Consider the following 100,931-nt stretch of genomic DNA (forward strand, 5'->3'; position numbering starts at 1 on the left):
TCGAACATGCTTAAAAACCATGGACACCCCTGAAATGAGATCAAAAATTTCCTCAAAGTAACTATGGAATCTCTACGGGGGAACCACTTTCCCTGATAACCAACTAATAACATTTGAAGAATCCCCTTCCACAATTACCATGTCATAAGCTTCAGCACTCAGGTACTTTATTCCCTGATATGCCGCCCGAACTTCAGCTTAAGATGAATCGCTCCTTCCAATGGGACCTGCAAAAGCCTACGAAACCACCCCTTGAGAATCCCGACATAGTCCTCCAACCCCAGCCGGGCCCGGATTACCCAAGCAGGACCCATCAAAATTTAATTTACTGAAACCTTCAGGAGGAGCTTCCCATTTTTTACTTCTCTTCTCTCGCCTCAATCATTCGGCGCACACAATGATCCACCCCTCCCACAGATCGAATGCTGATACAAATTTGAACAGAGGGATGCTATTCACCCAATAAATAACCATGACGATAATTTTGTTAAAAAGCCAATACAATGACTTAGCTACTCCTTCGAAAACTCTTTGATTTCTTTCCTTCCAAATGACCCACCATAAAGCAATTAAACATAATCTCCACAGCACCTTTCCTTTCTTTTTCCAGGGCGCGAAATCCCAACTCAATAGTAGATCTGCTAGAGACTTTGGAAAGACCCATAAAATACCAAACTTTTTCATAATGAAACCCCACACCTTTCTTGTTACCTTGCAATGGATGAAAAGGTGATCAATCGATTCTCCATCTTCCAAACAAAGCGAACAATGGTCCACCAAGCACATACCCCTTTTTCTTAGAAACTCTATGGTCTGGATCCTCCCATTACACACGGCCCAGTTGAAGAAAGATACCGATGGGGGGCCATGAAACTTCCAAACCTTAGCAGAGATATGTGATCCAACAGCAGGGAGTAACTGGCAGTAAAAGGATTTCACGGAAAAAAACCCAGATGAATCCCATTTCCATATCCTTTTATCCAGACCATTTTTTTTATATAACACCCCTCAAGGAGATTAAGCATTTGAATGATGAACGGTATTTCTCTCTCAAATAAATTTCTTCTGAAAGAAGGATTCCAAACCACCGTATTGTTAATTCTCTCGAAGCAATCACACACCATCACATCTTTGTCCAAAGCCACCAAGAACAAAGCGGGAAAAAGCACCGCCAGCGGATCAAAAGAGCACCATGGATCCAACAAAAACTTTATACGATCTCCTTTATATACTTTAAACTGAATCCTCGCCTCAAAGCTTCGCTTGAACCTCAAAATATTACGCCAAATGGTCCCTCCTTTCTTACCATATTTATCATCTGAACACCAGTCACCATGTAGGAAACCATACTTACTCCCAATGACCTTTACCCATAAAGAAGAATGTTCCACACCAAAACGCCACAACCATTTCCCCAAGAGAGCACAATTGAACTCTTTCAATCTCCGGACCCTAACCCTCCATTCTTTATAGGGACACAAACCTTATCCCATTTTACTAACGGGATGCCTCCTTTATTGCTTGACCCACCCCACAAAAATCTTCGTTGAATCTGTTCAATTCTCAAGACGACACTCACCGGACAGTTAAATAGAGACAGATAGTATACAAGTATATTAGCCAGAACCACTTTGACTAAAACCAGTCTACCACCGTTCGAAACAAGGTTTCTTTTCCAGGTTTCCAGCCGACGCTCTATTCTTTCTACAATAGGGGTCCAGAGCTCTTTTCTCGGATTTCCAACCCCCAAAGGGAGCCCTAAATATGATGAAGGTAGAGACTCCAACATGCAGCCCATCACATTGGCAAAAGCGAAAGCTTGTGAGGGAGGAACATTGATGGCAAACAAACTGGATTTATGAAAGTTTGATCTTTGACCCGTAATCAGCTCATAGCATCTTAGCGCAGCCTTCAAATTTAAAAATCTTCATCCTATCAGGTGCACATAACAGAATGGTATCGTCAGCAAATTGCAAAAGTGACACTTCCACTCTATCACTACCAATGATAAAGCCCTCAAACAGCCCCTTACGACTTCCTTTCACCATTAAACGATTGAGAGTTTCCGCCACAATCACGAAGAGAAAGGGGGAGAGAGGATCTCCTTGTCTTAACCCTCTGAAGACTTGAAGAAACCTTTTGGCGACCCATTTACCAGCACGGAAAACCATGCCGAGGAGATGCAGCTCCTCACCCAACCTCTCCACCTGTTTCCAAATCCCATCCTCCCCAACAAGTAATCCAGACAATCCCAATCCACTCTATCATAGGCTTTTTCCATGTCTAGCTTACACAACACACCCCCATATCCACTTCTGGCATATGAGTCAATAACTTCATTCGCAATTAAGGAACAATCCAGAATTTGCCTCTTACTAACAAAAGCACTCTGACTATCCGAAACTACAAAAGGAAGCACTACTTTGATACGGTCAGCTAGCACCTTGGCCAAAACCTTGTACAAGCATCCAACCAGGCTGATCGGACGAAAATCAGATACCTTAGAAGCTCCTTTAACATTGGGAATTAAGGATAAAAATGTAGCCCCTGTACCCCTATCGAGTGCCATTCCATCATAAAACTCCTTAAAGAAATGAAGGATATCACTTTTCACTGCTGGCCAACACGCTTGAAAAAAGCCTAAACAAAGCCATCCGGGCCGGGTGCTTTATCTTTAGAGATCGAGAACAAACCTTTCTCAATTTCTTCTTTCTCAAATGGTTGTTCCAATTTCGCGCTTGCCTCCAAATTCAGACTATTGAACTCCACTCCAGCCATTGCACCTTGGACTTTTGTCTCCAATATATCTCTTCCCGCAACAACAACCCTTTATGTTCCTGCTTTGCTTTCCCCAACTCTTCCCATTCTACCTCGGAACTTAACCCACACTCCTCCAGAGCAAACAATTCTTTTAACCGATTTTCCAGCCACCACTTCCTTATTGATCGGAGGGTTGGGATCATCTGATGGTGTGGCCTGTACAGTATTTTTTGGAAATTGTTGGACTATACGGGTTTACATCATATAAAATTCCGAGATTTTATATGGTGAGTGTGAGTATTTTTAAAAAAAGTATAGTGATGCCCTACTTCAAAGGATGATCCAAACCGTTCATTTGTTGTGCTACGATATAACTAGGCCGTACACTGTAGATCATGTCCATAGGATGATCCTAACCCTCCTATCATAGGTTCATTTGATATCAATGGAACTTTAATCTAACATATGAAAAGGTAGACACATTAATGAATATATGAAATTACAAATTTATAACTTAATTGTATTGAACATAATTCAAGTCTTCTCTACCTCGGACACCTTCTCGGTAAGTTGGTCATTTTTCTTATGAGCTTTTGCCACCTATCTCTTGCACTCCATGTGGTCAGGTGATGGCCCCAAATAGGGCTGCAACTTGGGTCGGGTTTTACCCGACCCGCATCGACCTGACCTGAAAATAGCTTGGGTTGGGTTCATGTTTCTCGGGTTTCGGGTCGAGCCGTGCCTACGATCCAAAAGCCCGCATGAATCTCGGGTTGAGCCGGGTTTGAAGGGGCCCGACCTGAGTTACTTAAGTTATAGTATGTATTTTTTTTTCTAAGACTTTGTTACTTTAAAAGTGAAAACTTGAAAGTAAAACTCACGCACACACGCAATCACAAGGACTCTTTCCATCCTCTATTCGTTCCCTCTCTAGCTCTAGGGTTCCAAGTTTCAACTAAATAGTTAATGCACTAAATATTTTGTTGTTTATCTCATATGGGTATAGTAATGCATCAATTTATTCTCTTTGGACTAGTTATTAGTTAATGCACTAAAGAGTTTGTCATGCTTGAGTTTTTCTACTTCTATCAGCTGAGTTGCCTTGCCAAACAAGAGTTTTCCTTAAAAAATTGCGTTAACGTAAAAAAACCCGACCCGACCTGAGATTTATCATGGGTAGGGCCGGGTTTGGGAATCGTGGGTTTTCTGGAAAAAAACCCGACCCGAGATATTTCTCGAATAGGGTTGGTTGTTCAAAACCCAACCCAGCCCCAAATATCATACAAGGTTGCACCTAACCCATATATGGGCTTAGGCCAAGTATTGGGCCAATATGGACTTCTCTCAAGTATTGGGCCAGTCTCTTGATTTATTCTAATTGTTGGCCGGACCCAAAAAAAATTTACATCCAGATCTGGGCTCAGGCCCATGTTGGGGTTCAATATTTAGAACCAATCTTTGAGTTTTGAGTTGGTTTTTTGATTGTATCGCTTGAGTCTTGCTGATTAATCCTAAATTTGTGTGGTTGGCTCTTGTACCAACTGTACATCTAAGATAAGGGCATTAATCAACGTCTAACTCATTCGGACCCGACCCGAAAATAACATGGGTCAGGTTTAGAAATCATGGGTCTTGCGTAGGGTCGGGTTTTAAATTGGAAAACCCGACTCAATCTTGGGTAGGGCCGGGTTTAAAGAAAAAAAAACCCGAAACCCGACCCGACTCCAATTGTTGCACTGTGATTTTCTTAAATATCTCGTGAATAACATAGAACATTATTTTCCAATATATTGATACAATTATTTTGATTGAGGTGATCATGTCTGTTATGTGAAAAAATAGTGTCCTTCTTAGAGTTATAAACTTGATGACATAAATTTAGAAATTTTTGGAGTGAAGATATGTTTTTTTCCTACAATCTTCAAAATTAGTCACTATCCTCGCTAAAAAAAGAAAACCCGACCGAACCCGAGAAAACTATCTTGGGTAGGGTCGGGTTTAGGAATCTCGGGTTTTCCTGTAAAAAAATAAACCCAACCCGAGATAATTCTCGGGTAGGGTAGGGTTTTGGAAAACCCAACCCGCCCGACCCGAGTTGCACCCCTAATGATCACATATCCAATAGATCTAATCAAATCATTCTACAGATATATTGAATCTAATTCATCTTACCATGCAATTAGTCTAGAATACAAAGAATATTAGAAACTCTAAACAGTTTAATTAACTACTACTACCGATGTAGTTAAACTTAGGGTATACTAAGGGTTGAACTCAGGTTGACCTGACGGGATCAACCCGAAAAAATGTTGTGTAAGGTCGGGTCGGGTCGGGTTGAGTTTTCCCAACTTGGGTTGAGTTCGGGTCGGTTCAGGTTGAGGGTTGGGGCAACCCAACCCGAGTGAAACCTGACATTTTTTATGAATTTTTTTTAAGCTTAAAAACTCGGGTTGGGTTGGAAAAAAGGGTTCCTCCTCCAACCCGGCCCAACCCAAGTTGCACCCATAGGTACACTGAAACATCTTGTTTAACTAAGATGAGAAGCACTGGTTACCCATGTACGTTTTACTGATCACTTGGTCAATGCGCAGATCTAGTATCTTCACACTTAATCTCACACTTCACTCTAAACTGTTGATCTAGGATCAATAGTTGCCCACATAAAATATTACAAATTCTTCAAGAAAAAACGGAAAGAGCAGATGATATCAACAATGTGCTGATGATATCAACTCAAAGTAATTTTTTTCAAGTGAGAGATGGGGTGAAAGATGAATTAGAATCCGTAGATTCCCATGAAAACTTGGCATTGCCCTACACGTAAAGAATAGATTATCATAATTGACTTTGCAAGAGAATAAATAGCTTTTAGACAAAGACATTTAACCAAATTACATTCTTTTCATCATCTATGCTTTATCTCTATATTAGGGTTATCCACAATTACTGTCCTCTTTTTGTCAAGTCATAGAAACAACTCATAAAATTGCAAGGCAGTTTTCCATTTTGTAAGTTGTCTACATGTAATCAAATCCATATCCAAAGATTACAAATCGTCATACATTCACTAACCACAACAAATTCAATTCAGAAACATAACCTGATAAAACCCGAAAACAAAAAAATATATATATGGGATTAACAGGGGACTGGAATTGATCAACTTAAGATTAATAGATGCTAAATGCTACATTATACATCTAATTAAATGACAAACTTCTCAATTTAGAATAACTCTAGCAGGAAGGCAAACTCCAGGCGCCTGCGCTTCCTTGAAGCGTTCGTCACAAGTCACTAGTTTCAGTACAAGATGACCCGAAAGGCTGCGGTACCTTTGCCGAGCCTCTGCGAAGCTCTCTCCAAGAACCTGCTCTACCCAATCCTCAAGCGCTCTCATCCCATCTGACAACCAGACGGCCGCAAGTATCTGCTCCATAACTTTAGAATCAATCTCTAGTGTACCCTCTGATCCAATTATTTTCTGAAAGATCTCACTGATTTTCTTCAAAACATTATCTGCAAGGGTGTCAAAATCAAATGGTTTGAATATCACTGTGTGATCCACTGAATCAGAGAACTCTTCAAGCCAACCTTCTGTTTCTACGGACACATCGTCTCCAAGGAGTGTAGTTGTCGAAATCAAATGATTTGGTTCTTCGATCTCTTCTATAGGCAGATTCAAATCCAGGTATGTATTTGATGTCCTATGCGCCCGTTTAGCCACCTCGAAGGAGTGTGGTTTTTCATCACATTCGCCGAGCTTGCGTTTGTTGATGAAAACCTGACTTGAAGTGCTCTGTTTGTTTTTGGATTCATTCTGTGGAATAACCAACACATTTGAACTATTATTGTTTGTGGTATCAGAGATGTGCCCAATCAAAATTTGCATTTGCCAATCTTGGGCTGCGAGAATCCTTTCCTCAGAGAAACTAACACAGTCTTTCCCAGTGAATAAGGTTTCTTTACCCTTCACTTCTCTTGCCGTTGTCACAAAGATTGCATTGTTGAGGCCAATTTCTCGTCCATGCGAGTCTGTTAATTTACCTTTCTTAACAGTCTGGGATAAGCTACTCTGAAGTAATGAATCAGCCTTATCCACATTTTCAAGGAAGACAACCGATCGAGGTTTCCTGATTAATTCTGCAGCAATATACTCAACTACTGACTTCCCTGTAAATATTAAATCATACCCATTCATCTCTTGCCCGAGGTCAAAGATTGTATTTGGTCGGGAAACTCTATCTTGGGAAGTTACATCCACACAAATTATGTTTTCTCTGCTTCCAAACATCATATCTGCAAGGGCCAAGGCTATTTTTCTCTTTGCAACCCTATCTGGACCATGAAAACTCAGCCATATATCTCCTTTGAGGCTTGCACCACGACACCTTTCGTTCCCTAGTTTGCAACGCACTATAGCCTGGTTAATAGCACATATGGCTTCATCTTGATAGCCAACCTTTTCTATGAGACCTCTCCACAGCATCTTGAAATCTCTAGGATCAATCTGGCCATTCATATCAGAAGCCACATTGGACTTCATTGCATTTGAACCCGGGTAGTTTCTCATAGGTAGATGCGTATTTGGTACCATTTGATCTGAAAAAGAAGAACAGGAGGAAGATACGACAGGAACAATTGGTAAACTTTCGCTGACGGCATCAAACTCGGTTGGTAAGCACCCACTCAAGTCCTTCAAACGTTCTTTACAGGTTTGAACGCTTTGTTGCTTTTGTTCCTTGCAAAGAGAAGCATCAACAATTCCCAAAACTAAATCAGTCTTTACAGATTCGGAAACCCCGGATGCAGGAATGGTCCGGTGTGGTGAGGAAATCTTTTGCAAGTCCATCGACATGGAAATGCAATTTCCATGTGCATTATGGTCTTGAGACACATTAGTAGCCATGTTCTGACTATCGGCTCTCTCCTTTCTATCTGTAACATAAGGGAGACCAGCAATGCCTGGAAGAACTTGGGCTCCTATCCCGTAAATATCTGCTTCATGCATCTGGCTGCTGCGGTGATGATGTTGGCAAATATCATTCCATTTTTTTTGTAGCTCCATCACTTTAGCATTCATTACCTTTCCATCTTCTTTGGCCTGCACTGAAGAGAGAGAACACGACTGTTATGTAGTAAATATTGTAACATTAACTCATCCAATTATTCCTGATGGAGCTTCATGATGGAGTGGATATACAATTGTGAAATGACCTAATAGAACCACATATATGACAACTAGCCAACAGAGATAAAATTGTGGTAGTGAAAACTTTTTTAATCAACATCAACAAAATGTTGGTGTTAAAGTATAAAATAATAAATAACGCCTTCCCCAACAGCTTAAGCTTTTGGAGTAATTGGTGGTTTCACATGGTATCAAAGCAAAGGTCCTGGGTTCAAACTCCTTGATATTAAAAATCCACATGTAATGGCTAACCCAAAAGAGGGGCCACGTGCCACGTGTAAGCAAACCTTAAAAGAGGGGGGGGAGTGTTAAAGTATAAAAGATTAAATAACACCACCATCTCCAACGGATTTAGCTTTTGGAGTAATTGGTTGTTTCACATGGTATCAGAGCAATATCCACATCTAATGGCAAACCCAAAAGAGGAGCCACATGTGCAGCGTGTAGGCCAACCCTAAAAAGAGGGGCCACACATGATAAAAGATTAAATAACGCCTTCCCCAACAGCTTAAGCTTTTGGAGTAATTGGTGGTTTCACAGTTGGATTAATTTTGTCATTAAGAAGGTGGAACAGAACAAAGACATGACTTTGGAAGAAATACACACCTTTGCCACATCCAATCCCGTGTTCATGCTAATCATTCCAGCACTTTGCAGCCAGGAAGGCAAGCTAGCTTTGCGCAAATCTGAAGCTGCAACTGTGGGTCCCTTCAAGATAGTAGACAATTCTTCTTCATACTTCTCATTACATAAGTGACAGCGGAACACAGATTGGTGTACGCTGTTTACAGGGATCTTTAAATCGGATACTGTTGAAAAAAACCCACCAAATGGAACAAACGACTCCATCAAGCTGTAAGTATATCATGAGCACTGAACTGTGAGATCCAATTGACACAAATGGTCAGCAGTCAAAGTAAAGACATGAATATAGATGTCAGGAAAATGGTAAATCCAATCAGGCATCGTATAATGAAGCATGGTTGAAGATCAAAATCCTCAGTAAGCACCATACCTTCATTTAAGGCATGATCAAAATGCTTTTGCTACTCCATAGTAGTCCAAGCTATTATGTGATTGTTGCTTACACACGTCAACAGAGTATACTACTTGTGTCAACAGTCCAATTTTAAATTCTAAGGGCTGTACCCATCCCAAAAAAAAGTAGCTTTGATTCTCTACATCCCTTTCAGGACTGTGCAAACAGAACATGATAGGAAATTTGCATGACAATGGAACAGTAAATTTGGTAATCTTTTGCCAACTTCTCTCTAAATAATTACATAAAAAGTATAACTCCTTTCTAATTAATTCAAATTATTTTCATCATATGGGTGAAGCCAGTCTTTATCAAGGGGGTATACCTATTTTCTGAGGCACAAGGCCAACCAAAGAGAGTCATATCATATAGATCTATACCACTAAGACAGATGTATCCTATTACATACAGTATGTTCCATAGAACCACAATATAGCGGGGTGCTACTATGCATAATCCACCCGCATTACCTGAATATCACAACCATGCCACTGTGCATACATCTAAGATGTAGGTACTCAACAAAGCTCCAAATGCTGATACTAATAATGACTGGTTTACCAATGGCTCTCTATGAATTAATAATTATGATTGCGCCTATATATGGATAATTACGATTACCATAACTGATGTTGATTTATTTATGGGAAAATGATAAAACCTTCTTACTTTTTAAAGTAATTAACACAAACTATTTAAAAATTCATCCTGTAAAAAACAGACTTACTTTTCAAAGTCTTCACACCATGTTTCACATGCAATTCATACACATATAATTATGCAATACATTGATATAGTATACCCCACTAATAGACTTAGGGAACATTTGGATGGCCGGAATTGGGAAGCAGAAACAGTACCACATTCCGTTTCTGCCAATTCCGACTTTTGGTTCAAATTTTTCCGTGGGATGAGAGATACTGGGCGAAAATAAAGGGGTAATTTTTGGCGGAACGTAACCCACCTAAGAGGTGGTATTCTGATTCCAACGCGCCTCTCTCTCCCCTGATAGTCTTCCTCTCTCTCTCTCTCTCTCTCTCTCCAATCCGGCGAGAGCCCCTCTCCTGGCCTTTTCTTTTAACCTAACCTCCCCCCCACCTTGACAAGAGCTTTTGAAAATAAACTTTACTCTGGGACGAGCTTTTGAAAATAAACTTTTCTCCATGACAAGAGCTTTTGAAAATAAACTTTTCTCCAGGACAAGAGCTTTTGAAAATAAACTTTTCTACATGACAAGAGCTCATTTCTAATGGTATCTAAACTTTTCTCCATGGCCTCTCTTCCTTATACGATATCGTAGAGCAGAACCTCTGCGGATTGATTCAAATTGTACGCAATCTTCCCGGCTACATTGGACACCATTTCTAACATTGGCATTGCTTTGATTAGCCTCTACATGAGATCCGGATTATGGCCTAAGGCTACGGTACCACTTTTTTTTTTTCCTTTCTTCCGTTGTGTTTCTTTTGGTATGATACTGAAATAAAAAGAAGATAAAAAGTCTTTATTTTTCAGGGAGAACGACGAGGGTTTGGTAAGATCTTCAGTCTGCTGCATTTGGGTTTTGATGAGATCTTCAATCCCCTGCGTTTGGGTTTTGTTTTTGGTAAGATCTTCAGTCTGAAGCATTTGGGTTTTTATAAGATCTTCAATCCGCTGATTTTTGTGCAATCAAAGTGCAAGGTGGGCTGGTTCATCCGATTTTTCAAGTTTGAATTTGGGATTATGGATTTTATTATGATGAGGAGGGTCTTATCTCCCTTATGGGAGCATTTGGATTGCGGGTTTCGGAAACAAGAAACGGAACGTGATTGATTTTTATCTAATTCTTGTGTTTGGGTCCACAATTGGTAACGGAATGGGGACTACAGGTGGAAAAAATCCCGGAATATTTGGGGGCGTACGTTACCCACCCAAAGAGGCGGTATTCTGATTCCTTCGAGACGTCTCTCTCTCAAGAAAAAAACAAGCACGTCTCTCTCTCTCTCTCTCTCTCTCTCTCTCTCTCTCTCTCTCTCTCTCTCTCTCTCTCTCTCTCTCTCTCTCTCTCCAAGCAACAAAACCCATCAACTATCACTCCCCTCTTACTTGCAATCCATTAGCTCCCAAACCACCCTGCATCTTTTCTCTTGTCGCCTTCCCTCTCCTCCCTTGTGCTCCACCGTTCAAGCCCTTTTTTCCCAATGAGTCCTACAAACCCTACATGCCTCAAGCAATCAAAAGAAACCCTAAACATGTACTTCATGTTCTTAGAAGTTAGAACCCTAGAGTAAAGAAGCATGTAAAACTCTAACACACCTCAAGCAATCAAATGAAACCCTAAACATGTAAATCCCATTCTTAAAACCCTGGAGTAAAGAAACCCTGAACATGTAGAAAACCACCCAGAAATCCTAAATACAGATTATGTGGAAATCCCCTATTCAAACAAGGCATGAAAGGCGGTTCCTCCCCCTTCTAAACTAACAGAGATCCAGATTCTTCTCTTGATAGAGTTATAAAAAAAAGTGAATAATAAGGTGCTTTCAAATAATTTCTTTTAGTTTCTTCTCTTTTGGTTTGATTTATCATGATCATGGTTTAAAATTTCGGTTTCACTACCAGTTTCGGAAATCTGGTACTCAAACGGAATGATTATTTTATTCAATACAAAATTTCCGACGAATTGCCGAAATTTCGGTGAAATATTACAAGTTTACAACCCACTTTCTCTTTTATAAATTGATTGATTGTGACACCTCAAGACTTCCGTGTACAACACTCAACCAACTCTCTCTTTTTTAAATTATAATTTGACTGTCACACATCAAGAGTCAAGAGTCAAGAGTCAAGAGTCAAGACTTTAGTGTACAACACTCAACCAACTCTCTCTTTTATATTTTAATTAATTATGACACCTCAAGAGTCAAGACTTACGTGTACAAAACTCCTCTTTCTCAAGCTTCGTCGGTAACGACACTGGATAAGCATAGAAAACAACGGAATGCAAAATCTGCTACTCTCAGTCATCCTCAAGATTGGATTCACAGGAAATAATGGAGGAAGCAACCGGTGAGGATAATATGCCGTGGGGTTCAACCAATAGTCTATTAAAAAAACAGGTTTTTTGGGTTCCCCACATAGGAAACCGAAATTTCGGACCGAAATAATAAACCGTTTCGGTTTTAAGTGATTTCGGTGTCGGTCTGCACCGAAATCCGAAATTTCGGTCGAAATTTAAAACCATGATCATGATCACTCCCAAGATGAACGTGGCTGAGGGGGCTTGCCCAACTCTTGGTGTGAGCAAGGTGGGAGTTCCTGAAGAGACCGAGACGCCTGATTCCAAAAAATTTTGATGCTTACCCAAACATTATAATTGGAATCGAGTTTCCGTTTAACAAGGGAATCGGTATTGGAAAGGAATGTAATGTCTATTCTGATTCTTGATTCCGGCAATCCAAACGCACCCTATGTGTGTAGGTGAAGTAATGAATTCCCATGCTCAACCAAACACTAGAATTGGAATCAAGATTCCCTTTACAGGGGAATAAGAATTAAAATGGAACGTGATGAGTATTCCGATTCCTGATTCCAGCCATCCAAACGCACCCTTGCTCTGTTTGGTTGCCAGTTAAATTTTTGTCCCAGGAAGAGTTAGCTATATTTTGGTCCCATCCCATGTTTGGTTGCCTTTTAGCACTAGGTTTATTTTAATCCCACTCTTGTAATGATTACTTGTGGGGTGAATTTTTTAATCCCACTTTTGTAATGATTGCCTTTTCATCCCAATCCAAGATAACCCCAGGAACAAAAATAAACTCAGGAACCAAAAATAAGCTTGAGAAGAATTTTTTTCTACCTAACAGTTCATGCAACCAAACAAAGGTTTTTTTTTTCCCACCATAATCCGGTGGTCAACCAAACATGGGATTTTTATTTTACCAGGATACTTCTAGAACTTCTTTTTTTCCCACCTATCTCCCAGGGTATTTTTTTCTCCCACATAACTCCCAGGAACAAAAAAAACCCGGCAACCAAACAGAGCATTGGGGTTTTGGTTTCGGTATTCATTTCGGTTTTAGTAATGCATTTGGTGGCGATGAAAACAAAAACATTTCAGTTGTTTCGTGTTGATTTTTGTGGAAATGTAAAACCATGATCCTAGGCAATATCTCCATTTCAACCCTGAATTGGTTTCTATAGCAAACATGATGGACCATATGGAGTATTACCTCTATTAATTAGTATTAGCATGCCATTCATGATCACGACTTCAATAACAATGTTCTTCAGTTTTCGATCGATACGACCATGACTTTAATACGACAATAAGCACCTTAGTTATAAAATTCGACCATTTTGGCCGAAAAGTTTCGTTCCGTATGGAAAGCCAGAATGGAATACCTCTATATTCCGTTTTGCCCTCTGTTTCGTCCAGTTTCTGTCAGTTTCGACCAAAACTTGGTGTTTCATTCTGTTTCCTCCGAAACTGGGGGAGATTAACTTTTACTATTTTTTTCCTCTTCACTTCTTCTTCTTTCCTCTTCTTTGAACTAGATATTTACATGCAAAGTCATTTAAGTAAATAAGATTTACATGGAAATAAGGGAATACCCCCATTTGGATTTATTAAAAATAGTTTCAAGATCAAATTCTAAAAGGATAAAAATTCAACTTTCCAGTTCTAGTACAAAATTCGACCCCTTCGGTCATTTCGGGCCAGGTCAAAATCTTAATGTTCAAATGATGGGATATTTTTAAAATTTTAAAAATTCATAAATTGTCTCATATTCAAGCATTATTAAATCACAAAAGTGCTTTATAAAAAAGCTCATAATCTGGTCTCTAAAATTTTTTCATCCAGTCAAGGCACTGGTCAACAGAGGCATTTTAACTGATTTTCCTTTTAAGTAAATGTTGGATTGGGTTGTAGAGGATGGTCATGTTGTTCCAATTTTTTATGTTTTTAGAGTTTTTTTTTTAAATAACTATTAAAAAAATTTCTCCAGTCATAGCGTCTTTTCCAAAACGAAACACCGAAACATTCCGTTCCACTAACAAAAATGAAACGGCGAACAAAATGGAATTCATAACTAAGATAAGCACATATATAACTCAGCTATCAACTCACTCGATGTAAGTAGCAATATAAATTCAGAATTTCCATGCCATAAAATCCGCTAAGCCTGGTCATCAGTAAACAAGATTAAAGAACAGGCAAGCAATTCAAAAGTTCAAAATATAAATAAAATCAGAACAGTGTATGAATTGAGACTCTTGATTCAAGAGTAGCCCATTTCCACTCACTGATGAATTTATCTCATCCAAAAAGAATACTTTTTTTGAAAGAAAAAAGAGCACACACCTGTTGCGTCTGGAGTAAAATCCTCCCATTTCAGAACTCACAGAAGTGAAGGTCAAAACCTGAAGATCCCAATCCTTCTCCACAGAAGGATAACACGCCAAAAACTTCATATATGTCTCATGATCCATCACTGTTCCAATCAACCACAACCTCCCTCTATGAACATCCAACAACCTAGTCAATTCACCCACCATAAACCTCCCCTTATCCACAAAAAACCCCTTCAAATCCCCAACACTAACAATAACACCCCATTGTTCTGCCAATCTACCCAATTCAGAAAACCCAGAATCGCCCCGGCGGGGCCCACCAATCTCCATCACCTCCTGTTCTATACAAATAAACTTAACCCTAGAAATTTCTTGAGGAAGAACAGAACCCACAAACCCTTCTTTTCTCTGTAAACAATCCGCAAAATTCCGAACCGCGTCTCTCGCTGAAACCCCAATAAGCAAAGGATTCCTCCCCATCTTTCCACACAAAACCTCCCCAATTCTCCTACAATCCCCAATTCTCTTCCAATACTCATCAGATTCTTCAACAAAGGGGAAATTGAAGTTACATAGAAATAGAGGGGGGCGTAATTTAACGAAGGGGGGCCTCATTATATTGAGCTTAACATCATAATTTCTAAATCCTGCCTCCCCAAATACTCGACTCACAACCGGGTCATCTAAAATCGAAATAATAAGCTGTTTAAGTTCAACTCTAACACTTAATAACGAAGATTGTTGTGGGTTTTGATGTTGTTGAATAAAATGGTAAGAATCAGGGTTTCTTCTTTGTATAGCTTGAGAACGTTTGATTGCAGCCATGAGAGAGTTTGAAATTGGGGGTTCTTCTAAGGTTTGGGATGAAGGGAGCCGATCAAGAGCCGAGCAGATGCAGAGCTCGAGGGCTCGGAGCTGAAGCCGATGAGAGTAAGCCGAGCTACGAGCTCTGGTGCAAGCTTCTCGTAGAGCCGATGAAGGGAGGGTTAGAAGAGCTGATACGGCGTGGAAAGATGTTGTTTGAGCGTGTCCTCGTCGGCGCGCCACGCCTACGGCTTCCTCTATGGCTCGGGCCGCCTCGTTCGTGAGACACTGGCGCGCGCTACTTACCGGAGTCGGCATTACCGGCGAACATAAATTAAAAAATATATAAATATTAAATTTTTTCTGTTTTTTTTTTTTTTTACCCCCTTCTAAGAAGGGTTTAATATAAAGTTGGAGTATAATAATAATAATAAAGGTTGTAAATACGGGTTTAATAATAATATAAATTTATAGAGGAGGGATGGGAAGACAGAAGAGAGAAGGAATGAAGGATGTTCTATGGTGCATGAGTAATGGGTGGTGTGTGGGCCCCATCATATATTCCTCATATTTTTGAAATAGATGCTGTGTCCACTTATTTTGTTAGTGGGGCCCATAATGACACTCATGTCCCCATCTACTTTTGTAGCACACGGTCCTTTTGGAAAAATAAAAATAAAGGCTGCTAGGAACACACGCTCGAGGTCCCCCAATACCAATAGTCCTTCAAATCTTTTTTCATAGGACGATTTCCTAGAGTGGGGCCCATTTCATAGGACGATTCAAACCGTTCATTTCTTGGGACATAACATAAATAGGCTTTACCCAGTCTATCATCTTCAAAGAATGATCCTACTCCTATGGATCACAGGGTTTTGATCATCTTATGGAGATGATTTATGAGCTGCTTCCTATTGTTGTGGCCCAACAAATGAGTGGTTTGGATCAACCTATAGTAGGCCCCATTGTACTTTTTGAGTATAAAATCTCCTTTAAACAAATATTGGTGTTAGAATGTGTTAGACCTAAAATCGGTAACAGGTACAGCAGTGACGTGAGAGCTGAGCTGGATGACTAGGGGAGCTGAGTCCTGAGGGACCGGAGTGAACGAGGAGTGAGGTGGTCGAGAACGAGTCCTGCTATGAGGGCTGAGTCCTGCACAAGGCAAGCGAGGTCAGAAGACCAGACCGGGTTTTACTCCGGACAGGCCCTTCGACACTCAAGTCAGTATGAGCAGGAGTGAAGGGGAGATGTTTAAGAGTTTTTAGGGAGAGAAGGGATTTTTCATTACCCATTGGTCTGAGCTTTGATCCCCTATTTATAGGGAAAATCTGGTGAGGTGTCCTGGACAGGTGTCCATGACAGGTGGCGGCCTGTGAGAGGCTGCAGCTCACCTACTCTGGGACAGGTGGCGCGGCCTGTGAGAGGCTGCAGCTAACCTACTCTGGGACAGGTGGCGGCCTGTGAGAGGCTGGTGTTTTCACACCCCATTAGAATGCGACTGTATCAACTTGTATCTTCGGAAAATGCTTGTTTAAGGGAAGTGATATTTACGCCCCTTTTGATCACCGGGGATACCCAACGCTGGTGTACGTGGCAATCAAACCCACCACAGGTTTCTTCTGACGTTAAGTACATCAGCCTTCTTTTAGTCATTGATACAATAGCGCTGGGTGTCCCTTGTGATCAAAAGGGGCGTAAATATCACTTCACTTGTTTTAATCGTGACTAATGATCTTATAGACTACCCTGAAGCAACCCAAGAGGCCTTCTCCCATGCTAAAGTGATATCCCATGATGAAGGGAAAAAGGGGCTAAATAAAACCCTCTTTTTTTTTGCTTTGAATGAATTTTGATGGATCTGAAGGGTAGGATCATCCCATTAAGATCTAATCAATGGCAGCGAGTCGGATTTGCAGTCTGAAATTAAATTAACGGATTCGATCGCGGCATTGTGGCAACTTGGATCCCAAAAAGTGATTGTTAGAAAAGAACCTTATGCCAGCTATTTTCTTAGCATTTTCCTGAGACAATCGCAAGAAAGATCGTGTGTCGCCTGTGATGAGAAAGAAATTATGTAGGAAAGCAACAAGGAGACCACCACCGCACACGTTATCCTTCATCTTCTCTTTGGAATATATGATGCTAAAAGAGCTTAGATTTTCATGGCCTTTCCACGTCTAAGTCTTTACTATTTTGAGGTAAAAAGAGGAGTTTTTGTCTCTTCTTCTTCTTCTTCTTCTTCTTCTTATTTTCTTTACATTTGAGGACATGGCTTTTATATCTCTGAGACCTCCAAAGAAACCACTTCTCCAACTCTCCAACCCCTTTCTTTTCCTTTTTTCTTTCTTTTTCTATGTTTGTTATGCAGGTCGTGGTTTATTAAGAAGGTATGCTTGTCTTCTAAAGTAGAAGAAAAAGTAGCTACAAAATGTTAAGCTACTCAATAGTCTCCCCTTGTGCATTGGATGGTGCTAAGTCCCTTTCTATCTCTTTCTATATCCTTTGTTAGACTTCAATGGACAAGGAGGCTGACCCCAAAAGGCAAGGCCACACGCCTCTATAGAGGCTGACCCCAAAAGGCACATAATTGTGACATACACATGGGCACCCTTTAAGAACTCTCTTTAGTCAATTATTGATTCACCCGACTCTACTTCCTTTAATTTACCCTAGTAGAGTTCTCGTCTAGGTCTGGGTCCACCCTGCCAAAGCAATAAAAAACTCCTTTGACTCGCCCGAGTCAATTCCCTTTTACCCAGACAAAGTTCTTTGTCTGGTTCCTAGTTTTAAACTACTTAAGTGGCCAAAGAGGCTGACCCAAAAAGGCAAGCCATAAGCGTCCAAGAGCCATAGAGGCTGACCTCAAAAGGCACATACTTGTGACACATGCACATGAGCATTGTTTGAAAACTCTTAGTCACTTGTTGATTCACTTGAGCCGACTTCCTTTTACCTTGGTCGAGTTCTCATCCAGGTTTGAGTTCACCCCACCAAAGCCATCTAAACTCCTTCTCACCCGAGTCGATTCCCTTTTACATTGGCCATGTTCTTGTCTAGGTCCAAATTTTGAGACTTGACATGAAAGCACGTGCATGTCCCGCGGGCCTAGACATGTGTGGAGTATCTTGATAACCTCACCTCAGAATCTAACCTCCTTTCAAGACTCGTTTTTTATTCTTTTATTAGAACGTGTCTTTGGATTCTCATCTTTTCCTCTGTGGTCCCATGCTCTTATTTGAGCGAGACCAGACTGGACACTCTGGGACCATTGTATACTAGAACAACAAGGAAGTGGGGAGATATTTTGGCAAGTGGGATGCACCCCACCCCACATGGGATGGTGATGGTGATGGCGATGGCGATGTTGATGGTGATGGAATCATTCATTGATGAATTCTCCTATTAGTGGCCTAAACTGTTCATTTTCATTCATCCTCTATCCTTGAATCGAATAAAGTAAAACCAGTCGACTCGGGTGAGTCAGTAATTGTTGTAGTCAAATTTTCAATTGCCACAAATAGGGTTGCAATTTCGGTCGGGTCTGATTGAACTTTTGTTACAAAAATGAAATGGAATCAACCCACACCCAACCTGATTTTATGGTAGAGGCTCAACTTGAATTCCCAATCATCATCGATCCTAGTTGTAGCCATGGTTTCAAATTTCAGTTTCGGAATGCGTTTCTGCCCAAACCGAAACCGAAATTTCTAAATTTCAGTCCAATTCTGACGAAATCTATTAAACTAATATTTTATCTTATATGAAATTTCGGGAAAATATTAAAAAATAAAGAAAATCGAGATTTTTGAGTTAAAATCCCCTTAAGTCCGAAATTTCAGGAAAAACGAGCCGAAATTTTGTAACATTTCGGATATACCCAATTTCATGAAAGTTTTCTAAAGGATTCATTAGCCGACCCCAACTAGTTTGGGACAAAGGCTTAGTTGAGTTGAGGTTGCAGCCCTAGATTTTTCAATTGAATAAGTATAGAAAAATATCAGAAAAATTCAAGGCAAAACCTAGTCAACTCTGGCGAGTTGGTGATTTAAACTCTCTCTCTCTCTCTAGCTACATGAGAGGGAATTGAAAAGATGGAGAGCTAAAAGAGGTGAAGTTGATGGAGGGCACTATAACAATGTGTTGGGCATTCCACTAGCAAAGATTCAATATGGTGGTGGTGAACATATTCAACGTTACATTCCTTGTTGCATTTGAAACCAAGAGAAAAGAAAACAGGCCTTTTGCCCCCACTACTGCTTGGAAGTTGGAACCTTTTGGCCATAAAGCTGTCTCGCATTATTGTACCAGCACTGCATTCCCTTGCACCTTAAGGATGACATAGAGATCTCCTCAGAACTAAATCATCACTCATCAGGGCGGAGACAGTCAAATGGGTAGCTCTTTTTCACTCTTCCTGTTGGAAAATTCCCCAAGTCTAGTCAATTACACCAAAGGCATCAAAGCATAATAGAGTCTGGAGCCTTTGATTCCAATGGAAGCATCTTCATTTTCACTCTAATGTGTGGTCTCTTTCAGTGTCACGAGAAGGAATGTCCCAACGATTTTCATTAGGATTCAATCATGATCGTCAATCTATCACACTAGTGTGTGAATCGGACCTTCGATCTAGGGATCATAAGAGCCGAACCATGTTGGTCTGGTCCCATGCCGAACAAACATCCCATTCATAAGATTGACGTCTTCAAGAATCAACGTTAAGATTCTCTTGGCATACAGCTTAGCGATGCCCTATAGATAGGTAAAGGGGCTACGACTATCAAATCAATGTAGAGTCAATGTAAATCTGCTCGGACCAATCAGACCAATGGTGTGGCACTTGTATCCAATAGGGTAATTTTTAGGTAAAAATAGTGTTGAAAGTATTCGTGAACGGCCTACCGAGAACTAAGCCACACTGATAAAATAGTAAATAAACCATAAGTCACACTGAATGTATGAGTTTATGTAGTTATGCAAGATTGTCTTTATTCACAGGAGAGAAACCATCTTCTACTATGAGGAACGTGCACAAGACATTGTAGAGTGATAATTGGTAATACCTTAACCCAATACTTACGAGCTCAATTCTCACACCCTGTCATTCAAAAGCACCCAACGTTCAAGTGAAGCCCCTATCACTTCCTACACCTACAAGCTCTCTCTCTCTCTCTCTCTCTCTCTCTCTCTCTCTCTCTTCCCCAGTACTGTAGCTAGGAAACATTCGACAAACTCAACGAGTTTAGAATTGTCCAAAACTACTCCCTCTTTCCTTAACCTATTAGGAAATTACAAAGAGAGTCATCACTTGCATGGAAACAAGAACCAACCCTAATAATCAGGATTACCGTCTCTGTATGTGTGGTGGGTGGGTGTGTCGGGGGGGGGGGGGGGGGGGGGGGGAAGATTTGGTGGGGCTGTAATAATTAATGCTCCATAAGTTTATAATATCTTTTATCTTATTGGTCAGGCCACAAACCAGCATTGGATTACCAGCGTTGGAATCCAATGCTGATAATTTATACTCTTTTTTTTTATGGTAAAAAAATATAACTCTTATTTTTAGTACTTAATAAACAATATTCAATGATATTAGACATAAAAGAGCTAGTACATTCTTTGGAAGCGTTGTTCAAAGTAAATACATATGAACAATAATGCTATTTAAAGTACATTGTGTAGGTAATTACATACAATCTATAAGTATATATATAGAGGCGGAGCCAGGAATTTACACTTTGGGGTGGGCATGGCCATTAAACTATCCAAGCATGCATGTTCGCCATGAACTATAAAAGAGATTTTGCTAGTCCTATAGCCCCCCTCATGCTATATGTGCCTCCCCTCCTGAGTAAATAGGAAATGCTCTTCGTTAACAGCTATGGACTCTAAGGTGATAGTGGCAACGACACCAACTGCAAATGCAAGTAGGTTGCAGCAGCCAACTCTTTGTTTTGCCAGGTTTTTTCCCTGGCCGGGGGGGGGGGGGGGGGGTGGCCCCCCCTCACTCCCTCATGCTATATGTGCCTCCGCTCGCCCCTGAGTATATAGGAAATGCTCTTCGTTGTGGTGGTTACAACAGCTATGTGCTCTGAGGTGATAGTGGCAACGACACCAACTGCAAATGCAAGTAGGTTAGCAGCAGCCAACTCTCTGTTCTGCCAGGTTTTTTTCCTTGCCAGACTGACATGCGTAGAACCCGGAGCTCCAGAAATGTGGATAAGACGAGGACAGAGTTGAACGAAGAAAGTGTCACGTGGCTATGGGTAGGAGGGAAGGAGAACTCCTATTTAGTATTTAATACTCTTTATTACTCTATTAGCTTATGAAAAATGTGGTTACCAACAATATTAATTACTACAACCCCAAATGTATATGATTTAATTCCGCACTCCCATGTAAGGGTAATGGCATTTCTCACTCTATTAGATACTTCTATTATTGCATGTTGCTATTTTTTTTTGGGCGCTGATATTCCCCACCCCCCCTAACGGCCGGCTAACGTTAAACGTTAGGATTTAACGTATATGTCACTTTCCCACCATTTGACCAGTCGGTCTCTCTCTCTCTCTCTCTCTCTCTCTCTCTCACACACACACACACACACACACAACAGGAACAGTTGGTGGGCCCAACAGAAACCATTGGTGGAATGGTGGGCCCATCTTTGAACAACGTAGGCCCCGCCCATACCACACCATAGGATAATCCAAACCGTCCATTTGATGGGCCATAAACATAAATAGGTTGCGTCCCAAAATATCATTTCCATAGGCTGATCCTAGCCCTCCGATCTAAATAGAAACTACATCTTATGCAACTTCTATAGATTGTAGGGTTGTGATCATCCTATGGAAATGATTTTTGGGGCACAACCTATTTACATTATGGCCCATCAAATGAATGGTTTGGATCATTCTATGGTGTTGGTCGTAAAGTAACATTAAGGCCCGTCCACAACATAGGACGATCCAAGCCGTCCATGGTTTGGATAATCCTATGGAGTTGGTCGTACCATAACATTAAGGCCCAATCGTAGGACCCACCGATATTTTTTCAAATTGAAGCGTACCGTCCACAACATAGGATGATCCAAGCCGTCCATGGTTTGGATCATCCTATGGTGTGGTTCATACAGTAACATTAAGGCCCAATTTAGGCCCCACCCATATTTTTGAAAATGAAGTGTACGGGCCAGACCATAGGATGATCCGAGTCGTCCATTTGATGGGCCGTAACGTAAATGGGTTGTGCCCCCAGAAGGGTTGGCCCATCAAATGAATGGTTTGGATCATCATGTTAATATTAAGGCCCGTCCATAACATAGGATGATCCAAGCCGTCCATGGTTTGGATCATCCTATGGTGTGGTTCATACAGTAACATTAAGGCCCAATTTAGGCCCCACCCATATTTTTGAAAATGAAGTGTACGGGCCAGACCATAGGATGATCCGAGTCGTCCATTTGATGGGCCGTAACGTAAATGGGTTGTGCCCCCAGAAGGGTTGGCCCATCAAATGAATGGTTTGGATCATCATGTTAATATTAAGGCCCGTCCATAACATAGGATGATCCAAGCCGTCCATGGTTTGGATAATCCTACGGAGTTGGTCGTACACTAACATTAAGGCCCAATCGTAGGCCCCACCGATATTTTTCAAATTGAAGCGTACCGTCCACAACATAGGATGATCCAAGTCGTCCATGGTTTGGATCATCTTATGTTGTGGTTCGTACCAATTTAGGCCTCACCCATACTTTTGAAAATGAAGTGTACCGTCCAGACCATAGGATGATCCGAGCCGTCCATTTGATGGGCCACAATATAAATAGGTTGTGCCCCAAAAATCATTTCCGTAGGATGATCACAACCCTACAATCTATATAGGTTGCATAAGATGTAGTTTCTATTTAGATCGGAGGGCTAAGATCAGCCTATGGAAATGATATTTTGGGACGCAACCTATTTACGTTTATGGCCCATCAAATGGACGGTTTGGATTATCCTATGGTGTGGTATGGGCAGGGCCTACGTTGTTCAAAGATGGGACCACCATTCCACCAACGGTTTCTGCTTCTGTTGTGTGTGTGTGTTGAGAGAGAGAGAGAGAGAGAGAGAGAGAGAGAGAGAGAGAGAGAGAGAGACCGGTGAAATGGTAGGAAAACGTTAGCCATCCGTCAAGGCGGGGGGGGGGGGGGGGGGGGGGGGGGGGGGGGTATCAACGCCCTTTTTTCAACAGTCTTCTACAGTAAATCAGAGAAATATAAATCAAAGGGAGGGGTGTCATCACCAAAGCCCCCTTTTTCAATAAAGGAATGAAAAATATACGATCGTGAGAAATTAAGACGTCATTTTTCTTAAAGTGTTGGCATTGTATTCTCAATTTTAGCACCATTATGTTTTAAAAAAATAAAAAAAACGCACGGGCAATCAATTTTCAAAATATGTACCACACATTAATTGTAATCTGATTGATCCTTTAAGGATCCAAATAGGGACACAGGATCCTAACATAACATATATGTAAGGGTGTCAATTTTGGCTCGAGCTCGGCTCGTTAAGCTTAAAGAGCCGAGCCCAATTTAGGCCAGGCTCGGCTCGGCTCGGCTCGTTAAGAATTTAATATATTTAAATATATATATTATATATTAATTTATACATTCAAAGGGTTGTCCAGGGAGTGAAAGGGGGGGGGGGGGCAAAATATGTCACTTCATATTTGGAACCCCATTTGTTACTAGGACCATCCCCCATAGTGTAAAAAAAGTAGTCAAATTACACTAGTAGGGCTGTCCAGGGAAGATGAGGGGTGTGAACATAATATAACCCGAGCTCGGTAAGGCTCGCGAGCCTGGCCGAGCCGAGCCTGGCCAAGCTCGGCTCGGCTCGGCTCGTTTACACCCCTACATATATGGATTCAATTAGGGTCAGAAGAATTACAAAAATTGAACTTAGGTGTTTTGGATGTTTTAATAGAGATTATAAAGTTATTTTAGTAATTTTATACAGAGGAATGATAGATACAAGGGAGCCCTTGCATAAAGAGCAAAAAAAAAGGCTCTTGATTGGATTCACGTCATCAAATGTAACTGATTTTACTTTTTCAAGCAATTTTAAATTGTAACTGAAAATGACGTGGATCCAATGAAGAGCCTAGGATAACTTATAAGGGAATTTACTTATATAACATAGTCTAGGATAACTTATAAGGGAATTTAGCATTTTATATGACAAATATCGTACTATTTAGTAAAATGCATGCATTCTCTAACCCTTGTAATGGTAGAAAGATGTTTTTTATTTTGTTGTTGGAACCTACGTGATCTGAATCCGAATCAAATCATATTCAAATAGAGAGTGAGTTGGAACTAAGGACAACTTTTCATATTAGGATCTAATCAAATTATGATCCGAGAAGGAACTGATTCGGATCCGGCCGTTGACATTGATAAGGCTTTCATCCTCACGCGACTGTAAACAACTTTTAAAGTATGTGCATTCATGCATTTCTAATACCAAGCAAGGCCCCGTAGAAGGAAGAAAAGTTGTAAAACACACTAGTACACACGCACATCATTTTGTTCTTGGTTAAAAATTATTTTCAATTTTGCGCACTAAGTATTCGTTTTGGATTACGAGAATCGATTTTGAGTCCTAAACTAATTATTGGACTCAACCCTGTTCGTTTTGGATTTTGAGAATTGATTTTGAATTTAATTTTGAGTCCAATAGTTAGTTTTGGACTCAATCAATTCACAAATTCCAAAAGAAAAATGGCTTAAGGGCCCGTTTGGATACCTCAGATTTTGTATTTGGATTTGGAATTGAGTTTTCAGTACAAAATGAATAGATCTGCTAGCTCAACGCCCTTTTTTCAACAGTCTTCTACAGTAAATCAGAGAAATATAAATCAAAGGGAGGGGTGTCATCACCAAAGCCCCCTTTTTCAATAAAGGAATGAAAAATATACGATCGTGAGAAATTAAGACGTCATTTTTCTTAAAGTGTTGGCATTGTATTCTCAATTTTAGCACCATTATGTTTTAAAAAAATAAAAAAAACGCACGGGCAATCAATTTTCAAAATATGTACCACACATTAATTGTAATCTGATTGATCCTTTAAGGATCCAAATAGGGACACAGGATCCTAACATAACATATATGTAAGGGTGTCAATTTTGGCTCGAGCTCGGCTCGTTAAGCTTAAAGAGCCGAGCCCAATTTAGGCCAGGCTCGGCTCGGCTCGGCTCGTTAAGAATTTAATATATTTAAATATATATATTATATATTAATTTATACATTCAAAGGGTTGTCCAGGGAGTGAAAGGGGGGGGGGGGGGCAAAATATGTCACTTCATATTTGGAACCCCATTTGTTACTAGGACCATCCCCCATAGTGTAAAAAAAGTAGTCAAATTACACTAGTAGGGCTGTCCAGGGAAGATGAGGGGTGTGAACATAATATAACCCGAGCTCGGTAAGGCTCGCGAGCCTGGCCGAGCCGAGCCTGGCCAAGCTCGGCTCGGCTCGGCTCGTTTACACCCCTACATATATGGATTCAATTAGGGTCAGAAGAATTACAAAAATTGAACTTAGGTGTTTTGGATGTTTTAATAGAGATTATAAAGTTATTTTAGTAATTTTATACAGAGGAATGATAGATACAAGGGAGCCCTTGCATAAAGAGCAAAAAAAAAGGCTCTTGATTGGATTCACGTCATCAAATGTAACTGATTTTACTTTTTCAAGCAATTTTAAATTGTAACTGAAAATGACGTGGATCCAATGAAGAGCCTAGGATAACTTATAAGGGAATTTACTTATATAACATAGTCTAGGATAACTTATAAGGGAATTTAGCATTTTATATGACAAATATCGTACTATTTAGTAAAATGCATGCATTCTCTAACCCTTGTAATGGTAGAAAGATGTTTTTTATTTTGTTGTTGGAACCTACGTGATCTGAATCCGAATCAAATCATATTCAAATAGAGAGTGAGTTGGAACTAAGGACAACTTTTCATATTAGGATCTAATCAAATTATGATCCGAGAAGGAACTGATTCGGATCCGGCCGTTGACATTGATAAGGCTTTCATCCTCACGCGACTGTAAACAACTTTTAAAGTATGTGCATTCATGCATTTCTAATACCAAGCAAGGCCCCGTAGAAGGAAGAAAAGTTGTAAAACACACTAGTACACACGCACATCATTTTGTTCTTGGTTAAAAATTATTTTCAATTTTGCGCACTAAGTATTCGTTTTGGATTACGAGAATCGATTTTGAGTCCTAAACTAATTATTGGACTCAACCCTGTTCGTTTTGGATTTTGAGAATTGATTTTGAATTTAATTTTGAGTCCAATAGTTAGTTTTGGACTCAATCAATTCACAAATTCCAAAAGAAAAATGGCTTAAGGGCCCGTTTGGATACCTCAGATTTTGTATTTGGATTTGGAATTGAGTTTTCAGTACAAAATGAATAGATCTGCTAGCTCATGTTGAGGGAGACAGAGATGGAAGGGGTAATTCCGGCTGCAGGGGAGAGGTTGAGGTGCCAAGAGGGTGAAGGAAAATGCCAGATAATTGGATTTCCAATTTCTTATTTCCACAGCTTATTTGGAAATCTGATTTTTTTCACTGTCAGTCGCTGAATTAGAAATTCAAGGATTTGATCGGGATCCAAATGTCAACGCAAAAAGGGCTGCAAATGTGAGAATTCCAAATCAAAATCTTCTCAACATCCAAACGGGCCCTAATTGAATTTTAGGTCCAATAATCAGTTTTGCACTTAAAATCAACTCTTAATCCAAATGGGCCTTAGGTGTTTATATTTTTTCATCTTTTTAAGACAAACTTATTCAATAATGTTGACTTTTTCATATCTATCCAATGAGTGAGGCAACTGGTTATATGCTAATCAGAAGGTTAGAATCGAATGTTCCTCTATTATCTTGTCTCTTAACCATCTTTCCTTCTGAAGATAAGGTGAATGGAGACGTATACAAACACAAACAAGATACCTCATTTTCTAGGATGGAAGTTTGCTACCTTCCGTAAACGGATCAATGTGATTTTTCCCTACGTTTGTCTTCTTTTTTTTTTGATAGGTATACGTTTGTCTTTCTTAAGCAAAAAGAAACAGAAAAGCTTCTTTTTTTCCCCATAGTTGAATAAAATGGAAATCATTACTTGTTTGCTTAGTTTTCTTACTCTCTGGGCTGGTGTTGAGTATAGTTAAGAAACTTGACAAAATCGACTCAAAACTTGATTCAGTCCACTCGACTCAAAAGAAAAAAACAAGGCAGGTATAGTAGTAAATTGACACTTGGACGTCCTATTCTGGATGGGAATAACGTAGACTATATGTAAAAGGATAAGAAAAATTATATGGGAATCACACAAGGGAGCAGATGCTAGATCACTCACTTCTTATTGAAAAGAAAAAGCAAGCCCTCACCCTGCAATTGGTTTAGTTTCTTTTAAGCCCAAACACCACCCAAACATCGAGTGGTCTGCGTTGACAACATACCTAATGTTTAAAGATGGAGCAAAAGAAAAAAAAATATAAATGAAAATGGAGAATAAAATCACATACTATCAGCAATCGAAAATGAGCCGAGCCGAGCCGAGCTCAATTTAGGCCAGGCTCGGCTCGGCTCGTTAAGAATTTAATATATTTAAATATATATATTATATATTAATTTATACATTAAAAGGGTTGTCCAGGGAGTGAAAGGGGGGGGGGGGGGGGGCAAAATATGTCACTTCATTTTTGGAACCCCATTTGTTACTAGGACCACCCCCCATAGTGTAAAAAGAGTAGTCAAATTACACTAGTAGGGCTGTCCACGGAAGATGAGGGGTGTGAACATAATATAACCCGAGCTCAGTAAGGCTCACGAGCCTGGCCGAGCCTGACCGAGCCGAGCCTGGTTCGAGCCCGAGCCGAGCTTTTGAGCTTAACGAGCCGAGCCGAGCCTGGCCAAGCTCGGCTCGGCTCGGCTCGGCTCGTTTACACCCCTATTCTCTACCAAGAAAGAAGAAAATTTCTTTATTACATAAAACAAACATTAACTGTGCAATAACCCTTGGTAAATCTCTACTTTCTAAATTATTTGAAGCCAATTCCTAAATTAGACTCAACTTCTATTCCTAATTGAACTAAATTTCTAAATTTACATGGACTCAAATTATAAGAAAAGGCAACAAGCCATATTCGTCTAAAACTACCTAATAGCTAGAAGGAAACAAATAAATTAAATAAAGAAACTCTATTTATACCCACTTCTCGTACATATTGGATTCTTGGGACACTTCCTAAATTCTATCATTTGCAGCCAAAAGCTGTGGCCACATCAATCGAGGAGCACCGGAAATCGTGCTCTCCTTAGAGTCGCCTCTATCTGCACCGGGTTCACAGGCTTTTGCCTCCCAAGATACAACTATCCTTCGAGTTTTTTCCATGCAGAGAACCGATCCCACAATAGCAACCTCTACTCTCACATAGGTGTGTCCTTCAAAGCGTTTCGTGGCCTACACTTTATAGAATCCTTCCGTAGACTTTTTAAGACTTTTTATGAGCACTATTGCCATAGGAATGGGATTATAGAATACCCCTCAAAATAGTTAGTGCTCTTCCTAGCCACCCTAAATCTTTGTTTTTAACAATTTAACCTTCTTGAAGGGATCTCCAATCAGAAAGGTTGGCTGGCTACTATATGGTGAATAACTTAGTCTCATTCCCCTTGTTGATTCAATAACTAGCCTTCACACTAGTTATTTTTCTAAGTAGATCTACATTATTATTTTCGGACCTTACACGGTCTAAAGCTATCGGTCCTTTAAAGAGTAATACTTTAATTGAATTGTGCCTGATTCTTATATGTTCTTTTTTCTCATTAAAATTAGCACTTTCTCTATATTAATTATTTGTGTTACGTTTTACTAGAAAATAGATAAACCAAAAGAAAAAAATGAAAATAGAATAAAAAGACAGTTTTGAAAACTCTGGAGGGGGGGGGGGGGACGACGAAAGCTATAGAAATTCTAAGAGAATGTGATTCACAATGGAATCTCGGGTTCTAACACAAATGGTATGTTTCATGTCTATTTATAGATCTTTATGGCGTCTTTTGCTTGAAAAGTAGGGTTGCAAATGAACCGAGCCGGCTCGCATACATGTTTGGGTTCGGCTCGTTAAAAGCTCGGCTCGGGCTCGTTCGTTTACTAAACGAGCCGAACCCGAGCCCAAAAATTAGGCTCGCCAAATAAATGAGCCGACTTGAGCTTTGTATAGTTCGGCTCGGAAAAGCTCGCGAGCTTCTTAGGCTCGGTTCCTAAACGAGCCAAGCCGAGCTGAGCTTTAAAGCTTGGATTATGTTTGTTTTTTATATATAAAATAAAAAAATGTGGGTTGTTTATCACAAATGAAAGTTTGGCCAAGTGGTTAAGGCGTTGGATTTAGAGGGGTCTTGGGTTCAAATCCCACAAATGTATGTTTTTAACATTCTTGAGACAAGCCGAGCTTAAGCTCGGTTCTTTCCACTTAACGAGCCGAGCCGAGCCTTTTCAAAAACTAAACGAGCCGAGCCGAACACGAGCCTTCATAAAAACTAAACGAGCCGAGCCCGAACACCCCAAGGCTCGGCTCGGCTCCGCTCATTTGCAGCCTTATTGAAAAGCACCCTTTCTAGGCACCTGATCAACATGGCTTGCTTATCTACCCATTAGATCGCACTAGATTACGATTCTACGGTTAAGATTGACTCTGGATGTTGGCTTTAATAAACCCTTCTCATGTAATGACTATTTGACCATTAGATCTCAACATACAGCCAATGATTGATGATTTATTTGATCAGTTGCATGGAGCTCAAGTATTTTTGAAAATTGACCCTCGATGGAGCTGTTACCAGTTAAAGATTATGGCAGAGGACGTGCCTAAGACCGCATTCAGAACTCGTTATAGCCACTACGAGTTTCTAGTGTTACCATTCGTTTTGATGAACGCTCGAGCAGCCTTTATGGATTTAATGAATAGGGTGCTGAAACCCTACCTCGATGAATTCGTAGCCGTGATAATTGACGACATCGGATGTACTCCAAGGGAAGGGAGGAACATGAACAACACTTGAGGATTGCTCTACAGACACTTAGAGAGCAGGAGCTTTACACAATGCTGAACAAGTTTTAATTTTGGCTCAAGGAAGTTGCCTTATTGGGGCATGTGATTTTTGAGAACGGTGTCTCTGTTGACCCTCAGAAGATTCAAACAGTTGTTGAGTGGAGCCGGCCGACCAATGTGTCAGAGGTACACAGTTTCTTGGGGTTGGCTGGTTACTACAGAAAATTTGTGGATGGTTCTCCAATATTGCAGTCCCGCTGACACAGTTGACTCCCAAAGGTGGCAAGTTTTTATGGACATAGAGGTGTGAATAGAGTTTTCGGGAGCTAAAGAATCAGTCAGTATCGGCACTAAAGAATCGGTTAGTATCGGCTCGCCTTTACTATTCTGTCCGGGAATAGTGGTTATGTGATATACAATGATGAATCCAAGAGTGGCCTAGGATGTGTTTTGATACAACATGGCCGGATTGTGGCCTGCACATCCAGACAGTTGAGACCATACCATACGAACATAAGTACCCCACTCATGACATAGAGTTGGCAGCAATTGTATTTGCACTAAAGATTTGGAGACATTATCTTTATGGGAAGCAGTGTGAGGTGAAAATTGATCACAAGAGCCTAAAATATATTTTCACTCGGAAGGAGTTAAACATGCACTAGAGAAGATGGCTAGAATTATTGAAAGACTATGATCTAACACGACTAGTTATCATCCAGGAAAGGAGAAAGTAGTCGCCGATGGTCTAAGCAGAAAATCATAAGGGAAGTTGTCAACTTTGATCACAGATAAGAGACACATCTTAGATGATCTGAGGAAGCTGGAGATTATGGTAATGCAATATAAGTCGAGAGATCAATCAGCGAACCTACGAGTTCAGCCTACCTTGCTGGAAAGGATTAAGACCAGCCAGACAGTTGACAACAACTCATGAAGATTAGAGCCGTTGTAGAGTCTGGATCTCTGTTAGATTTCAGAGTCCATGAGGATGGATCATTGAGACTAGGCAACGGGTTGTGTGTGTCTAATGATGTAAATTTAAAGAGAGAGAGAGAGAGAGGCTCATAACTCTACTCGATCCATCCTGGGGGAACGAAAATGTACAAAGATTTGAAAGGAAATTTCTGGTGGAATAATATGAAGCGTGAGGTAGCATAGTTTGTGGCATAGTGCCCTGTATGCCAGCAAGTGAAGAGTGAACACCAACGGCCGACAAGAAAATTAAAACATCTTCCCATTCTAGAGTTGAAGTGGGAGCGTATCATGATGGATTTTGTGACAGGGCTACCTCGAATGCAATAGAGGAATGATGCTATTTGGGTGATTGATGAAAGGTTGAAAAAGTCAGCCTACTTCCTAGCTTATAAAGCGCGTGCTATTCTTGAGCAGATGGAAGAGTGGTATATAGCTGAGATCGTGAGGTTACACAGAGTTCCAAAGTCTATCGTGTCAAGCAGGGATTCCAAATATATGTCACAGTTTTGGCAAAGCCTACATAGGGCATTAGTTACCAGGTTGGATTTCAACACAACTTATCATCCACGGAAGGATGGCCAGTCAGAGAGGACTATCTAGGCCCTCGAAGATAGGTTGAGGGCATGTGTATTTGATTTCAAGAGTAATTGGAATAAATAATTACCGTTGATTGAGTTCTCTTGCAACAACAGTTACCAGGCTAGTATTCATATTGCACCATACAAGGCATCGTATGGAATGAAATGCAGGTCTCCCATTTGATGGGATGATGTAGGTGAAAGGAGAATTTTGGGTCCGGAACTAGTTCAGCAAACAGAGAAAAAGATTCGTCTAGTCAAAGAACGGCTCAAGACAACTCCGAGCCGACAGAAAAGTTATATTGATACTAGGAGAAGGGATTTAGAGTTTCAGTTGGGTGACCATGTGTTCTTGAAGATCTATCCTACCAAGGGATAATGAGGTTTTGGATCTGAGGGAAGTTAAGTCCCAAGTATGTGGGACCATTTGAGATCCTGGAGAGGATCGGGACAGTGGCCTATTGGCTTGCTTTACCATCATCGTTGGCGGGCGTGCACAATGTATTCTACGTCTCCATGCTTCGGAAGTATATTCCTTACCCGAGTCATGTTATTGAACTAGCCCCACTTTACTTCAAGGAGGATCTGACTTATGACGAATGGCCTGAACAAATAGTTGACTAGAAGGATCAAGTTTTAAGACGCCGAACAATTCCTTACGTCAAGGTCCAATGGAGGAACCACACACAGCGAAAGAGAGTCGACATGGGAATTGGAGGAAGAAATGAGAGAAAAGTATCCACACCCTTTCTCAAGTATGCTTGTACTTACTAAATTTCTAGGATGCAATTTTTGTAAGGAGAACGTTTCCAAGTTTTTGGACGGTATTTTCGTCCTAAATAATTTAATTAATGGGATTCTCGTTTAAAATAAATAGAAGGATTATTAAGTTTCCTAGGTTAAGTAATTTAGGGCTACGCAATTACTTGCCAATCTAGGACTCTTACTGAGAGTCTATAAATACCCATCCAAAACCTATATTTTGCAGAAAATCACCTTAGAGAAAACGTTTTTGGCCTTGGAGGAGATCGTGAGCCAAGGGGGATTTTTGGTGAAGAAAATCCTGTGGAGCCCTAGTAAGGAAATCGTTTTCCTACGATATGTGATTATTTTGTTGTTCTAGTTCCTAAAATTCTCCATGGATGATTAGTTGCCATAAAATTAGGTTTTTTGCTAGAAAGATTTGACCTTGGTTTGTGGTTAGGTTTGATTGATCTCCATCCAATAAGGTTATTGATGATTGGAAGAGAGATCTATGAAGGAAACCACCAACCTAGGTCGAGAGTTTTTCAAAAAGATCAATCAACCTTGATTAGAGAAAACTAATTGATGATCATGAATTTAGAAAAGACTAGGGTTAAACTGGGAGAATTCCCTTATTCACTTTTCCGGAAGAGTTCCGGCGGGATTTCAATGAGTTTGTCGGCCTCTTGGGAAGCTCCTCGTTCCAAGCTTTCCAACGGTACCAACCGCGCCCAATTATGATGTAAAAAGAGTAAGTTAGAGCTGTTTTAGTGCCAAAGTAGGATTAAAATCGCATTTCCGGGGAAACCTAGTCCGGCGGGGGTGCAGTTTTCCCCAATGCCAGTTTAACTTCGAAAAATAACAACTTGTTCGTTTCGTGTCCATTTTTTATGCTCTTATACTCTACAGATATGCTGGAAACATTCACTTTCCATAAAAAATTATTTGAAGATTATTCAGTGATTTTAATTTCAAAATACTAAGAAGAACCCTAAAATGGCTTACCGTTTTCTTTCCGGTTAGGATTGAGAAGATTGTTTGAGTCTTCTAACCACGCAATAATGATTGTTAGAACCCAAATTTGGAGTTACGTGAATGTTTAGGTAACTGTTTTTGAAAGTTGGAATACTTAAGTTCTGGTTTTGCACGTGACGAAAATCTCGGATAACTTTACTGTGAGTAGACATGTTCTAATTCTTATTGTTTATACAAGATTGCATGTGATTTGATTATATTAAATTAAATCAGTAGTGTGTGGATTACACGAAGGTTCTTTATATTTGGACTACGTTGCATGACCTGTAGCATAGTCTACCAGTACTTAACAATTAATTCTAAGAGTATAATTAATTGAATTGCACAGTTATGCTAATAATGACTTGGGGTAGTCAAAGATATTTATAAGACATGGGTATGTCCAAATTCACTTGAGAACAAATATGGCCTCGTGCCAAAGTTTAGATCCGTAGGATCGTCACACCTGCACCTAGCTTACCCCTTGGTCTACGAGTAGTCTTAGAATAAGCTACAGATAGAGTCTCTTGTGGGTTTAATGAGGACTAATGTCTCGCAAGTATGGCGAGGACGAGCTGATTCGTGAGATCGCAGACAGTTGTCTCTCTCAAGTAAGTATTGTTGGTACAGAATTTATTGCGGGGATCTCTCACAAGTTTGGTGAGGATCTAGTTGCTCTCACAAGTATTGTGAGGACATGATGTCCCACAGGTATTGAAGGGGATTGAGTCTTCCTCAAGTTTGGTGGGAACTTGGCTTTCCACGGGTATAGCAGACCATGACTAATAGACCATTGGGCCACTAAGATGCTGTTTATATTTGTTGCCAGTTATTACACCACTTTTGTACTTGATTGATATTTCAGTTTTACAGATATTGCATTGATATGCCAGTTACAGTTTGGTTGATTATTAATGCTTATCATGGTTAATATTCATTTTTATTATTACAACTTGTATGTTCATTGAGTGTTAGCTCATTTGTTGTTTATTTAAGTTCTACAGTATCTGATCAATACGATATTTCATCTTGCGGGAGCGGGGAGAGAGCAATTCAAAGGATTTAGGACTTGGTTTACCTTTTAGATATTTCAATTACAGTAGTTGTTATTTGGGTTATTTAGCATCCATGTAGCCCTTGGGGCAAGATAGTTGATCACAGTTTATTCAGTACTCTGTTAATTAATGGTTGGTTAGTAGCATTGATTAGTTTACTTATGCCCTGTTTATTGCATAGTTATTGTGTTGCCTTACATATTCGTGGTTATAGCCATGAATGTGTGGCGTTGTTACGTATCTAGGCCGGATCTCGGTTTTGGGGCGTCACAACAGTTGTAATTGTAAACTTTGTGTATAAAGAAAAGGAGAAATCAATGGAACGTTAATACACTTTCTTCCTAAAGCCTTTTTCAATTTTTCATCATTTCCGTTTCTCATTTACTACTACAATTCCCATATAGAAACAACTGATTTTTCAGTCATATAGGGTTGGGTTATTTGGAGCTTTGGAGGCTTTGCTTCTTTTGTATCTTAGTTTGTAATTTTAATGGAATTTGATAATTTGTCATCATCATTTTCCGAAATTCTCTTTTAAGCCTATTTTACGTCCAACCAAACAAACGAAGCCAAAAGGGGATGGAAATACTAAGATAGTGGGTGAAAATATCATGTCCTTTTGAATAAGCTCAGACTTGTACTGTTGTACATGCCCACGAAGGTTTTCACATTGGGAAGTGATACATCCGCCCCTTTTGATTACTTGGGACATCCAGTAGCAGCATTGGGACACCTAGCAGCATTTGATGCCGCTGGGTGTCCCAAGTAATCAAAAGGGGCGGATATATCACCTCTCTTTCACATTATATATAAACAAGAGAGTCACATTATATATAGACATTTAATAATACTAATAGCCAACGTCCTATGTGGAAGATGCATTCCCAAACCTAATAAGACACAGCTAACCAAAGATTGGCAATTTTTCAAGTAACCCAATTCTTCCCCGGGGAAATGATACCGGCACACCTGTTTGTTCTTCTCTTTAGACTTTCTTCTTGGCTGCTACATTTCCCAAAAGGCTATCCTAGCTCCTCCAGAAAGTACGAAAATAGAGAAGTTATACGATATACAGTTAAAATTTTCTATTGAAAAATATGAGTAGGGAGAAGTAAAAGTGGGGGCCAAAGGCAAATTTATGGATGGGCCATGCACCAAAGTTACTCACCATTAGACGAGTTTAGAGTTCTGATTTATGAATTTTAAATGGATGGTTAAAATGTAAATAATCAATGGCCCAAATTCAAATCAAAGGTTTAAAATCGTCTAATTGGTATTGTGGGGGGGTTGGATTTGGTGCATAGCCCATTCATAGCAAGGCTTAGAAGATAAATGGTATGGATAACAGAACAAGTTGGTCCTCACTTGTATTTTTCTGCCAGCTTATATGTTTACAAGGAAAAACATGGCATGTTTTTCGACTAGTAAGATTGTAACTTCTTGATTAACAGAAAAAGTCTTTATGCCTCATATACGAGGATATAAAAACCAAGTTTACTTTATCCTCGGATAGGCTTGCTATTTGTTCACGTCGGGAACAACCCCAACGGGTACAATGTACTAAACAAGCAGGGTAGCCAAACCCGTGAATATATTTAAAATAAAATTATTCTTTTTTTTTGTTGGGTAAGCTGGGGACCTGGGGTTAGGCAAGACCCCTACCAGATATCATTAAAAAGAGAAAAAGTAAAATCAGGGGAGCTCAAAGGCCAACAGTTTGTGGGGCAGGCTCCAACCAAACCAGCAGCAAACAATGGAAGAAACCACTGAACAGATAAAGAGACAGACGATAGCCAATCTGTCTCTTTAAATAAAATTATTCTTAAGATAGCCAATCTGAACAACTTATTCAAGGATTTCTATTCCCGTGAGAACAACCCCAAATATTCCCATTTTCACAACCCTTTTAAGGGACAACTTATTCAAGGATACCCATGCTTGATCACCATAAGAGATTTGCCCAGGAGTCACTCACTTGAGCCATAAATGGATTTGCTCGGGACCATCGCAGAAGGCATTTTGTGGAAGGGCTATTGCATGAGAGAGCAGCCACATTGGCCAATCTTTCACATATTTTGTCTTATTCATTTAATTCATCTGAGGTGGTTGCTCTCTCGTGCAAAAGCCGGTCCACGAAATGCCTTCTCTAATGGTCCCTAGCAAATCCCTCACCATAAACAAGATTCACGACCACTACAACTTAAAAATGAAGGGAGGATTGCCAATATCAAAAGGGAAATTATTTTAGCACTCCACTAATTTGATATGCAGCAAAAGCTTCTTGTCTTTTAGTGTTTAATTTGCATTGTCATAGCTTTTTGGGAACTGTAAATAGCCTTTTGACACCCCTTTAAACACTAGAAGACAAGAAGCATTAGCCACATACCAAACTTGTGGAGTGCTAAAATCATTTCCCAGTCAGCTAGACCTAATAATTGATATTCGCAGCTAAATAGCTAATCTTCTTTCGTTCTACTTGGCTAATAAGATAAGGTGATAATAAAAGTCGCACCCTACAGAGGCTAATTCGCGCCACCTGTAACGTGATTTGACGTCAAAAAGCGTTAAAGTCTACCGCAATTCACGTTATCAGGGATGCGAATTATCCTTCAGTGGTTGCGAATTTATCAATATATCGCAGTACAATTATATATTGCTAAGCCACTTAATCGTATGCTAAACAAAGCATCAAACGACAAAGGATCCATCTGTTCAAGGCGGGCTTTTGCCGTCCTTCAAAAAAAAAAATTCAGAAAAAAAAACAGAAATGTTGTCGCCATTGCCACTCTCCTCCGCAAATAATAACCCCACCCAAATTTCTGAAACCCTAACATTTTTTCTCCGCTCAACTAACCTACACAAACCCTAATTTTCTCCCAAACAGCTCTTCAATGGCTTCCCTAGCATGCGGTTCGAATCTCTCCTCGTTTCGAAACGCAATTGTTGGAACTGAAACTCGTTTCGCATTTAGCAAGTCCTTTATCTCTATGCCTGATTTTTCTAGGTCGAATCTTAATTTCTCCTATAAGCAGTGTTTTGGAGTTGGAATTCCTCGAGCGAAAGCCGAGGTTTTTGAAGATCAGAGTACGGGAATAAAAGAGAAGGAGAGGGTTTTGAGAGTAGGTCTCATTTGCGGAGGGCCTTCTGCTGAGCGTGGGATTTCGTTGAATTCTGCGAGATCGGTTCTTGATCATATACAGGTGAGAGAGCTTCGATTTATGATGATATCTCTCTAAGTTAGCTATAATCATATAATTTTCCCTTTAAATTTAGAAGAGGGGAAAATTTTTCCATCTAAGAAGTTCCTGTAGGAAATGTTTTTCTTGCAATTCAAACAGGGTATGGACAAATTGTGAGAAAAATCAATAATCAAATGGTTTTGTTAAGTAGATTTGAACAGTTTATAGAGGGGTGATGCAATAATATGATGAGGGGGAATCTTGTCTCTTTATTACATAGATGAGATTGGCCCAGCTTTGCTCAATCTGGGATATGCACCTGATGGGTCACACCTTTTTTTGACCGCCATCAATCGGTGCTTAAAGATGAACGGTCATAACAAAATATACGCGTTGGTCCAAATCTAACACCCGAAAATTCATTGATCAGATGGTTTTGTGTGTGTGTGTGGGGGGGGATGGTGTTCCAAAAATCAGAGAATCATACCTTGTGCGCAATGGACTAATCGATTGCGGATTTGTTGGAGTCGAATTGCTGATCTGGAATATCTGAAGTGTCAATCATGTTGATCCACCCCCTTGTTCAACCGTGGGATCGGTGGTGCTCTCTTCCAATCTCCAAATTCTAGATATTGTTCTTTTTGCTTAGTTGCCAGGGAGTGGATTTTAATGCCTTTTATAGGCTTCCTACAACCCTAAAACCTAGGGTTAGGTCCCATGGGTAAATTCCCAATCTGTGAGGGGCAAATGTCATCCTATCAACATAACCATCATCAAATTGGTAATTCCCATAAAAGAAAAAATCAAATTGGTAATTACTATAAAAACAAACTACGTACAATTCCGTCAAATACTTTCCCAATTTATTTCATTAATTAAACCTCCATTTTGAATCGAGTTTAAATATGGGATTTTTTTCATTTTTCTAATTTTCCTTTTATTTTCCGAATTTCCTCAATTCAAAAGGTTCCTCGACTTGATCAGCCAAATTGTTATAAATCGTTTTTCCCAAAGTCCTTGTGACATAATTATTTGAGAAAATAACTATTTAATAATAATATATTAATTTTGCAAAAATTAAGTTGCCAATTTTCTTCAAAATATTATGATAATGAAAATTCTACTTTGGCATGATCGATCGTCAAGTATAATCAGGGTAGTTATTTTTAATTATCGTGCATCTATAAAGCATTTAAAGTTTAAACACACTCAAATTAAATATAATTAAATATAAATTAATTACCGTGCATACGTTGAAGCCTTTAAACACAGTCAAATTAAATATAATTAAATATAAATTTATTTGGAATTTCACAGTTAATTCCTTAACTTCGATCAACACATTGCAATGAGCCAAAGTATGTGCATTCGTCACTTTGTATTGTGCACTGCCCTATTTTCCATGTCAAAGAGTTCACCACAATGACTTCTCTGGTTAAATATACCGCATACGAACTATTGTATTATTCCGTATTGTAATCCAACATTTTCCGAAAAAATGTACATGAGTTCAACTCCCTTGAATTACTTTCCGATCTCTCACATGTGTGTATTCTACATGATGTGAATGAGTGCTTTCCAGTGTGAGAAACACCAACACACACTAACACACGATCTACCTGTTTCCTCAAACACATAGAGCCAACAGTCTTTACTCTTTAGGAATCGACCATTTTTAAAAAAAAAAACTTTAGGAGCCAACCCCTTCAAACAAACCCTAGCGGAACATTCCAAGTACCGCGTTCAGTGACTAAAATTCAATCGGTAGGTCCCGTGGTCCTATTACCACTGCCCGATGTATTTCATGATCGTTTCCTGACAATAGTTAGGCCAGCCCGCATTCCTAACACCCTGCTTACCGTGGAAATATAGGTCTTAACCCGCTAAGAGGATTTTCGATAATTCTATAAATCACATGATGTATATTAGAGTACGGTAAGAGAGAATTGGAAAACTGGCAATAAATGGTCTTGCAAGGCCAAATAAAATGTCATAAAATTGCAACAAATGAAAACCCATTTTTGAGGACCGCCAAGTCAACGGTTTCGATTGTTCAAAAGTGGAGTCCAGTGATTTCCCGTAGAGGCACAATTCATCATAATATGGTGATAATTTGTGACTCCTATTGCACTTTGCTTTTCTTGAGCCCCTCTGTTTTGCAGAACTAGTGTTATGATCTTTATTTGCTTTGTCGTGAGACTGTTGGGTTCTATGCGGTCTAGGGATCTTTTTTATTTGCTTTTTAGTGAGACTATTGGGTTCTATGCGGTCTAGGGATCTTTTTCTCTCTACATAGAGATTGAATCAAATGCTGATAAAGGGTTTTTGAGCAAGTGCTCTTCTGCTGGGAATCAAATATTCTTATTATAATTTTCATATTGCTACTACTTCCTTTTGTTGTTTATTTAAGTCCAGATGCCCTTCTACATGGTAGTTCTGGTGGCTTATTGTGACACAAACGCTGTATTTTGGTCCAGGGGGAAGATTTGGATGTTAGTTGCTACTACATTAACTGTGATCTCAAAGCTTATGCAATATCCTCTGCCCAGGTTAGTATATCTATTATTGCTCCATCATTCATAAGAATATAGTTCTTATAAGCTATTGGTTGGTAATGTAAGCTTTTTAAAGAATTTAGCATTTCAAGCACCTGGCTATGATGTTATCAAATTTTAGTTTCTTTGTGTTATGTAACAATTTATTTTTCTCTTTGCAGTGTAAGTAGTATTTGCTTAGGTAGTGTTTGGTAAAGATTTAGGAAACTCATTCTGATTTTGGGAATAGATTTCGCCATCATCAGTTCTCCAAAAAATTAATTTCGGTAAAACTGTCCTTTGGTAAACTCCATATCAAAATTCATTTTTGAGAGGCCTGAAGTAATTATTGTTCGTGGTATCCTAATCCCCATGAATGGAAGAAAAAGAAAGAGGAGAGAAGAGAGAAGAGATGGAGAAGAAGAGGAGAGAGTTAGAGAGCTCTCCCTCTCATAATATATGTATGTATAACTAGGGTTACCAGTACTCTCAGCTCAACTCAACTCTCAACTGAAATACCCTAGAAACGGGTATGTAATTACACCACTACTTCTAACACTCCCCCTCAAGCTGGAGTGTATATATCATACATCCCCATTTGGTACACATATCACTTAACCTCGTTTTGCTTAGAGGTTTAATAAACATATCAACTATCTGATCACTTGATCTAGGGAAAACAATGCAAATCTCCTCTTTTTGAATCCTGTGACGAATAAATGACAGTCCACGTCAACGTGCTTCGTCCTCTCATGAAAGACTAGATTTGAGGTAATGTGAACGGTTGCCTTGTTATCACAATACAACGAGGCTGGTGATGAGAAATGCAACCCAATCTCCGACAAAAAGGATCTTAGCTAAATCAACTCACCACATAGATGAGCCATGGCTTTGTGTTTCGCCTCTACACATGACTAGGCTACTACATCCTACTTTTTACTTTTCCAGGAAGCCAAGTTACCTCCAATAAAGGTATAGTACCCTGTAGTAGGCCTCTTGTCTGCGGGAGATCCTATGCATCAGTATGTCCCTCGATTCTCATGTGATTATGCTTTCTGAAGAACAGTCCTTTACCAGGAGCTTTATTCAGATATCTCACAATCTGTGTGACCGCTGATCAATGAGATGTACGTGGCGAGCTCATGGACCAACTAACAACATTAACTGCAAATGAAATGTCTAGATGGGTCACGATAAGGTAGATCAACTTCCCAACTAGACGTCTGTATTTTCCTGGGTCCTCTAGCAGCTCCCCCCGATCAGGACGAAGTTTGACATTGGGGTCCATAGATACCTCACCTGGCTTCACTCCCGAAAGTCCCGTTTCTTCCAATATATCCAATGCATACTTCCTTTGTGATAGAGATAGTCCACCACATGAATAAGCTACCTCTACCCCAATGAACTACCTAAGGCGACCAAGATCTTTGGCCAGAATTCCTTATGAAGGAAATCCTTTAGCCTTTGTATGCATGCGCTGTTGCTTCCAGTGATAATGATATCGTCCACATGAACAACTAGAAATATGTAGCCATCCTTAGACTGAGAGCTTAACACAGAATGATCAACAACACTCCGTGTCATGCCAAATCGTATCACTGCCTCACTGAACCTCTTAAACCAAGCTCGAGGAGATTGCTTATTGCTTAGGAAGGTGTCTGGGCAAATAGCTATACAATATTAAGATCACAAGTGGAAGAGGTAGCTGGAGGAGAGCCGGAATTGGAAGCCACTGCGTGTGACATGGAAACCTTCCCCAACTGGATGATTCAATCAACAGCAAGATCAATGGGAGTTTGCTGGGCATCTTGGGGGAGACCATGCTTGGGGCTGTTTAGGGGTTCTTGTGATGAACCTAAGAAATTGACTTACTTGGCTACCCTAGGTATCAAAGATCCAAATGAGCCCCAAGCCTGAGCACTGTTGAAAGGGTTAAAATTATTTTATAGATTTCGCCGGCTAATTAGCTATGGTAATTGAATCATCTAATGGCATTGCATAGGCATTTGAAAAAAGTTTTAGTTTGTGGAGTGGGATGATTTTTGTTTTACCATCATAAGTGGCCAGTGATTTTGTCAGTTCCTTAGCTAGAGGAGACTTTGCACTGACATCTTTTCTTGGAAAATTGTCATCCTTAATATAATTGGGGTGTTGGTTGCCTTGTATAACTTTAAATAATCAAATTAATTTTATAACTGATTAACTTCAGATCATCATATTCACAAAATTTACTCGTAATAAAAAATGACCATGAGGACTCCAATATCACATATCACACACATTATATATTTGTGAAAATGTTCCTATGCATCTATAAACATATTGAACTACAGAGTGGTTAGGTCATGTCCAGGAATGTGTAACTGTACACGAGCAATTATTGTAACAATCAGTCAATTTTCTATGCAATCTGTTCTACCACTGTCTGTGCTTGGGTGTTTTGAGTTATATTTTCCTTTGAGTTACGACAGAACAGTCGTTTCTGTTTTTGCTTGATAGTTTGTTCCCAATTGAAGGTATCCAATTTTCATTCTATGGAGTATTCTATGATAAAGGCTATAGTTGACGCACTGCACTTACTGATCTTTGGCCTTTCTATTTTTTTAAGAAATGTTGATGCATCTGTTGCAACCATGGATTTAAATTTCGGTTTTGGCCGAAATCCAGTAAAAAGGAGTATTAATTTATTCTTTTGGGTAATTTCGGCCGAAATTTCGGAAAATTTTTATATTTTTGAAAAAAAATTCAATTTATTGAAATTTTGGCCGATATTTTGGAAATCCGAAAATCCGAAATTTCGGATTTCGGGAAATTTCGGTTTCAGTCCCAACCGAAATCCAAAATTCTGGATTTCGGATTTATAATCTACAAGCTGGAAGTAAATAATCTGCTAAACCAATAAAGTTGACGTTGTGTTGTATTTTATCTTTCACTACTGATTGGAGTTCTCCACGGTGTTCTATTGTTCCTCGCTTTCATAGGTATACTCAAACACTCCTGCAGATTTTGATTTCAAACTGGAAAGGTCAGTTGTCAGACTTCAATATTCAGCCCCTTGATGTTAAGCTGATTTATTTTATATGACCAATTCCTCTTGAGTCCCCTTGCAGCCTTGCCCAAGGTTTCCAGTCTTTGTCTGAGTTTATACAACACCTTGCTGACTCTGTGGACATAGTATTCCCTGTGATACATGGTCGTTTTGGCGAAGATGGTGGTATCCAGGTTTGTCTTAAGATTGAACTTGGAATTTTTGTTTATATAACTGGATATGATTGATACTTTTGAGGTCATTGAAATATGTTGTATTTGCTGTACCTATTTCAATTTTCAGGATCTATTGGAGAAAGCAAACATTCCATTTGTCGGCACACAATCACATGAATGCCTACGAGCTTTTGACAAGGTAAAACCTGTTGTAGAGTGATAATTTGGAGAATAAATCACTCATTCCATGATAGAAAAGTCCCTCATTACATTTAATTCATCTCTGTCCACCTACATAGATTACCCTCAATTTTTGTAATTACACTTGGGTTGAATCATGTCTATCTTGTTTATAATGTGTTCTTGACTATCCTTTGCAAAAATCTTATGTGCATTACATATTATTCTCTTGGATTTTCTCGATGGCAATCTGGCAATCTACATTTACATACTTTTTTTGGTTGATAAAGAGAGAATTGATGACAACATAAGTTGCTACTTGATTGTAAAATAGCATATCAATAGGGCTGCTAGCATTTTTCACAACTTCAATTAATAGCTTCTATCATCTCAGTTCACAAGTAGTGTGAGCCATTTGTCTATACCGTGGTTTTGTACTAGATGTAGCCACCATTGATTGCTTGCTCTTCCGTATTGCTTCTCACAAATGTGAGATGACAATATTATCAAGTTACACTTCCAAATCTTCTGTTTTACATGTTTTGGATATGGTTTGATGCTAGCCACATTTCTTTCGGCATTCACAGTTTGTGATTATAAATTTCACAATGATCGAAATGAGATTTAGCTTTAACCTTTGTTATCTTTTAAATAATTGGCAGCACACAGCTTCAATGGAACTCAACAAAAAAGGATTCATGACAGTGCCAAGTTTTCTACTAGAGGTTGGGCCATAGAAGTGCTCCTGATTTTTTTAATGATTATTGGAGTTACGCTTTTTTTATTCTGATTTGTGGTATGAATTAATTTGGATTGGTGCACAATCATTTACGAGAATTATTCGTGGAGTAAATGTATCCACTACATGCTGATGATAACACAACTGTTATGCTCCATTTTACCAGGACCATTTTATTTTTTGTTGTGGTTTGATTCCAAGTTGGTTATAGTTCATTGTATTGCTTACATATTTTTATGCAGAGTAGTTTTTATCCCCGACATTTGATTAAGCTTATTATCTCAGAATTCTGCCCGAATGCCGCTTACAATGCCAGGATCCCTTATTTCGTTAATCTTTCCAGACTTAGCACAATTGCATTGTCATTCTCAAATATTTTTTTATTTAATTATGTTTAAGCATATTCTGAATGGTGCATTTTCTCTATATTTCTTCTGGTATATCCAGTTTCACATATTTCAACAGATTTAGATTGGTAATTATGTGGACTGATTAAATAATTTTCATTATACTCACGGCAGATCAGTCCTACCTTGTTATTAACATGAAACATGTATAAATATATATATGAGGAAAGTGTTTTTGAGCTCGAGCTCAGATAATAAGCTTATCTGAGCTCCAGCTCAAAAACTCATGTGGGCCCACATTTTTGGGGTGATCCAAAGCATTCATTTGAAAGGCCCTTTCATAGATAGGGTGTGTACAAAAAAACAGGTGGTTAGGATCATCCTAACCCTTCCATTTGTAGAGGGAAAAATTGGGCAAATCCGTGGAGAAACAATATCTGTCCATTTTTCCCTCCACTTTTGGATGGGTTAGGATGATCCTAATGACCTGATTTTCGGCACACATCCTATCCATGTAAGGGCCTTTCAAATGAATGCTTTGGATCATGCCAAAAATGTGGGCCCACATGAGTTTTGAGCTCAAGCTCAGATAAGCCTATATGAGCTGAGCTCAGAAACACTTTCCTCACACACACACACACACACATATATATATATATATACACACACACACACACACACACACATTGTGTGTCTATCTATGTATATGTATGTATCTATCTATGTTTTTTTAGTTTTAAAAATATGTATGGATGTATGTTTGAACATTATTCATTTTATTTTGATGATGCTGTGTCTGAGCCGAAGGAAAATGGTGAAAATGATTACTCTATTGGTAATTTGCTAGTCTCCTGATTTTGCTTGATTTGTCTATTATTGACTATATCTCATCCAATGGTGAGTCATATTTTTGGCAATCTTCTTACAAAACGTGTTTTATTTGCCAATCTTTTGCGGTTCTTGAATCATGAAGATTTTGAACCATAGTTCTTGAATCTTGAAGATTTTGAATCATGTGTAGAATAAAACCGAGAAATATCTTCTCATATATATATATATATATATATATATATATATATATAGAGAGAGAGAGAGAGAGAGAGAGAGAGAGAGAGAGAGAGAGAGAGAGAGAGAGAGAGAGGTGTAGCTACACGATTGAGTAGCTAACTTAGCTACTCCGTCGGCTTAAAATACAGTGGGGCCCACATTGTTTGGGTGATGCAAACCATTCATTTGATGGTCCCTCACATAGATAGGGTGTGCCCAAAAAATCTGCTCCATAGGATCATCCTAACCCTACAATTTGTGGAGGTAAAAATTGACGTGTATAAACCTTCACAAATTTGTCCATTTTTGCGTCCACAGTTTGAAGGGTTGGGATGATCCAATGGAGCTGATTTTTTGGCACACCCTATCTATGTGAGGGCCTATCAAATGAATGGTTTGGATCACCCAAACAATGTGGGCCCACTGTATTTTAAGTCGACGGAGTAGCTAAGTTAGCTACTCGATTGAGTAGCTAAACTTTCCTTATATATATATATATATATATATATATATATATATATATATATATATATATATATATATATATATATATATATATATATATATATATATAGAGTTAAGTGAAGCTACACATACGTGTAGCTAAGTTAGCTACACCGACGACTTAAAATACAGTGGGCCCACATTGTTTGGCTGATCCAAACCATTCATCTGATAGGCCCTCACATTGATAGGGTGTGCCCAAAAAATCAGCTCCATTGGATGATCCCAACCCTTCAAACTGTGGAGACAAAAATGGACAGATTTGTGAAGGTTTTTACACGTCCATTTTTGCCTCCACAAATCGTAGGGTTGGGATAATCCTATGGAGCTGATTTTCTGGGCACACCCTATCTATGTGAGGGCCCATCAAATGAATGGTTTGCATCACCCAAAAAATGTGGGGCCCACTGTATTTTAAGCCGTCGGTGTAGCTAAGTTAGCTACACGTATGTGTAGCTACATTTTTCTCATATATATATATGTAGAGAGAGAGAGAGAGAGAGAGAGAGAGAGAGAGAGAGAGAGAGAGAGAGAGAGAGAGAGAGAGAGAGAGAGAGAGAGAGAGAAGGGTTCTTGCTAATGTTAGCAGCTAGCTTAGATGCTAATGTTAGCAGCTAGCTTAGATGCTAACGTCAGCGTAAAACAAGGGTGGGCCACATTGTTGGGCTGATCCTAAGCATTCATTTGAAAGGCCCCATCATGGATGGGGTCTGTACCCAAAATCAGCTTCATTGGATCATCATGGGATGTCCATTTGTAGGGGTGAAAATGGACAGATAATGTTTGTCCACTAATCTGCCCATTTTTTCACCCCACAAATGGACACCCTAAGATGATCCAATGGAGCTGATTTTTTATGGACACCCTATCTATGAAAGGGCCTTCCAAATGAATGCTTTGGATCCCCCCAACAATGTGGGCCCACCTTGTTTCACGCTAATGTTAGCAGGTAAATATATATATATATATATATATATATCAATGCCACTACATCGAGAAAATTAACGAAATACCCTCGACTTGCTTGTGCGTCTCACACATTAGTCCACCAGGGTCCTGTATAATGCCACGATACAAGACATCTACACAACGTCACGCTTAACATTATTTTTTCTATGGTGTAGTGGGTTCTTGAATTTATGAGCAATTACCTTCCACACTTCCGTCTAGTTTCAATTACGAGGAATTTACTTCTGCTGTCTCAAGTTTTTCCTTTATAAATATTTTTATATTAAAATTGTGGATGATCTTTGACATGGTTTGTATCTTAATCTTGCATGGTGGAGGAATCATGGGCACACAATTGAACTATGGTGTGGTTCTTGTCCATGATTTCACAATTGGAGTCTGGGTTCCCTACCTCAGCTTTGTGTCCAATACGTTCAACATCATGACCTTTTAGCTTTTTTTTTTTGCTTATTGACTGCAATGTAGTTCACTATATCCCATTTTTAGTTTTTTTTCATGATTCACGTCATTGGCCAATATGCTTAGATGGATGTGCGGCCACATAAGGTTAGATCGAATTAAAAATGAAGACATCTTTAAAAAGGTGGGGGTGGCAGCAATTGAGGAGAAGATGAGAGAGCAACGCTTAAGATGGTTTGGGCATATCCAACGTAGGCCCTTTGAATTCTCCAATTACAAGAAGTGAAGCGTGCCAAGTTGATGGAGTAAAAAGAGGTAGGGGCAGACCGAAAACAACTTGGGTAGAAACAATGAGGAAAGACTTGAGGGCTAGGAACATAACAGAGACCATGACCTTGGATAGGATAGATGGAAGAAAATGATCCACGTAAACGAACCCAACTAGTGTCGGGATTAGACTTAGTCAATTTGAGCCGGGTAAATCCTTTCACCTTGTTCATGAAAATTTTCTAAAGGATTCATTGGCCGACCCCAACTAGTTTGGGACAAAGGCTTAGTTGAGTTGTATTCACATCATTGGCCAATTTATACCATTAATTTAGAAAACTATGGCTAGCTAAGGCATTTATTCAGTTCTTCTCTATGAGCTTGATTGGCCTTGTATGGCTAGTTTATGACATCTATCTCTTGTTTAAGGTGGTACGGTTGGAGTTTTGGTTTGTTTCTCTGTGTGCTTTGTTCATAGGGGTCATTTGAAACTTTAGCTGTGTAATGACTTATGAAGCACGGATATGGGTACGCGGTGCGGATACGTGGATATGTGATTTAAAAAAAAAATACGTTGGGGGTACGCTGAATATAATATATTTTTACATTTTATTATATATTTATAAAAAATTAAAAATTAAAGGCCCTGTTCGTTTGGGACTGTCCCAACTCCCAACCGAATGTGAGCCCCAAACAGATTATTGGACTCAAAATTAAACATAATTTCGATTCCAATAATCAGTTAATCAGTTTTGGGCTCTCAATCAGTTGTCAGTGTCACAATCTCAAATGAACAGGGCCTAAATGTAAGTTTAAGCCCAAATGTGAGCCCCAAATAGATCATTGGACTCGAAATTAAACATAATTTTGACTCCAATAATCAGTTTTGGGCTCTCAATCACTTGTCACATTCTAAAATGAACAGGGCCTAAATGTAATTTTGAGCCCAAATGTGAGCCCCAAACAATTTTGAATTGTTTGCAGTTTGGGTGCGTATCCGATACGAATCCAGGGAGTACCCGGGTGCACCCGCACCCAACACGCACCATACGGGTGCGTGGGGGAGAGTACCCATGCTTCCTTGGTAATGACCAAACATTGAATACTTTACAGTTGTCTGAACCAATCTATGAAAACCCAGATTTACAAAGGGTTACCCAAGCGAGACTATGAAATACAACAAAAGTAAAAAAAATATGATAAAATATTTTTAATTTCAATAGAGAAAGGAACCATTTTAATTGTTCTATACCTCTTCATGTTTATTTTTATCCTCTGGACCTTGGGTTATTGACTCAGGGGCCTCATACCATATGACTAGTAACCCCAATTTACTGTCTTCTTTAGAGTATTGTGTTTCTTCACCTCATAGTGCAACATTAACATATGAGTCCACATCTCAGGTATCTAAGATTGGACAAGCCCAACCCACTTCTGATCTCACGTTATCATTTGTTTTATGTGTTCCAAAATTTCCGTTTAATTTACTTTCTGTTAGCCATCTAACTGAATCTCTTGACTGCTCTGTATCTTTCTTTCCTTCTTATTGTGTCATGCATTACCTTAACATACAGAGGACGATTGATGGCGGGCATGAATCTGGGAGTCTCTTCTACCTAAGCGTGGGTAGTGCAACTCTTTAGAGTACTTCATCCTATTTGTGGCATTGTCAGCTTGGTTATCTCTCTGCAGAGAAGTTGAAGCCCTCCATTACTAGTTCCGTTCCTCCTACAGAGTGTCAGCCGTGTCAATTTGGGAAACACCGTAGGGTGTCCTTCCCTTCTAGGGTTATGAGCCGAGAGTCTGGTCTTTTTCACGTAGTTCATTCCAATATTTAGTAGTCCATTGAGTTACATTAGCGTAGTCTAGTTTTTTCTCATTATTGTAACCCTATTCATGTTTATATATAGAGAGAGATTCTGTCCGAATGTTAAGTCTTACAGTTCTCCTTCCTCCTTATTCTTTCTCTTGCTCTCTCTCACTTTTTCACAATCCAAGCATGTGCACACTTATGCAAACTTTAGATAGCCATTATCTACTTTAAATCCGTATTTGACTCCTTTTGAGCAACATAACCGGGAGGTTAATTTATTTAAACTTCTTGTAAGTCACCATGATGAAATCTATTTTTAACAACTAATTGCCACAATAGCCAATCTTTATTGGAGGTTGGAGGCAATAGAGATAATGATAAATTGAGTCAAGCTTTGCAACGAGAGGTAACGTTCTGAGTAATCAATACTCAAATGTCAACTCAACTTTAGAAACTATATATGTTCAAAGTTCTAGTGATCTTCACCTGGTTTCTATATGTTCAAAATTCTATTGATCGTCACCTGCAATTCTTCCGGCGACATTAATGATTATTTTGTTGTCTCTTTTCGTAAATAAAATTGGCTACATGCGTATGTAAAGAAAGTTGCAAGGAATTTTGAATGTCACGATCTTGTTTTTAAACTTATTAAACCCTTTTCTTTTCCTGCTGCCTAATTTCAATTTTATATTTTAGCCCCCACATAATTTTATTCGCTAGAGTTGATTTTGTTTGGTTGATATTGATAAGTTTATTTAGATTGCCTAATTGATTGAGGTAATAATAGGCAAGAGTTCTGCCAATGTTGGTTATTTCATATGTTAGAAGAAGAAACTGGTTATCTTTTATGAACCCTTATTTATGTTTGTAAATGTTTTTGACCTTGCTACAGTTTTGTCAGTCGCCTTAACTTATTGCTAAGAAGTTTGAATAATGAAATTCAGGAAAGTAAATTGAATAAAGACGGCTTTTTAAAGTGGTTCTCAAGTAATCAATTGGACATTGACTCAGGGAAAGTTGTGGTAAGGCATGTTTTTTATATACTTGTTTAAATTTTGAATATATGCCATAAGGAAATGGTTCATAAAACTTGTTTGACTTCTCCGTTCTGTTCTTCACATTGCAGGTAAAGCCAACGAGAGCAGGATCAAGTATTGGTGTTACTGTTGCTTATGGTGTTGATGATTCCATTAAAAAAGCTAATGATATTATTTCTGAGGTATTTTCGTTTCATGGATAATTTTTTGGATTAATATTGGAAAACCAAGAGATGCTGAACACTCACTTTATATTAATATTTTTTCTCTACGGTTGAAATTTGACAGGGAATCGATGATAAAGTCCTGGTCGAGCTTTTTCTTGATGGAGGCAGTGAATTTACAGCCATTGTCCTTGATGTGGGATCTGGTTCTGATTGCCAACCTGTGGTTCTCCTCCCAACTGAGGTGGTTGCTTTATCAATTTGTGTGCCTATAATTTATTCTATTGTAATGCTTTTAGCTCTATATCTGTTTTCTTTTTTTTGGTAGGTAAGCTAGCTTGAAATCTCTTATATTTAGTGTGAGTCTATCGTCATGCGGTCAAAATGTAGTTACATATACATTATTATTATGAAGGTAATGCACTTTTAGCATTGAACTTGATTTAAATTCTATTGTGCCGAATTTGAATAAACGTGCAATACTTAACATATTTTTTAATTGATATAGATCTTAAATTCCATTCGATCATACGAACATGAAACATTTTATTGAGAAGAATAAGAAAGACCGTGAACAAAACAAATAATAAAATACTCATGGGTTATGCTATCGGTTTTGCAGTACTTATCAAACAGCTCAAAATCTGATACATGTCAGACTGTCACCTGAGATAAACATGTACTGATACATATCAAATCCTAATACGCACATCATGTTCTATCTTGCTGAACTGAAAAACCGAGAAATCTTGATATTGATTTGTTACATTAAACTTTGAATCCAGTAAGTGTAAAATTGCTAAAAGGAATTTTGGTCGAAAATAATGACATGGAAGGAATTCCTCGGGATTTCCTTTCGGTGGGGATGGAAACAGAAACATTTCGGTCGTTTCAGGGAAATTTAAAACCAGGCCTACACATTCCATGAGTATGATTTGTAAATCTTTTGAAGCTGGAGTCAACAACTCGTGGTTATAATAGTTCCATTATAATATTTCAGGGAGACCAAAGTTATTATGATTACTTTGGATTGTCTTATACTTGATTACCATTGCAACGCATACTATGACAAAGGTTGCGCCGGAGGGCTTCTCCAATGCCTGAATAAATTATAAATGAATAAAATAAATTAAAAAGAGTGGCTTACAATGGGTAGCTATCTATACTAAAAACTATGCTTCATTTCTTTGTTTTTTAGGGCATAGGAAAAGTATAGATTTGAAGGACAGATCACAACAAGCGAAGACATATGTGCAACGAGAAGAAAATTGAAGTGGGCTGGATCTAGCGATGAAAGACGGTGAGAATGAAGGCATAATAATTTTGCTATTTGTTGGACACATAAGAAGGGTAAATATGCCTCAAGAGTTTGGAATTCAAAGCATAATCTTGATTCCCCTATCTTTGAGAGCATAGTTGATTGTTTTGAGCAATTGGTACTGGTACCATGGATACATGTTACATCATGTTGCTAGTGCATGGTACATACTTTCAGATGGGTGGTGTTTAGATTTGGTTTTGTTACTTTCATTAGGAACTGATATTTATATTGATAGTAGGGTCCCTTGCGCCCTCTCCCCCATAGTATGACTATGAGATGCAGCAGACTTTGTCTCCTATATCTATCTTTGTTCTTTATGTGATGACATTATCATGCTGATTGTTTTGCTAAAGAACAAGATGACTTTAGCTCTTTTAGTAGTTAGTGTGGTTGTCATGATGCTATTTGAAACAATACAATACTTCGGAGAGCTTGAAAGCATTCTAATATGTTCAATGTGATTTATATAACATGTGTGATGCTTTAGGCACAAAAGGATGATATATTTCCTCTTGTTTAATTAATACCATCTGAGTGGGGTCTAAATAGAAACAACCGCTTATTTTGAACTAAATGAAAATAAATAAATAAATGATCTGTCAAGAGAATAAAAGAATAAAAAGGTAATTTTTCCCAAGATGCGAAATTTATTTCTGGCATCCCCCAAGTGTAGACAAGTATGGGGGATGTTATGCAGTGGTTTAACAATGGTTATGCTACAGATTTTAGGTTTGCTAAATTATTTACCATTTCCATTAATCCATTTACATTGCAATTTCCTTTTCATTTAAAACAATTGAATTGGATCTATTGGGAATGGTTTAATATAGTTCCTTGAATGCTTATGACTTATTCTATAACATCCGTTACCAGGTAGAACTTCAATTCCATGGGAATAATGAAGTTAGAGAGGAGGATGCTATATTCAATTACCGAAGGAAGTATCTTCCAACACAACAGGTCTGAAAAATGGTCCATTGCTAGATTTAATCTTTTTCTTCTTCTTCAAAAATAATGTTCCATTACTATTGACATTTTGAGATTAATGTGGTCAAGTACATTCTATTTCTTAGGCATTTCTAACTGTTGAACTTTTAGTATTTATTTATCTATGAAATTTGATGACCTTATTTTACTTGGAGTAGTTGAAAACTGTTTCTTGGACCAAGAATGATACAATTTTAGGACCATCACCAATTTGTACTCAGTGCAATAATTTAATATTTAATTTAATAGTTTTGAATGAAAAATAGATAACTACTCATTTTATTCTTATTTTTGATTTTTATATTTTTAATACTTTCCTCATATATATATATATATATATATATATATATATATATATATGAGAAAACGGTTCCTACACATATGTGTAGAGAGTTCTCTACACACTAGCTTAAAATACAGTGGGGGCCCACATTGTTTGGGTGATCCAAGCCATCCATTTTAAAGGCCCTCACATAGATAGGGTGTCTACAAAAAATCAGATCCATAGGATCATCCCAACCCTACGATTTGTGGAGGTAAAATGGATGTCTTTAAACCTTCACAAATTAGTCCATTTTTTGCCTCCACAGTTCAAATGGTTAGGATGATCCTATGCTATCTATGTGAGGGCCTTAAAAATGAATGGTTTGGATCACCAAAATAATGTGGCCCCCACTGTATTTTAAGCTAGTGTGTAGATAACTTATCTACACATATGGTGTCCACAAAAAATCAGATCCATAGGATCATCCTAACCATTCGAACTGTGGAGGCAAAAAATGGACTAATTTGTAAAGGTTTAAAGACATCCATTTTACCTCCACAAATCGTAGGGTTGGGATGATCCTATGGATCTGATTTTTTGTAGACACCCTATCTATGTGAGGGCCTTTAAAATGGATGGCTTGGATCACCCAAACAATGTGGGCCCCCACTGTATTTTAAGCTAGTGTGTAGAGAACTCTCTACACATATGTGTAGGAACTGTTTTCTCTCTCTCTCTCTCTCTCTCTCTCTCTCTCTCTCTATATATATATATATATATATATATATATATATATATATATATATATATATAAATCTTTTTTTTTAACGATTTACGATTCAATACGATTCGAACCCTATTGCGATTTACAATCGATTCCGATTTTCAGAACCTTGCGTGTGGTGACTACTTTTGACCATAGATAGATCGCAGTAGTCGACACACCTTCCCATTCAGCCATGAAGCATAGATCTAGGAGTAGGAGTCATATACACTTTTTCTAAAAAGGTTTCATGAAGGAAGGCACTATTCATATCTAACCGGTGAAGATGCCAACCCTGGTTGGTGGCAATAAAAAGGATCCGAATAGATTCCAACTTTTCCACAGGAGCAAATGTTGGACTATAATCAAAGCTAAAACTTTGGGTGAATCCTCAAGCCACAAGGCATGCCTTATATCTCCTTATATCTCTCAAGTGTCAACACTACTATCCGATCTGTATTCCAAAACAATGATCCATCGAGAACCCACAAGTTTCTCTCTAGGAGGGAGAGAAACTAGATCCGAAGCATGATTTCCCTAAACAACCTCCATCTCCTGCATAATAGCATCCTTCTATACATGGTGACTTCGTGCCACATGAATGGTCCGAGTAATGGATATAGAGTTGACCGCAATAAGAAATGCCCTGTAAGGAGAAACAAACTAATATGGCACATACTTGATAAGCGGATGTGCAGTAACACAACTGCATGCGACTTATGAAGAGCAACAGGAAGATCAAGGTCAGCAATAGCGGAGGGATCAATAACACCAATGTGCAAACCCTTACTTAGAGCTTTGGGAATATCAAGATCACCGACAACAGAGGGAACTGGAACACCAGTAGGGATGAAGATATTCCAGGACGAGCATCATCCAAGGAAGACTGTGGTGGAGTCATGAGGAAGGATCATGCTGTCTGTGGTGAACACAAGTGACATAGCATAGTTTTAAATTTCCATCGAAACCAACATGAAACGACCAAAATGTTTTCTTTTCCATTCCCACCAAAACAAATATTGAAACTAAAACGTATAGCGAAACCAAATTAGGTGAGAACATTTGATGAAACTTTGTAATAATATAAGGTACTTTGTCTCTTGTCTTCTTAATGTATTGTCAACCAAGTAATACGAGTATAATCATCAGTAAATTTAATGAAATAGCGATATTCATCGACAGAGACAATAGGAGAGAGAGTCCATGCATCAGAATTTAAAACATCAAATGAACGTAAACTTCTATTCGTACATGCAGAATATGATGATCTACCATGTTTAGCCAATTGAAAAACTTCACATTGATTGTACTGACCTAGAAGAAACAAATTTCAATAACTTTGGAAACAAAACACTTAAAGATCGAAAAGAAACATTCCTCGACCTATCATGCCATAACCTAATTTGTGCAACAACCTGATTTCTACGACTACTAGTCTGAAAGCAGCTGGAGATCCAATGTCCAAAATGTAGAGCCCTACAACCTAACGACCACCAACAATCGTTTGCATCATCAGCAGGTTCTCAAAAACACAGTGGACAGGGAAAATAATTATGTTGCAATTGAGACTCTTGGTAAGATTACTTACAGACAATTGTGACTGCTTCACATAGTAAGTAGAAGCTGTACCTGATTGGGCAAATGGCGAAGAGGCCTGGCTATCTATCTGAATTATCAGGCCGTGGAAGCGCTCCATTTCTACAAATGTCAAACTTTATGATGGAGTGGAGCCTGGAAGAGTCGTTGGTGTGACTTGGGAAGAGGACCCATATTGTGAAGTCATAGCAACATTGCCTAAAGAAGGCCTCTCTCTACTTGGGCTTGAAATGAGGTGGATGGTCATGTAAATCCCAACAAGTCTCTCTTGTGTGATCAAGGTTTTAAATTTCAGTTTCGGCATCGGTTTTGGTCGCGACAGGACAAAAATAGAATCGTTTTGATTCTAGTGGAAATCCTATAAAATCATAGAAACATATGCAAATGATAGAATTTAAAGATGAAACTTCAGGAAATTCTAGAATAAGCACTTAGAGAGCATCACCTAAGCAAGACAACCATTCACTTTAAAAACGGTTAGAAACGGAGAATCAGGTAAAGAGAGGAAGAAGAGGAATGGAGAGATGGAGAGTCTCCACTTAGGAGCTCCCACATAATATGATGTATATATAGGCCCAACAAGGCAACATGTGTACAAAGACTACAATACCCCTCTACATACAAGTAATACCTAAACTACCCTTTACACTCATCAACACTCCCCCCAAGCTAGAGTGTATATTCTATGGAACTCCAGCTTGCTACAAAGAAAACTACAACAAACAACCAAAAAATACCCATACTACAAAAAGCATAATAGCTAGCTTGGTACAACACTCCCCCTCAAGTTGGTGTCGTGAATACATAATGAAAAACATAATAAAAATAGCAATGGCCAAAGTGAGTGCAACAGCGAGATCAACAACCATCAGAAAAGAACAGCCCCCCCCTGATCAGCACTACGGCGAGAGTGATCACAACACGGCCTCCCCTGAATCAAAGCACGGCTAACAAATCCGCATACCATCGAGCAATAGAGGCGCCTTAGCAGGAAACAACAACGATCCATCGATCAAAATAGGCACTCCAAAGGCGCGCACACGAGCAACGTCGAAATATCACGAGTAGTGACATCAATCGAGCAGCACAACACCAATAGAAGAAGAATAACCACCAAAAAAGTAATTGAAACCAACCAAAGGCGGAGAACACGTCGCCTGAAGAGACAACCAACCAACGACGGGGGACACCGTCGTCTGGAGAGACAAGGCCAACGGCGGACAGCACGTCGCTTGCAGAGATAACCAACCAATGACGGGGGACACCGTTGTCTGGAGAGACAAGGCCGATGGCGGACAACACGTCGCCTGAAGAGATAATCAACCAACAACGAGGGGCACCATCGTCTGGAGAGACAAAGCCAACGGCAGACAGCACGTCGCCTGAAGAGAGAACCAACCAACGATGGGGGACACCATCGTCTGGAGAGACAAGGCCGACGGTGGAGCAACACGTCGCCTGAAGAGATAAGTACCATTTTTTTTTTCAAATCATAATATGCATCAATGCCATGTAAGTTTCAAGTCTACTCCATGTTCGTATGGCCTGATGATGTCACTAATGCGTTGGACAATCAAGGGCATTGATTCTTTTGGAGAATGTGTCCCTTGCTTTGATACCAAGCTGGAGTTGTTGGAGTTTATAGCAGAGGGAGATAGGAGAGAAGAGGAGAGAGAAGAGAGGAGAGAGAGAAGAGATGTATTGAATGGAATAGTTCTCTCTCCGCGCTATTCTTGTTTAGTAATGACAAAACCCTATATGACATGGAAAAGACATAAATACACCCTTAATAAAATCTTATTCCCATACAAGAAATAACTCTTATTTCCTACACTTATCATTTGCCTAGGTTCCCTTTTGGTAATGATAGTCGCAATGTTAATTGATGTGACTTTTTGTACCTTCCATACTCTATTTAGTAGCTCAATTATATATGAAGTCATCTAAAGCTAATAATAATTCTTTAAATTATTTCGCTGTCTTCTCCATATTTGCAACAGTGGCTATTGGCATTCATAATAGCGTACTATTAAAAATCCACGTCATGTTGGCTGTTTTTATTAATTTTTTTCACTGGAACTTTTTTTACAGGTTTCATTGTCTTCTCCATATTTGCAACCGTGGCTATTGGCATTCATAATAGTGTACTATTAAAAACCCACTCATCTCATGTTGGCTGTTTTTTTTATTAATTTTGTCAGTGGAACCTTTTTCACAGGTCACTTATCACACACCTCCGCGTTTCCCTACTGACATAATTGAGTGCATAAGAAGAGGAGCATCATTGTTATTTCAAAGATTTGGTCTACGTGACTTTGCTCGGATTGATGGTTGGTTTTTCCCTTCTCCAACTCATACATTGTCATCCATGGAAAATTATAATAAGTTTGGATCTACTGAATCCGGTGCGATTGTTTTTACTGACATCAACCTGGTAAGCTCCAAGATTTGTATTATTCACAACTGAGTGGTACTCTAGTTATATTAGTGTTTTTGTTTCTTTCCGTGAATTAGTATGCTGGTTGTAACTTTTCATATGCAGACCTTGTTTGATTTTGCCTTTCTTGGAGTTAGATAAGTGGGATGGAGCAGACCAGCTTTTTATTTCAACAAGCTTCGAAGGTATTTTATGTTCTATTATTTGCTGTATAAAGTTTTAGATCTTGGTTGAGGTTCCTACTGATGTAATTATGGTGGTCAATGGTCTACTTTCGTAAATAATGCTCCTAGAAAGCAGCTGATCTTGTCATAATCTATTATCTTTACTGAGATGATACTTGAACTCCGAAGCAGTTATGCAATTCTAGAAATACAACATCCCAAAACTTCTTTGTAGTAATTTCTATGCATTGTTTTGTTATTGTATGAGGCTCACTAAAAATTTCTAATCACAAAATTTTGATACATGGGAATAAATATCCGTGCACTGAATGCCAAAGTTCTATTGGGAATTGGGGCTGACTTTCATTGGAGGAAGCTTTGGGTAGATTGCTTTTGGGTATGTTTCGATTTCTGTTTGTTTGTAGAGATGTAATTACAGGCACTTTCAAAAACTGTAAGGCTATTTGATTGCGGGATAATTTTTCATGGATAATATCTTATCTTGGATCACAATCTATTTCAAGATAGGTGTTCTGGATAACCTTTATCAGATGTTCAATACTTGTATCCCTAAAATTGTAATGTCCCCAAATTTTGTCACAGACCGCGGGGCTTGCACTTGATGCTGTGTGTGAATGCCGGGGTGTGATGTATGGAAGCGCCCCCAGCCACCACGACCTCTTATACATTTAAATACACCAGATATGAGGACGGGAAGCACCTTTTTTTGACCTTTTCTCATATCAAAATTGGATTACAGCTACAGTCACTGTATTTTCTCCTAGGGCAGAGTGTTACGTAGAGAGTCTTGAAATCAATGCATCGAGTATTGAGCTTCATCTCCGGCAGTGAGTTGGTGACAAACAAGATTTGCTACATTTTTCCAATTTTTGTCCAGATCGGCTATTGGGATATTATCTAGATCCGCCACTTTCTCCATTCGTGCCTATTATCCAGATCTTCTGTATTCACCATGCCGAAGGAAGTTTGTTTGCGAAGGACTTGATTTTATGTGGTGCATTTTGGTGTTGGCTACTAATAATAAAACTGGATATTTTCCTCCATTTAACTGTTGTTGAAGTTTCTGATTTGTTATTGCTTAGTCCTTGGTAAGAGGAAAACATTTGATCTTCAAACAATGAGAATAAGTGCAATTCCATCATTTCACATCCACCATGAACCTATCATCTCCATTAATCATCCACAAAATTACACACTTTCAAAATTTAGCAAAAGAGTTTTACTTACAACTACTTAGTTTAGTAAGAACAAAAAAGAAAACCAAATTGTTTTGCTGACGTAGATTAACCCTAACAAATTTAAAGCAAATCTTAAGGGACTGTATGGATACGTGGATTTTAGAATCCCGGTTTTAGTTTGAAAGCAGTGTAAAAGAGGGGTGAGAAATCAAACAACGACGGACGGTCTCCTTCACTAAAATCTTAGATATCAATTGTTTTCTTGGATTTTAAGTAAGAAATCCACGATTTAGAAATCTCTCCACCATCCCGAGATTTCTAAAACCTGGACACATGGGACCATCTTCTACTCTCTCGCTCGACTAAAAGAGGGGCGAGAAATAAGAAAACGACAGACGGTCTCTTTCTCTCATCTCCCATCCAGGATTATGAGGAAATCCAAGATTTTAAAATCCTTGTATCCAAACAGGCCCTCAGGGTTAATAATTTATATCTCACCTTATTGTTGGTCCAGTTTAGTAGAACAGAAAGGAAAACCTAAAAATTTTAGAGACATAAATTAACCTGTTGGTCCAGTTTTACGAGCAGAAAGGAAAACCTAAAAATTTTAGAGACGTAAATTAACACTACCAAATTTAAATCAAATCACTAAGGCTAGTAATTTATAACTCACCTTATTGTTGGTCCCCTTACTGAAACTACTCAATTTCTTCGTCTCTACTTCTTTCTCCTAGCAAAATTTTCTCTTGTTTATACTCTCTCTGGCAAACCTCCTTTTGTTCTATTTCTTTTTTCTCTTTTTTTTGGACCCCTCTCTTCTCTTCCTTTTGTTTCTCTTCTTTTCTTTATCTTGTCTAATTCCATTTTAGCCAGCTATTTTATTTAATCACACCCTTTAAATTTGAATCTTAATTTAATTAAAATTTAGTCAAAACAGTCTTAACTAAACAATTGAATTATGTGAAGGTGTTTACCTCTCCCTTATATATATATATATATATATATATATATATATATATATATAAGAAAAGGGTTATCTGCTCTCGAGCACAGAAAAAGGGGGGGGGGAGGGGTGATCCAAACCATTCATTTGGAAGGCCCCATCATGGATGGGGGGGGGCCTACCAAAAATCAGCTCCATTGGATCACCATAGGGTGTCCATTTGTGGGGCCAAAAATGGACAAATACTGTTTGTCCACAAATCTGTCCATTTTTGGCCCCACAAATGGACACCCTAAGGTGATCCAATGGAGCTGAATTTTGGTGGACACCCTATCCATGAAAGGGCCCATCAAATGAATGCTTTGGATCCCATCAAAAATGTGGCCCCACCCTGTTTCTGTGCTCGAGCGCAGATACGCTTATCTGCGCTCGAGCGTAGAAACCATTTCTCTCTCTCTCTCTCTCTCTCTATATATATATATATATATATATATATATTCACGTACATACACATACATATACACATACATATACATATACATGCGCGCGCACACACACATATACATATACATAAGGAAAGTTTTTCTCAGAAGGCATTTCTTAAGTGTCAAGCACATCTAAATTCATATGTACACTATAATATTGAATGCAATATAAATACACAGCAGTCCCTACAAGTAAGGCCATTACAATGACTGTCAAAAGGAGTGTTTAGTTCTATGTGCAAGTTCACACTAGATATTTTTCTATGTTCAATTGTAAAATACCTACCAAGTTGAAGAGAAAGTTTTATAAGACAGCTGTGAGGCCAGCCATGTTGTATGGCTCAGACTGTTGGGCCACCAAGCAGCAGCATGTGCATATGATGAGTGTAGCGGAGATGCGAATGCTTAGATGGATGTGCGGCCACACATGGTTAGATTGAATTAAAAATGAAGACATCCGTAAAAAGGTGGGGGTGGCATCAATTGAGGAGAAGATGAAAGAGCTCCGCTTAAGATGGTTTGGGCATATCCAACGTAGGCCTTTGGATGCTCCAGTGAGAAGAAGTGACTCGTGCCAAGTTGATGGAGTAAAAAGAGGTAGGGGCAAACTGGGTAGAAACAGTGAGGAGAGACTTGAGGGCTAGGAACATAAAAGAGAACATGACCTTGGATAGGATAGAATGGAAGAAAATGATCCATGTAGACGAACCCAACTAGTGTCAGGATTAGACTTAGTCAATTTGAGCCGGGTAGATTCTTTCACCTTCTTCATGAAAATTTTCTAAAGGATTCATTAGCCGACCCCAACTAGTTTGGGACAAAGGCTTAGTTGAGTTGAGTTGAGTTGAGTAAATAGTTATATATGGTGATGATATTTGGTATCTAATTTCGTCCAATTTTATAAGGACTTTCTACTATGTAGACAAATTCGATCTAGAAATAAGGGGAACTAACAATATAGAATTTTAATGGTGAACTTTTCCTCCTACAGTTTCTTAACATATCCTTGCGCTTTTTCAACAATTATGAGGAATCATTGCATCTTTTACAAAAACAATGTTGGAACTTTTTATGACCTAATTTATGATGGGCATACAGCACAATGCTCTACTTAGTTGTTAACGTTTTATATCTATTCTGTTTTATTGAATTATTTTGCTTGGAAATAGTACGTGAGTGCTAATGTCTTCTTTGTTGACCTTGTTCTTCTGATACTCGGGGTTGGATAGTTTTAATTAGTGTACATAAATCTATCTTTATAAAATGTTCATTTCATAATTAAGTGTAATCCATCTATTTTAGAAACTAGTCTTGTGCTTTAATTTGGAATCTTTATATGTATGTTTCCATATCATATGCGTATTGTCATGAAAATCTATTTGTGGTTTCTTATTTCATTCTCGGTTTTGTATTTCAATTAGCCATTTTAATGACACTGTGATTTTATCAAGTGATTTTTTGTGGTGATGTCCAGGTTGGATTCTCTCATTCTAACATCCTCAGAACCATTATCCAGCGTGCTTGCTCACGTTTTCCAGCTCTCATATCATACGATAATGCATGGAATGGTTCATCTAGAAGATTGAAATCTACACAGCAAACTAAAGCTGTCTCCAAATGCAGAGATGTTCAAAAAGTTTTTGTCATTTTTGGAGGAGAAACTTCGGAGCGCCAAGTATCTCTGATGAGTGGAACAAATGTTTGGCTTAACTTGCAAGCTTTTGATGATGTAAGCGTAAAATACCGATATATAATAGAGATCATATCTTTCCAATTGCATTTGCTTGGTACTAATGAACTTGTTGACTAATACACTTTTAGAGCTAAGAAAAAGAAACAATTCTCTTCCATCGACTATTCTATTTTACGAAGTTGTGAATTTTTTATTTAATAGATAGGGTGGGGTTTGTTCGTAGAACTTGATAACGCTTTTGATGATACTAATCGGAGGTTTGTTCGTAGAATCCGAACATCAGAGGTAAGAGTAGCTATGAAAAATATGAAATTAGGTAAGGCTAGGGGGCCTGCCGATATTCCTATTGAGACTTGGAGATGCTTGGGTGATGTGGGTTTGGTTTGGTTAACTAGATTCTTTAACAATATTTTGAAGACTAAGAAGATGCCTATGAGTGGAGGAAGAGTACATTAGTACCTATCTCCGAAGCACGGGTACTCTCCCGGGGGTCCGTACCCGTACCCCACACGTATGGGGTGCGGGTACGTTCGGGTACGCCCCGGGTACGTCCCGGGTGCGCACCCCTCTTTTTTAAAAAAAAAACCAAAATTTTCTGTTGTGGGTGCGTGTCGGGTGCGTCGTGGGTGCGCACCCACGCGTGCCCGACACGTTTGGGTGGGTTTTTAAATAAAAAGGGGGGTGTTTGAATTAAAAAGGTGGGTTTTGAATTAAACAGGGGAGTGGCTTTATAACATATTGGGGGGGGGGGTTGTTTTGAAAACAAATAAAAGGAAAAAAAACGATCGATTTTCTGAAATACCCAAATCCTCTCTTCCTCTCTCAAAACGCTACCTAACCCATCTTCTCCGGTGATCCGACGAGGTCTCTCCACTCCGGCGAATCCCTCCCCTCCGACGGCCATTAAAGGTAACCCTCTCTCTCTCTCTGTGATTCTCTCTCTCTCTCTCCCCGTGCTCTCTCTCTCTCTCCTCTCTCTCAGCCTCTATCTCTCTCTCTCTGTTACTCTCTCTCTCTCTCTCCTCTCTCTCTCTCTGTTACTCTCTCTCTCTCTCTGTGATTCTCTCTCTCTCTCTCCTCGTGCTCTCTCTCTCTCTCAGCCTCTATCTCTCTCTCTCTGTTACTCTCTCTCTCTCTGTTTCCCTCTCTCTCTGTGCCTTTATCTCTCTGTGCCTCTATCTCTCTCTCTCTCTCAGCCTCTCTCCTCTCTGTGTTTCTCTCTCTCCCTCTGTATCTCTTTCTCTCTCTGTTTTTTTTTTGGATTTTGTCAATCGATTTTGAGTCCAAAACAGATTATTGAGTCCAAAAATCTGCTTTGGATTCACAATCTGTTCTCAAAATCCAAAAGTCAAAACAAACAGGGCCCAATAATCATTAATCTGTTTTGGATTTTGAGAACATTTTTTGGATTTTGTCAATCGATTTTGAGCCCAAAACAGATTATTGGGCCCTGTTTGTTTTGGATTTTAAGAATATTTTTTGGATTTTGTCAATCGATTTTGAGTCCAAAACAGATTAATGATTATTGGGCCCTGTTTGTTTCGACTTTTGGATTTTGAGAACAGATTGTGAATCCAAAGCAGATTTTTGGACTCACAATCTGTTGAATCTAATTTTGAGTCCAAGAATCAGCTTCGGACTCACAATCTGTTCTCAAAATCCAAATCTGATTTTTGGGTGCAATACATGTTGGCTGTTGAGAGTCCTAAACTAAGTTTTGGGTGCAATACCTGTTGGCTGTTGAGAGTTCAAAACTTATTTTTGGGTGCAAATACCTGTTGTCTGTTACTCTGTTGAGACTTGAGAGTCCAAAACTGATTTTTGGATGCAATACGCCAATACCTGAGTGTTGAGACTTGAGACTTGAGAGTCTAAAATTGCTTCATTATAAATTTATAATTGCATTGCATTGAATTGCCATTTGCCATTTGCCATTTGCCACTTGCCTTTTGAATTTATATGGGTATGTTTGGTTGTGTATACAATTGTTTAATTTACATGGGTATGTTTGGTTGTGTATACAAATTTACAATTGGTGTTGCCTTGTAAGTTGTAACCTTGTTTGTTTCAATTTGTGTAATTGAGAATTAGAGTTCCTTGTTTTTTTGGGTTGCAACGTTGCGTACTAAAATTGTTTTTGTTGTTTAATAGATTTTAGAATGTCTGCATCCGGTGCTAGTAGCGCCGCCCAAGCCGCACATACGTCTTCTACTGATGAAGATTTGTCGAAGCCTTTATGGAAGCATGTCTCTAGATTTGATAAAGATCCTAAGGGTGGAGGGAATGTGAGGTGGCAATGCAATTTTTGCAGTAAGAGTTTTAGTAGCTCCTACACAAGGGTTAGGGCGCACTTGTTGAAGATAGCGGGACAAGGAATCGGACCATGTCCCAAAGTGAAAGCAAGTGATCTACTTGCAATGCAAAGGTTTGAGGAAGAATGCAAAGAGATTATGAAGCAAAATGCTCCCAAGAAAGTGCCATTGCCGCCATCGTCGAGTACTGGATCATTAAGTTGAACAAGTATGTTTGTGGCTCCAAGTTATGATTTGAAGAAGAGAAAGACAAGTGGAAACGTGAGTGCACTTGAAAAAGCTTTCAACATGGCGGCCCGTGATCAACTACATGCCGAGATTGCTAGGATGTTTTACTCCGGTGGCTTGCCCTTTCACCTAGCAAGAAACCCATACTATGCTAGTTCCTACACTTTTGCCGCCAACAATGCACTTTCGGGGTATTTGCCTCCGGGGTACAACTTGCTTAGGACAACTCTACTTCAAAGAGAGAGGCTAATATTGATAGGTTGTTGCAACCTATTAGAGACACGTGGAGGGAGAAAGGCGTGAGCATTGTTAGTGATGGATGGAGCGACTCACAGAGGAGGCCTCTCATTAACTTCATGGCGGTATCGGAAGGTAGAGCTATGTTTCTTAAGGCGATAGATTGTTCGGGGGAGACAAAAGACAAGCATTTCATTGCTAACTTATTGAAGGAAGTCATTAATGAGGTTGGACATGATAAGGTTGTCCAGGTAGTTACCGATAATGCTCCAAATTGCAAGGCGGCCGGACAACTTGTTGAAGCTCAATTTCCTTCCATATTTTGGACCCCATGTGTGGTGCACACACTCATTCTTGCTTTGAAGAACATTTGTGCGGCAAAGAATGTGGAAGTAAATCAAATTGCCTATGGAGAATGTAGTTGGATCTCGGATATTGCGGGAGATGTCATGCTAGTGAAGAATTTCATCATGAATCATTCGATGAGATTGGCCATATTCAACGACTTCAATAGTTTGAAGTTGCTTTCCGTTGCCGAGACTCGCTTTGCGAGTGTTATTGTGATGCTTAAGAGATTTAAACTCTTAAAGCAAGGTCTACAATCGATGGTGATTAGTGACAAATGGAATTGCTATCGAGATGATGATGTAGGAAAAGCAAAGTTTGTGAAAGAGAAGGTGTTGGATGACATTTGGTGGGATTCTATCGATTACATACTCTCTTTTACATCTCCTATGTATGACATGCTAAGAGAGTGACACGGATAAGCCTTGTCTTCATTTGGTTTATGATATGTGGGACACGATGATTGAGAAAGTGAAGACGGCAATCTATAGGAAGGAAGCAAAGAGAAAAGAAGAAGAGTCTAGCTTTTATGAAGTGGTGCAAGAAATTCTTTTTGATCGTTGGAACAAGAGCAACACTTCGCTTCATTGCTTGGCTCATTCATTGAATCCAAGGTTAGGTGACTTCAAATTTTATTTAGATTAATAGTTATGTTCATTGTGAACTTTATTTCTTACTTTTAACATGAAACTAAATTATTTTTTCTATTCTTGAAGGTATTACAGCGAAGAATGGCTTAGTGCCGGTTCAAATCGTGTTCCTCCACATAAGGATACAGAGATTTATGCAGAGAGGGTAAAGTGCCTCAAAAGGTACTTTCCCAATTCAGCAGATCGCACGAAGGCTAATGTGGAGTTTGCTCACTTCTCTATGAAGTCTGGATTATTCAATGACGTTGATTCCATCAATGACCGAGCTACTTTAGAGCCTCATGATTGGTGGGCTGTCCACGGTACGTGTGCTCCTATGCTTCAAAGCTTAGCTTTGAAGCTTCTTATGCAGCCTTCGTCTTCATCTTGTGCCGAGAGGAATTGGAGCACTTACTCCTTTGTGCATTCTTTGAGAAGGAACAAGATAACTCCACAACGGGCTCAGGACTTGGTTTTTGTTCATAGTAATCTTCGTCTTCTATCAAGACGATCTCCACAGTATGCACAGGGAGAGACGAGAATGTGGGACATAGGTGGAGATTCATTTGACTCTTTTGAGGATGTTGGGGTGCTTGAAGTTGCTAGCCTTTCACTCGATGAGCCGGATTTGGAAGCCGTTGTTTTTACCGATGATGTAGATGATGTTATTGGAGATGAGGCGACGGACATTGTATCTAATGAATGATTCGATCGTAACATCTTGTACTTAAAGTTGGAACTTATGAAATATGAAGTAATATTAGATTTTGCTATTTTGGTGATGTTAATTGTAATTTGATTGTTCTTTAATTGTTTTTAATTTTTATAAATATATAATAAAATAATAAAAAATATTATTATATTTAACGTACCTGAACGTACCCGCACCCGGGTTTTTTGGAAAATCACGTACCCGCGTACCTGTGTCGTGTCGTACCCGTACCCGTGCTTCTTAGGTACCTATGTATGATGGAGCAGTAACTAGTGTCAGAACCACGGATGGCACGCCTAGTGAGTTTCCAATTACAATAGGACTGCACCAAGGATCAGTTTTAAGCCCTTATCTTTTTACGCTAGTTATGGATGAGCTTACGGAGGGTATCCAGGATGAGGTGTCGTAGTGCATGTTATTTGCAGATGACATAGTATTAATCGACGAAACCAAAGCAGGAGTAAATGCTAAATTAGAGTTATGAAGAACTACTTTGGAATCTAAAGGTTTTAGACTGAGTAGGACTAAGACAGAATATATGGAATGCAACTTTAGTAATGTAAGGAGGCGGGACGAGGATGTAGTAAATATGTTTAGACAGGAGGTACTAAGAGGGATATCTTTCGCTATCTTGGTTCAATGCTACATAAGGAAGGAGAGATTAAAGAGGATGTTAACCATAGAAAAAGAGCAGGTTGGTTGAAGTGGAAGCTTGCCTCAGGAGTTCTGTGCGACCGTAAAATCCCGACCAAGTTGAAGGGAAAGTTTTATAAGACAGCTGTGAGGCCAGCCATGCTGTACGCACCAAGAATCAGCATGTGCATAAGATGCGTGTAGCGGAAATGCGAATGCTTAGATGGATGTGTGGCCACACAAGGCTAGATAGAATTAAAAATGAAGACATTCGTAAAAAGGTGGGAGTGGCTCCAATTGAGGAGAAGATGAGAGAGCATCGCTTAAGATGGTTTGGTCATATCCATCGTAGACCTTTGGATGCTCCGGTGAGAAGAGGCGACTCGTGCCAAATTGATGGAGTAAAAAGAGGCAAGGTTTTAAATTTCGGTTTCGGCTAAAATTTCGGGATTCGCCGAAACTGAAATTAAATTTGGTAGACCTTATCGAAATTCTGATTTTTTCTCCCGAAATTTCGACCGAAATTACCGAAATTTCGACCGAAATTACCGAAATTTCGACCGAAATTACCGAAATTTCGGCAAGGGCCCGTTTGGATGCCGAGAAGATTTTGATTTGGATTTCTCACATTTGCAGCCCTTTTTGCGTTGTGGTTTGGATCCGGATCAAATTCTTTGATTTCCAAATTAGCGACTGACAGTGAAAAATAATCAGATTTCCAAATATGCTGTGGAAATAAGTAATTCAAAATCCACAAATCTGGCAGTTTCCTTCACCCTCTTTGCTCCTCAACCTCTCCCCTCCAGCAGGAATTACCCCTTTCCCTCTCTGTCTCCCTCAACATGAGCTAGAGGATCTAATCATTCTGTATTCAAAAGTCAATTCCAAATCCAAATACAAAATATGAGGTGTCCAAACGGGCACTAATTTTGGTTGAAATTCCGTAAAGGAATAAAATATTAATATTCTATTCAAGTTTCGACTGAAATTTTTGAAATTTCCGAAATTTCGACCGAAATCTGGTACGTTTCAGGAATTTCGGTTTCGGTGTTGACCGAAATCTCGGATTTCAGTCGAAATTTAAAACCTTGAAAAGATGTAGGGGCAGACCGAAAACAACTTGGGTAGAAACATTGAGGAAAGACTTGATAGCTAGGAACATAACTTAGAACATGACCTTGGATAGAATAGAATGGAAGAAAATGATCCACGTAGAAGAATCCAACTAGAACCAGGATTAGAGCCGGGTAGATTCCTTTTACCTTCTTCATGAATTTTTTCTAGGATTCATTTAGCCGACCCCAACTAGTTTGGGACAAAGGCTTTGTTGAGTTGAGTTGAGAATAGATAGCGTGGGGTCTTCCGAGACCTCTTCACATGTATTTCGAATGAATGAATCTTTAAATTTTCGATCATCATTTCCTAATCAATCCTCCTTAAGATCTCTACAAGTGTATTTAGAATGAATGAATCTTTAAATTTTCGATCATCATTTTCCTAGTCAATTCTCTTTAGAGTTGGAGTTCCACAGGAAAGATACATTCTTGTAAGATAAAGGTGTCGTGTTTAGTCGTGAGTGCACCGAGCCGAACAATTTGGATCACCCACTCATGTTGGAGGCGTTGTACTGTCTCTGGTCCAAACTACTGTTGTGCGCTTGTGGGTTAATGGACTCTTTGGGACTTTTTTTTTTTCTGAATGGTACTCCATGCAAGTTATTCATTCAATAGAATCTTCTTTCTAGGCGATCTCTCCTTGAAAATATCATTAAATTTCTCCTCATGTATCGCATGCATCCTCCATCCTTCATGAATCATTCGAAAACATGGTTTCTTCATGGGCTTTGAATTCTCCAATTTCAAACTCCTCATCATTCCGCTAATTAGACTTAGTCACTCTGAAGTCAATGGTTTCTTGATCCTCAACTGAATGTGCTTCATCATTGATATGTTGATTTTTGTCCTGCAATTAACTTTAGGAGATACCAAGTATGCTTCATCATGGATATTCATGGATATTGACTGTTTGTCATCAGATTAACTTTCGAAAGGCCACGAGTTTATTTTTTTGAAAAGGATCAGTTTATATAGATATATTTTGCATCCATTTAGGGATCTTTAACTGTTCATGATATGATATCTTCTTAGGGCTTCTTATTTACCCATATTTTCTTATCTTTTTGTTTCAGAATGTTGGAATATGTAACTTGCCTAAGGGCATTCAGGACTCTGTACATCCCTTTATGTTTTAGTATAAAGATATGAGTCAGGGGGAGATAACCCTAACTCATTCTATTTTCTGTGTCTAAACTTTCGTCTAACATGGTATCAGAGCCTTAGGGTTTTCTGATCCCTAGGGTTCTCTATCAGCCTCCATCTTCTCCGCCACCCCCACCCCCACCCCCGTTGCTGCGAAACCCAACTCCGAGCCAAGTTTCATCCGAGGCATACCGGCACGCTGTCTTTTTCCTCCTGAGAAGGAGTCGTTCCCTTCGAGCCGAAGGCACCAGGCCCTCCCCGCGCAGCAACCCCTAAAACATTTTCCACAGGGTGGAAATTATTTTCCAAGGAAAATATTTTCTGACCCCCCCACACAAAATCACTTTCCTGGAAATACGTCTCCAGGGCTGTGTTTCGCCTCGCACAAGAATTTTTTTTTTCCAGCCCCCTATTCGTAGGTCTGCTGGTAAGCCTCACACCCCAAGTTTTTCAACCCCCATCATTTTTCCTCCTCTCCCTTTCATCCCTTGGTAAACCCTACCACTCTTTTCTCCTTGTTATTATGTGTTAGATCTTCATCTCTTACTCTTACCCTACTTTGATTCTCGTTTGTCTTTGCGGCTCCCCTCTGTGCCTCATGGCTTCCCTCTTGTCAAGCTTCGTCGATGCCCGTCATTCTTGGAGCCGCATCTAGCTTTCTTGGCGTATCCTAGTTTGCCCACCTATTTTGTTATCTCCTGTTATTCGTCTTGGTTTGGATTGTCTGTTTCTTTCTTGCTTGTTGTTATGGAGGAGGTACTTGACAATCCTTCCACAGGAGTGGCTTCTGGTGTTCGTCCGACACCATCTTTGGCTTCTTCTTCGTCATCATCTCTCTTTGTGGATGGATCATTCCCACATATCACTACTGTTAAGTTGGATGGGGCAAACTACGTTACTTGGAAAGCAGCCGTCGAGAAGTATCTTATTGCCCGTGGGAAAGCCCACGTCATTCGTCGTGATCCTCCTCCTACGACGGATCCCACCTTTGATCGATGGGAACTGAAGCTTGCTCTTGTTTGTACCCTTCTGTGGCAGAGTACGGCCCCTCACGTCTCTGGGCCCTTGATGCTTTTGCCTACTGCGAAACGGATCTGGGATCAGGTTACTCTTCTATACTCTAGCGTGGCAAACATTAGTCGGATTTGCTCTACCTATTCCGAGTGGATGCGTTCCCGCCGTGGTGATCTTCCTCTTGCCACCCATTACAGCCAATTCGTTGGCCTCTGTCAGCAGCTTGATGTTTACATGCCGCTTACCACGGATCTCACAGAGGCTGCCTGTCAGAGGGATCAGATCCGTGTTGTGCAGTACCTTGAGAGTTTGGGTCCAGAGTACATGCATCTTCGTCAGCAGATTATCGGTTCTGGCCTTATTCCTTCCCTTACTGAGGTTTACTCCCGCGTCCAGCAGTGCTCTCCTGGTGATCCAATGATATCTGTTCCTATTGATGGTTCTGCTCTCGCGACCTATGATGGCAGTACTCGCCCGCCTCGTGGTGGAGCCTCCTCTGGTCGTGGCCGTGGCCGTGCCGGCCGTGGTGGTGGTCGTTATGGTGGTGGACGTGGCCGTTCTTTTTGCACTCACTGTCAGCGCGAGGGACATTATATTGACCATTGCTATACCCTGCATCCCGAGCTTCGTCAGTCACGCTCGGCTCACATGGGTGCTACTACTGCTTCGGCTTCAGATTGCGCTCCCTCTGCTTCTGTTCCTGCACCAGCTGATTCCACCTATACATTATCCCGTGCCGATTATGAGGAGTTCCAGCGTCTGCGTCAGTTCTCGTCCTCCCTCTGCAGGTTTCGCCCAGCCAGGTAGTTCACCCACTACCCTTCTATCTAGCTCAGGGTCATGGATCATTGACTCTGGCGCATCCAATCACCTGACTGGTAACTCTTCTCAGCTTCATTCTTTTCGCTCTTTCTCGTCTCCCTCTCAGTGTATCACCCTTGCTGATGGGTCCACTATACCTATCACCGGTGTTGGTCATATCTCCCCTCATCCTGCTCTTACCTTATCTTCTGTTTTATGTGTACCAAAATCACCATTTAGTTTACTTTCAGTTAGCCAAATTACTAAATCTCTTCACTGTTCTGTCTCATTTTTCCCATCTTACTTTTTATTTCAGGATCTCCCGACTGGGAAGACGATTGGAACGGGTCGTGAGGTAGATGGACTCTATCGTCTTGACTGCCGGCCGCCTACTGTCTTACATAGCTCTGTGGATACATTTCAGTGGCATTGTCGCCTGGGGCATCCTTCACTTCAGCGGCTGCAGCAGACTTCTCTGGTTCCCGGACCTTTTTCTAGTTTTCAGTGCGAGTCCTGTGAACTCGGGAAGCACCGTCGTGTGTCGTTTCCGTCCCGGATTATTAGTCGAGTGTCTAGTCCTTTTGAATTAGTCCATTCTGATGTATGGGGACCCTCTAGGGTCGCGTCTACTACTGGCTTTCGGTATTTTATTGTGTTTATTGATGACTTCTCACGCATGACCTGATTATATTTACTGAAGAGTCGATCCGACGTGTTCTTTGCATTTCGCACATTTCATTCTGAAATTAAGAATCAATATAATTGCAATATTAAATGTCTTCGTACTGAAAATGCTAGAGAATATTTTTTTGATACTAATGGCTTTCAATCTTATCTCTCCCAACATGGGATTTTACATCAGTTTTCATGTGGGTACACCTCTCAACAGAATGGTGTTGCTGAGAGGAAACTTCGTTATTTGCTTGAAGTAGGTCGCACTCTTCTTTTTCAGATGAGTGTTTCTAAGGCATACTGGAGTGATGCCCTTCTCACGGCGTGTTTCTTAGCAAATCGCTTTCCTTCCTCTGTCTTAGAGGGTGCCTCTTCTTTCGAGATTTTATCTCCTAGTAAGGAACAGTTTCCTCTGACACCTCGTGTATTTGGATGCGTTTGTTTTGTTCATCACCTTGGACCTGGCCGTGACAAACTCGATCCCCGGTCTGAGCGTTGTGTCTTTCTGGGGAATTTCCGTACGTAGAAAGGCTATCGTTGCTATAGCCCTCGTCTGCGTCGCTGGTTTGTCTCAGCCGATGTTACGTTCTTTGAGTCTGAGGCATTCTTCCAACACGACGCGACATCTTTCACCCCTTCTCTCGAGTCCGAGGTCTCGCTTCGCTTACCAGATCTACCTGCTTCTCTTCCGTCATCTCCTATTTCCGTGCGGCCAGCTTCTGCAGCTTCTACTTCTTCTGCCACGTTGGAGAAGCCAGCTCCACCTAAAATTACACAGCAGTATCAGCGGCGCCAAGTTACAGATAGGTCTCTTCTACCTCCTCTCGCATAATCATCTTCTGAGCCGATGATTCCTCTCTCCCGCTCTCAGGTATCTTCTCTTCCGCCTTCCTCTGTTGTTTCTGATTCTCCTATTGCATCTCGTACGAGATCCCGTTCCACTGCACATCCTATTTCGAGTTTTGTTTCTTATGATAAGCTCATCAGTGCCTTCCAGAGCTTTGTTTCCTCCTTGTCTTCTATGTCTTTACCACAGTCAGTGGCTGAGGCTCTTGACCATCCTGGCTGGCGTGATGCTATGAACCTAGAAATGGGTGCTCTTCATAGTAATGATACATGAGATCTGGTTTCTCTACCCCCTGGTGCCCGTCCTGTTGGTTGTCGGTGGGTTTTCTCCATCAAATACCTCCCTGATGGTACTGTTGAGCGCTTAAAAGCACGGTTAGTCGCGAAAGGATACACTCAGACTTTTGGTGTTGACTACACTGAGACCTTCAGTCCCGTTGCGAAAATTCCCTATGTCCGTGTGCTCCTTTCTCTTGCTGTTAATCATAGCTGGCCCCTTCATCAGCTGGATGTGAAGAATGCCTTCCTCCATGGCGACCTGACTGAGGAGGTGTATATGGAGCAACCACCAGGGTTTGTTGCTCAGGGGGTGACTTCCTCCTACGTGTGTCGCCTACGCAAGTCACTCTATGGCCTCAAACAATCTCCGCGTGCGTGGTTTGGGAGATTCAGTGAGGCAGTCATGCGCTTTGGCATGAAACAATGCGCAGTGGATCACTCAGTCTTTAGTTATCACTCTTCAGCTGGGTGTATTTTGTTGATAGTTTATGTGGATGACATAATCATCACAGGGAGCAATTCACAAGGTATACAACGTTTGAAAACCTTCTTGCAAAAGGAATTCTCTACTAAGGATTTGGGTCAGCTCAGGTATTTCTTGGGGATATAGGTTGCTCGTTCTTCTAGAGGCTTGTTCCTATCACAGAGAAAGTATGTCTTGGACTTGCTAAAAGAAACAGGCTATCTTGGAGTTAAACCAGCTTTTGCACCCGTAGATCCTAATGTGAAACTCGTTCCAGAAGAAGGAGAGTTGTTGGAGGATCCTGGCAGGTATCGCAGGCTTGTCGGTAAACTAATATATCTCACGGTTACTCGGCCAGATATTTCATATGCTGTTGGAGTTGTCAGTCAGTATATGAGCTCTCCACGTACTTCTCACTGGGCTGCGGTGACACAGATTCTCAAGTATTTGAAAGGGGCTCCAGGGAAGGGATTGATGTTCAAAAGACATGGCCATATGAAAGTTGAAGGCTTCTCTGATGCAGATTGGGCTGGATCCCCAGCAGATAGACGGTCCACCACTGGGTATTGTACATTTGTAGGTGGCAATCTTGTTTCATGGAAGAGTAAGAAGCAGGATGTTATAGCTAAGTCCAGTGCAGAGGCTGAATACAGGGCAATGGCACAGACAAGCATGGAACTTATTTGGCTACGTTCACTTTTTTCTGAAATTGGGTTCATTTCATCTTCTCCTTCGCAGCTTTATTGCGACAACAAAGCTGCAATATACATTGCCAACAATCCAGTCTTCCATGAGCACACCAAGCATATTGAAGTGGATTGTCATTTTATCCGTCAAAGAATCCAGAAAAGAGAGATTTGCACTGTGTTTACTCGGTCAGGGGACCAATTAGTTGATATGTTTACAAAGTCCTTAAATAAGTCAAAATTGAGTGATATATGTAACAAGCTAGGAATGTATGATATCTACATTCCAGCTTGAGGGGGAGTGTTGGAATATGTAACTTGCCTAAGGGCATTTAGGACTTTGTACATCCCTTTATGTTTTAGTATAAAGATATGAGTCAGGGGGAGATAACCCTAACTCATTCTATTTTCTCTGTCTAAACTTTCGTCTAACACAGAATAACCTCTTGACATTAGAAACATGAAGAACCTAATATTTGCAGTGTTGACAGGATACTTGCTTCCGTGAGTGTCGGACTTCAACACGATACTTGCTTCCGTGAGTGTCGGATTTCTTGTTTTAGTACATATCCTTTCCCTATTTAATTGGAATTACTTATTTGAATTTTGTTCTAGTTACCACCTTGACAAAATATGCTAGTGTCTTTCCATCTTTTTCCTTCTGAAGTCTGTCTACGAAGATATAAGTGTTCCCAAAAAGGCAAGCAATTATGCAGATAGATCCAAACATCGATTTCCTTTATCGTCAATGCCATTGACCTGAATGAATGGCCTAACTCCAATTTCCACGATCTTATTCTTATGCCATTCCAAATTTAAACACGTAGTCTTCTATATAATAAAATGACATTTAGAAAGCCTAGGGGTTTATGATTTCTCTCTATTGTTGGTTTCCATTGGATAGAAAATATGTGAGAATATTTGACAAAGAAGCCTTTGCAAGTGTAATGTGGCCCGGAAATAAGAGGTATCTACCCTTCCAATTATCTGCTCTGCTCTAGCTTCCAACTTTTCGACCATCTGGTCTCATTCATGGATGCTCAGAGCTCCTCCTTTAAAGGGATGTTTGATTACTTAATGGGGTACATGAAAGGCGAAACCTCAAAACCTAGAATAGAGGCTTCACTATGGCTAACACTGCAAATTATGTGCTTTTGTTAATTTTTGACACATGATTTCTTTAGTAAAAGCTAGCAAGATATTTTAAATTCTGGCTTGCACAATGATGCCCTAAATACAACGATCGTATTGTCAACATATTGAAGATGAGATACCATAGAGCCACCGAGTGGTACTTGAATTCCCTCAGAAAGCTAACCATAATGGCTTTCTAAAAATGCAACAAATAGACTCACAGATAAAATGAAGAGGAAGGGTGATGAAGGATCCACTTGCCAATGGTCCCTAATGGAGCCAAATGTCCGCATTTGCCTCCATTTGAGGATGAAGAAGAGGATCGAAGAGAGACACCAATGAATCCATTTCCTTTCCTTTAGTCCAAAGCACTTTTTTTCGACCATTCCAACCATTCATAGGCTTCCTCTGGACCACCGACCACGTAAGAAATATTCTGTGACAGCTACGTCTTCTAATCGAATCATTAACTTTATTAATGATGACAATACCATCAATGATTTTCCTACTAGCCCAGTCGGGGCCACACTAGGTTCAAATTATTTGTATCATTTAGCGTACTGCTAAGAGGCCGAAACAATACATGTATAGTCATATAGACAACATGCTCGTGAATTGGGTGATACATATTTCCATGGTACAGAAAGAGAGCGTTAAGCAATGTTTAAACCACATATTTCCATGGTACAGACAGAGAGCGTTGATCAATGTTTAAGCCATGTCATGGCTTCGAAAAAATATGCATCCTTGCAAATTTTTATTCAGTGTAGGAGACATATATATTTTGTATATCCAAAAATTAAAGTGCTTTGTGTTTGTCTTCTAAATATTGAGGTATATGATCATCTGCAAATTGCTTCTATTTGTTTTTTTTCTCTCAAAACCTATCATCCAATTCTAGAAGGACTAGACCATGATGATTACTGAATATCTTGAGGGCCTTAGATTTTATAATATGGAAATTTAAATGATGCTTTGGGTCGATACTTCAGATACCATATTTAGAGAAATTTGCTATTTGATTACTTGAATTTCAAATTCAAGTTCTCTTCCCTCTATCATTGTGAATGTTGAACTTTAAATGATGCTTTGGGTCGATACTTCAGATACCATATTTAGAGAAATTTCTTATTTGATTACTTGAATTTCTTACCTGAATTTCCAATTCAAGATTTCTTCTCTCTATCATGGTGCTTGTTGACATTTTCTCAAGTTGAATATTGTGTTGCATAACTCAATTCATATATGTGGACATTAATCAAGTCATCTACCTTATCATATTATTTCTTGCATTGATACTTGTCGTTCCTTTCCTCAAGCAGCCTTGGACATTTTCATTGTGACTATCTTTCAAAAAAAAAAAGATATTTGTCGTTCCTTTGTGCATGTTAGGCTTTTAGCTGTCTTGAAGGTCAAATTTCCTATTTCAGATTGTGTTTTGATTCAATCACATTTTGGGATTGATTATGTCTTGGTTTCTGTGTTTCTTGTGGCCACAGCTTGACGTAACTCCATGTTTGGTTGCTCCTCAAAACGGGTATTCATCGATCATGCGTCATGCTAAGGGGGACCTTGAGACCCAGTCCAGAACAGTTTGGTCTTTACCGTAAGTGTTGATTTCATGGCCAGATACCAAATTTCTCTTCCCCCCATTTTAAATGCAAGAGTAAGAAATACATAGATCTGGTTCATGACATGTTAATTTATCTGTACAGAACTAGATTATTGTTCATGTTGGAGTAACACAAGTTAGATAGGGCTCAGTATGCATACGACACACTTCTATGTTCAGTAGAGTTGATTCTTTATGTCTAATAATTGATATATCCCATCATTGGAAGGCCCTAATGGAATTCTTGTATGTATTTTAAGTTGTATATTATTGATATAATAGAATCACGGGGATGGAGCTCTAATCCACATTAATTCTTTCTATTCTTCTTCCTTGGTTACATCTATTTCTCCAACATCAAATATCTGATTGGGATGGAGCTATACTTTGGCATGGTATCAGATCATGTCAATCGTGGATTCCAAGATGACGGCTAAGATCTAATCTTTCTATTTCTTTCTCTTTTGCTTCTTCTGCTATCAAGTTCTTTTGCCACCTCCTCTATCAGAGGATTGCTTTCTTCTCTTTCCTTTGGCCCTCCATTATTGGAGGATCGCACCATCTTCCCAAATCAAAACCCTATTTTCTCACCCCTTCGAAAACTTACCCCACCACATACTACCTTTGAAACCCTAGACCTAGTCCCAACTCAACCTCTCCTCGAAACCCTACCTCACCACATACTCCCTTCGTAAATCCTAACCCTAACGCTCATCCCACTCCTTTGAACATTTCACTAAATCTAGTCATCAATTCAAAAACTAAATCTCTCCTACCATTTCACCGAACCCCAACTTCCATACCCTACCTTCATTCTCAATACCTACCTAAGTCGGTGCCCTCCACTCCTCTCACGTAGCCCAATCATGGACGACTTTGTGCTCCATCCATTGCAGATCCTTTGTCTTCCATCCTCAGTGTGAATGAAGAGGTGGATGCCTTTAATGACCATAATTAATTAAAAAGGACTGTTTTAAGGGACTGGTACTTATCAAGTAATACGAATTGTGACATGGATCTGATCTCTAAACATCTTTGGGATGTTACGCCCTTCTTGTGGGCTGGTTTACCTCATTTGTGACTGTTGTTTCGTGCTATGCTTTGCAGTCCCTTCATGTTGATTGTGGACTGTCATGCCTTGAAAAAGCCAAAAAGGCCTCTAATGATTATTTTGTGGGCTGGTGGTTCATGTTATTTAGTGCTTAGTTCTTTAAATATGAACTATTATAATCTGCTTGGACAACAGTATATTGTGTCCTGTCTTTAAACTTTTGCGGACTGTTGTGCATGTGTGCCTATATGTAGCTTCACTATATGCCCGTCCTTCCTCCTTGGACTGAAGTACCACTCTGTAGGAAATAAGAGTTATTTCCTGTCTGGGAATTACATTGTATCTGGGGGTATTTATGTCTTTTCAATGTCATATAGGGTTTTATTATTAACATTGGAATAGCCCAGCGTGGGAACTATACCGTTAACTCCCCCTCTCCCCCTCTCTCTGTCTCTCTGTCTCTCTCTGTCTCTCTGTTTCTCTCTCTCTTTCTGTCTCTCTCCCCTCTAGTACTTTAACATCCAACAACTCCAACTCTATTACTTGTTGTATATTTGTCCTTGTTCTAGTGGTCAGCGTGTGCATTTGTTGTGATCTGCTGCTATTCGTGTCTGTTGCTTTATTTGGTTGCTAATCTATTGTGTTGTGAAATGTGAAATGCAAAAGAAATTTCTTGTGACTCTCCAATAGGGCTCAAAGCACGCCAACAATTCTCAGAGTTCCTGCCATCCGGCTTACCTTTATTAAACTAAATGGTCCTAAGGGCCGTTTGGATGCCAAGAAGATTTTGATTTTGATTTCTCACATTTGCAGCCCATTTTGCATTGTGATTTGGATCCGGATAAAATCCTTGGATTTCCAAATCAGCGACTGACAGTGAAAAAAATCAGATTTCCAAATATGCTGTGGAAATAAGTAATTGGAAATCCAAAGATCTGGTAGTTTCCTTCACCCTCTTTGCTCCTCAACCTCTCCCTCCAGTTGGAAGTACCCCCTTCCCTCTTTGTCTCCCTCAACTTGAGCTGGCGGATCTATTCATTTTTTATTCAAAACTCAAATCCAAATCCAAATACAAAATATGAGGTATCCAAACGGGCCCTAACTTCCGTCTTTGGGCACAATCTGTCAAAGTTTCCTTAGTTTCTCAAGGAACACTTAATTTAACTACAAGGACCTCATATCACTGACCCAAGTAAGAGGAATGGCTCCACGGACTCTCGTCCCCTTCATCTTCCCAAACTGAAGTCTACCTTTCCTACTTTAGGACGAGGTAATGTTGGTCGAGGCCATGGTGATTTTGCCATAGGTTGAGGTTGTCAGTCAGGTGGAGGAGTTCAAGGCCATGGTAATCGCTAATGTGTTCATTGTCGGCGATCTAATCATAACTCAGACAAATGCTATGACAAATATGGAAAATCATCTTGGTTGAATCAAGTAATGTATAGTGATGACAGTGATGATACTTCTCAGACTGCCTCTATTGGCACTCCGCAACATGCTACTTGTACTAGTGACTCAGTTGTGCTCTCATGAGAGGAATGTGCCAAACTTGTTAAATCCGCCCAAAATTTGCCAGTCTATCCATTTTCCTCCTTTGCTACTTTTATACATACAAGTAATGTTTCATTCACAAATTTCACTCCTTGTGGCAGGATGGAGGGTGGTCCACCAATCCTACGTGCTGAGATGAAGTTATTTTCAAATTTGAGTAGAGGTACCCATAGGAATGAAAGTTTCAAGTGATAAACCTTGTGGTATTTTTCTATTACAGTAACTATAAGTGATAAAATAAAAGAAGCAGCCTCTTAACCAAAGGGAGAAAACATATGACAATGAAGAGGTTTTCTTTCATAGACGTGGGAATAATAAAATGAGAGGTAGTTTTTTGAGATGAATATTAGGATTTTCAACCCTTGGCAAAGGAATATGCTGGTTGGGCCAACTAGAAGGCCTTGGGTAGAATAAATGAGGGGAGAAGTTGGAGGAGCAGGGAAGATCTGGAAAATAGACACCATTCTCTTCTTCCTAAGTTCATTTCTCTCACTCTCCTTGGGTCTCTCTTACTCTTCCTATTTTACCCTAATCTATTACTTCTCTTACCTAATCTCTGTGCATGTTTCATTTCTTCACTCTTGAAAATGGATTTTGATTACATATGGCGTGGAATGTTATGGTGATATTTTCTTCTTTTACGCAATTTTTTGCAGTTATTTTTGTCATTGTTTGAATGGGTTGTTGAGCACCTTTGACATAAGCAGCATTTCTTGATTTTCCAGTGACTGAACAGGCTTGAGAGATTCAAACTCCTAATCTATAGCACAAGCCCATCCATGGGGCTTGGTTGGTTCACATATGTGCCGTGTGTCTTGAATAGAAATCTAATCTTGTATGAATACAGACCATTTCATGTGAATTCAGACACTAGCGCGCACATGTAACATTTAGTTTTAGTTTCCATATCTTTTTCATTTTCTGTTTTTTTATTTTTTTCATTTAAAAGTTAAGAATTATGGAAATAATTAGATAAGTAGCTGTTCGTAGAATTAGTTTAGTTCACACACACTGCCAAAATTTTAAACCTTACATCTCACACCCAGGAATATTCTTAAGTTAATTTAAAACCTCAACTAGGGGTTATTTGTATAACATTTGTAAGTTAAATCAAACATCATTATATTCACACTTTTATGAGTATGAACTGTTATCAAATTATAATTTCTTTAAAATGTAAGTATCACATGCCTTTCAAGCATATGAGTAGCATTTATATGGTGTTTCCTGACTGTACACTACACCTTTGAACATGTTGAGCCCACATTGTTATTTATATACTTGTAGCATGTAATGAATCTTGTATTTCTTTAGACCTTTTACTTGTTCTTCTCAGGATTTTTAACTCTCTTATTTGATATTATTTTTTGTATTAAATAAGATCCATTTCTGGCTGCAGTTATTCACTTGTGTTAAGGCATACTGCAGAAGAAGTTCTTGCTGCATGCATAGAGGCAATTGAACCCGATAGGGCCGCTTTGACCTCTCAATTACGGAACCAAGTGATGATTGACCTTATGGAAGGATTAAATAAACAAAAATGGTTTGCGGGGTTTGACATATCCGATGACCCCCCAATCAAATATTCACTGGGAGAGTGGATCATGCATGCTAAGGAGGTTCAAGCTACAGTGTTCATTGCAGGTTTCATTTCTGAACCATAGTGTATCCTAATGTAACTTCCCCTCTTTTTAGTGTCTTTATTCTTCCATCATTATTCATTCATAGGCCATAGATATTTACTGAAATGTCATGAATTCTCCAGTGTGAAGATCAATAGTTGGCTTGAAAACTATTATCCATTTCTAATTTAGACAAATGTTTTTGTAGATATTGGTTGTGGCATGATCCACAACTTGTCTACAAGGCATGGCTGGCTAAATATTGGTTTTTGCACGATCCACAACTTGTCTTTTCTTGTCATAACTAGCTTTTAATGGTTGTACCTATGAAGTAATCTAATATGGAATTTCTAATTATTTGTTTTTATTTTCTTTTTTTATCAGCTCTTTCCTTTTTTTTGGATTTCTCATCTAATATGGAATTTCTAATTATTTCGTTCCGTTTAGGCCGAAATTGTCTGAAAAGACAGAAAAAATTTTAAAAAATTATGGGAATGCCATTATAGCTGTTGGGACTGTTTTTGGACCATTCTTCCCTCATTTTATGACTGTTTATGACCGTTTTATAGCAGACGGAGGGGTGTTTTCCGTCTTTTCGCATCCACAAGCATTCCCCATTAACCATTGTATTTCCACACTCTTCTCTTTCACCCTTCTCTTACAAGCTTCATTTACACACTTTCCCACCAACTAAGATCTACTCTAAACTTCTTTTACGTTCTTCAAGTTTCTCTAATTTTCTAACAATTTCTGTTTTATTTTTTTTTGCATTTTTTTTCATATTTTTAACTATTAAAAAAAATTCCCTCTGGAAAGCAGAACCAAAAGTTTCGACCGAAACGTGGAACGAAACGGCCAAAACACATAAGTGTTCCGTTCCGGTCGCCAAAACGAAAAGGCGAACGAAACAGATTTTACAACTTAGGTGAAGTGACATTATTGAAACAAGGGAATATGAATATTAATTCCATAATTCTCAATTCCAATATCAGTGTCTACTAAAGGATTTTTTTTAAAAAATTTATGACCTAAAAAAATAAACTTTTTCAAAAAAATTAAGCAGGCCCAAGTTTTGGAAATTATTCGATTTCCGTAATGAAAAATAAATCGTAACTTTCTTGGATTTTCTCCCCACTTTAACCGTACGACTTGTCCTTATACATAATGAAAGAAAATAATAATCTCCTTTAATTCTCAATTCCAATATCAGTGTGTGCTGAGGGATTTTTTTTAAAAATTTTACTGACCTAAAAATATAAATTTTTTCAAAAAAATTTAAGCAGGCCCAAGTTTTGGAAACGAGTCGATTTCCATGATGAAAAATAAATCGTAACTTTCTTGGATTTTCTCCCCACTTTAACCGTACGACTTGTCCTTGTACATAATGAAAGAAAATAATACCCTTTATGCCCAACTACTATAAATATAAAAGAAACTAATACCCTTTTTTGTCGAACTACTGTATCTTCAAAAAAAGTGAAACTAACAAATAAATAAATAAGGTTCCATAAGGATTACATGGACCCTTTGGTGGACCATGGCCCCCACGCATACGACGCCTTGTTGGGCCATCCTCACTGATGCATCAGAAGCACACTTGGATCAGTGGAGCCTACTAGGTATAATTCATTTACGGTCTGCTTGATCAAGTTATGGGTGGCAATCATGAGAAAGGTGATCCAAATGGAGCTCTATGTGAATGAGTGACACTGAGAATATCAGAATATCTAGTTGAAAGTAAATACAGTGCATTCATCTTGATGATTGAGATTATACTGTGTCCGTATACATTCTTTAAAATAATAAATTAACGTAATTAAGAGAAACTGAAGGACAAACAGATTGCCTCAAGATACTCCAGGAAAAAAAATAATGAATAGCATTGTAAAACTAAGTTCAGTTGAGGCTGTGGGCTATATAGTTCCTGCCAGATAGTATATTTACTAATTACTGAATGTTAAATGCGAAACTTACTTTGTTTTAACTTTTATGTCTAAATAGTAAATAAAACTGACCCAAATAACTCTACTCCTTGAATACAATAACATGAATTTTATTGGATAATTCCCTTTAAAGGAAATAAATGTAAATGATATAAGACCACATGTATCATGTAAAAATGACCTCACTGTAGCTGTTGATGTATATTTCATAATATTCATTTGTCTTGTCCTTAATGAGCAACATCAACAAATGCCTTTGACAGTACATGGTGGTATTGGTGAAGATGGTACCCTTCAATCTCTTCTAGAGGCTGCAGGAGTTCCTTATACAGGTTGAAGCTTTCAAAAAATGGTTTTGAAAAGTTTCTTTTTAACCATAATCCTTTGTATATAGTTGGACCTTATCTTTTATTTCTTACATGATGCAGGTCCTGGTGTCATGGCTTCCAAAATATGTATGGATAAAGTGGCTACGTCTCTTGCTCTTGGTCATGTACGGTAAACTAACTTATATGTATTCCATGTAGTCTTCAAAGATTTACAAGGTTGTTCTCTGAATTTTTGAACGATGTGTCTGTTGAAGTTTTAATATATTTGCTGTTATATGTTTCTTCTACTTGGTGCCATTTATTTAAATAGAGTCTGACTACATGGTCTATCACCATTAGGTCCAACTCTTAAAAATCAATATTACGTCACATGTGTCTAATTTGAACTTTTGATCTTATGGGCCATCTTAAGGCAACCCAAATGGTCCAAGTCATATCCCAAACTGACATCCCAACCGTAAGATTGAGGCCTAGGAAAGTAAATACCTTATCATGGCAGAACCCTAAATGAGGCCTAATTGATCAAGGGGCTAAGATCATCCAATCAATGTGTGGCCAAGGGAAATGGGAAAGACTTCTGTTTTCCAGTCTGGTCATACTCGATCACATTCAAGTGGCACCCGTTGGGCCCAAATCAGGAGGAAGAAATCAAAACAGTGATTGTCTTTTTTGCGTTTTTCATCTAGATATTTAACATTTGGATGACCACAGGACGCGATGAACACAGAAATAAAACCTATTCAAAGAGGATGTATGAAAAATAATACAATGGTAGTATATTTTAGAGACTGCTCTGAAAGTCAGTTAAATATAGCTAGAGCATATATCAATAACCATGCCAGACCTGGATATGTTATGGTATGGCACAATTTCTTTCTAAAACTACTGGGAGTTGTAATCCTTCAACAGTGAGTTAAGTCCTAACTGCACCGACAAATTGTGAATGAGACTGCCAATTTGTCCCAGCATATGAGTTTCTTACAAGGCATGTGGGATTCTCTGCGGATCTCAGTCAAGTATTTGGGAAAATATCTAATATACAGGAGCGCTTGGAAATTAATGACTGAGGTTCAATTCCCTGGCACAAAAGTAATTCCCCAAGAGACCTAAAAATTTGGTTAATGAAGCAGAGTTATTATGGTTAATGAAGCAGAGTTATAGATGTGGTATATCTATCTTCCCTCAATTTAGATTACTCTTTGAGGTTCCACATGACCCCTCGAGTATTAAGGATAGCTGAACTTTATATGGAACCTCCAGTATTAAGTATTAAGTATTAGATTACTCTTTGAGGTTCCATATAAGTTCAGCTATCCTTAATACTCGAGGGGTCATATGGATTCGTGTACTCTTCTTATTCTCAAGTGGTCATATGGTTTTGTGTACTCTTCTTCTCCAGGGAACTGTCATGCTGCTCTTTTCTGAGTTCTTAATTCATACGCTAAATTATGATTAAACTCTTTCTTATGAATGAACTTTCTTAGCACTAATTGTTTTCCAAATTTTAAATGTTCGCAGATGTCCTCTACTGACCCGTCGAGTTGTCAATTAGCATCTGGCATATCATTTCAGTGTTACCTTCAACTCTTCAAGTGTCAAGTCGTTTTCTCTTGACTATTCTGACTCATCATTTCTTCTGCATTTAAATGTTACCCTCATGCCTCAAGTCATTTCTCTTTGCTCTTCTGACTTAATGGAGTCTCAACAACTTTAAACTTCCGCAAGGAAACTAGTTCTTATATTAATATCTTACTGTCTGTTCTCTGAGCTTGAAAATTGAAATTCACACGGTACTGTCTCAATTATTATCTTTTGGAGTGATTAGTGAAGATGTTTCTCGCCTATGGCTATGAGTATCAATTTTTTCTTGCAGTTCATTTTAAAATATTTTCATTAAAATTTTCAATTTCCATCATTTTTTTTCCTGAACTTGAATATTCTTCTTGAATTAAGCATAAACTGCTGTTTGTATGGACAGTTAAGAAATTTTGGAATTCTGACCATACATAAGGATGTCCGGAGAAAAGATGAGCTACTGAATGCATCTATTACTGATATTTGGCATGATTTGACCACAAACCTTCAATCTAACACATTATGTGTGAAACCAGCCCGAGATGGATGCTCAACTGGAGTTGCTAGACTATGGTAAATAAGTAGTCAATCATTGCTCTCTGTTCTCTGTTCTAATTAGTGGCCATGAATTGTGAAAAATAAATATGATTTGCATGAGCTCATCTCATAGAATATTTCCTCATATATAATTTATGTTGGTACGGAACTACCTAGAGTCTTTTGTGCTAACTATACTATTCTTACAGCTCTGCCAAGGACCTTGCAGTGTACGCAACTGCATTACAGAAATGCCTTCTACAACTTCCTTCCAATAGTTTGTCGAAGGTAATCATCTCTCACACAAATTGTGACCAGCTATCAAACTTTCTTTATGGTACTTCACTAAGGAGTTACTATTGGTGAATATGATTTTACCCATTTGCTTATATAGTTTAGGGTTCATGATGCTGTGTTTTATCTTCTGCCTCCAAATACTTTGGTGCGGCCATTTACAGTATTCCCTCATATGTAATTGTTTTAGGAATGAAAGGCATCAGAACATTTTTTTTTTTTGCTCAAAACCCATTTTTTATTGATTTAACATGGGGTGTCATGGGACAGAAATGTCTTCTTCCAGAAAAATTTGCTGTTGAGTAGCACGACCATACAACCATTGCAACAAGATAGGAAATCAGAAATCCTTGGATGACGAGGACAAACTGAAATGCGTTCATTGTAGCAAAACCCAACATACTAGAGAGACTTGTTGGAAACTAAGCGATTGTCCACCTCGCTTTCAGAACCGTCGTTTTAGTGTGGTCCTCCTTTCACAAGCTCATCTTCTCAATGCACGTCCTCTACTCATCCCAATTCCATCTCTTTAGACAGATTTACACCTACCGAGGTGGAACGTTTCTGTCACTTATTAAGGACTCAGATGGACACAAACTCTTTATCATTTGCATAGTCGGTGTAGCTTCCGCCCACCACGTGGTCTTTCCCTACCAGTCCGCCCCGGATTATCGAGTCTGGAGCCTTTGATCACATAATGGCTATATCCTCCCTATTTATTTCAGTCTATTGTCTTATAGGGAATATACAATACATACACCACATTTCACATGTGATTCATATAAATATAATCATGTAACACATACTGATAGAGTGTACCAGTAATACACTTAAGGTTTAGGTTTTGGTAAGCGTTTCGGTGTTGGTATGTATAATGTATTTCGGTGGGGATGAAAACAGAAACATTTCGGTCATTTTATGTTAGTTTCAGTGGAAGTTTATATCCATGGTTTGGATTGAAGGTGACTCAATCAATACTATCAAATGGCTCAAGGGGGAATCGCGTTGCCCTTGGGGATATTGGCGGTTATTCAAAGAGATGAAGGACCTAGTTGTTCCCTATCGGTGTTTCCTCTCTCATATTCTTTGTGAGGGGAATGGTTCCTGTTGTATTTTTTCATCGGTTTATATTTATCACTTGTTTAAAAAAATCTACAAGCCAATGAAGATGTTCTGGGATAATCAGGATGATAATTACATTTCTAGTAATTAGAAGTTTCATGAAATGATAAAGCATATTAAAGTAGATTGTCATTTTCCCTTGAAAATATCACTAGAAAACTGATGTCTACTTCATTGTAACATCAACAGATCAGTTGGTAGACATATTCATGAAGGCACTTGCACACATTCGGTTTTGTAATATTTGTTCCAGGAGGGGCATGGATTGCATCTGTGCTCTAGTTAAGAGTTAAATTTAGTTAGATTTTTATTTATGTCTTTTGTAATCTGCTTTTGTTTATTTTATGTTATTAGGGTAAGGCCCATTTAGGCTAAGGCCCATCATGGATGGCCCTAATGGCAGGTATAGTGATGAAGAAATATTATAGAAGCTTGAAGTCATAGGATTTGGGATTCGGCCACCACGAAAATTCTTTCCTCTATTCTTTCTTTTCTTCTCTTTCTTCCTCATTCTTTTTCTTCCTAATGAATTGAATGTTGCTAGTCTCTAAACTTTATGCTTACATTTAGATTTTATACTGTAGATGGTTACGTTTACATGTTCTAAATTTTTAATAAGCATTTTATCATGCAAAATTTTTATTCCTTTCGTATATCAGCAAATCAAAGGTTTGCAATCAGAGTGCATGCTTTTGAATTGCTTGTTTTTTCTAGGGTTTTTATTTTTATAAATCTACTTCTCAATCTACTCTGGCAAGTGGCAACAAACATTCGACTATGAAAACTTAAATGTTTATGTTTATACATAAATTTGTAATGATTGAAATCACCATTCAATTGAGATTTTAAAAAATGGTTTAATGGAGAATGTTCATATATAGAGATAAATAGTATTTTAATTTGTGATATTTGCTATTATTAATGGTAAAAACAATTAGCTGCTAATATTTGATGCTAAATAACTTGTTTATATAATTGCTTAGGCACATGGGATGATTGAGATGCCAAACCCTCCACCGGAGCTATTAATCTTTGAACCTTTTATTGAAACTGATCAAATAATTGTTTCATCCAAAACAACTAATGAAAGTGAACAACGCATCATATGGGAAGCACGTAATAGATGGGTTGAAGTGACAGTTGGTGTTATTGGGAAACGAGGAGCAATGTGTTCCTTGAGTCCTAGTATTACTATAAAGGAATCTGGTGATATTTTATCTCTTGAGGAGAAATTCCAAGGTATGCTTCTTCCATGTTTACTCATGATAGACAGTTTTTTCTAATGCATGATTTGATGGTTGCCTACACATCTGAATTTAATTAATGAAGAGGTAGAATCTAATTTTATAACCATGAGACATATATATATATATATATATATATATATATATATATATATATATATATATATATATATATATATATATACATTCTTTCCCATTCATATCTCCTTTGAGGGTTTTGAACCAAAGAAATCCAAAAAAAGGGGAAAAGAAAATGAGAAATTTAAGAACATAGAAAACAAAAAGCTTTTTGCTAGGTCCCTATTGTGTGTATGAATATTTTTAGAAACTAGAAATGGAAAACAATGGAATGCCACAATTGTTGAACAATAATGAGGGCATGCTATAACTGTTCTTATACGGTCAACGTTTTTCCTAAAGATAATCGATAACTATAAATTGATTTTCTCAAATCTCAAGTTGTGGTCTAGTTGAGTATGTAAAATGATAAAAACCTCAAATTCTTATTCTATAAAAGCATAAAGACAAAGAGTTGAATAAATATTAATTCTTCTGAGCAAATAAAAGAAAATTGTAATAAAGAATAGGAGAATTACAACAAAAAATTCAAGCCTCGAGAACGGCCCCCGAAAAGTGTAATTACAGAAAAGGCATGCACTACCATCTACCAAGTAACCACATCATTGCGGGAGAACCCAAAATCAGCTAAACAGTGGGCCAAAGAGTTTTCCCCCTATGTATATGGTAAAGTGACACTTAACAAAGATGCTAAACCACAACTCCATTTCATAAACATTCGGGAGAAACACCGAGGACACATCTTTTGAAGTCAATTTACGACTAGCAACAAATTGCTTCAAATTCAGACCATGTTGATTACAAGGCCATGCAAAAAGCCGAGTCCTTTCCAACCACCCCTTGTATCATTAGCTCGAGTGCCATTAGTAGAACCAGCATATGACAACACCATCTTTCCTTTGGAATAAGTGATAATGCCACCAGATCCAGCCCTCCTTCACTCTCCCATTTCTGTAGGGAAAACTTTACTTCTTATGCCAATCGAAGGTTGATGCCATTTAGCAACCTTAAAATCGTACTCAACAAAAACCTTGCAAGCACCAGGTTAGTCAGAAACAAGATCAGAGAGAAAAAACCCAAGGAAACAACTGAACATAATGGACTCTTTAGAAACTTCAATAGGAATAGCATTGATAGTTTCATTAATGCTATTATAAGATCCATTAAACACCCTAAAATTTATTTCCTTCCAAATTAGCCAAAAGACAGTAGGAAACAGAATATTCAAAAGGCATCTTTTGTCTTGTTGCCAAGCGAAAGTTGCCACCACCACCACCAGATATCTTCTATACTAGCAAAATCGGATAAATTAGTATATATATTGAATATACCAAAGAAAGAACAACCAAATCTGAGAAGACCAAGAACAGTGCAAGCATAAATTATATTGTACTCAAGACATACAAATATTTGGAGTCCTACCAGAAAATTTTCCTTTTATCAAGGTGATTACTAGTTGTAATTTATCATGGAGTACTAACCGTAGGAATGCAGGAGCCCTAGGAAATGGAGCATTATCCCAAATTGATGGGGAAATCAGACAAAATATGATTTGTAGGTCCCCTACTGATGTCACCATGATTATATATAATCAATGGGATTCCAAAATTCTTCTATTCGGCCCCTCTTTCTTTTTGGCTTTGTTTGTAAGCCCTCTAGGTGGCTGGTGGATCTCATCATAGGAATCCTTCCCTGGACTGGAGGGAACTCGCCCCCAAAATGATGACAGTGAACGGCTTGAACTTTTTTTTCTGTAACCTTGAAAATAGAAGGGCACCCGGGCCTGAATTTATTGGATTTCTCTTCATCAATCTTGCAGTTTTCTTCAAAAACCCAAGTGCTTGTCTAAGATATGCATCCAGCCCATTGAATAAAACATATTAGCAATACATATATCATGAGTCACCATTGTCTAGATGGTCCAACACATCCATGATTTGATCTCCATGCTCCTTTAGACTTTGATCTTCTAGTTCATTTGACTGTTACCATGACTCGGTTCAAAGCATTTCTGGGATTTCTTAATGAGTTCTACTCAGTGTGCCTTCTTGTAGAGGCATTCATGGTGAGAATTCTAGAGACTCACTTCAAGTGAAAGTACTCCTTAAAATTGAAGATTTTAGGTTCAAAATCTGGAGTTCTTTTTCTGTAATATTTCTTGCATTACCTATTGATTCAGAGAGATGTTACCCTTTACGACATTCAAAAACCAAAAGAGATGTTATCGTTTACTATTTTTTTTTTACTTTATGTCCTTTTCTCAGATCATGTAGAAAAATACATTGAACAAATCCACAACATAAAATGAGTAATGGTTCATGTTTATACAATGCTCATCAAGAGAATTTATATTGTGGAACATGCTTCCAACTTATTGATCGATTCATATACAAGAGAATTTACTAGGCCATTGACATGGGAGTAGGATTTCATTAATCTTGTTAGATGTTGTGAAAAATATGGGTTGGAACAAGAATTTGATTTCTTAAATCAATAAAATCTTCTGAAGCATTCATGTAGAGTGAGCACGAAAATTGACTTACAAATAATTTGAACAAAGGAGGTAAGCATGACCAACTATTCTTCAAATGATTTAATTGAAGAAATAGATTCTTATGTGCATTTACTGAATGCAATGGATTTTAAAGTCTTTATTTCATAGGAAATAAGTTCTTTAGAGACTATGTAATGTGCTTTGTAAATTGGTTTTCATGCAATATACATCTACCAGTTATATACTTTAAGGCACGTTCCTTCTTTAGACCTTTTAGTATGTATTGCCCATTACTATATTAATGACAAGGAACCCAATTTGCACCGGTGTTGTGTGATATTATTAATAATGGTTTGTTTTACAGGTGGAACTGGCATCAATCTAACTCCGCCTCCAACCTCTATTATGAGGTATGTCAAGTGAAACATTAAATTCTGGAGGCTAAACTACTTTTCCTATTAATTGCTTATGTAAATATATATTTTTTGCATCCCATTATACACTTGTTTTCTTTTCAAGGGCATTGAAAGCCACGTAAGTCTAAGAGCCTTGAAATTGAGTATCTCTATGATTAATGCACACATTTAGTATGTTACATGTGGCTTTCAGCATAATCAAGAGAGATGATGTTCTATGTTGTATTGTGACAATATTCTGCTATTTGTTTGTGGTGGTTATCTTTTTGCACCTTTGTGGTAGAAGTTAGAACATAAATATTTCTCAAATAAAGAGAATTTTAGCCTTTTCATCTGATATCATGTAAAATCTTTAAATAGGTCACTAGACCTCTTTTGCATAATTAGAAAATCCAACTCTTTGATGAAACGAAACAACCATTCATCATAATACAATATTCAAGCACAGAACATCTAGTGTCAAGATTACTAACGCAGCGCTATTCAAGTGTCATAATTATCTTTGCTGCCTACATATGTTCTCATGGATCATGGAGAAACTAACCTTGATTAACAATGTATATGTTCTCAGGTCAAGTAACTATAACGTACTTTTATGGCCCAACCATGTTCTGATTTAATAAAGAATTCTTAGCCTGTTGCCCTTATTTCCACATATCCTCTTACTAAACACAGCTGGTGCATTAATTTTATATGCAATTAGACACTCAATAACTTTTTTTATCATATCTAGAGCATACTTACATTGAGACAAAATCATCCAGTTAGAGGTTCTTTAAATTTCCACATCCAGAACATACTTCAGATTGTTAAGGTGCTTCATATTAAAATCTTGCTTCAATTTGTTCATGATTCGATATATCATCTCCTCTAGTGATGATTATATCAGTACTATAAATTAATTATGTGCTACGTATGTTCTTGTTTTCTAAATGAATAGTGAGTTATTGAAGACATGCCTCTTCCATCTTGTTAGAAATGAGATTAGGGTTAGAAGAGAGGAAGAAGAAGAGGAGTGAAGTATGGAGAGTCTCCACTTGGGAGCTCCTCATGAATATGATGTATATATAGGCCTAAACTAGGGCAACAACATACAATGACTACAATACCCCTAACTAATACAAGTAATGTCTAAACTAACCTAATACATTATTCAACACTCCCCCTCAAGCTGGAGTGTATATACTACGAAGCTCCAGCTTGCTACAAAGAACTACGTCAACAACTAAAAAAGTACAAGAAGCTCATGCACATCCAGCTTGGTATAACACTCATCCTCAAGCTGGTGTGGTACATACATAATGAAAAACATAAAAAAAAAAAAAAACAAAGGCCACCATGAACAACATCGAGATCAATGTCCATCAAAAGAGTAGCTCCCCTGAAGTAGCACAACAACGAGAGCGATCAAATAGGGCCTCTCCCTGAATGAGAGCACGACGAACATATCCGCATATCGAGGGCAATGGAGGCGCCATGGCAAGAACAGCTACAATTCAGCAAGCAAAAGAGGCACACCAAATGTGCGCACAACGAACATTGGCGAAGCAGCACAACGCCAAGTGAAGAGGATAGCAACTGATGGGGAAACCATCGAAGACAAGGTCGACGTAGAAACTGTTGCCTGGAGAGAAGGGATAGAGAGAAAGATGATAACCAACCAACGATGAGGAAACCATCATCTGGAGACTAGGTCAACGGCATGAACATCGTCACCTGAAAAGATAAGAAGATAGGAAGAGGATAACCAACTAGCGATGGGGAAACCATCGTCTGGTGACAACGTCGACGGCATGAACATCGTCGCCTGAAGATAAGAAGAGGAAGATAACCAACCAACGATGGGGACATCATCGCCTGGAGACAAGGTTGACGGCATGAATATCGTCGCCTGAAAAGAGCATACCAACGATGGGGAAACCATCGCCCGGAAAGGAGAGGTCGACGGGAAAAGACAGTCGCCTGTAAGAGAGCCGACCAACGATGGATATGGAAGCCATCGCTCGGAAAAGGAGGAAGAAGATAACATGAAGGGATAAGGCAAAAAACTGAACAACACGAAGAGACATGAAAAATAAGACATGAAAACAAGACAACACTCCCTCAAGAAGACAAAGACAACACTAACAACACTCCCCCTCAAGAAAAGACAACAAAGTGGACAACACTCCTAAGAAAAGACACAAAGAACTAAATGAAAACACTCCCCTAAAGTTGAAGGTCAAATACCTTCAACTTGCAACGAAAAGAAGACAAATAAGGCACTACACCGCTTTCGGACATTTAATCAAACACTTGGTGTGCACCGCAGAGAAGAAGACAAAGGAAAGATGACAAACAAGGCACCACACCTCTCTTAGACATTTTATCAAATACTTGGTGCGCGCCTTGAAGAACTACATAAAAGACATAGAAGGTAATAGAAAGAAAGAGATGATAAGAAGACGACAACAAGACAAGCACAAGAGAACAACAAGAAATAATACAAGACAACACTCCCCCTCAAGTTGAGGCCAAAGGCCTTCAACTTGAAACAAAAAGAACACTTTCAAGGCACAAAATCCCTTTGAGACATTTCATCAAACACTTGGGGTGCACCTTGAAGATGAGATGAGAAAGACAAAGGCCATAGGCCAAAAAAAGCTATAGAGAAGAGAAAATAAAGAGAGCTTTGGAGTGGAGGAGAACCCAAAATGGGTTTACACAAGTAATACAAACATGATTTTTGTTTTGTTTTGAGATATACGATAGAGGGAAAATGGGTTAAAAACGAAATGGGTTTGACGAAATAAAAGAGAAAGAGTGAGATTTCTAGGGTATAGAAATGATTTATTTTATTTTATTTGGGTATTGTAGCAGGTTACTGTAGCGGTACTATAGCGGGTTACTGTAGTGGCTTACTGTAGCAGGGAATGGAGGGGTTAGGGGAAAGGGAAGAGGGGCAGTGGGAGGAGGAGGAGGAGGAGGAGGGAAGGACACGAGCGAGGAGAAGAATTGAGGGAGAAACTATAGAGAGATAAAGAGAGGAAAACGAGATACGAGAGAAAGGGATGATGGCATGGAGGGAGATACTCTTCTTCTTTCCTTCTTGAAGGATCAGCCCATTGGCTCTGATACCATGTTAGAAATGAGATTAGGGTTAGAAGAGATGAAGAAGAAGAGGAGTGACGGATGGAGAGTCTCCACTTGGGAGCTCCTCATGAATATGATGTATATATAGGCCCAAACTAGGGCAACAACATACAATGACTAGAATACCCCTAACTAATATAAGTAATGTCTAAACTAACCTAATACATTTTTCAACACATCTTATGGCCCATTTCGATTGTGCTACTTTCCGCCCTATTTTCTGTGAGACTAGCGTTGAATGGTCATTCTTTTGCATAGAAAAGGGTTTTGAATTTTTTTTAATCCTATGTGGAACCACTGTCGGGTGAAATGGCCAGCGATTCTCCACACCTTTATTTTAAAACTCCCCCGCATCATCATGGACTCCCCCGAGTCGACTCCCGTTTCCCTTGTCCGCGTTCTGTGTTTTGCCCTACAAAGTCAATAAAAACATCTTTGACTCTCCCGAGTTATGACCGCGTCAACCAAGTACTCAGCCGCATCAACCGCGTTCTTAGTCGCGTCCGCGCCAAGTGGACAAGGATTTTTCTTCGCCCCATTTTGATCCACATTCGTGCTTTTAAACACTACTCCACTCTAGGGTTCTCTCTCCACAGATTTTGGGTACCCAAAATCCATCTTTATCGCTGCCATCCTTCTCCTTACAGCAAGTCATCTCTCGTCTCTCTCTTTTCCTCTCCCTCTCTGTATATCTCTTTCTAAACGGCTCCTCACCGTCATATTCTGCCGCCCACACCTATCCCACCTCCCCTTCACCTCTCCCTCTCTGTATATCTCCTCGTCACCATATTCTGCTGCCCCTTCTCATCTCCGTCTGTATCTCTCTCTAGCTGATCCTCACCACCATATTCCGCCGCCCGCCCCCTATCCCTCTACGTATCTCTCTCTAGCTGCTTCTCACCACCATATTCCGCCGCCCGCCCCTATCCCTCTACGTATCTCTCTCTCTAGCTGCTCCTCAATGCCATATTCAGCCGCCCGCCACTATCCCACCGCCCCCTCTTCTCTCCATCTCTATATCTCTCTCTAACTGCTCCTCACCGCTATATTCCGCCGTCCCCTCTCCCGGCACCCATTCTACTCTCCTTCAGTGTATACATTTTGTCTCTTCTCTAGTTTTTCTTGACGAAGAACATCCCTTTTTCTTTTCTTTTCTTTTGTTCTATTTTGCCGTGTCAGTTCCTCGGCCTTTCTGGATCAAGGAACGCAACCAAACTGAGCCTTAGGTGTGATTAAAGCTGTCAAATGAAACTCTCGTTACGTCATTTAACTTCTAGGTAGCCTTCTTCAACCGACACATGCAGTTATGCCTATGACCTGTTTCAGAACCTGTTGGTTGCTCCCTCTCTCTCTCCCTCTCTCTCTCTCTGTAATTTTACATTAAGGAAAGCATTATTGCCATCCATCGGATGTAATATTAATCCTATTTAAGTTTTCCAAAATTCAAATTAAACGGATGGTATTTATTTTCATACTGACAGCCTCTTTATTTTCTAAACCAGGCTTCTATTGGTTATACTCCACTATAAGTGCCACCTTATGTGTCATATAATTTTTGCGTCAGTTTGTAATCCACCACATGTAGCCAACAACACTATATTCAACAGGCCTACCTATGCTCTCTCATGTTCTGTTTTTGTAAAGAATATTCATTTCCACCAACATGCCATCTATCCACCATCACTCTTGATAGATTTTTTAAAATGAACAAGGTTCTGAAATTCTCTGCAATTAAGAAGTCAAAAGATACTGCTGCAAGACTTATTTTCTATGAATTGTTGATGCTTTCTTTGTGAAATGTAATCCTGGTTAATTAATTTACTTGGTCACACTTTGTAGGTTATAACAGCTGGTGACAATTTTCTACTTTGAATTGAGAAGAATATTGATTTTGTTTATCTCACCAGGCTGATTTTCAACATGTTATCTCATCTCCACTATTCTTTAGTTGATTTTCACTTTTTCCAACCTCCTAGTTTACTTATTCACTCTTCTAATCTTGCATACTAAAAATACTTCCCAGACTTTCCTTCTTCATAATACAATACCTCCCAGAGAAAGCACCATACTTCCCATCATTTATTCATTATGCAAGCCTTGTTAAGTTATTTAAAAGAGCTCATCACGACCCTTCTCAGATACTTTATTATTTGTTTCAGGAAAGAAGCACTGCAAAGATGTAAAGAGCGCATTGAAATAATAGCAAATGCTTTGGAGCTGGAAGGATTTTCACGCATTGATGCATTCCTCAACGTAGACAGTGGGGAGGTACATTTTCCTATGAATGTCGTCAAAAGCACTTTGTCCTTATGATTTGCTAAATTACTAGAATGACAGTAAATTGTCTACAACCAAATATAAGGTCTGAAAGAGAAAATTGATAACTGGGTTTTCAATAAACGGTGTGGCCGAGGTTCAAAAACCTAAAGTCTGACCCTTTCATGGCTCAGCCTTAATATAATGACTTAGGTTTTTGTCATGGTTGGGTTGGTAGCTCAGTCCTATCGATCATGTCAACTTTTTCTGTGTTATAGTAAAAACATATATGCAAATATTGTGCTATTCTGAAGTCAGTCACATTATTTATGAAATAAACTAATTAAGTACTATAAACTTATATTTATTTATTTTTTATAGGGGCCATAAAATTGTATTTACAAGCCCTTGTTTTGGTACCATCCAATCTAGTGCTTTATTCAGAATATTTCCACTGCCTATTACAATCCCCAATGAGCTTTTATGAGACTGCGGAGTCTTGAATATTGTATCAACATCAACTCCCTGAGTAAACAGTCATATAATTTTATAATTTTGAGGCCAAATTTGGATTTGATGGGGTCTTAGCTATGACTTGACTTTTGTCATCACCCCCACTGAGTTAAACTCAGCTTCTCAGACTCTACAAAGCATAGCATACTCTAATGTCTGTGCATTATAGAAGTTCCACTGTTCATTTGCAATAGAAAAAAACTGAAGTTTCCGTAAAATTCAGTTTTCAGTGAATTTTACATAAACATTAGGGCTTCATGGAATAAATTTGTTGAGATCTACATAAACAGTAGTTTTCTTTAATGAAGTAAGTATCTTATATTTTTGCTTGCCCGTGTATACATATTTGCTCCATGATCTGACTGGGTATTTATGGCTGTTATTCATTGTGCATGCCCACTTGCTGTTTTTTCGTATCCAGTAAAAGAAAATGCTAAATATCATATAGAAGTAGTGTGTGCCATATATGGAAGTAGCATGTTGTAATTTCGAGGGAATACATGGTATTTGGATTTATATAAGAACTTCAGTTGATTCATAACTATTCTAGGTGGGCATATCGGTTAATCTCAAAAGGAAAACGTGTTAAACGATTGGAGATATTAAATCATTTTATGATATTTGCTTTTTTTCTCTTTCTGTGGTCTTCTTGAAGAGAATCTAGTGTTTTTGTTGAATTTTCTTCCATTACTTTCTTCTTTTCAAATATCATGCATTAACATGATCATCAACAATTTCACTATGTGCAGGTTATGGTCATAGAGGTTAACACTGTGCCAGGCATGACTCCTTCAACTGTCTTGATTCATCAGGTAATGAGTGAAGCTTTTAATACAATATATTGAGATTTACTTTTAAGAATACTCCTACTCTTTTAGTAAGCTTTACTCAAATATCATTTCAGGCACTTGCAGAGGAACCTCCCATGTATCCTCAACAATTCTTCCGTAAGCTACTTGATTTATCTTCACAGAGATATGAGTATATTCTTGTCAAGGAAGACCATGCCATAATATGATTATTAGAGCTGGATCAGAAAACCTTGCTGATAAAATGTGGTAAAATGTTGCAGTGCAGTTGTTTGTAAACATATTGATTTCACAGAACAATTGTGAACAATTATTACAAGCCATAGTCAAAGACATTGGCTCTTGGCCCATCTAATTCCCTCTCTTTTTTCAAATACTCAATATAAAAATTCAGTGATATAAGATATAAGAGTACCTTCAAAGGAAACACTGTTTAAAATACATACAGGTGAATAAAATGTTCATCCTCCATACGATATGTAGGTGCATAAGAAATATTCGTTGATCTCTTCAATGGAATTCGTTGTGATGGTCACAGCAATTCTGGACTAACGTTGCAGTGACAACAACACCAATGAAAAATGTAGGCAGGAAAATAACAGCAGACTCTTACCTCTTACCTGGTAATGGCAGTAGGAGGTCACCAAATTTCTTCTTGCCAGATAAACAAGTATAAAACCTACTACATCAGAAACGTGGGCAAGGCAAGGGCAAAGAGTTTATGAAAGAAGTGCCATGTGGCTAGGGGTAATGGTGTTGAGATGGACAACACCTATATGCTAGTTACTACTCTTGGATATCTTATATAAATTGCGGCCATTGACAATATTAATTATTAGAGCATTATTTATATGGGGGCAAGGTTTCTGAGGTATCGCTCAGCCTGAGCAAGCCACTATAAATACACAATCTCCATGTAGTTTGACTCATCCAACCCATGCATTCTATAGGACCTCACCTAGATAGGGTGTACATAAGAAACCATCTCCATACCATAATCCTAACCATTTGATCTATAGGTGCCTAATTTCTAGTCATCTATTTCAAAACCTCTACAAATTATAACCCTAACCATAACCCATAATCCTAACCATAATCCTACCTATAACCTACAAAATGAATGGGTTGGATGAGTCAAACAACTATGGGAGATGGTGTATTTAGAGGGCTGCTCAGGTTGCGCGATACCTCAGAAACCTTTTCTTGTGTGTGTACACAAGCGCGCGCGCGCGCGCACACACACACACACACACACACACACACACACACATATATATATATATATATATATATATATATATATATATATATATATATATATATATATATATATATGAGGAAACGGTTGGTGCGCTTAAGCGCCCAATCACATGGGGGCCCACTTTGTTAGGATGATCCAAAGCATTTATTTGAAAGTCCCTTACATAGATGGAGGGGTGTACAAAAAATCAGCTCCATAGGATCATTCTAACCCCTCCATTTGTGAAGGACAAAAATGGACAGACACAAATCTGCCCATTTTTTGTCCTCCACAAATGGAGGGGTTAGGATGATCCTATGGAGTTGATTTTTGGTACACCCCCTATTTATCATAAGGCCTTGCAAATGAATGGTTTGGATCACCACAGAAAATGTGGGACCCATGTGATTGGGGAGCTTAAGCACACCATAAGTTTGGTGCGCTTAAGCTCACCAACAGTTTCCTCTATATATATATATATATATATATATATATATATATATAGAGAGAGAGAGAGAGAGAGAGAGAGAGAGAGAGAGAGAGAGAGAGAGAGAGAGAGAGTGTAGTGTCATTACTGAAACAAGGTTGGGACTATATGGGCTACCGTATTTTGATAATGGCACTACTCTTTTTTAATTAGCTTTTCAGTGCTTTTACAGTTTGTTTTGCAGTTTTTTAATTAGCTTTTCAGTGCTTTTACAGTACTAAAAAACGCTATCGACATCCAAATGGAAAAGCAAAACAAAGTGACTATATGTCTATATTCCATGATCAAAATATGGTACAATTGGACTCTTGCACTTATTGTTGATCAATTAAATCTGATGCATTCTCATATTGAGACTCAATCATGGAGGGTTTCCATGGTATCTCCTCCATGTCTGTGCTTGGTGTTCTAAGCCTTCCTTGATTTACATGATTTTGTTCCCTTTTGTAACTGTGTAGCATCATCCGTGATCAATGTTGGCTTTTATACCAGATGTCATCCTAAAGAA

General features: G+C 38.9%; 2 protein-coding genes across 5 annotated transcripts; one reads left to right on the forward strand and one right to left on the reverse strand.

The window, feature by feature from the left end:
* Positions 1-5,743: 5,743 nt before the first annotated feature.
* On the reverse strand, positions 5,744-15,616 carry LOC143852028 (protein SMAX1-LIKE 6-like). The gene is made up of 3 exons (XM_077361542.1): positions 14,335-15,616; positions 8,555-8,801; positions 5,744-7,861 (listed from the first exon to the last, which is right to left on the reverse strand). Exons 1-3 carry the CDS (start codon positions 15,444-15,446, stop codon positions 5,981-5,983), a joined length of 3,240 nt encoding a protein of 1,079 aa, XP_077217657.1. The 5' UTR covers positions 15,447-15,616; the 3' UTR covers positions 5,744-5,980.
* A 21,683-nt stretch (positions 15,617-37,299) lies between these two features.
* Positions 37,300-99,123, forward strand: LOC143849785 (D-alanine-D-alanine ligase family). Of its 4 annotated transcripts, XM_077358974.1 has the most exons (24): positions 37,305-37,833; positions 40,290-40,361; positions 43,328-43,371; positions 43,457-43,568; positions 43,678-43,749; positions 44,393-44,455; positions 50,760-50,837; positions 50,942-51,034; positions 51,141-51,260; positions 53,211-53,297; positions 58,167-58,382; positions 58,523-58,570; positions 62,651-62,905; positions 77,618-77,724; positions 81,732-81,976; positions 84,161-84,229; positions 84,326-84,390; positions 86,205-86,374; positions 86,548-86,626; positions 88,738-88,993; positions 91,935-91,980; positions 97,278-97,386; positions 98,637-98,699; positions 98,792-99,123. In XM_077358974.1, the coding sequence occupies exons 1-24, from the start codon at positions 37,525-37,527 to the stop codon at positions 98,903-98,905; spliced, it is 2,892 nt and encodes a 963-aa protein (XP_077215089.1). In that variant the 5' UTR covers positions 37,305-37,524; the 3' UTR covers positions 98,906-99,123. The 4 variants fall into 4 exon arrangements, with proteins under 4 accessions (XP_077215092.1, XP_077215091.1, XP_077215089.1 ...); XM_077358975.1 differs by lacking the exon at positions 62,651-62,905; XM_077358976.1 differs by lacking the exons at positions 88,738-88,993; positions 98,637-98,699; positions 98,792-99,123 and having other exon boundaries at positions 37,304-37,833; positions 97,278-97,388.
* The last annotated feature ends 1,808 nt before the right edge of the window (positions 99,124-100,931 follow it).

This window comes from Tasmannia lanceolata, unplaced genomic scaffold (genome assembly GCF_043159265.1).
Source record: "Tasmannia lanceolata isolate RefF3 unplaced genomic scaffold, GAP_Taslan_0.1 ptg000018l, whole genome shotgun sequence".
Taxonomy (NCBI): Eukaryota; Viridiplantae; Streptophyta; class Magnoliopsida; order Canellales; family Winteraceae; genus Tasmannia; species Tasmannia lanceolata.

What these genes read in the sequence shown, in the direction of transcription:
- LOC143852028 (XM_077361542.1), bottom strand. Translation starts at nt 15,446, where the DNA reads ATGCCGACTCCGGTAAGTAGCGCGCGCCAGTGTCTCACGAACGAGGCG. An exon ending in TTTTACTCCAGACGCAACAG is followed by an intron (nt 8,802 to 14,334) that starts GTGTGTGCTCTT and finishes ATATACTTACAG; the next exon opens with CTTGATGGAGTCGTTTGTTC. An exon ending in CGGGATTGGATGTGGCAAAG is followed by an intron (nt 7,862 to 8,554) that starts GTGTGTATTTCT and finishes TCTTCAGTGCAG; the next exon opens with GCCAAAGAAGATGGAAAGGT.
- LOC143849785 (XM_077358974.1), top strand. Translation starts at nt 37,525, where the DNA reads ATGGCTTCCCTAGCATGCGGTTCGAATCTCTCCTCGTTTCGAAACGCA. An exon ending in TGGTTCTCCTCCCAACTGAG is followed by an intron (nt 51,261 to 53,210) that starts GTGGTTGCTTTA and finishes ATCCGTTACCAG; the next exon opens with GTAGAACTTCAATTCCATGG. An exon ending in CGTCTCTTGCTCTTGGTCAT is followed by an intron (nt 84,391 to 86,204) that starts GTACGGTAAACT and finishes TTGTATGGACAG; the next exon opens with TTAAGAAATTTTGGAATTCT.